Source organism: Sparus aurata, chromosome 24 (assembly GCF_900880675.1).
Source record: "Sparus aurata chromosome 24, fSpaAur1.1, whole genome shotgun sequence".
Taxonomy (NCBI): Eukaryota; Metazoa; Chordata; class Actinopteri; order Spariformes; family Sparidae; genus Sparus; species Sparus aurata.
The window spans coordinates 15,679,692-15,802,545 of record NC_044210.1 but is presented as its reverse complement, the minus strand read 5'-3'; the positions used below and the strand labels follow the sequence as shown (position 1 = coordinate 15,802,545).

The 122,854-nt window shown below is 44.2% G+C and overlaps 2 protein-coding genes across 5 annotated transcripts; both read right to left on the bottom strand.

Moving 5' to 3' along the window:
- Positions 1 to 49,735: 49,735 nt before the first annotated feature.
- On the bottom strand, positions 49,736 to 78,336 carry LOC115577091 (sodium/potassium-transporting ATPase subunit alpha-1). 3 transcript variants are annotated; one of them, XM_030409890.1, is made up of 23 exons: positions 78,094 to 78,335; positions 66,294 to 66,407; positions 65,637 to 65,696; positions 63,682 to 63,783; positions 63,445 to 63,546; positions 63,039 to 63,152; positions 62,510 to 62,644; positions 61,957 to 62,074; positions 61,594 to 61,862; positions 61,202 to 61,510; positions 59,480 to 59,614; positions 58,943 to 59,135; positions 58,674 to 58,849; positions 58,375 to 58,511; positions 58,057 to 58,207; positions 56,544 to 56,712; positions 56,300 to 56,454; positions 55,846 to 55,969; positions 54,955 to 55,100; positions 54,730 to 54,860; positions 54,455 to 54,556; positions 54,016 to 54,107; positions 53,414 to 53,818 (listed from the first exon to the last, which is right to left on the bottom strand). In XM_030409890.1, the coding sequence occupies exons 1-23, from the start codon at positions 78,103 to 78,105 to the stop codon at positions 53,790 to 53,792; spliced, it is 3,075 nt and encodes a 1,024-aa protein (XP_030265750.1). In that variant the 5' UTR covers positions 78,106 to 78,335; the 3' UTR covers positions 53,414 to 53,789. The 3 variants fall into 3 exon arrangements, with proteins under 3 accessions (XP_030265752.1, XP_030265750.1, XP_030265751.1); XM_030409891.1 differs by lacking the exon at positions 78,094 to 78,335 and adding an exon at positions 76,469 to 76,505; XM_030409892.1 differs by lacking the exons at positions 53,414 to 53,818; positions 54,016 to 54,107; positions 54,455 to 54,556 and adding an exon at positions 49,736 to 51,188 and having other exon boundaries at positions 54,840 to 54,860; positions 78,094 to 78,336.
- A 4,406-nt stretch (positions 78,337 to 82,742) lies between these two features.
- LOC115577090 (sodium/potassium-transporting ATPase subunit alpha-1) lies at positions 82,743 to 104,389 on the bottom strand. 2 transcript variants are annotated; one of them, XM_030409888.1, is made up of 23 exons: positions 104,369 to 104,389; positions 97,090 to 97,203; positions 93,866 to 93,925; positions 91,999 to 92,100; positions 91,784 to 91,885; positions 91,583 to 91,696; positions 91,228 to 91,362; positions 90,727 to 90,844; positions 90,362 to 90,630; positions 89,971 to 90,279; positions 89,219 to 89,353; positions 88,816 to 89,008; positions 88,543 to 88,718; positions 88,313 to 88,449; positions 87,720 to 87,870; positions 87,463 to 87,631; positions 87,220 to 87,374; positions 87,001 to 87,124; positions 86,767 to 86,912; positions 86,533 to 86,663; positions 86,342 to 86,443; positions 85,220 to 85,311; positions 82,743 to 82,943 (listed from the first exon to the last, which is right to left on the bottom strand). In XM_030409888.1, the coding sequence occupies exons 1-23, from the start codon at positions 104,372 to 104,374 to the stop codon at positions 82,915 to 82,917; spliced, it is 3,069 nt and encodes a 1,022-aa protein (XP_030265748.1). In that variant the 5' UTR covers positions 104,375 to 104,389; the 3' UTR covers positions 82,743 to 82,914. The 2 variants fall into 2 exon arrangements, with proteins under 2 accessions (XP_030265748.1, XP_030265749.1); XM_030409889.1 differs by lacking the exon at positions 104,369 to 104,389 and adding an exon at positions 97,617 to 97,774.
- Between the last annotated feature and the right edge of the window lie 18,465 nt (positions 104,390 to 122,854).

Genomic DNA, 122,854 nt, shown 5'->3' with positions numbered 1-122,854 from the left:
GCTCGTCCTCTCTCACCTCCCCCCCCTTCATCGCTCTCCTCCTTGTCGCTTCCTTCCTCGTAGGTATTATTTCTCGCCGTGCCCTCTGTACGCCAGCGCCAAACGCCAACTGGCATCACGCAGTGCCAACCGCCATCACCAGCGTGGGATAAAGTGCCAGCGCCTGATGAAGTGCCTGTCCTGTTTCTGCCCTCAGTCTCTCTCGAACATACGTAGAAAATATGTGACTTCTGACAGACGTAGTAGAATTTACCGACAGAACTCCAGTTAAGGCGACAGCACAGATAAAGTGTTTATAGGTCTGCAGTTTGTCTGTAAAGAAGTCGATTCAAAGTAAAACAAACCAATGAGGAAGTTAATCGCAACACAAAAGCATAAAAAATAAAACATTAAGTGTTCAGCCATGCTAACAGCTCTGAGAGGCTAAATGCTAAAAGCTAATCTAAGAGTTTGCCTTGTTCTCCATGATAGTTTAGCGTGTTAGCATGCTACCAACACCAAGTGCAGCAGTCGCCAGAATAAATGCTAGGTAAGAACATTTTTTGCACTTGGTTCTGGTCAGGAAAACATCAGGGTTTGGTTAGGGGAAAGCCCGACATCACATAAAAAATATTCAGTTTTGTCCGCTGCATCACATCACAAGAAATTGTCCAGAGCTCTCCTGACAAATATCCGGTGGTGTCACGCTTACAAATGTCGAAACGCAGACTCGAACTGTAACTCCACCTCCCGATGGGGAAAGTTGGGAACAATATTCAACGTGAACGTGAATAATGAAAAGTCAGGCGATCAGCAGACTCCAGTGGGTTTTATTTTCAGTGTTTCCCACACGTAGACTTTCCTCTTCCGTCTACTGACCGGCTTTTCTCCACATGTTGCCGTTATCGGATCTGTACGTCAGTCGATACCATGAGGTGAGAGAAAGAATACGATCTATTCAACAGATTTTGACAGCTGGTTTCATGATCTGTGACGATTGGGCGACTTTTAGAGTAATTAAAGTGAAACTCTCGCCAAAGTGCAACCAAGGCTTTTTTTGTGAATGTATATGAGTCAAACCTTCGTGTAAAAGCATAACTAAGACGAAAGAGGCACTTTTCAGATGTACTGTATGTACCGTAAACTCATTTTCAATGGGAGTGCTACGGGCACTTTTACGATAGCATCCAATCTAAATCTCTACACATGAACACGAGCATTGAGAACATTGTTTGTGTACACAGAGTTTACTAAAAAGAAGCTTTTTGAACAACTCACGTTAGCAGTAGCTTGTTCCGCTCGCCGCCGTCCTGCCAGTCGAGAAGTGTCGATCTCAGAATGTGACGTAACCTGGAGGACAGTTAAGGTGGAACGCTCCTAAAGCTTAGTTCATATAAATGCAGGATAATTTGTTGTTTTGTCATTAGCGAAAAACAATATTGACCTTGAAGTTGAAAAAGGAGCCTCATATAAGAAACAATACTAAAGTCAAAAGCTGAAAAAGTCACGTGAGATAACGCGTCGCGTTGTTCCCGGAAGACAGTAGTTCCACCTTAACTGTCCTCCAGGTTACGTCACATTCTGAGATCGACACTTCTCGGCTGGCAGGACGGCGGCGAGCGGAACAAGCTACTGCTAACATGAGTTGTTCAAAAACGTTCTTTTTAGTAAACTGTGTACATAAACAATGTTCTCAATGCTCGTGTTCATGTGTAGAGACCCTGGTGATACTACGAGCAAAGTTTCATGTTGTGTCGAGACTTCTTACTGTTTTAAAAATAGAGATTTTGATGCTATCGCTAATTTGCCTGAAGCACTCCCATTGAAAATGAATTTGACCTGAAAACGAAACTGTGGTAAATCTTAAAAGTGCCTCTTTCGTCATAATTATGCTTTTACACGAAGGTTTGACTCATACACATTCACAAAAAAAGCCTTGGTTGCATTTTGGTAAGAGTTTCACTTTAATTACTATAAAAGTCGCCCAATCGTCACAAATCATGAAACCAGCTGTCAAAATCTGTCGAATAGATCGTATTCTTTCTCTCATCTCATGGTGGCAACTGACATACAGATCCGATAACGGCAACATGTGGAGAAAAGCCGGTCAGTACACGGAAGAGGAAAGTCTACGTGTGGGAAACACTGAAAATAAAACCCACTGGAGTCTGCTGATCGCCTGAGTTTTCATTATTCACGTTCACGTTGAATATTGTTACCTAACTTTCCCCATCGGGAGGTGGAGTTACAGTTCGAGTCTGCGTTTCAACATTTGCAAGCGCGACACCACCAGATATTTGTCAGGAAAGCGCCGGACAATTTCTTGTGATGATTGCGCTGTGTTGTGTCGAGACTTTAGTGTTTTAAAAACAGCGATTATGATGCTAGCGTAAAAAAAGCCTTGGTTGCATTTTGGTGAGAGTTTCACTTTAAGGGAGCGTAAGATTAGTATTAGAAACCCTCAGTGGTCAGTCTTTTTGAAGAAAAGCATAAATCAGCATTCTGCACATCATCTTTCTTCTAGTTTAAGTCGTTTCTACTCTGTGTTTTTGTCAGTCGGCGCTCCAGATTAATGAAAGCGTCGCGGATTTCAGCTTCAAGAACGACAAAAAGAACACAGACGGAGGGAGATGACGGGTGTCCTGTGCATCGGTTTACACTGCCAGAGCTTTTCATTAGAGCAGGAGGTGGGGTCACTGTTTGCTCTATATGATCACACACACACACACACACACACACACACTCTCACACACACCCACACACACACACACACACACACACCGTCTGCCCGTGAAAGCACATCTGAGCAGCGCAACAATAAAACAGCTGTGTTTGTGTTGGCCTGCTGATTGTTTCATTCTCAATCAGCCCGTCATTTCGCACAAACACACTCACACACACACTTACTGTCCGCAGAGATGGCATGACAGGGATGCATCTTGGGTAATGGCTGCTATTATAATGGAGTAGGGAGAGAGTTTATTATGGCGGAAAATGTCTCCTCGACATAACTCTAATAGCTGTAACTGTCTTCTCGGCGCTTACTGCTGCCAGAGAGGACTCACTTTACAATATCTGCTGCCATATTTTTGGAGAATAATCAGAAATTCTGCCCAAATTCTCTCAAGTAATTGCAGCGGCTATGTTTTCAGGATATAATTCAGTGTTTAGCTCATTGGTTCACGTCTCAACTCTGGCACGAAAGCGGGAAATTAAGTATTAAGTTGTGTTTTGCTGCGTTCGAAGACTTTTTTTTTCCAGTGAAGGACAACGCAATTTCACAGTCGGGGACTGCAAGGAATCAAGTAAGAAAACCGTCTCCATCCACATTGATATCCTGTTAAGTACCGACAAAAGAGGAGAAGTTTAGAATTCACTCTCAAGCAAATAGACAATCGCAAAACTTCCCAGAAATCTGACAGACATTCAGGAAATCATGGTCGAAAACACAGATGCTTACGGCCGTGTGTTCCTGGTACATCTAATGTTTAGGATGAGGTTGTATATCAAGTTATATTTGGATAAATTCAATTTAAAGGCAGGAGTTTCTGTCCTGACCAAAGAAAACAATGATCAGTAGGTATGAAAGCGCCGATAGAAGTGTGAAGTATTCCGGCGTCGTGTTTTCACGGTAAGAAAAATGATTCACTTGCAGAAACTGTGGAAATTTCTCAGTTGAATGTTTGCTGGTTGTTTGGAACGTGAAAACTGATCAACAACCGCTTTGTTAGACTCGTTTTTATAGAAGAAGGTTTGCTGGCCTTTGGGCTCGACCTCTTTTCAGTGTTCATTTCAAGTAAAAGGTACAAATGTAAAGCTGCAATTAAAGTTAAAGTTGCGTTTAAAGCACTGCAACAAGGAAACAAAGCTTCTGTTAGAGCAACTAGTTGATCGATCGATACAAATTAATCAGCTACTATTTCGATTTGGTCACTTTTTAAAACCAAATATTCTCTATTCCAGCATCTTAAAAGTGAGGATTTATTGCTTTATTTGTCTTTAATGAGAGTAAATTAGACACTTTGGGTTTTGGACTGGAGTTTGAATGAAAACAAACATTTTGACGCAGTTTTTTAACAATTTTCTGACATTTTAAGGCCCCAAATATTGGTTGATTATTGAGGGAACATCGGCCACTTTAAACTATAATTGAACTGTCCAGTGAACTCTGAGAATGAAACCATGAGGATGGAGAGCAACATGTCCGCTCGAGGACTTCAGCCGTGTCGTCTTTTGCATCTTTTTAACTTTAAACATTGTTGTCGGTGAAGATAAAGATGCTGCGGAGTGAATTCCTTTGTCTGCTGCACACAGACAGAATTCATTAGCTCAGTCAGCGCTGTGTGATAAATCACTTTCATTCATATTTCAAGCTGCTTCAGAAGAAACCTCAGAGCGCCGTCTGACCTCGGACTGACCCCAGAGCTAAATCCAGCCCCGATTACGACCCGTTTGAACGCGTCGACTTTAAGACATCACTCAAATAAACGGCTGATTGAATCGGACCATCGCTGGCTGCAACGATCACTGTTCACTTGTCGAACAGACTTTAATCAGCCAGCGCTGCAGGTTTATTTGCATCAGTTCTTTAAGATGGCACCCAGGTGAACGAGGATAATTGTTGTTCGGAGCAGCTGCCCCGACAGCGTTTTTAACTTCCTCCTCCCAGCATGCTCTGAATCCCTTTCCCCTCCTCCGTCAGGGTCTCGCTCCTTTTTTCTATCTCTTTATCGATCCTGCACCTTTCCCCTCAGTCGCCACCTTCATTTCTTAGAAAAAAGGGCCCATCACTTTGTCACTTTACCCTGATTTAACAATCCTGAAAGATTCCTTCCACCTCTTTTCTCCCCTCCCCTCCTAACTGGTATCCATTTCCTCCTCCCTCGTTCCTCCCCTCCATCCCTCCTTCCATCAGCGGTCTGTTCGCTAATCAAACACCATCTGTCCTTCCATCCCCAACCTGTCAGGAACAGCTGCCAGCCGCTCTCTTAACAACACTTTTAACAACCCTGCCGCATCTTCCACGGCCCGCCGCCACCACTGCCACCGCCACCGCCAGGCGGACGCCGCTCGACGAGGGCCGCCGTGAAAACAAAAAAACCACAGACGATCATGTGCGATCAGCGGCGTTCGGGAGCATCCGTGTGCAGCCGATCAGAGCGTGTTAGGCAAGGGGAAAAGTGAAGGAGGAGAGATTGCGGAAAACTTCTACTGGCCTCTCGTTGAACCTAAGGAAGCACCGCTAGGAACCACGGGCGAAGTAAATAAAATCATCCAAGAGAAAGAGTAATAACGAGCGAGCGGAAGGTATAAACGGAGAGATAAAACAAAGGAGGAATGGCGCTCGGTAAACGAGTGGAAGTCTAAATAGTAATCAAGGGAAGAATCAGCCGCCTGCTCAAAAAGGGGTTTAGAGCTAATGGTGGGAAGTAAAAGCTCCCAACACACACACACACACACACACACACAAATACACAGAGACAAATACAATTTTACACACAAGTGCCGCGCAATCACCGCTCGCGCACACACGCAAAAAAGAAGATTACAATCATCTTAAAACTCGCTCGCACATAATAGTTTTCTCACACATTTAATACAATCATCCCTCACCGACACGCATCACAAATATAATCACTTGCCATCCCACACGCACAGACACACACACACACACACACACACAGGCTCGCTCGTTGCGCAAAACTGCACTGCTGTTGTCGCGAACATGCCAAGACATTTTCAAGTGTTATATCCTGAGGAACTTCCCCAACCAATCATCGGCACATAGGCCAGATGTTCACTGGTGCTTCAATGCAATGTTCTCCTGGCACACACACACACACACTCACACACACACTGAGCGTAACACTGGCTGGCATCTTTGTCTCCGTCTCCCTTTACGCATACAAGCATTTGATATGAGACCGAAACGCCAAGACTGCACTTTTTCATGGCACAATGGAGGGGGGGAGGGGAATAAAGGAGGGAGCCGGAGTGAGACGAGACAATAAAACGACGTGGATTAAAAAAAGAAGGTGATGGAGTTTTCTCAACATCACGCGGGGCTGTAAACGCAGCAGCAGCAGCAGCGGCGCATTGAGGTGCTTCAGGTAAGTGATAACACCTCATCAAAAAACACCTACAGGGACGGGTTCATGTACTTACATGAAGCCGGATGTTTGTTTATGCCGGCACAGAAGAAGTGAGTGGAAGATTGTTGGATAACGTTTGAATTAAGACCTTTACGAGTCCTTATAGATACGTATTAGCGGTTACAGTGCTAGTAGCGGCCTATAGTCACGACTCTGTTAGTTCTTTCTGTTGAAAACACTTTATAAAGAGTATATTTGCTGATGATTCGTGTATTAGTAGGGGTGTAAAGATTCACCGACACGAATCGCTAACCGTTTTAAACGTTTAAGATGCAACTACATGCTGTATCGATTTAAATTTAGCATTAACCGGTCGATGGCTCGATTCTAAAGTTACGTATCGGTTGACGGAAGCTTTGCTGCTGATTCTGCACAGCGTCTCTCAACTCTCGTAAAAAGGTTAAAGGTCAACGTGAGATTCTTGTGAGAGTAGCGTTGGTGTATCTGAGGGAAAAACCACAACAACAACAACAACAACATGTCCGACAACTCCGACACTGTTTACAATCCGCCAGCTAATCTGAAATCTAAAGTTTGGAAGAGATTTTATTAGAAGGAGGAACATTTGTATGTAAGGTCTTTAGAAAAGCTTTAAAGTGCAGCAGTAGCATGACAAATCTGAAAACTCACCTGGTGAGACGGCACGGAGAAAACTACGCGGGCGACGAGGAGTCTGTGGATGCTAACGTTGGCTAACGTTACAGCTAGCACAAGCAAGAACACGCAAGACAACGACCTGGATATTAAAGACTTCTTCCAGCCACAACTCGGCATCTGTAGCCCGTTTTATTGTGAAGGACTGACGACTTTACAGTGTGGTTGAGAGTGATGGCTTTGGAGACATGGTAAGTTAAACAATGACATTTTTATAGAGTTGCTTATTTTAGTTTATAATGGAAAATGAATGTCTACATTAAACAAATGTGAAGAACTGTATCAGATGGCATTTATCGTATCGTATCGAATCCTTCCGTATTTAAATGTATCGTCCCTGAATTGTATCGTAGCTCATGTATCGAGATGCGCATCGAATATAATAATAATATAATATAATATCTATGTGTTGGCTTCTTCCCCCAAATCTGAATTGTAGTTTGTGCCGTATTCGACTGTACCTCAGTGGTGGCTCGGTGGTGGCGTCATTCACAAGAGGATGCGCTGCGTGTGTTTATGTAAATATCAATATTGTTCATTACATTAGAAAAAAAGCATTATGTGTTATTAAAATAATAGTTGTTGGTAGTATTCACACATAACTTCCCTCAGGTAAACACTAATAATGACATAATAAAGCCACAAAATAGCTTCATAAAGGCTTAAAAATGACATTACAGGTGAATTAATTAAACTCAATTCATGTGTGTGTAATGCTAATAGAAGCAATTTAAGGTTTATGTAGCACAGAAGAAAGATTATCCAGAGAAGAAACTCGGCTGATTTGATTTTATGAAAAACAGTCGCAGCCAGAAGAGGATTTCAGTCGCTCGCTTCCTCTGTGTGTTTAAAGAATGACAGAAATTAATTGATTGAAAATGATGTTTCGAGGACACCCGGCACCTTTTTTGTTGCAGTCGATGCTTTTTCAATTAATGCTACCTGATAAGCTTCTGCTCAGCGGGTGTGGGGAGTCATTAAAACAATGTCATATTGTCGAAACACCAAAGCAGACGAATAAATGACTCGCCGGTTAAAGATTTTTTTATTTTAGCAGGACGCCACTACAAAGATGCAATCAAAAGGCACTTATGTAGATTATTTGACGTTGTAAAAGTTTTACAGCTCGTGCGTCCATCAAAGCTTTTAAACTTTTATTCATCAAATCGTTTTTTGTTTTTTTCTTGTGTGGTTTTGTTCGTGTTATCAGACGTCCTGACGGGCGGCGACTGGACGCCCTGCGATGGTTAAAACTCAACCAGCGGCGAGAGGAGACGTCTGGGGAGGGAATCAATACAGGCTCACACAGGGCAGATACGGGGGGCTCACACACACACACTCACACACAAACACACACACACACACACTTGGCATTTGCTCGGACACACATGCAGCGAGCGAGCGTGTCAGCCACGTGTCTCGTGTCCAATAAGGGCATTAGGTCCGTCAATAAGAGCCTTTCAAGAATACCAGGGGTTCTGTCAACTGACACACACGAGGACAGATAATACACCCTCATTTGTGCACACACACACACACACACACACACACACACACACACGAGGGCTTACTCTCACTTTGTCCTTTAAGCAGACAGAAAAGGAGTGACGCCCGGGGCCGTTCCATTTTAATCCACCTCTCCTGACATCGCTCGACTCGCCACGTTTTCATGTTTCCTCCTCTCCTCGCGTCTCATCTTTCACACCTTGCCGTCCTTTATGTACGTCGCCGCCGCCGCCGCCGGTCGTGAAATCTAAGTAAGAACCACAGATATTCTCTTTATTGTGCGTTTTGTCCAACGGTAATGAGTCAGATTCCAGCGATACGCTTTGATGGTGGGTCGATTTAATATGCATTTGTTGCACTCGGAGACAAAAAGAGGGATTTTTTTTGGTTGAATATCTGAAACACTCTGTGGTTTTGCAATAGCTCAACTACAAAAAACCACAATTGATCATACAAAATTAAGTTTGCACAAGTCAGAGCAAACTTATCCGGTGCTTTTGAACGAGAGGCGGTTTCATTATGAGCTGATCCGCTCCAAAAGAACAGCAAGAATCTGGCCTCGGATAAGAAAAAAAAAAACGATGATGACTGAATATCCAGCGAACTGAAGTGTCCTTGAGCAAGCAAACAAATCCTGTTCAGGGCTGCTGAGTTATTCTCTTCAGGGACAAAGAGGTTAATCTGATGGAGGATATAACAATACGACAATGGGAAACAAATCCAATCAAAGGCGAGGCATTGTTGGGAAAAGGCCACCAATTTATTACAAATATTTCAAAAAAAGGATCTTCACATTTTGGAGCGATATAGATGTTTGTAAGACGATACTGATGATCGATATTGACCTGCTTCCTGTGGCCGACACCGACACCTTCACCTTGATATCAGCTGACCTGGTGTTGTTTTTCCTGCACGCCCTCGAGACAGCCAATCACAAGAGCTATACGATCTCGGCACAGCAAGGAATAGGAACGACTGAAAAGCTGACTAAATTTACCACTCTTCTGCAGCAGCTTCCTGTTGACGGGAAGTCCCGACGAGTCGATTACCGAGTGCAGTAGAGTTCCGCGGCTCATGGATGAAAATGTATGATTATGACTCCATGGAAAAGCAATCAAAGTTCATATGTGTCTTACCTGCCAGTTTATAACAGTTATTATCGAGAGCGGACAGGGAAAAGAACGGAATTGAGCAGTTTCTAACCGCACTCGGTAATCGTCGCGTCGGGACTCACCGACCCGGAAGCTGATGGAGGAGAGTTGAAGTCTGTTTTTAGCTTCCCAATAGAAATCCAGCTAAGCTAGCGGAGGTTAGATGCCCCGGACTATGTGCTGAGACTCTATTTGTACTGTTGCTGAAGTTTGGTGCTGTTCTGAGCATTATTTGTGGCTTTTTGGTGGCGGTTTATATTTGGATCCATTTACTGCAGTGTATTGTTGTCGTGCGGTCGTTTCTGAGGTTGATAAAACTCCGTAAATTAGCGGTCTGCTACCTTGATCTCTGAGAGGGAGTCTAACACAGTTTCACGGTGTGTTAGACCATGGATTAAACTTACACCGGAATATCGATTTAAACATGATTATTTTGCACAGCAAATTCTCCAGCGTTGACTTGACTGAATGTGATCATCAGAACATTTGTGCTGTCACTGGCATCAAACCCTTCAGCTCGTGTCGTCGGTTCAGGAGTCGACTCTCCTCTACTTGCGAGTGAAGGCGACCTTCAGCACAAAGCAAATCTTCAGGCTTGTTTTGGATAAAATATGTACGCGACGCGCAGAGCAGCTGCACACGTGTAAACGCTCAGAGTCTCTTGAGCTTAGCGTCTGCGTTGTCCTTTTGTCGAGGCCCCACGGAGGGCCAAGGAATTTCATTTATCAAGAAATGGATAGGGCTCCTCGACGAGCCCTCTTCAGAAACACACACACACGCTATAAATAACCAGACGACACACTGGGCACGGGCGGAGAGGAACCGCTTACGACCGGGTGGAAGTAAGTAGTGAAGCATCCTCAACACGTATGAGATATTATTAGGATGCATTGATTGAGGAAAAGCCGAGAGGAGACGAGACGGCGAGGACGGCACGCGTCGTCAAATGTTGTAAGAAAGAGGATCTTTGACGCTCTTTTACTGATACTGATTACTAATGACTTATTTCCTTCCTTCCTTCCTTCCTGTTTCCTACAGAAAGAGTACTTAAAGGACAGAAATCTGAAGTTACATAACAAACAAACATGTCCACGACGGTGAAGCACATCTAAAATGATAAATCGTAAGTAAATCACACAGGTTAACATCAAATACGCTCATGTATCGCTGGCGTCTAGAAGGAGAAGAAAGAGAGGAATGTGGTATATTTACGACTCTGATAGGTTTGAGACACGAGGGTGAGGAAGGACGGAGGGACAAGAGGTCTTGAGGTCTGTTCCTCGTCTTTCTTGACATCCGTCCTCCTTAAAAAAGGTCAGAGGTCAGCGGGTCTGAGTGCGTCTGTGCGCTCCGACGCAGCCGCAAAGAGCCTTTCAATTAAACTATCTTAATGTTTACGAAAGAAGAATTCAGTCCCTTCACGGAGAACACGGAGGGTGAAAGTAGTGAAGAGATGATGAACGATAACCGGCATGAAAGAGAAGCGGCAGGGGGGAAGAATCTCAGGCGTCCAGCGCACAAACACACTACAAATAAAGCTGCGGCGGCTGCTTTGAACACGCGGCGGTCAAAGGTTCAGCGGCGGGTCAGCTGGTGGACCGGGCCGAACACACACACACACACACACACAGAAACACAAAGACACTTGTGGACAGCTGTCAGTTGGCGGCTAAGCAGGTCCGAGGTGAAACAATGGAGGGCTGAAGGAGAAACGCCGGAGAGTTTTATTGGGGTTAAAACAAGGTTAAGCTCTGCGATCGGCATGTGCCGCGGTAAATCAGCTCGAGACACGCCAAGAATCTTATGTGTGTTTATAACACGCAAACATCCTCCAGCACCAATTCTTTTTACAGTTACTGCGAACATTATGAGGCACCGAGGAATTCCCCTCCTCCTACTCGTCCTCCTCGTCTCTGTGAACGCTGAAGGCTTCGACGGAGAAGGCAGTGATGTCAGCAGTGAGGCGAGCTGACGAGTACTGCAGCATGTAATCGCTGCAGTACTCATTGGTAAGTGGTAAGTTTAAGTGGTAAATTTAAGTGGTAAGTGGTAAGTTTACAAGGAGAGAAACTTGAAAAGTCTGAGATCATTAAGTCCCAAATTAATGAGACCAAAGCTCAGATATTCTCTCAGATCAAAGTGGAAAATATACAAGAAAATACCCATAAATTTAAAGATAAAAAAGTTGAAAAGTCAATTAATTATACAGTCAGAAATTTAGAATTATTAGATATTTTAGTCAAGTGTTTGAGAAACAAACTCAGATGTTCTCCGCAATTAAAGTTGTACATTTATGAGAGAAAAACTTGTGTTTTTGCTCAGATTAAGGTGGTAAATATGCACAAATCTACGAGAAAACACTTGCAAATGTTTTGACTTTATAACCAGAGAATAAAGAAAGTCTCTGAGATTATGGTTTAAAATTAACAAGAAAAGACGTGAATATTCTCTCAGATTATGGTGGTAAATGTTTGAGAAAGAGAATATTTGGGTTGTTTCCTTGTAAATGTGTCATTTTAATCTGGGAAAATCTACATAAATGAAAACCGAGCTACATTTATCTATCAGTATCTGCTGATTTTGATCAATTGAGCCTTCAGGTGTATCGTTAACTGAAAACATGAACAAAAGACAAAAGAAAAAGCCTTTTACTGGATTAAATCAAGTTTCAAAACCCACGTTTGAGAATAAAAACCAGCTGTAATTAGTTTTCAGGTACAGAAATCAGTTTTAAAGAAGTGATAATATCCAGAAAATATTTTAAAAAACATAAAAATCCAGCAGGTTTGACATGAAATGTGACAAAACAAATAGCTAAAAAAGAAGGATGCGCACACACACACACACACACAGTAATCAATTAGACATTGTTTATCCATAACAATGCGCTCCAGGGTTTTTCTATTCAAAGCCTCTTACAGCGCCTGTTGCTCTGTATAATACAGCAGCAGTGTCACCATGTGATGCTCTCTTACTGCCCCCTGCCTTCTCCTGCAGTCCAGATGAGATTGAGAGAGCAGCGTCGGATAAAAAAAAAAGACAGAAACTAAGCCTCCGAATGAGGATAACAGAGGAGAACATATGATGATAATGAAATGTTTTTAGAATATTAGGAAGATTATGTTTCTGCAGATTACTTCAGCAGACGAGTGATATTAAATGTCGGGTTCAAAAGTCCAAATCCAAAAAGTCTCGGAATAGAAGAGAAATTGGAATAATGTGCAGCAACAAACTGGTTATTAGACGCAAATCTGTTTCCATAATTTAAATATTTGGATTCAGCGTAAAGGAATACACCGCTGAACTCTCTGCAGTCGTTTCATTAAAGCAACATCATGTAGAAACTGACAACGGAACAATATTATGTGTTGAAACTTGTAACTTCAAGTAAACACTGTTTTTTTACACATAACGTGCATCAATATTCGTCCGATTTGAACTCTGTATGCGTGCGATGGGAACGACTCTGATTATCTCACTTCACAATGAAACTAACTTTAAAAGTATCCTGATCTCATGATGATGCCAACTGGAAAATGAAACTATTACCAGCTGAGAGCAAAACATCCTTTTACACCATAAATGAAGTAAAGTCTCCATCTCTCAAGGTAAGTTTCAGTGGGCACGGATCACAAAAGAGATTTTAGTTCAGGGGTAAAAACAAAGAAAACAGCCTCAGTGAATAAATCGTGACTCCCATTCTCATGTTTTCTGTATTGTCACTCTTTCAGTTACATCAGTAGTTTCATGCACTCGGCTAAAGATTAGCGCCTCTCAGCTCTATCATTGGAATAGAGCAATCAATAAATTATTTTCTGTCCTGTCAATCTGCTGGAGGGTGAAAAAAAAAGAAAAAAGTTTTGCCAGGATGTTCCTTCTCTTTTTGTGAAACCACGTGAGAAAAAAAGTAACTTTTTGCTTGAATGTTCTTCCACATGTACGAAAAAAAAAAAAAAAAAAATTGGCACAAGAAAAAAAAAAAAAGCCAGGCGGAAAAAAAAAAACTGCAGAGGCTTTCCCACATACCACAACAAAATGACTGACGGCTTCAAGTCCAATTACCAACCTTGTCGAGTTCAAGTCATCAACTTATCTACTAGCCTACTAGCCAAAAGAGAGAGAATTTCCTTATTATTATAGCCGATTCTGAAGTACCACTTAATCAACGCGTCTATAGAGGCAGCCATCGACTACAATACTTTGATATTTTCTAAATTAATTTATTTTTATGCCTTACTTTTTTTTGTTTTTTTGCTGGCTTTTTATTTTTTTTTTCTTGTGCCTGACTTCTTTTTTTTTTTTATTTGCCTGCTCTTTTTCCCTTGTGCAGGTTTTTTTTTTTTTTTTTTTTTTTTTTGCTGGCTTTTTTTTTTTTTCTTGTGCCCGATTTTTTATTTTTTTATTTTTTTTGCCCGCTGTTTTTAACTTGTGCAGGATTTTTTATTTTTATTTTTATTTTTTATTTTTTTTGGCTTGCTTTTTTTGGGGGGCTGGCCCTAATGCTCCTTCGTACACGTGAGAGGAAATGAGTCAGAAAAAAAGTTTCTAGGGTGGAAAAAACCTTATTTTTTCTCCGATATGAAACTAAACAAATTCTACTGAAAGAAATGTTTTGACTCTGTTTTCACTTTTTGTCTAAACACGTTTACACAGACGGAAAAGAAAGAACAAAGTCAAAAAACAGAGGAGAGAAAATAACTTTGTGGGACTTTGAAAAGTCTTTCTCGCCCTCTTTTCTAGATACTCAGTGAACTGGACCGAAGAAAACAAGCAATGATCCCTCAAAACTAGAACAGAACCGACAGAAGATTGAACACGCAACCGTTTGTCGTCACGCAGATCATCTATTAGAAAGCTTCTCTGCTCCTCAGACGCTTGAAGGAGGAGAGCGATAACACAAACTGACAAACAAAGATGGCTGCCCGGTGCTTTCCAGATGAGAGCCCTAAATTGAGTGGATGCAGGTCCCGGTTAAGCCCGGCTGCGTTGTTACCAGGGGGGGGAGGTTTCAAGGGGCCGATGTTCAGTGATTGAATGCCGTAACCTGGACCGTCACCCCCCCCCCCCCCCCCAAAACCCCTCCTGTCATTATAACACAGTTTCTCCTTGAGAACTAAATCTACTTACGATTGTTTTTATATTTCTTTTTCATATCTTCCTTATCATTTTCTTTAATTCAAAGCGACAATCTGGACGTCGTAATCCATCACGGATTTATCATTTCCCCATACGGTCCGCCGCCCCCCCCCCCTCGGCCAAATAATCGTAATGATTTAAGACTCGGGACCCGACTCGAGGGGGATAGAGGAGAAGGAGGGATGAAAAAAGAAAAAGGAGGGGGGGGGGAGAGAGCAGCGACAAACCAGAGAGAGATGAAGAGAGAGGAGAGGAGAGGGGGAGGGAGGGAGGGGAGGGTTCAAAGAAGTCTCTTATTAATCAAGACGAGGAATAAAACGAGGTTGTAATATTCACAAATGGTGCCCAAGCTGTGTGCCCACCCACCCCTCCACCCCTCCATCCATCCCTCCATCCCTCCCCCCTCCCTCCCCTCCACGCTGCCTTGATAGTATTAGAAAAATGAAAACGAAATCTTTAGATTAGAAAGATTGGAAAAATTGAATTACAGCGGTCGCGCGGGGGCCGAGTGGATGAGCGAGAGCCAAATCTTCATCTCGGACGGAGCGCGAGGGGAGGGCGGGTGAAAATGATGAAAAATGAAATAGGGTGTATGTGGAGGGGGAGGGAGGGAGGGAGGGAGGGGAGATAAGAAGTCGGGGTCGTCACCTGGTTGGTTTCGGGCCGCTTTTCTTTCAATCCTAAATCCAACAATCAGTTTAAGCTTTTCGACCAGACTGTAACGACGGACGTTCAGCATTCCTCAAAGTCTCGCTGACACACTGAAACACTTCAGCTGCAGCTACAAACACAAATAAAAGTCCTCGTTTGTGTTTTATTGTGTAGTTCTGGGGAGGGAACATGGTGCAGGATTGTAGGAGGGTGATAAGTAAAGTCTTAGTCCACCTCCTCCGTTTAAAGACGGTCGTTCCAGTTTGACAAAGATGGATTCCTTCACTCGTCTTTCAAACCGTCTGTCTTCCACTGAGGTCAACAACGTAAACATCTTGACCAGAGAAGACAGACGGCTCCTCCTGTTCGTCAGACCTGAAGACGTCTTCAAGAACCTGAAACAAGTCCAGTTGATCTGGTACAGAACCTAGAACTGCACAGAGCGGTGAAACAACATCAGACCTGTTTGGATGTTTCACGCTCTTTATCGGTCGGCTTGATTTGGACGGTTGTGTATAAAATGATGGTAAAGAAGAGAACGATATACTTTAACTGTCTCCAATCAAATCACTGAACTCTCAAAGGGGAATTTCATGAAAACATTTGATATTTTTAAAGTAAAAAGACGTCTATTCAAAGTGATTTGTCTTATAAACTACATTTAAATTCAATAACACAGATAAGAAGGACCTGATCTGCTCGTCCTGACCTCACATGGCCCGCTGCTGCAGATCTGCTCCTGTTTTAGAGCAGCAGCGCCCTCTAGAGGTGTAAACAGGGTATCAACTACAACTACAGCAAATAAATGGGGAATTATGAGGAAAAACAACATTTTTTTCTGGATTATTATCTATTTCATGACACAATCTTAATGTTTGTGCTATTTTGAAGCCATTGCTGACAACGACAGATGAATCATTTTCAATTTATCACTCACTTTGTATTAAATGTTGAAGGAAATCCAATTTAATTCAGGATTAACAGTATAAATACCTCTATTTGGGACATATTGCACACGTTTATTTGGACGGTCACCCTGAAGAGAAACACTTCTGTTTGTTATTTGATTAAAATGCGCCTCAAGGTGACGTCTGCTTCATGTTCTGTTGCTCGTCCTTCATCTCTGATGAGCTCTTCTCAATGAATAATTATATATATATATATTTTTTAAAGAAACTTACACTGTGTTTTTGGAGGGAAACCTTTTGTGTGGCTGTTTTATTTGCAGAGCCAACAGACAGAAGAGTAGAAAATTATGTCAGACAAGCGTTTCGTTTCTATAAAAAGGTAATTTTGGGGTGTTTTATGAGTATAATTAAAAGGTAAATGTTCAATTTTCTCCTTTCAATATGAATATCAATGTGAAGTGTAAACCTTTATTTCTATCATGTTGAGTCAGTGTTACTAAATTAATAAGTTGGTCTGATTAAAATGTAATTTATGCATAAAACTTCATGTGTTTATTCAATCACACATCAAGTTAAGAGGGACTTCCACATAAACATGTTTTTCAAGAGTTCACATTTACTTAACATGGCAGAAGAGTGTTCATATTCCCTGTAAGTGAACTCATACTTATATAAATAAAGCTCATAAAGGCCAATAAAGCTTATTCTGATTCTGACGCGACCTAACGAGCAAACAAAAGAAACTCTGTCAACATATTTTTAAAGATATTTCACATATTTCTCTAAAAAAAACACCTGAGAAACAATCTAAAGTTGAGGTTCCACACAGTTATGACATTTTCCCTAAATGCTGCCTCCCTGATTGTAAAGTACGTTATATAAGTGAAGTTTTCTTCCACTGCATTGCACATTAAATGGAATCAAGCAGCTATAAACTATATGTAGAACTGTAATTTCTGATAAAGATCTAAGTTAAGACCTTGTTGATCCCTCACCAGGGAAATTAAAGACAAGATACAAACAGATGTTTCACTGTATGTTCTATAATCAGAAGAGGATTCACACGACCACTTCTAAAGGTTCGAATCACTGTTTTTAATCTCAACTTTGTGGCCATGTTGCCCCAGAATGATTTTATTTCATCTTGCAGTTCCTGTGAATCTCCACCAGGTGTCCTCACAGACTAACTGACAGGAACAGCTCTCTGCATTACTTTGATTTCTCATTGCATGACTTGATTCCTGCGTTACCTTTAGACGTAATTACCCCTCAGGTCCGCGGAGAATACAAACAAACTGGTAATCTGCGAGCTGAGCGCGATCACTTCATCAGATTAACCGTTACTGTTCTTTATCACCACACTACTTGCAGGGAGAGGATTAACTCTCTGAGCCACCAGGGGCCCTCAGTGACCCGCGGTGATCCGTCCCTCTCTCCGGAGCTGCCAGCCAACAGCTCAGTCCTGCTCGCCACAATCAGCTGTGAGCTGGATGCAAAAAAAAAGCTATTCCTGTATTTTGTCACGCAATCCCAGCAGCCGTGTTCGGCTTCGGCTGCTCGAAAGGCCGCGCGGTTACCAGGAGGCAGCGTCTGCTTAAAGCCGCCGAGCTGAGGCCGATTAATGCTTTTTGACTCCGGAGGATTGAGCGACAGTGGAAACGAGAGAAATAATAACGCATCAGAGCGTTCAATTAAGCGTGACAGCTCAAAACGTCTGGTTCCATCCATCTCCGCCGCTCCTTTCATTAATCTCCTTCATTCATTCTTTCATTCATTCATACAAAAGAACACACGAAATGTTCCCAGTCTTTGAGAATAAAAAAGACAAAGTAGTTCAACATTAAAGCCGAGAGCACCGGGGTTGTGTGACAGATTGGAAAAGGCTCAATCCGAGCTCAAAAAGACAGATTGGCAGACGACTGGCGTGTAGCTCAACTGGTCCGAATAATGTTGTCAACATCACCAGCGTGAGTGGTTTCAGTCCCATCGGAGCCGGCGACACCGAGAGCCGCACGCAGGGATTCTGCTGTGAGAGAGCTTATGTAATCGAGTGTACGAGGCCTCCAGAGGCCACACGAGAACCCCCGGGGCGATTCGGTTTGAGATGGAGGAGGACGAGAGGAGGGAGGTTAACCACCGGCAGCGTTAAAGCTTCTCCGTGTCGTGTTTTTGAAGCAGAAACATCCCAGACACTGTCGCTCCGACGAGATTTCCTGCTGCTGTTCCCCCTGATTTATCACAGTTTGCTTTATGATGAGTGTTTATGAGATTCTTCCCCCTGCAGGGCGTGGAAATGTAAACCCGGATTAATGGGGTCATTAGAAATGTACCATTTTTTATCCCGCAAGATGAATTACGCTTTGATATTTCCTTCCCCTCCCTGCATGTGTGTACGGGAGACTGAACGAGAGGGAGGAAAATAGATTTGTACAAGAAAAAATCAAAAAATCAAAAGAGAAGGAGCCAAGATCCTCTAAATGGTTGGTGGTTGCCAGATGCCTGGAAGAAAAAGAAGCATCACCTGTGTTCGGACCACGATGCAAAGATGGCGAGGACAACACCTGGCCCCAATTTTGCACAAATATCTAAATAACGACGAAAGTTAACAGACAACTTTCCTACATTCCCCCTCTTCTTGCATGTCTCCTGGATTAGGGAGTGTTACTGTTGACGCTGTTGTCGCAAAGACGGCGTTAGCATCATGGCTACCGCTAATGTCCTCGCTAACGTCCAAAGCAAAACAACAACCGTAAGAATCCCACATCCGCATAATGAAATGACAGAGTAATACAACCGGTTGTAACAATAAGAAGGCAGGTATTGTTTCTTACAGTTGTTCCGAAGTTACCTGAGGATAACAACCAGGGAAAACAATGGCAAATCTAGATTTTGAGGGACGCCGATTAGCCTTGTGAAAGCACGGCTTACAGAGAATCAACCTATATGCAGATGATGTCATTTTTTTGCATCGGTATTCACTTCAGAATCATCAAAGTAAATCAAACATGTTGGCTATTGGAAGTTTAAATGATGAAGTGCTTCTTGTGCCTCCAAAAACCCCCACAGAAACGTTTAACGTCCACAGAAAATGAAGTAAGCTAGGCTAACGTTAGCTTCATTGTTGCGCTAACATTTGAAGATAACGACATTAATTAGTCTTGTAGCTGGTAATCTGTTGGAATTACTCATTAACCAGGTACTTTATACTTCACGCAGGTTTCTGAAACGCCTGTGTTGGCATACAGAGTCACACATTTCAGAAGCTGGATGCTCCGTATCATTGTTATATTTCCTCGACAAATGCAGATGAATAATTAATGAAACTACTTAAATAGTTAAAGATGTTCTGTCAGCCAAGGAGTCAATTAAAGAGAATGATGTTTGCAGCTCTAGTTTGGAGTATTTCTCTGTTTTGACCTCAATAAAAACTCCATATTCTGATGTATTAACGCTCTACATTCTGCTGCTGAAATCATCAATTTTGCATGTTTATGAAACCGAGCCAGCTTTGTTCTCGTTTATTGTCCCGTCTCTGTTTCTTGGCTTTACTCAAGTTGCTTCCAGCACGACCCAAATCCATCCACAGATATCATTCAAGTGTTTTTATAATCTATAGTGATTTGATAACTGGTAGGTGAGATGCAGTGAGTGAGTGCACGGAGGATGATGAATGCTGAGTGTCTGTACGCGAGCACGCCGGCGCCGAAATGGACGGATCGTAAATCCAGTCGTCTGCAGGGACGAGTTCACATGCTGTTAACACTCATTTACAGAGTCGCAGTCGACTGCTGGGCTGAGAGCCTGCTGACAGTCCACAGTCGAGCGGGAATTAGTGTCGGGACGTTTAGTGGTCGAATCAATTAGTGAGGAGACGGATAATAAGTCATTGATCAAGGAGGGATGAAAAAATATATGTATAAATTCCTTTTCTCGGATAGAACTGCAACAAACAATTCATTTTCAGAAGTTAAACCACTTATACTCAATAATAGTTTGAGTATTTGTTAATATGAGAAGAGTGTATGTCAATCTATTGACAAATTGAGCAAAACTGGAATAAAAAACAAAGAAAATTGTTGGCAAAACTGTGTTATATCCTTTTAATTCTGCACGGACAGAGAGTAGCAATGAATAGCATGAAGTGTTTTCCTCTGAAGGGGAGATGAGCCCTCATATGTGCAACCGAGCTGTTTGTTTGCGGTCGCACGAGGGAATAATGTTGGAAAACAAGCAGTACAAACTTAAATAACACCAGCTTAGTTTACTTTATGTGATGAAAAGGATATTAAACAACCAGAAAAATGTCTCGGAAAATGCACCCCTTTCTTTTGAGGGGAATGGTGTAAGAACAAAACACATCTGTCATCAAATAATCGCTCGAAATCAAACATATTAGAATCTAGACTGGCACTCTGTAGAGCGCACACCTCCACAAAGGCCCAATGGTCCCCTTTAATTCAATAGAGGCTTATCCACAATCAAATAGAACATATTTAAATCCACTGGATGTAGATTTATTTGCATCTGCATCCGGTTCTACTCACTCATAGATATCAGCTAACTTAAAGCCTGATCTCTCAATGTTAAAGGGACCCTTCACTTTTTCTGGATCTGCATAAAAAGTCAATGGGGTCCATTGTGGGCTGAGACTTATCCTCCATCCAAGTTTAATCAAAATCCATGCAGTACTTTTTGAGTAATCCTGGTCACAAACCAACAAACCAAGAAATAGACACGGTGAAAACACAACCTGCAACTAATTGGCTACAGATCATAACTGGGACGACTTTGATGGCTTTAAGTCCAACTTTCGCTTCAGTTAAGAGTACATGTAAGAACTCAACCAAGGAAAGAGAGATTAGTGTGTTAAAACAAGCCACCAATCAAAACACAGAGATGGTTTGAACGCCGCAAAACGTCTAAAAATCAAACCGGCTGTATTCCAGGTTCATGCCGGCCTGCGCTGCTCCTTTAAAAGAAAAAAGGTCTTTTAAAAACAAAAGGTCTTTTCTCCCATTGGCACTGCTGAGCACACACACACACACACACACACACACACTTTATATTTCCCTCACGTTTCCCTCGTAAGTGGTCAGTTTTAGAGAGAGAGTGTGAGAAAGAGGGCGAGCGAGCGAGAGAGAGAGAGAGAGAGAGAGAGAGAGAGAGAGAGTGTGTTGGGGGGCGTCCGACCGACTGTGGTCAGCGGGAGATTGCATAACGCGATTAGACTGCAGGAATCTGAGAAACAAGTCCTATTGTTCGCGTCCATGTGAGGGAGAGAGAGAGACTGTTGTTCGAGACCATGTGACACGAGGTCAGAGGTCAAACACACATGAATGACAGCGTGGACTGAGCAGGCGTCGTAGTCCCGAAGATCAGCTCACCGCACCGTCTTTCTGGACTTGTTTCAGACGTAAAACGAGAGCCGAGCCATCGCTAGTTCCCTCACGAGGTGAGGTGTAATGGTTTCTTCTTAAGACTCAGGTGTGAGTGTGCAGCCCCGGGCTGAGAGCAGCAGGATCAGACCTCCGCTGTCTATTAATAATTAAACTTTAATGGTCAATCGAGCCCGAGAGGCTGAGAGCCGTGCAGGATACACCAGGGTCTTTACTCCGAACCTGCAGGAAGAGCGAGATGAAAGACGAACATGAACCAGAACTAAAACCAAAAAGCTTTTCCTTCGCATCCAGTTCAGAGGAGCTTACTTTAAAAACACTCGAGCTTCTGTGAGGGTTTTTGTCTAAAGGGTAAAGTGGCCACCAACAACTGATTAGCAACAGTTTATCTCCACTGATAAGCCGCGCAAATGTGAGAGATCTCGTCCAGGAATGATCGGAACAAGTCGATCTGAAGCCAGAAGTCCAAAATCTAAACATTGAGGGAAGCTACGCGACGTACGACCAACGATCCGTCACTCTCTTTCCTTTCATTCACACGAAGAACAAAGATTTAATTAAGAGTGTAAAAGGCACCAGGAACATGCAGCGTCTTGGGAACTCATTGATTCAAACCATTAAAACCATTTCTCTAAAGAACCACAATCCTTCTCGCTGGTTATATAACATCCAGACACGAAGCGGAGCAAAGAAAAACATGACTATGTTCTTTTGCTCTGTAGTGTTGCAACGTCTGTTTAGTTTCAATCCAAGTAACTCCGGTTTTGTCTCGTGGAACTTAATGTTGGTGGAGAGTCGCAGCAGTTTCCTCGACGCTGGCTGCTCTGTGTTTTCACTGCAGCTATAAAGCCAGACGAGGCGAGGCAGCGCCTCTAATTTATGATTTCATCAATCTGCTCTGACAAAAAACAGCCTGAAAGACGGAGACATCCCTCGCAGCGCAGCGGCGTTATCTCTGTAAATATCTCTGCTTTCACTCAGGATTACAAATCACTGAGAAAATGCTGCGAAGAGGAAGAGAAGAGGGAACGATACAGGCGGCCATGTTTCCTCTGCAGTGGCTCTTTACAGACGGTTCCCTGAATAAATGAAAGTGAAACATGAGCCAGTTGTGTGCATCATCAACATCTTTACAATGCATGTCACGTCTTAACGCCTCATAAAACGGCTGCCAAAGGAGGTTCAAGTCTGTTTCAACATTTGTAAGGGTGACACCGTTGGATGTATTCATAAGGAGAGCTGGGAAGCAAGGGTCTGTTTCATTAAGGAGACGTTGGCTCGGGACATTTTCCAGCCGTGTTTGTTTGCGTCTATAATCAAATTTCTTTCACGGGAAGTTTGTGGTGACCAAAAAGAGTCAAGCCCTGATGTTTCCCTGACCAGAACCAAGTGGGTTTTGTGCCTAAACATAACCTAAATGTGCAGCTTCAACTCATCTCATTTACTCCGGTGTTTTGGTTGCCTGTGTCTGGACGTTCTCAAGTTGTGTTTGTGGCAACAAGACCAGTTGAGCAACAACATGATCTTCTCTGTAACCAAGTTGGTTTTGGTGCTTGAACCCAACCAGACTGCAGTGAAATGATGAAAAACGGATCCACGGTTTGCAGAAACGTACATTGCCGACATTTGTTCTGATTTGGTTGGAAGATAGAAGACAGAAGTTGTGGCGAGCCCCCAGTACGCTGCACAAAAACAAAACATTAAATCGTCCTCTCTGGATCGACTACTTACTAAAAAGCGAGTCCCTCCAACTTTTAACGGCAGCCTGTAATGTTTTTCACTTCGGGCGAGGAAACGTTTAGTGAGAGTGAGTGTTGGTGTCTTTTCTTCTAATGGCCGGCTGTCTGCCTCCATTTACAGCAGGACATTAGCCATCAGGAAATGGATTACATTTGGACGGAGAACTACGCCGATCAGACAGCGCTGCTGGGCCGGGCTCACTCACACACACAAACACACACACACACACACACACACACTGCAGCAACAGATTAATCGGCAGTCTGGGAGTTTTCCTGCTGATGATGGACTTTTCTTCTTTTTCTAATCAAGCGCTCCTCTCTTTTGTCGCTCTGTCACTCCTCCTCCTCCTCCTCCTCCTCCCTCTGCTGTCAGTGATAGTCTGACCTAAGACACACACACACACACACACACACACAGTACTGTACACACCAGAGCTGATGCTGCTCTTAATAATTACCGCGGTGACGATGTGATTAATCAACCACCTGCTGAGCTGAATCTGTCAGATCTTAATGCAGCTCGTTATCAGTCCAGTTACCAGATGACCGGTTGAACAGTCGCCTCTCTCATTAAGTACTCGCTCCTGCTGTGAGGCGAAGGTCTGCTCGCTGCATCGCCTTAAAGGTACAGTTCACCCCAAACCACAGCGTCATCTTTCTACCAAAAGCAAATTCTTTGATTTCGTCTCTTCATCATCTCCTCCTTTTCCTTCTTCTCCTTCTCCTCTTCATCATTTCCTCTTCTTCTCCGTCATTTCCTCTTCTCCTTCTCTTCTTCTTCTCCTTATTCATTTCGTCATTTCCTCTTCTTCTTCTCCTCATTCTCCTTCTTCTTCATTTCCTAATTTCCTCCTCTTCTTTTCCTTCTCTTTGTCATTTCCTCTTCTTCTCTTCTTCCTTCTCTCATTTCCTCTTCTTGTTTTCCTTCTGTCATTTCCTCTTCTTCTCTTCCTTCTGTCATTTCCTCTTCTTTTTTTCCTTCTCTTTTTCATTTCCTTTTCTTCTTCTCTTCCTTCTTTGTCATTGCGTCTTCTTCTTCCTTTCCTTTTCTTTGTCATTTCCTCTTCTTCTCTTCCTTCTCTGTGTCATTTCCTCTTCTTCTCTTCCTTCTTTGTCATTTCCTCTTCTTCTTCCTTTCCTTCTCTTTGTCATTTCATCTTCTTCTTCTCTTCCTTCTTTGTCATTGCGTCTTCTTCTTCCTTTCCTTTTCTTTGTCATTTCCTCTTCTTCTCTTCCTTCTCTGTGTCATTTCCTCTTCTTCTTCTTCACTTCCTTCTCTTTGTCATTTCCTCTTCCTCTTCTTCATTTTGTCACTACCTCTTCCTCTTCATTTTGTCATTTCCTCTTCCTTATTTTGTAATTTTCTCTTCATCGCCATTTCATAATTTCTTCTCCTTCATTTCGTCTTTTTCCTCCAGTTCTTCTACCATGCGTAACGCTGCCAACACCGCCATCTTCTGACGAGACGATGCTTTGCATAGCTTAACTTATTCGCTCTGAAAGCGCCAAATTTTTTTTTTTTGGTTTTGTGACATTTCAAAAGTTTGCTCCAAACTTGAAAGACATGATAATTAGATGTGAATGAAATCAAGTCAGCACTTGATATTTTTGATTATTGATTGATGACACATCTCCAATTATGATGACTGCGCTCAAAACTGGTGGAACCGGCGGCCGTATTGCGAGATGGTATCCTCGACAGACAGTTAGCTATTTTGGTGGTAAAGGGAAACAGTTTGTTTAATCTACAGGCAGCACAACAATCTAAGGAAGAAGACATCATAGTAATCATATTGGAAGTGATGGGACACAGATTTGGAGAATTGTCCTTCTGGCTCACCATTACTAAATAAACAGACTTGTGATTAGATCTCGGTACGCCGCCTGTTGCTGAGAGCATCCCTCGTTTAAATCTCCATAAAAACTTGGATCCTCGCCTCGCAGCGACTGCACCGCACTGCTCCCCAGTCTCCCTCTGCATCTGTACACTTCACGGGAAATTGCCTCCACTGCAGACAAGACACACCCAAAAACACATAATACCCTGCAGCAAGGAGGAGGAGAGAGTGGGGCAGGGTCTGCATGACAGCGAGGGGATAGATATAAGTCTGCATTCGAGCAAATGAAGGACTGATGGCGACTTGATGAAAATACAGACGGTTGTAAAAACAAAAATGATGAGCTGCTGCGGTCGTCCTCTGCTCCCGAACTGTTGCTGCAGAGCTCGTCTGTCTGAACCTGTCCGAGCTTTTGTTTGCCGCGCTGCAACAGTAAAAAGGGCTTCGATGTAAAGAGAGACCATCAATCCGTCGGTCCAAACTGCTGAATGCTGCCATTTAGCCGCTCGGCCCCGTGCCTTAATGGATGCTGTAGTTTTATTGCCTCTCTTGTGATTCATCGCTGTAGTCCTTCTGTGCTTTGTGCCACATTGCTTGCTCAGCTCCTCTTGAAGAACTCAGCGGAAAGTAAGTGAAAAGGTTTTATGTCTATTCCGGCACCGAGTTGGTTGGTGAGTCGGGTACTTTCGCAGTGCGCTTCCTCAATAAAAAGAGTGATGATGGTGAAATGCCTACAGCTGGTACAGTGGTTGTGTTCATCTATAGAGACCACAACTTAAATGTTCCATGGTAGCCGATCCATTGCTCAACTTCGGTTTCAACACTGATAATGAGATCCTCATGCTAATTAAGCTTTTGTATTTAATATTATAGGTTAAAAAAACAGCACTAAACCTTCATAACGTGCTGAATTGGAGTCTTAGTGTTGAATGGGCCACAACACAAAGACAAACAGCATAAAACATTTAGCAAACTATATATTACATCCAATACAAGAGGGAACAGCACACGTTTACAAATCGCCACCAAACAAATCCACCAGTTGTCACATCGTCTTTCTTCTAATACATTTGTGAGTTAAACGAATAGATGAATAAATATTCCACTCGAGAAAGAAGGGCTCAAACTCTGCCTATATGATATGGACAAAAAAAGGAAAGAATAACATAGAAAAAATGTAAGAAAAAGAGTAGAATCCAAATGTAACAGGACAAATAACATAAGAAAACAGGAATCGCAGCCATCTGGACCCCATTTTGCAGTCTGACCTCTTTGGAGAGTGTCAAAAGAATATAAACGTTGAGATAGATACATGGAGGAAACTCCCTGAACACCCCATGAACCGATCCAAAGTCCACGTCAGCCCAGAAGAATATATCGCACAAAAACAAGTCCAAAATGAACTCAGCATAACTGTATATCAGTAACCTGTGGCTCCAACATACTTTCCTCCTCTCAAAGTTGACATTTTGACTCGTTAAGCACCGTTGCAACATTCAAGAGGCTCTCCAGTGATTCAATAACGCACCTCTGTTGAGCTGAAGGACTAACAAGAGACGGTTTGAAAGCTCGACATCGGTCGAGTCGCAGTTTACATTCACACCTCGACAGACTCGACAATATATGCAGTGAAGATTTTGAATGGAGGCTGCTAATAAAAGTAGATTATGGCAAGAAAAATGTGTTTCTAGAGGACATTATGAAGACACGCTGGAGTTGAGCTGCTTTTTAGACGTCTGTATCACAATCAGCACATGAATTATTGAATTATTGTGAATAAAAAGTGTGTTTTGTGAGGTTACGGTGACCTTCAACCACCAACGTCATGTGTGTTATGTTGTGTTTTCTGAGACATTACCTTCATTAGAATGGGTTCAAAAACAGATCTATAACTTCATATCCCTGATTTCTGTGAAACTGGATCATATTCTAACGTCCCCCCGGCTGCTGTGCCTGAACCCAAGGTGCTTTATGGAGTCTCCGGTTGAACAGATGGCTTTGCTTGTCGTAAAAGTAACCGCTAATAGCAGCTAATTGTGCCAGGCTTCAAGGAAACATGGCCACAGTGGTGTGCACAAGGGGGGGGCAGGGGGTTGCCCCCCCTCGTGGCCCAATTGTTGAAAAACATGCGTTAAAGTGCCCTCTTGGTTGGCAAAACACACTAAACTGCCACCATGGCTGGTTAAAACATGATAAACTGCCCTCTTGAGTGCCAAAACACGTGCTAAAGTGCCCTCCTGGGAGCTAAAATGTGCGCTAAAGTGCCCTCTTGGTTGGCAAAACACACCAAATTTCCCTCTTGGCTGGTTAAAACATGATAATCTGCCCTCTTGGGTGGCAAAAACGTGTGCTAAAGTGCCCTCTTGGGAGCCCAAACGTGCGCTAAAATGCCCTTCTTTTCGCCCCTGCCCTTCAAAAAATCTGTGCACGCCACTGCATGGCCGCTAACCCAGACACAACCGGGAATCCAATACTGAGGTGTTTCACAGAGTTTAGCTGCTAGCTATCCTGTTAGCCACTTTTCAGGATATACAGGCTTTAACCTAGGTGTGCCAATAAGAGATGACGTTGCCGTGACCAATAGAAGCGCCCAGGATCTATATACAAGTCCAATCTTTTGCTACTAGGAGATCATTGTAGCAGAGTAAAGGTGTGGTGTCTGTGTTTGCATCTGGGTTGACCGGATAACGACGTAGGCAGAACACACTGCAATCAGAATGCTGCACCACGTCTGCAGGCGGCCTCTTCCTGCCATCTAAAGCAAGCCATGCATAAATCTACACATGAGCAGCTCCGCCCACCCAATCAGTGCGCCGAGATCCAATCAGAATGCATGCAAAATTGACTTAATGAGAAAGCTTATTAATAGCAGCGTACGCGCCAAAGCCCGTGATCGGATGTCACAAGCTTGTGCACAATCCCAAGAGTGTGTGTGTGTGTGTGTGTGATCAATAAGCAGAGCTCCGGCTGCAGGTAATTAAAGTGATTTATCTGTCAGAGGATCGATCAACTGCATATTGATCAGCTCTATAAAATGCCCCCATGGATAATCGTGCGCACACACACACACACACACACACATTCGGATCTCAGCTGTTGTGTTTGCATCCGAGCAGGAAACTACGCAGCCATGTATGCATGTGTGTTGTGTTGTGTTGTGTTATGTGTCTCAGCTGCATCCTTCACTTTCCATTAGATTTTTCATGCATCTATAATTCAGCCCACATGCATCCAGATACCTCCTCGGCTGGGGGAGGGAAAGCACTCTGTCCACCGATCACTCAATTCTACTAGGACTACGGACCGATGTGGGAGCACATACAACATTTACAAAAAGCCAAGAGAGAGCATGAGAGAGAGAGGAGGTATGCTACAACAAAAAATTCATTTTTCATACCGCCACATTCGATGGAGGCACTGTCAGCGCCGCCAGAGGACTCAGTAACACCTCGCCTCCAGCTAGTTTTTGCTGTCAATAAATCACCAACACATTCAGGATGTCGTCAGCTCTCGCGGACTGACAGAAATCTGACGGGGAAACAGTTCAGAAACAGAACGGCGGGAGCAGGTGTGGAGATGAAGTCAAGAAGTTTCACTTTCTGAAGTTAATATTGATCGCACAGTGTAATGGCTGCAGAGGAATTACACCATCCACAACATAGATTGGTTACCTAAAAGTCCCGCTTTCACTATGCTACTCGCTCTGCAATCAGGCTGGACTTTCACCACCAAAAATGAAGATTGCATCAAAGAAAGCACAATTAAAACGGGAGAATGGAATTGTTTCCCCTGGTCACTATCCTCAGATAACAGTGGAACAACTCTGCTGATGGAGTGAGCGACAAAGGTGAAGAGGTTGCCGAGCTGCTAGCGGTAGCCATGTTGCTAAGGCCGTGAAGAGAAATGCATGAAGGGAATGAAAGTTAAAAGGCTGTTTTTTTCTGAATTAAATTCCCTTACAGCTCTCAGAAAGTGTTCATCTATGATCACGTCTGCAAAATGTCTTTTAGTTGTGATGCTTTTCAACTTTAAGAAGCTGCATCAGAGGCTGAACAATCAGCAAATCCCTCAACTCTTTAGAAGGACGACAACTAAAAATTACTGGTTTACAAAATGAAGTATCAGTGCCGGATAAGTGCATAAAAGAGGATTTATTAAGTGATCAAACTTAATAATACTGCATGGGCGTTGGGTGTTTTAATGGCAATTCATCGTTCAAAAACAGAAGAGGAAGAAGCAGAAAATAAGAGTTGAATGTCTTCCATTTCTGTGTCTCTCTGCAGGCTTTCCATTTTCAGGAAGTTGATACTAAATCAAGACATGCTGGGAGGGAACAAAATGGATTCACACGACTGGATGGTTGAATTCACATCTCGGGCTTGAGAGAAAAAGAGGAGGATGAAAAGGGAACGAGTGTGTGTTGCCTAAGCGCCACACCACCAGGGAATTAATTAACGTAATCAGAAACTCTTTCATGCTCCTCCAAAAACCTGCGTGCGGCGTAAAGGTGTGTTTTTCTTTCTGCGGCGTCCTCCATGTATTGTTTGTTTGAAGCCGAGTGACACGCTGGGGCAGCCGTGATGCCGTATGATGGTAAAAATAAACAAGAGTGAAGCTGTAGTAGTGTTAAATATTAAAGGTAGCTATGAGACAAAGGGTGTGATTAAAATTGCATAATTATCTTTTTTGTGACTATCTGGTGTGATCTTTTAATTGAGAAAATCACTGGAGCTGTTGTTGTTGCCACCATTTCACTGTCAATTTGCCTTATTTCTACAAAAGTTTTATTATTTTCTCTTTTCTGGGGGGTTTAGTTTTTGATAGATCATTTCCTCTAAATTTGACGAACATGATTTTCATCGCACACAACAAGAAATTGCATTAAGAAAAAATACATTTAATAATTTATAATATAAATTTTTCATATTGGTGACTACTTAAAGGATTTCTTTTCTTTTTAGAGATAACCAGTGAATTATAAAACATAAGTTTATACAGCGAACACAGAGCAACATTAGCATTTGTCTTGTTTATGTCCACCTTTATGAATGTTGGTTTAGGCCGTTGGTTGATTGGTTGGTCTTTGGTTGGTTGGTTGTTTGGTTGGTTGGTATAGGCCTTTGGTTGGTTGGTTTAGGCCTTTGGTTGGTTGGTTGGTTGGTCTTTGGTTGTTTGGTTGGTTGGTTTAGGCCTTTGGTTGGTTGTTTGGTTGGTTGGTTTAGGCCTTTGGTTGGTTGGTTGGTTGGTTGGTTGGTTGGTTGGTTGGTTGGTTTAGACCTTTGTTTGGTTGGTTGGTTGGTTGGTTGGTTGGTTTAGGCCTTTGGTTGGTTAGATGGTTGGTTGGTTGGTTTAGGCCTTAGGTTGGTTGGTTGGTTGGTTGGTTGGTTTAGGCCTTTGTTTGGTTGGTTGGTTGGTTGGTTGGTTGGTTGGTTGGTTTAGGCCTTTGGTTGGTTGGATGGTTGGCGGGATTACACAAGAACCGCTGAAAAGACTTTCATGAAAGTTGGATGGAGGATGGGTCTTGGTGCAGATTAGACGGGATGGATTGTTAATTTCACAGGGAACGATGCACGGATCTTCCAAATCACAATTTGATGCCGACTTAAATCAAAATCAAGATCTAGGGGAGTTAAATATGTTTTATTTGATTTTGTGTACCATTAAACTACACACATTAGTCCGCACCTTCCATTCCTACATCCAACCTCCCATCAAATCTCACTGTCCACAACGAATCACTGTTTAGGCGCATGACAGAGCAGGAAAGGGATCCCATTAACAGCCATTAGAGCGAGCGCTAAAGAAGCTACGTGGCACTTAATGTTTTCTGCTTCCTCTTCCTGTTTTATACCCGGTGAGGTAATGACGGATTGGACCAGGAGCAACAGAGCCTCAACTGCAAAATGAGAAAAGAAGAGGATTTTAAATTTTTAAGCAGCTATTCTTTCTCAATTTCAGGGCAATCCATCCGCCGTTACATCACACATGGAGAGAAAAAAGCAGGCGAGGAAATCAGCCAAAGCATCTGACTCCAGTGCTTATCTTCCATTGATTTGTCTTCTTCTCCTCCCCCTCTTCCCCATCTCTACCCTAAAACCTCTCCATCTTCCTGTCCGCCTCCACCTCCCTCTCCCGTACGATTTCATTTCTTCCTCTCTCTCCTGCTACAGTCTCCTTCTCCCCTGGCGCACATTGCTTGTCTCTCGCTCTTGTTTTCACGCCTCACCACTTCCTCCTCCACCTCTATCTCCTCGCCTTAATCGCAGCATCGTCTCTCCATCTCCCAGTGGTCCGGTTTTCCATCGTGTCACTGACGGTCTTAATGGCGCTATCCCTCCTTCCATCCTCTCTGATCCCCCTCTTTCATCTCATCCCTCTCATTCACTCGATCTATCCGTCTCTCCATCGGTTGTTATTTATTATTCATGAATCTGGTTCAGAGGGGGGGGAAAAAGAATAAAGATGCATCTGCAGCTTCAAGAGGACTCCTTTGCCAGTGTGTGTGTGTGTGTGTGTGTGTGTTTGTCTGCAGTGGCGCAGAGAAGAAGCTCCAGACCTATTTTGCTGCTTGAATACAAAATTTAGCATGAATGTGATTTATGTACGAAACAGAGTTATTTGGGAACGTTTTGCGAAATATAATAGCGTGAAATACTCCAAAGAGTACGCTGAATGTTGTATTGAGGTATTGAAACACAACATGTTTGCCTTTTTTTATGTCTGGTTGTTTGGAGCGTCTGGGTCTCCGGAGAGTTTCAGGATGCCAAAATAAAATAAAACCATCCTAGAGACCGTGTTGTTCAGTTGGGATTTGCGGCAGTTAAATAAGTCTTTAAAAGAACAACGTTCACACAGAGATTACACAAAAAAAAACACTTTAATCTCATCATTAAAATATACTTTTAATTTGGGTTGTCTGTACTCGTGGGCGCACTGTGCAGGATCGGTCGGTTGTTGTTGGTGAACACACCATTAAAGGTGCGGTAAACAGGTCGTCGAGTCTAAATCCAAGGGCAATCGAATACAGACACGCTGGATTGGGGAATCACCAAATTGCCTTGTTTAATTTAAGTCAACAGAGAAGCAAACCAGTTGACCTTTACCCCCGGGAATATGATGGCCATGCATTTTACAGTTTCATGACACTCTCGCGTCAGTATTTGAGAAGTTCGGAAAGCTAAAGCCGACTGTACCAGAAAGTTACAAAGTTGATGTCATTAGTTAAGAAAGAACTAATTTAGCTTGAGTATTATGTACATTATATCAGTATTGGTATACATCGTAATTTGTCAGCTCATCATATTTTGGATAAAAAAATCATAATTTCAAGAGTCGCTATCGAATAAATGGTCTAAAATGGACAATCTTTCCCTCTGAACTGTAGTGGAGTCAAAGGAAAACGTAGCCGGTTCGTGTACTTGACTGAACACCAGTGACGATATCAGCGGCTCAAAAGGTGTTTGATCACTTGAGAGTTGTTTAACATTATTGACCTTCGCTATATGCCTATAAATAAGCATCACACTGCAGCCATGCTACATCCTGCTGAGCCTCGGGCTCTTCCTGTCCTCTGTAATACAAACTGACACCCGCCCACACACACACACACAAGTCCAACTACTTTAAATTCACTCACTCTTATTAATCAAACAACAAAACCGTTGGCCGATTTGATTTACCTGTTAAATCAATGTGATTGAGAACCACAACTGGGACCTTGTCAGACACACAAGACGTTTCTCTTTCTTTAGTTTTCACAGCATCAGCAACATCAATCAAAGCCTAATCCTAACCCCTTTTTGGGGGGTTTAACGTCTGAATACATTAATTAGGCTTATTAGATCTATTGGTGAGCTGTGCGTCTGTCAGCACGTCCATCCTTTTTTCCCTTAAAGTCCACGAGAGAAGCGCCGGCTTCAGCGTCCCTTTTAAGTATTCTGTCCACTCTCGAGACCGTTTGAAGCGGCTTCAAAAGATGCCTCGATCGTTAGGCGCTCGCTCCGCTCAAAGTGCCGCGTGAGCCCGAGCCTCAGCGGCTAAAACACGGTCGTCATTCCCAATCAGTGTCGGTGATGATATAAACAAACCTCTGAAGTGAGGGAGTATAATTGTCACTTCCACCCACATTTAGTCGAGCGAGCCAAATGTACAGTAATGTGGTTATGTAGCCAAGCAATGAATGAAGGTAAGTTCGATGCTTTGCACAAAAACTCACCACTGAATTGATAAAAATGGAAGATCACAGCAGGTAAAACTAAAAAAGATGCCAGACTGTGTCTGTTTGTTCCAATAACTGGGAGTTTCACTGTAATAATTCTACAAAGCAAACACAAACACAACAAACAACCAGGATGCCTTTGTGTATATTTCTATTTCCCACATGCGAGAGCTAATTCAGGCCTCTGGCAGCACAAGCACCTACATTTGTGAACCAAATCTTCTCCGTCCACTCGTCCATGTGATGTTTTTGTCTCCGGGCTGCTTACTTTGAGGTACTTTATGCAGAATCCTTTTTTGTGTGTCCGCTGTGCCCAATCCCAGCGCTCGCAAGTCCAATGCTAATGTTTTTATTCAAAACAGAAGGATAGGCTGCTTTGAGATGAAACTGAGCATCTTTAAACGCCCCCACTGAAGTCTGAAGGAGTCTGATCCACTACAAAACTTAACCAGTTGGTCCCTTAGGTTCTAGTGTCCAAATATCCAATGAGGTATGTGTCATTGGCTGTGCACGATATTGATGTTTGTACAAAACATGACATATCAGTTCATGTTACATGTATATTAGCTGACGTTCACATCAGAAGGTGGGGGGGTGGCGCTGGAGCGACAGGCAGCGAGGCCGTCGAACGGGCGACTGAAGTTTTAAACTGTGTTTCAGCTTCGTTCAATCAGAAACTGCTCGATATTTTTAATGAGGGACCACAGCGGTAAAACATTTGTAAGCACAACACCGCCAGGTAGTTTGAAGGAGAATTTGGGACAGTTTCTAGCTGTGTCGGATACAACTGAAACTGGAAATCCGAACATTTCCAATCGAGACAAAGCAGGTGTTTTTGAGGAGACCCCAGCTCATGTCTATCTGGGATGTTCCCAGCTAAGTTTGTGGTGACCAATAAAGGTATTTTAAGTCAAAGCATGATGTCTTTCTTACCCTAACCAAGCGGTTTTGTAGCCTAAACCTAACCGGAGTATAGGCACAGTGTTGTGATAAGAGATAACTGAACCCAAACAAAGGTAAAGTTGCAACCTAAAGAAATGTGCAACTTTGACTTCTCTGTTGTTTTGCAGAAATCTATTAAGCAATCATTAATTCTGGTAATTTGGGTCGGAATTTGGAATTCATGTATGGCCCACTGTGATTCCTTTTGTATAACTGGCCATCGTTATATCCATTCTGAATAGTTTTTAGAGTTTGCTTTCCCAGGATGGACTCCCCCGGTCTCCTGATCCTAAGCTTCATGGTTCTGAACCTGGCCTCAGTTCTCAGGTAGGAACTGATAGCTGTTGGCTGCCAACTTTGCCTTCTGCTCATGTGATAACTCCAATGAAAGAAAACAGATGGCAGCACTGGGGAACCTGGGAAGACCTGGCCATGTTGGATAGCACGCTTAGGAATATGTGGGAAATACTGTTGTTATATTTGTGTTTTCTCTGGATCCCAGGCACTGTGAAGGAGTCAAACGTTGGGAGTGTTCCGGATGACTTTGCCACCTGGTACCGTAGGCGGGAAATAACCGTTTACCATTTAGTCCATGTGTTTTTGTTGTTGGAGCCTGTCTTTGTTGATTTCAGCCACCATTGTTGAAAAATTGCAGCCACAAACCAGTTTGTAGAAAGATGGCTGTAAAGGTCAACTGTGTGAGCAGCTCACAACAACCCATATTTACAAGTCTGAGAAACTATGATACACAAGTTGTAGAGTCGACTTCATGTGGCACAGAAACATGGTGGACAAAGCAAACACTGGGTTGATGGTAAAAAGAACGACTTCCCAACAACTTTGTCAAACCTTCGTGGATCTTTGGTGTGGTGGCGATGCAGACTAAGTTCCTGGGAGGAAAAGTTCCAGGTCTTCGGGTGGAAGCGCAGGTAATTTGTGGTTTGCTAGAGCTCAAAACATTTCTGGTTTTCCGCTGGAGATATAAAAAAAGAAACACTATTTCCCACACATTCCTGAGGGAAGCAGAGCTGCAAGTTCATTTCTGCAGGCGTCGGAGCGACTGTAATCAAGAGTCACTGTGGATTAATTAATTCACCAAACTCTGATCCTCACACCTGAAAATAAAACTACACGATTCGCCGTCTTCACACCGTGGTAACAAGCGAGTGTATGTATGACTGATCATTTTCTCGACAGGCTGCTTCTTCAGATGGTGGCATGACTCTCGGGTTGGCGGGAGGCACTTGACTTGCTGTGGCACCGACTGTGGTGAGATTATTTGAGGGTATGTTTCAGGAGGGCTGGGGGGGGTTAGAGGAAGACAGCGTGAGATCAGGGTGGTGGTGTGTTGTGACATAATGTTATGAGGCAGGGCTGTGTCTGCTGGGACTCTCATGATGCCTGGTAAACACTCCGCTAACGGCTAGGTGAGGCGGCGGCTATAAATAGCTCCTGCTGTACCCACCACACCCACCCGCCACGCCGCACACACAAACACGCTCATGAATAAATGCATGTGGCGGCACACACAGGTAGACGCACACTCCGGTTTTCCCTCCCTTCCCCCCCTCTGGATGTCCCTCCATTGTGCCTTGGCAGCCCTGCTCCGTCTCCTACTTATCATATGCTCTGTAACAGATGGTGGATATGATAATTACCAAACAGGCTAAACAGTAAGCAAATGAAAAGATCCTCAGTGAGCCCCTCGCTCTCTATCTCACATGTACGCTTCTGCCACCTCTGACAGCCTGACAACTCCTTCCAGGAGATAAGACGAGATCTCAGACGTGATAAATGCCTTATTTTTGGAGGAAGTGTTGAGGTAACAGAGACATGCACGTGAGCTTATCCTTCAATAAGATAACATTTATAAGATATATTCTTTTCCTGATGAAAGAGCAGCAGCGACTCCCAAACCCAGGATAACACATCTTCACCTGCCGCGTTTCACTTCCTCCTCTCCTCCCCCATCTTGTTGCAATACTGCAATGAATGACCTATTTATGTCACGCTTTGTCAATATTATACATTACCAAAAATATCCACGTGCAGCTCCAGTTTTTTGGCATCATCATCACAAACTTGTGTAATTCAGACTAACACTGAGATATCTGCCAAGGAACGAGAGTCTTTGACACCAGATTTTGTTTATGTTTTCCAATTTAAAGAAAATGTCTTGAAAATAAAACCACACCATTTCTCTCTTGGAAATTGGGAAAATAAATCCTGAATTTAATGGGGTCTGTTCTGGACCGAGGCCACGGAAGTCTGTTCAGCCATTTTTGTGTTTGAAAACCCCTGTTTCACGCAACTTAAACACAATTAGATTTTCTTTTTTTTCAAGTCAATTAAAAGTGTGCATCTCAATCATCTAAAAACTCACCTTTGATGATCTAATTTATCTGTAAAGTTGTGTTTAGCGGTCTCTGCCTGAAAGTTATCGTGAATAAACATTTTGATTGGTTTTATAATCTTCCTTTTTCTTCATAGCTTGGAAAAACATTCCTCTTACTTCACAGCTGCTTCGAGAGACATTTCTCACACATCTCATAAAGCCGAGTTACTGGTGACTCCACGCTCTCCACAGACCTGGTACATACTGAAGTTACTAATAATGCATGGGTAGCCATGCCTTAAGGGAAATATCTCCACATGCAGATCATATAATCCAGTTGGGGTGGCTGACTCTGCTTGTTAATTTAACATATGAATACTGTAAAACCCATGTTTATTTAAACAGGCAGGGTAAAGTGCTGACAGAGTAAATGACTTTCATTAAAACTGGGTACTAGATGAGAGTTTTAGTACCAATCCTGCATAAAAAAAAAATATATCTTCAGGGGATTATTTGCTGGAACCATTAGTGTGGAGTAGAGAGGCTGCAGCAGCCCCGTCCGAGCTGATGGAGCACAGACCTGTCGGAGCTGACGGAGCACAGACCCGTCTGACGCTCTGTATCATCATTGCCACATAAATAATGGCTCCTGTTCGCCTGGAGGTGTGAATCTGCCCCCAGACACATTATTCACACCTGCCTCCGTCCTTCCCCCCCAACATCTTCCTCTCCTCCTCCTCCTGCGCCGCTGCTTTCTCCCTTCTTAATTTTCTCTCCTGAACTCGATGACAATTAACGAGGCAATATTTCATAATTAAGTCGAGGAATAAAGCCTCGTCTCTTCTGCTCTCTGGTTTTTAATGAAGCTCTCATGGAGTGAAACACACTGTCTGGAAAGAAAGATGGCTTTCCTAATTGCTTCTATGTGGACATATTTGAAGTGACACCGCTGGTTTTGGTTGGGTAGACTTGTCTCTACTACTTTCTCGCACTGGAGCTTCATATCAGGAGTGCAGCGAAGGTAATTTTCATATCTGTATGCCCCTTAGGTGAGGCTTTACCTATCTTTTTTTACCTTCTTTCTCTCTCTAGGAGACCTTTGCTCCATGCTTCCTTTTCTCATTCTTCTCCAATTCGTCTTCTCTCCATCTCGTGCTCCTATTTCCTCAGGCTGTACAGCTGTATTTCATAATTACAGCAAGAATAAATCCTCCTTTTTTGTGTCGATCATGTTTCCCATCTCCCATAAACACACATCGTTCTCAAGAGGAAACTCACTGACTAGGGTAGATAAAACATCTATGGTGGCCTTCCAGTGGGGAAAACATGATGGTTGCCCTTCCAGCTGAGGAAACGTGATTGAGTGCCCTCTAGGGTACCCTTCCAGTGGAGAAAACATTATGGGTGCCTTTCTTGCTGAGGACACGTTATAACCTACCCTCTAGAGTTCCCTTCCATTGGAGAAAACATGATAAAGTGGCCCCTAGCGTGCCCTTCCACTGGCAAAAACATGATAAAGTGCCCTCTAGAGTTCCCTTCCAGTGGACAAGACATGATGGCTGCCCTTCCAGTGGAGAAAACATGATAAAGTGGCCCCTAGAGGTTCCTTCCATTGGAGAAAACATGATAAAGTACACTCTAGAGTTCCCTTCCAGTGGAAAAAACATGATGGGTGCCCTTCCACTGGAGAAAATATGACGAGGTGCAATTACATTGTAGAAAACAGGATGGGTGCCATTACAGCAGCGAAAATGTGATGGTGGCCTTCTAGTGGAGAAAACATTATGGGTGCTAAAGTGGCCCCTAGCGTGCCCTTCCACTGGCACAAATGTGATAACGTGCCCTCTAGAGTTCCCTTCCATTGGAGAAAACATGATAAAGTGCCCTCTAGAGTACATGTACATGTACAGAACATGACGAAGTGCAATTCCATTGTGGAAAACGTGATGGGTGCCATTACAGCGGCAAAAATGTGATGATTCCCCTCCAGCTGAGAAAACATGGGAGTTCCTTCTAGAGAGCTCTTCGCCTTCACTATAAATGTATTACATCATCCTGAACATACAGCTGGTGCGCCTTCTTTTCCCGCCCCTGCCCCTTAAAGCTCTTGAGTCCACCCCCGCTCAGTGTGTAGGTGTGTGTGGTCCCGCGGGTGCTTATTTCGCCAGAGGCTGCCTTGCCTATAAATCCATCGCTGTGATTCTTTCTACATACTTTCATACACACACATCCATCTAAATGTGTACACATGCACATATTTGATGCCCACACCGCAGCACCTGATAAATGGCTGCATGTGAGCTGTTCTGATGGAGAGGAAGCGGGCCAGCCGAGCATGCAACCACACAAACAAGAAAATATCTATTACTGCTGTTTATGCGTGTGCTTAAGTGCAAATCACATAGAAGAACTATTTACACCCACACAAGGGGAGTGAAAAATCAATTAACTTTACAAAAATCACTTTGCTGACTGCGGTGAAGCACAAAAGGCACCATCATTAGCTTTAACTTTGATTTATATTGTGTTCCTGATGTGAAAATTTGAATGATTAATGGGGCTGTGAGAGCTTCAGCAAGTTTTTCTAAATGGTGACATTGAGGGAACTACAGACACATGATTAATTTAAGGGTTGTAAAAGAGATGAAAGGGTTTTGGGAGCTGCAATTTTAATTTATAGTTGAAATAATTAACCATAAAAAACATTAGCAGATCAACAGATAAAACTAGAAAACATTTGCATTTCCTATGAAAATTTCCCCATAAGAATTAATGGGACATTTTTTTATTACATAGGAAAACACTTCCCATACTCCTGCAAGTTTTTTTAAAAAAACTGTGATGTTTATGGACAAAATATGTATACAGTGAGTATCAGGACACATTGCTGAACTCTGTGATGGGTTTTTCATTTATGTAACGTGAAAAATGAGGGCGCTAGAGCGAGAGACAAAATTGGTACCACCTGCTCAAAGTATGAGGGAGGAGAAGAAGTTGAAAGACGACGGGTGGTTTTGAAGAGGATCTGAAGATTTTCCTATTCACTCCCATTGTAAACTTTAATTTGAAAAAGCTAAATATTTGAAAAAGCTGAAGAGTCAGAAACATTTTGATAGCTGAAGGGTTTCTCTAGCTGAATGTATGTGGAAGTAGTAGCAGAACAAATTTTGAGAAATACCACATAAGAATGAATGGGCAAAATTTTGGACTTACATGGGTATTTTTCAAAATTTATTGACAGTAGAAACATTTTTTTCACCAACATTCTGAGTACCAAGCAATCTATCGCGACAACAGCCAGCAGATTTATCAATGACAAAATTAATCTTCAATTGCAGCCGTATTTTGGACTGTTGGCTTGACAGGTTAGGCTTCTCAAAGACTTGACAATAACCTGACTCACTGAGAGAAACAACTGGCCGATAAAACAACAAGTTCTATTTACAGTAACAATTACAGTACCAAGCCCCAGTATTAGGACAAAGGTCTTTCGCTGGTTGTTCAGTTGCTTTGAATCCAAAATTGAGGATTTAATAGAGATTAAGATGAAATTAATTTCATGGAATAGAGGCTTGTTGGTTTTAATTTCAAATTCTAACAAAATTATGTCAGAGAAGTTATCATTTTTAGAATAAAACATATCTATCAGTGACATTTGATGACTATATTGTCAACATATGTTTGATGAATATGTCCAAAACCTATTTCTTGCCAAAAATTGTATGCAAATGTGTGTGCTGTGTAAAATATTCAAGCTTTTCTTGAAGCATGATTGGAAACATTTGTGTTTTTCTGCAGCACAGAGGAAAAAAGGGGCCAATCAAAAAATAGGTCAGGACTTTGACTTCCTATAACATCATGTGGACTTTGATGGTGCTGTGAGGGGAAGGAAGGTTGGTGTAAGGTTAGACTGTAGCTTCTGTCCTCTCCATCATCCTCTCAGTGAATTTATGTGTCCTGTTACTTGTGATCTCTGATCTGTTATCTGCTCCGGCCCTCGGGCTTGATATCAAGAAATGACGGTCAAATCTGATTTCATCTGGGCTCACCCCAGCTCAAATGGCCATTAAATCTCATTTTCTCATCCCCAGTGGACTCTAACCGAGTTTGGCGGCCTACTACCAGGAACGAGAAGGGTTTTCCAAAACTTTAACCCTTGAGGCCAGGAGCACAAACAGAAAACAGAGTGAGAGGGGCCTAAATATCCGCATGGTTGGTAACCTTATAGCAGTGTCATTATACTAAAACTGTTGTCCAAACTGCTACGTGAAAAACCTGAAAGATTGAAAGATTGGAAAATCAACCACCTTTTCCAATTTTTTAGTCATCTTTTCCTCCCTGTCTTTAAGAAATGTCTCAAAAGATTAAACAATATCAGTGTTTAAAACAAAAACGTTGACGTATTAAGACATTAAAATCATGCTCGTGTAAAATTGGAAGACCTCTGATGGTGACATGTCGTCAGTTACTGGCACAGTGGATCTTTCCCCCCTCGGCCATATTTAGAAACATCCTGTAAACCTTATTTCACCCACGCTTGTTGATGATAACTGGGTTTGTTCTTTCCAGGGAACACTTGAAGAGTTCTTGTAAAGACACAACAATGTTGTACAATCACTGTTCAACATGTAGACCTTGTGATAAGGTTTTCTTTCATGATCTTATTCATTTTGTGCAGGACTTGGTTGGTAATCTGCACCCAAATCTTCCTTACTAGCTGTGAGGTTGTTTCACTTGAGGACTGTGGTTTGGAGGGTAAAAGTCCCCCATCACCACAATATAAAGAGTCCCACCAAGTTGAACATTTCCCCAGAATTGACAGGATAAACACTGAAGAAATACTAAGATGGAAGTAAGCGGTTGATTTAACAGGGCCATCTTTGTCCACTGAGCAGAAAAGTTAGTTTCCTGCTTTGACGTGCAGCCACAGTGGGCTGTTGTTGTTGTTGGGGCCACTCAGCATAGTAATTACTGAGGGGAACCCCAAAGTACAAAGACCAGGACGGAGAATGGGAGAGAGAGTGAAGCCAGGAACACAACGTTGTTTCCTGTGGTTGTTGAACTCAGTCCCCTTCATAGAAATACACTGCTTAGAAGAGATTCCTCCTATTGATATGTCCATAAAACTGTTGGCTTGGCTGAATTTTAAATAACTTGTATCAAAGATAGAAAAGCTAACTATTAGCAGAATCTCACACTAACTTTTTACAAACAAACCAGGAGCATTAGTCGTACAGACTGACAGGTAACTCATGATTGGACACTGATTGGAGTGTTGGCGACAGTCATCGTGCATCATCAGGACCAACATAGGGAAATACAATTTCACTGCTACTTTGTTACAGTCCTTTTTTTAAATTCAGTTGATTTCCTGTTTTATGTTGAAAGTCAGGTTTCTTTCTCTCCACTTCCTGTCTTTGTCTGTTTTTCTGTGTACACCTACAGGAGTTTCCGCCCAGTTTAATCTGGGACCTCAACTGGTACCTTTTTTTCCAGCCCAGATTATAATGCGAAGGGTTTACAAGTCTTAAACATTCTGAGCATGAGTTTCTCGATGTATACTTCAAAGTCATGTGTTAATATTTGTGAGAGGTGAGCTCAAAAACAGCCAATTATCCGTCAAGTCCTACAGTTCAAGAATAAAGGTCAAAATAGCAGTTACATAGTACTTCTACATGATTACTCTGGATTTTTTTGTATTTTTTCTTTGGAAATCATGGTCAAATTATATATACACATTGATATTTGCTTTAAATAACGTGATATATCTACATTTAAAGATAACTGGGACATGTTATAACAGAACCCGTACAGCCTCTGTGTATTTCTTTGAGGTCTATTTCTATGTTCTCTCTGCTCGTCTTCTCCTGGCTTTGTGTCCAGTCCAATAATGACTACATTGTTTTGGTGCCACCAGCAACACTGGTGGCTAAACGCTGAGCTACCACACACACACACACACACACACAGACACACACACACACACACAAGGTTGTAGCCATGAGCTTGTGACTTTGTGTGAGTCATTGTGTTGTTGGTGTGTACAGCAGTATTCAAAACAGAGGACACATAGCGAGGTAGTTTACTCCGGCATGTCTGCTGATGTATTACTGTTGTCTGTCTGTGACTAGTCGAACAGATTTGTGTGAGTGTGTGTATGTGTGTGTGTGTGTGTATGTGTGAGAAAGAGAGAGTGAAGTAGAGAGCAAGTTGGCCGAGGCGGTGGAAAATGTGCGAGCCAGAGACGATGACGTTGGCAGAGTGGTGAAGAACAAACTACTTCCTGCAAATCTATTCAACGCTTTGACTAAACACTCTGTCCAACAGACCCTCTAGACCTCCCTCCCTCTCTCTCCCTCTCTCCCCCTCTCTCTCCCTCTCTCTCCGTCTCTCTTCTCATTGGCTGCAGCTGAGATTTTCTGTTTTCAACTCGTTCTGCCTCCTCTGGCAGTCTACGGTGCAACTAATTAGAAGAACCAAGACTTCAGTTTCTGCATTTTAATGTTCAAATCTCATTTGCTTCTCTTGAGTAAACCTTCCTCTTTAGCTGTCTGACTTCAAAGTTTTATGTCAGTTATTAAAGTATAGAAACTTACTTCATAATATGTTTTGTGTGCATGTTTCAAAGTGCTAACCATGTGCAATTATCTTTCATGGTCATATATGTACATATGAAAGGTGTATATTTGCTTGGATGGGTTGGAGGGATTGCTGGATGATTGAATGGTGGTTTGGTTTCATGATTGGTTGGTTGGAGGGTTCATTGGATGATTGGTTGGTTGGTTTGGTTGGTTAGGTTGGATGATTGTTGGTTGGTTTGGTTGGTTGGGTTGGATGATTGGTTGGTTGGTTTGGTTGGTTAGGTTGGATGATAGTTGGTTGGTTTGGTTGGTTGGGTTGGATGATTGGTTGGTTGGTTCGGTTGGTTAGGTTGGATGATTGGTTGGTTGGTTGGTTTGGATGATTGGTTGGTTGGTTTGGTTGGTTGGGTTGGATGATTGGTTGGTTGGTTGGTTGGTTGGTTGGTTGGGTTGGATGATTGGATGGTTGGTTTGGTTGGATGATTGGTTGGTTGGTTGGGTTGGATGGGTTGGTTTGGTTGGTTAGGTTGGATGATTGTTGTGTGCATGTTTCAAAGTGCTAACCATGTGCAATTATCTTTCATGGTCATATATGTACATATGAAAGGTGTATATTTGCTTGGATGGGTTGGAGGGATTGCTGGATGATTGAATGGTGGTTTGGTTTCATGATTGGTTGGTTGGAGGGTTCATTGGATGATTGGTTGGTTGGTTTGGTTGGTTAGGTTGGATGATTGTTGGTTGGTTTGGTTGGTTGGGTTGGATGATTGGTTGGTTGGTTTGGTTGGTTAGGTTGGATGATAGTTGGTTGGTTTGGTTGGTTGGGTTGGATGATTGGTTGGTTGGTTCGGTTGGTTAGGTTGGATGATTGGTTGGTTGGTTGGTTTGGATGATTGGTTGGTTGGTTTGGTTGGTTGGGTTGGATGATTGGTTGGTTGGTTGGTTGGTTGGTTGGTTGGTTGGGTTGGATGATTGGATGGTTGGTTTGGTTGGATGATTGGTTGGTTGGGTGGGTTGGATGGGTTGGTTTGGTTGGTTAGGTTGGATGATTGTTGTGTGCATGTTTCAAAGTGCTAACCATGTGCAATTATCTTTCATGGTCATATATGTACATATGAAAGGTGTATATTTGCTTGGATGGGTTGGAGGGATTGCTGGATGATTGAATGGTGGTTTGGTTTCATGATTGGTTGGTTGGAGGGTTCATTGGATGATTGGTTGGTTGGTTTGGTTGGTTAGGTTGGATGATTGTTGGTTGGTTTGGTTGGTTGGGTTGGATGATTGGTTGGTTGGTTTGGTTGGTTAGGTTGGATGATAGTTGGTTGGTTTGGTTGGTTGGGTTGGATGATTGGTTGGTTGGTTCGGTTGGTTAGGTTGGATGATTGGTTGGTTGGTTGGTTTGGATGATTGGTTGGTTGGTTTGGTTGGTTGGGTTGGATGATTGGTTGGTTGGTTGGTTGGTTGGTTGGTTGGGTTGGATGATTGGATGGTTGGTTTGGTTGGATGATTGGTTGGTTGGTTGGGTTGGATGGGTTGGTTTGGTTGGTTAGGTTGGATGATTGTTGGTTGGTTTGGTTGGTTGGGTTGGATGTTTGGTTGGTTGGTTCGGTTGGTTAGGTTGGATGATTGGTTGGTTGGTTGGTTGGTTTGGATGATTGGTTGGTTGGTTTGGTTGGTTGGGTTGGATGATTGGTTGGTTGGTTGGTTGGTTGGTTGGGTTGGATGATTGGATGGTTGGTTTGGTTGGATGATTGGTTGGTTGGTTGGGTTGGATGGGTTGGTTTGGTTGGATTATTTGTTGGTTGGGCTGAACAGATTGTACAAATTAACTATTTATTTTTACCACTTGCCTCTAGTGTCTCTAAGGGTCAAAGACCATGAAGATGAACATTTTTATATCATTTTATTATTTTTAAATAACTCTTGACTTCATAAAGCAGTCATTAAGGTTTTGATATTTGATATCCGGAAAGAGATAAAAAAAATAAATAGACAAAGCCCTCCAGGATCTCAGCATGAGAGAAGATACTTTATGACAAAAATACAAACAGTATATTAGATTCAGCACTGGGTGGGTGAGCTGCAGTCTGTGGCTTACTTTCCCTCCGAGCTGTCAGCAGCAACAACAACAGTCATTATGCTCATGCTAAAAAAGGACCACGCAACATGCACGTTCATCATTTGTATGCTGCTATAGTCGCCGATCCCTCTCTAACCAGATGCCCCGCCCCCCCTGCTCAGGACCGGTTCTGTTGGGCCCTGCAGCAGCACCAACACAAGTACACACCCACCGGATACGCACACACAAACACACACATGCGCACACACACGCTGGGTCGGGTAATTAACAGTCTGTAGATCTAAGCTAGCTTTAATCTAATCAAACCGGCCCTCCTCAGCGTCCCCCGTGGGTTTCTGCACACAAACAAATGCACACTTTCCCTGTTTTATCTTTTATCTGCTCCACGCTCTCTTCCTCCCTCGCTCCATTCATCTCAATTAAAACACAGAGCTGCCATTTCTTCAATCATCACACCTGTCTTTCCGAACGATCTATTCTTAGGACTTCTATCAGATCATAGTTAAAAAGGTTTATGTTGTTGTGTGTTTGTAATCGGATTATGTTGTTGGGGTTGCTGCTGTGTCTGTCTGGAAGTTATTGTATTATTTTTGTTTTCGGTGCAGCTGAGATAAATAAAACAGTGGAAATTAAAGAAACAGCACCTTTAATTGTGCAGGTTTAGAGCTCCTGCTGTCTCAGACTTCATTCTGCTTTGTTTTCTTTTTAAATATCAGTTTCTCTGGCCACTGACACACTGATTATACCCTGTTGTCTGGTCAAAAATACATAGTTTTTCTGCTACTGGCACAACTGGAAAATGTCCAGATACCTAATCATAAAATAGCTGGTTTTGTTTCCACTTATGAATATGAAAACTGTCAGATTTGTTGCTTCCAACATCTGTAAAAAGTCCTGATGATTTGTTAAAATATCCAGTTTTGTTGCCACTAACATCTGGAAAATGTCCCGACATAAATTGAAAGTCAGCTCATATACATGTAATCTGAACGTGGCATGTTTTGTAGAAATGTCGATATGATACGTATGAAACATTTATATCATCCGTTGTTTGCAAAAACGTACAATGCCAATGTTTTCTTCTGACAGCTGGGCAGCTACAGCAGAAGCAGCAGCGGTGGAGTTTCAGCTGAATACTGAGAAGTTGGTAGGAAATTAAAACTGTGATGACATTAGCGGACACGCGGAGGCTCATCTTCATCTCCAGCCCGTCCAATCACATCGACGCCCTGCTTGAATTGAGTCTAAACTCACTGTTATTGCAGTCCTTTAGCCGACACTTTCATCATTAGAGGGGTTTCTGCAGTTCCTCTTGTTATCGTTTCCAGCGGTGACATGGATTATTCATCTGTGTGTGAGTCTGTGCACAGCGCTGAGAGTCGGCAGCTGCAGTCGCCTGAGAAGTAACTCCTGCCTGAGGGCCGCCTCTTACCGAGAGAGAGGGAGAGAGCTGCATGGATGTAGGGAGGAAAGAGGAAAACATTTCAGAGTCTCAGCTCGCCTTCGGGAGACCGAACCGAACAGCAACACAGAAACACATCCACTCCAAACAACACACACCATGTCATGCAAAGCCTAACGCGGGGGACAAGTGGCTTCTTCTTTGCTCTCGGACAAATTTTCCGGCTCATTGGCTCCTTTTAAACGAGGCGGGCAGCAGCCGCTACAAGAGTCAGCCTGTAGCTGGAACGACGATGAGACCTATAAAGTCATAAAAGTCTATTTACTGTCCGCCTCGTATCCATTCACGCTCCATATAACCTGGAGATTGTGTCCCTGAACACCTCAGGTTTACTTCACAGGAGCCATCCACACCTCAGACTCACTCAGAAGTCATTTAAGTCAGCTGTCAGTGACGGCTCGATGAATGAGACCAGAGAGCAGCGGTTATATGTCCGACTTGTAGAAACGTGTCTTTATAAGGAGAGGAGACAGTTTTATCTCAGTCAGGACCAGGAACAGATACCAGCAGCAGAGATGGCTGAACAGATAAACACAGACAGCGAACATCTCGCTCAGCCTCACACGGGCCTGTTGTCACTGTGAAGTCTCCAAACAGATGAGACAGAACGTGTTAATTAATGAGGTGCTGGTGCGCAGCGTGGTTTGTTATATTTGGACGGAGTCACGCGAGCTGTTTCCCACTGTTTGCAGTCTTGATGCTAAGCTAAAAGCTAACCGGCTGCAGACTGGAGCTTTATTTTCCTTTTTCTGCATTTGGATCATTTGAAAAGCATCAAACGGAGCTTTTCTTTACAGGAGGGAGTGTCACGTTGGTCCATACATCTAGTTTCCTGATTCATGTTCTTAACACTTTGAATTAATAACTATGCACTAATATGAATGAAATCTAGCACACTGTGAAGTTAACTGATTTGTACTAACAAACTGTATTATTATTATCATTGCACTGACGATCGATATCGTTTAAGAGTTGTACTTTATCCTGTTGATCAAATGAGATTGAAACAAGCATCAGCCCCATGTTATGAAGGGTTGATACATTGGAGAGAAAAGCCAGGATATGAGAGAGAACACAGCTCCATTCTGGGAAGAAGCCAAGGTCATAAGATAAGTTTTGTTTCAAACAGAACAACAAAGTGTTTTCCACAAGAAAAGGCCAAGGTCACATGAGATTGTCGGAAGATGAACATGCTACACTAATTTTTGCCTGCACGTACAGAATGTTCTTGATGTTCTTTAAATATAATAAGTAACAATTAAAAGCACGAGGCTCAGCCAAAGGTCAGGGATGCCGACAATAGATTGATGAGGAAGTTAGACAGTGGAGGGAGGCTCTTTTAAAAGGGCGCTGTCTCCAGGGATTGGACCGGACAGTGCAAAGAGGTTGGGACCAACCTAAATGCAGCAACAAGGGAGAGCCAAGTAAAATCACGGTCACTACCCACCTGTTTGAACCAATAATGTAATCCACACTGTTGTTGGAAAAACTATAAGATGTACTGTAAATGTGAAATTGTTCAATTTTCTTCTGGGCAACTGCCATGTCAAACAGAGAAGATCCTTGATCAAGCTTTGCTTAATTAATGAACGCCCCCATTTTAAGGTTCTTTTTCCAAAATGACATACCGAAATTAAAAGCATGACAGCTCCCACATAGTTTGAGACTCAGGGTACCATTGGAAAGGTAACACCCTCAAGTTTTTTTTTTCTAGAAGTGTAAGTGTGATTCTATGACATACTGACACAGAGTTACAGAGGTTGGAACACAGGTTTTGGTTTCCGTCCAAACACAAGGGTGTTCCTATGTTGGAACGGTGTTCCTTAAGGGGTTAATGATACTATTCTAAAATAAATGGTAAAAAGTAAGTCGTGGTGTGTCGTCTCTCTAGAACACGCCTGACAAAACGCAGACTTTCATGTTGTTACATACTTTGAATATCATTGTGTCAGGCCCTGGGAACTGAGTTTCAGCCAGGTGTTTTATGAGGGATTTTCTCTAACCGCTGATTTCCTTCCCTGGCGTTTAAAAGGAACTTTAAACCGAGAACAAAGCGCTGCACGAATCACAAAAAGGGGTCACCCTCCGATTCTATCAACACCATAGACAAACAAAGAAACACTGGACCAAAAATGAAGAGGTGAAGTGGGAGTCACTTTTCAGGGCCAAAAGAAAGAAAGCTCAAGAACTCAACCCAGATTTACACCCAGACAAGAAACGCAGAGAGCCAACTGAAGGTGTCGACTCCATGAAAACACACAACTGAGCAACAGCTGAGCGAGAACATCACAGGTGCACCCAGTCGCTTCAGATAACCTGTGACCTCGATCCTGAGAAATCTCTGTTCTTGTATGGACCTTGGGGAATCTCTGAGAGAAGCACAAACGTTCAGTTTAACGTCGTCTGTGTTGTGAAGGATGTGATGATGTTAACGCGGTTGGATGACACCAAACCTCAGAGCCCAGCCGGCCTCCTCATACGATTAGGTTTATATCATTACTGGAGATATTACAGACAGGAAGGGCGGGCCGGCAACAGGAAACAAGCCCGACCCGCGGTCCAGACTGCTCGTACGACACGGTGTGACACGGCACGGGTGATTTCATTAAGAGGCCAGACGGGAGGGCAATAAATGACAATACAGATCCAGATGTCTGGCGATCACCAAACTCATGAATATCCACAGATGCATCGGCAGCTGGTGCCTGAGTGCTGAGTCAGAAACACAACCTGCCGAGGGTTTAAAAACTGGATTTTAATATTTAATTCTCCTAAAGTCCTAAAGTTTTCCCTGCATGTGTAGAAGAAGCCAAATGACTTCCGTGAAAATACTAAACTACCAGCCCAACACGAAGCTGTGTGGATATAAACCTGGTTTTATAACATTAGATATGATCATTTATGACAGTTACTTTGGAAGCTGTGGTAGAGATTCATCATTTATGCAAAAAACTGAGCTCAAGTCTCAGATGCTTTGGTTTGTAATACACACGAAGCGTTTTTATTACGACAGCACTTATTTAATCTTGAATCGCGACAATGGTGATGAAGATGAAGTCATTAAGCTACAAACTTGGTCCGAGGTCAGCGTGAAGCTCAGCGTGTTGGTTTCCACCATCTCGGTATCTAATTGGAAAAATGGGCAAAGAGTTTAACTTACAACTGTAAGCTTTACTAGTATTCATACTGGTGAGTTATGTATAGTAGTCAGGGGAGCGTACCTATGTTCCCCGGGTCTTATGTTCCCCTAACCCTTCCGATCCGACCCTAACCCTCACATACAAAGCGGGGAACACAGGACCCGGGGAACATAGGGTTGATCCCGTAGTGGTGATTGTTGGGAATTATCTATAAAGGGTTTTTAAGTCCCAACTTTCGTCACAAGACTAACCTTGGTTTTTTTTTATGAAGGGATATCCCAATGGGGGAACCGGAGCACCCGGAGTAAACCCAACCTCTAACATCCGGCCTGATTCTGATTCTGATTCACTCATATTTCCACTCGGTGAAGCTGCAATTGTGTGAAGATGGCTCAACTGTCTGCACGAGATCGATGTTGTCGCATAAGTGCAGCAGTTTAATGGTCTAAAAATTTAAGCTTCCGTGGCCAACAGGTGTTAGAGGTGCTGTGTTTGGGCTGTGGGGCAGTCCTGGTTGGATCCTCTGCCGCTGAGGTGGTTCTGGAAATGTTTGTAAGGTGGAAGGGTTTAACAGGGACCTCGGCGGCTTTCATCTGCTGCCGGCAAGCACGTTGTTCAGCCACCATGCTCATGTTGAATTTCATGTTCTCCATGTTTGTTTCCCGTTTCTTCCGAGCCTTCAGTTTTTCCTGTTCCCGGAATAATTCAGCGGCTTCGATGTCGGCCTTGAGTATGGCGGCTTTGCCCTGACGCTCTGCCCTTTCCTTCAGCTCTTTCTCCCGCATCTCATTGGTCGGATCCTCTGCCGCCAAGCTGGATTTGGAAATGCCTGTCAGGTTGGAGGGTTTAAATGAGATCTCACCAACTTTCATCTGCTGCCGGCGAGCTCGTTGTTCAGCCACCATGTTCATGTTGAATTCCATGTGCTCCATGTTGTTTTCTCTTCTCCTCCGAGCCTTTAGGTTTTCCTCTTCCCGGAATAATTCAGCGGCTTGGAAGTCAGCCCTGAGGATGGCGGCTTTGCCCTGACGCTCTGCCCTTTCCTTCAGCTCCTTCTCCCGCATCTCATTGATCGGATCCTTTTCCGCTAAGCTGGTTCTGGAAAAGTTTAGGATGTTGGAGGGTTTAATGTGGACCTCGCAGGCTTTCCTCTGCCGAAGGTGAGCACGTTCTTCATCCAATATTCTCGCGTTTGCTATCATCAGCTTGGCACTTTCGTCTTTTATCTTCTGATCGTTCAGAATTCTCCCGTCCCAGAATGATTTGTCAGCGTCGAAGTCGGCCTTGAGTATGGCCGCGTTGCCCTGACGCTCTGCCCTTTCCTTCAGCTCTTTCTCCCGCGTCACGTCGGTCGGATTCTCTGCCGCTACGCTGGTGTTGAAAATGTTTCGGAAGTTAAAGGGCTTCACCGTTGTCATCCGCCGATGGTGAGCACGCTGTTGGGCTGCCATGCTCAAATTCGTAGTTTTCAGGAGTTCGATTGTCTTTCTCTCTTCCTCTGCCAAGAATAATTTCTGAACTTCCATTTCGGCCTTGCGTAAATCCACTTTGCTCTCCGTCGTCAGTCTGGGCCTCGCAGGTGGCGGGGGGTCCTGCGGTGGACTTCCCATCTCTCCGTCGGTCTGAGGGCTTCTTGTCTCTTGGCACTCTGTGTTCATGGTTAAACCTGTAGTCCCTTTCTGTATCCTGAGGGTCGTAGTTGTAGTGGTGAACTGCTCAACTAAAGAACGTAACGTAACATGCAGAGCCACAACCACCTGTAGGAAAACATGAAAGCAACCTCGGTGACATCACATTCCGTTTGCACTGATCTTTGCCTTTGATGGGTTCTTTTTTGTCTTGGATTTTTTGCTTTGATGTGACATCACATTCCACCATAAACATTCCACCGCCAACATTCTACCATCAACATTCTACCATCAACATTCTATCATCAACATTCTACCATTAACATTCTACCATCAACATTCCACCATCAACATTCTACCATCAACATTCTACCATCAACATTCCACCATCAACATTCTACCATCAACATTCCACCATCAACATTCTATCATCAACATTCGACCATCAACATTCTACCATCAACATTGTTAAGTGTTTTAAAAATAGCGATTTTGATGCTATTGCTAATTTACCCGTAGCACTCCCATTGAAAATGAGTTTGCCCGAAAATGAAACTACGGTAAATCTTAAAAGTGCCTCTTTCGTCGTAATAGAGCTCAACAGTGACCGCCCACTTTTTTAACGGCTCCGGTTCCGGAAGTGAATTTGCCATTCATTTACTCCGTTGATGTTTCATAAAATCCTTATATAAAGAGTTTTAGGCCTGGAACCAAGCCAATCAGCTAGAAGATGAATCATGACCATAAAATACTTAATTCGGCGCAAACAAAATGTTGGAAAACGGAGAAAAAGCAAACGTATAAGACTGTGTACATAATTATCTTAAGAGTAAAGGAACTACTCATCCCATAAACCATTGCGAATGTAACAGTGACGTCTCTGATTGGTGGAGCTCGCTGTTACCATGTAAATGTTTACCGAACCCGCAAATTTCATGTTCGGCTGAACCCTTAATAAACTCTTCTCCTCATCACTAAATGAACGCAGCAGGTCAGAAAGTGAAATCATGGTCGCTCTGTGGTAAAATATCGTAGAGTTCAGTGTTAGCGGTAACTAGCTAACATGAAATTTGCGGGTTTGGTAAACATTTCCATGGTAACAGCAAGCTCCACCAATCAGAGACGTCGCTGTTACACTATAGGATTGTGGGTAGTGTAGTACTTCTCCATGACATTGCGAATAAAACATGTTTTTCTCAAAACAAGATTGATATCATACGAACTTGTGACTTCTACAGGATCATATATCATCGTTTGACAATCTGATAACTTGTGGTAAGTCTACTTTGGATGGTTACGACATTATGGCCAATAATCAAAATCTATATGCAGAATATGAATGGCATTTTCACTTCCGGAACCTCACTGTTGAGCTCTATTATGCTTTTACATGAAGGCTCGACTCATTCATTCACATTCACAAATAAAGCCTAGGTTGCTTTTTGGCGAGAGTTTCACTTTAATGAAAGTTATGTTACCAATCCCAATAGGAAACTGATCTGTTTTTATACTAGTATGCAACCTGACATGTTAAATTTATGATTACAAAAGCATTTTTTTTCAAAAAGGAAATTTTTTTTGCAAAAGGAGTGAGATTGAAGGTGCACTGTTTACAATGGCAGGGCAATGTTGTTTACCATAAAAGCATCCAAATAAAAGAAATACCTTTAATCATTTCTTTGTCATTTGTAGTTTGAGTTTGAGAATCAAACAAAGTTTTTTTCCGACCAATCTATCCGACCGTGTGAATCGTTTCTTAATAATACTGACATGAAACCGCAAAAAGAAAATCTAAAATAATCCAAATGAACTGAGACGAAGTGTTTGGCTCCTTATTGCTACTCATATATTAGGCAAAACAACACACACACACACACACACACACACACACACAATAAATAAGCACAGGAAACATTTGTGGGACCTGACTCGAGCGCATTTTTATTTAACGTTTATAACTGTTAAAAACATGTATAAAATTGGTCCTGTTTCAGAAACAAGGCACGCATAGTCATGTCAATGTTCAGTGTTCATGTCATTATTAGCATTATCATTTATCATCAACATCATCATCATCGGCATCATCATCATCATCATCGGCATGTTCCATCATTATTTGTCTAATAGTAGTATCAAGCATTCCCTAATATAAAAACACGTTCCAATTTTTTTTTTTTTTTCTTTTCACAGAGGTTAAAATTTTTATTCCGAGCAGCAAGACAATATTCATGCAAAGACTGGAGTGGAGGAGAAGATGCGAGCTGACTGGACTGACAGGCTGATGGGTCTTTTAATAGTAGGTCTCCCGTTCCACCCAACCTGGACGCACAGGGGGAGAAAACAAACAAACACACACCAGATTTAGTGGCAATTTCTTCGGTCAGACTGAATAAAACTGGAGGAAAATAGGGGGGAAAAAGACCAAAGTGCAGAGCGTAATAAAATGATCCATGGAGAGGAAAAACAAGAGAGAAAGGGAAGAGAGAAGATAATAAAAACATGGACTCTGGACTCACCTCCTGGGCTGCGTCTGAGGATCAGCTTACGGATTTCATCATAGATAAAGATGAGCAGGGAGTAGGGGAAGGCGCAGAACCACCAGTTGGGCCTGGAAAACACAAACACACAAGAAAAAAAAAAAAGGAGGGATGAGAAAGGGATCCAGTGCCCCGGGCGTGGAGTCGGCATGACCCACGACAAATGTACGACGTGCAACACCAAAACTCTCTCAGATTATCTTAAATAATGAGAATCGTTGTCGTACTTCAGTCATTCTTTTCAGATACTTTTGAGTTTCCCATTATTTACTGAGATGCTGAGTCATTTTGAGAAAGTTTCGCTTTATTTCAAGATGCCAGCAACTTTCCTATGATGACTTTTTCCCCCCTTCGCACTGGCGGACACATGCTTCCATTACACGTGGCTTACTGGTGCGTTCACGGGCTTTTTACTCACTTGAGAGGGTACATTCTGAGGGCGACGTCCATGCCTGGGCAGTAAGAGAGGAAGGCAGCCAGGGCGGTCTCCTCAAACAGTCCAAAGATCAGGATCTTGTTCCTGAAACACACAGAGGAAAACATTTAGACTTTGAGATAACGAAACCACAGACCCAAAAAAACTACTGAGAACGACTGAAAATAGCCGGGAACTGAAATAGGAGGCGTGAGATAAAAGATGGCCGCTGTAAAACACCCGCGACTGGGAGAGGACAGACGTGTTTCTGCACTCACTTCATTCCCTGTTGGAAGACAGAGTTCCTCCTGGTCTTACAGATGATCAGATCGGCCCACTGCACGATGACGATGCTGACGAAGAAGGCCGTGTGGCAGGTGAACTCCACGATCTTCCTCTGCTCGTAAGTCTGACGGGGAACACAAAACAGAAACAGTTCACACCAGGCGGCGACGGCCAGACTGTCACCTTCACATGCGGTCTGTCCGATAGATGTTACTGACCCACTGCTGTCCGTAGCTGTCCTCCAGATCATTGATGTATTTATTATCCCAGTTCACTCTGATGCCCAGCAGGGTGGAGGGCAGGAAGCCATTTTCAGCCAGGATCACAAAGTAGGTGAAGAAACCTGCCAGCGCCTGGATCATACCTGCCGGGGAGGAGAGGTGTGATCAGATGAACAGAGACATCAACCTGACGTCGTATAATCTTTTAAATCGCCAATTAAAATGAGTTCGTCCTCAGAGCGGTTTCAAAAAGAATGAAGAAACGCAGTTCATTTAGGAAACAAACTGGGCTCGTGGTCCACCGGGGGGACAGAACTCATGAGGAAGTGATGGACTGAGTGGATAAAAAATGATCTGTCAGTCTTTCAGGGAGTCTTGAGGACTAAACAACGCGTCATCTGATGAAAAACCGAGTGAATAAACACACGAGATGAAGTCGATTTCTGAGGAATCAAACGCTTATTCAGAACAGCAGTGGTTTTTCTTCTTCTTTCTACTTCTAGCACATAACTCACTGAGATAAATGAACCATGAAGATACAATCTGATTATTTTAAATGTCTGGGAGGATCCGTTTGCTTGTGCTCTTGCTCTTATAATTAAGTAGTAACCAGGAAGTTCACGGGGGTCGAGCCTATTCTTGGCTTCATTACCAAAGACGGAAAATATCAAAAGCCGGAGGGACATCTCTATCGTCATTCGAACACACACTCCAGCTCTCTATCAGTACCGGCCTATTTCTGGCGCATGCCGCTCTTCTGGTTATCTCGGACCACCCAGATACTGAGCTGCCTTTCCAGAAAAAAAAGATCCAACCAAGGAGCCACGAGGAGCGAACTCCCGTCTCTGGTTTGATTTTGAAGTGTGCACATTTGGCTCTTGTGTTTACCGATCTGTCCGTAGGCTATGCTGATGAGCCGCTCGTTCACCAGTTTGTCTGTTTTGGGGTTTCTGGGCTGTCTCTTCATGATGTCGCTCTCGGCTGCTTCGTAAGCCAGGGAGATGGCGGGAACCTGGGAGACGAGACACAGGGTCAATCCATCAGCAAGCTGACACATCAACGTGAGCAAAATATACATTTTTATGTGTTAGCGAGGTTTCCGTCGACATGCTAAGCTTTTTTGTTTGGAAAAAGTACCAGAATAAAGGCGGATATCTGCTCTGAAGCGTATTATCTGATTATATAAACTGAATTTATACTTTTTCTGGTATGTTTTTAAACCTCGGCGTTGTCAGAAGGACAGGAATAATACAAGTCTTCATTTTGAATGTCGCTAACTAGCAACACATTGTAAAAATGAAGCGTTTTAGCAGTGCAAAAGCAGCAGTTCGTCCATCTTTACCATGTCAGTTCCCAGGTCGATACAGAGGATGGTGACGGTTCCCAGCGGCAGAGGGATGTTGGCGATGATGAAGAGGAGGAAGGGGGTGATCTCGGGGATGTTGCTGGTCAGAGTGTAGGCGATGGACTTCTTCAAGTTGTCAAAGATCAGACGGCCTGATGAGGACAAGACAAAAGCACATAAAGTCATCGTTTGAATCATTTGAAGACTTCAGCTCAATAGCTTGTAAAGTACAATGTGTTACCTTCTTCCACTCCTGTAACGATGGAGGCGAAGTTGTCGTCCAGCAGGATCATGTCGGCGGCCTGCTTGGAGACGTCAGACCCGGCGATACCCATGGCAACACCGATGTCGGCCTTCTTCAGGGCAGGAGAGTCGTTCACACCGTCACCTGTCACGGCCACGATGGCTCCCTGAAGACAGAGACGTGATGAGGCCGATATTAATGTTTGTGTGCGGAAATTATGCTTTTTAATTTATTTTAGATTAGCGGAGCAAAGAATGTGACACGTCCTCTCAGCAGAAGTCGAACTGATTTGCGTCTGTATTAAAAAATAAAACGTCCGACTGAGCCAACAGGTGTCAGATCCTTTTCAGAGAGAAGTCTCAAATCTTGCTGCTGAGCGACGTTTTCCATTTTCCATTTTCTAAAGTTACACCGCGTCACACGGAATAATTTCCTGCTTCCTTTTCTTTTCAAACGGTTTCTGCTTTATTTGACAGGGCAGACAGAATGTGATGAAAGTGAATAAGAGCCGGACGTCAAACAGAGCTCGCACTCTGGGCGAAAAAGTGAATTTTGGATGTGCAGATAAAAAAGCCTGCAGGCTTTCCCTGACAGAGAGGGAAGTTATTGTTTTAATGAAAGTGATAAGAATTATTAGTTTTCCAGCTCACGTTAATATCTGGACCATCTCACCAAGAGCATTTATTAACATTTATTAATATGATGAAGTAAGTTTAAATATATCTGAATGTATTTAAATAGAAGAACCAGAATTCATTCAACCTGATGCAGCACATTTAACCTACATCATTTATAAGATGAAATGTCAACAACAAATCAGAGTTAATCTCCCTCCAGGAAGCATTGTGTCGCTTATTTCTGCAACTTAGACGACCAAAGTGAATCCAATTAAAGGTGTATTTCAGCTATTTTTGTGGAAACATATGTAGACGGGGGCACTGTGTTGTTTTGGAGAAGAAATTCAAACTCCAGAATTTTGTTATTTACAATATTGGGGAGCTAATAATACAAATTGTTTGCAAGGTGGGCAGGAGTTTGTTTACTTAGTTTGTTGAAGCGCCTCCTCCCCAAAAACTACACACTGCTCCTTTAATATAAGAGGGCCCAGAGATTGAACTGGCGCTGTATCAGAAGAGTATAATGTTGTTTACGTGGCGCTCGATCCGGCAGTAATCAACAACAACATGTATATAAATAAACAAATCCACAGTGCAGCCGAGTTTACGCAGAGTTTCGCGCTGCCTGCTGATGCACTTTGTGAATATTCATGTGTGCGGTCGAGGTCACAGCTTGACAGATGCTCTGCCTGATTATTCTGCCAACTTAGTCATCAGGCCAAAGCAATGATCATAAATAAGCATTAGGGGATATGGATATCAAATATTCACACATGGATTTACATAATAAGGCGCCCGGCACATGCTGCATGCGCCAAACTGTAAAATATACAGCAAACAAACGCTGCAGAGGAAGATAGAGAGAAGGTATTCTCCCTGTGTTTTGTTTCTACCTGTCTCTGGCAGCCCTCCACAATAATCAGTTTCTGCTGCGGCGAGGTTCTGGCGAAAACAATCTCAGTGTGGTACTTCAGGATGTCGTCGAGCTGCTCGGCGCTCAGGTCTTTCAGGTCTCCGCCGTGGACGACGCAGGCCTTGGCATCTCTGAGAGGGAAGACAGACGTCGTCGTAAAATTACACAAATAATTAGATGTGGTTGAAGAATATAAAGCCTTGGGTTAGAAAACATTCAGTACGTCTGACACGACACATCAGAGCAAAACCGGGCCCAGAACGCAACCCTGGGGTACTCCACTTCGTGACAAACTCACCTTGGGTTGACTTCGTTGATTGGGATGTTCAGACGTGCAGCGATGTCCTCGACGGTCTCGTTGCCTTCGGAGATGATGCCCACACCCTTCGCGATGGCCTTAGCTGTGATTGGATGATCACCTGTTACCATGATAACCTAGAAGAAGGGACGTTTGAGCCCATTAGTTGAAGGGGAACACTTTCTCTTCCACTTAAACAACCATTAAAAGAAGATGTATTATTCATTAGGCCACTTGGACTGCATACATGTTATTCATATTTAAACATCATTCCAGGTGAGTAGCTTTATGTCCTTTACCTTGATTCCAGCGCTCCTGCATTTGCCGACAGCGTCGGGCACGGCAGCACGAGGAGGGTCGATCATGGACATGAGGCCAATGAAGCACAGGTTCTCAGTGGGGAAGTTCACCTCCTCAGTGTCGAAAGCAAAGCCTTCTGGGAACTGGTCATCGGGCAGGTCGAAATGGCAGAAACCTGGATTGGACACAAGACGATGAAGCAGTTTAGGATGAGAAAAACATCCAGCCGAATGAGGAGCTTTTCTGAGAGGCCATTTAAAATCCTTACCCAGCACTCTCTCTCCCAGACCTCCCAGTTCCAGGTAGGCGTTCTGGAAGGCGTCTTTCATCTCGTCGTCCAGAGGCTGCTCTTTGCCCTGGATCATGATGGAGGAGCAGCGGTCCAGAATCCTCTCCGGGGCTCCCTTCATCACCAGCAGGTGCTTGGAAGCATCCTCGCTGCTATTTTTGTGAATGGAAAGCTAAAGAAAAAGATAAAAAACAGGTCAGCTCACAGATTCATGTTTCAATGTGCATTATAATGGATAAAAGAGGGCAGATGAACGAATGACCACAACTCAAGGACGCTGTAAATTCCATGTTTATGATTCAGCAGACCTTTAAGCTTTTTACAAAACCCTTATTAGGGAATAAAGAAGCAGATTGTGTCAGGAGTCCATTTTTAGCCAATTAGCAAGAATTCGTAATGTTCGTAAAAGGTCACACAAAGATTTATTAAGAGAGTTTCTTCCAAGAACATTTTTATATCATGGATTTACCATCAACAGCTGGTCTGTGTGTCCCAGTAAAGCTGCTCTTTGCATACCTGGTACTTGTTAGTAGAGTTGAACGGGATCTCAGATATTTTGGGGGTCTTCTCTCTCATTTCCTGGACCGATCCGCAGCACAGCTCGATACACTTCAGCAGGGCCGACTCGGAGGCGTCACCCGCCACATCTCTCTGGAGGGGGGAGGAAGATGGAGACGGGAGGGGATGAATCATACAAGTCAGCTGAGTAAACGTGAAGATACAAACTCTTTGTTTGTTTCTCTGTTTGAGGAGCCTACTATGAACTACGGAAGCCCATGAGGAGCAACGGCGGCACAGACAGATTAGATTGTTTTGGTCTGCTTGTGTTTTTTCTTTTTCTTTTATGGATTTTTTAAATTCCATGTTGTTTATATTTTTGTCTTTAATATGCTAAAAAATAAAAAAACATATATACATAGACGCGCCATTGAGCCAGATCCTGACACATAAATCTGACAGGTTTGCTGAAAATATCGCTCTTCATATGTATTCTGATCGACTCCTCACATTAGACATGTTTCTGTATCCACCTACAACTCAAACAAAAAGCAGCAGGCAGAGATCCGTTTGGGAGCTCGGCCATGAAAGGAAAAAAATGCTAATTTTCTATATTTTTACATCATAATTACTGGCCTTGATAAACACCATCCCCGTGTTTACCCTCCTCTCACTCTTGTAACAGTGACTGAGGAAGAAATAATGAGCAGTGAGAGAGAGAATGGCTGGTAATTAGAGCCGTGATGCCAGCCAGACATTTACAGGTGATTAACGCGCACAGATGCACGAGCACACACTCACACGTCAACAGGTTATTAACACAGGGTGGAAACCAGAGACCGGGCTCTAAGGAAACTCTGGGGGAGCCAAGAGACACTCATACAACTCTGTGTGTTGGTGTGTTTTTCGGGGGATTGTGGTTAGGAATAATGAAGTGGTTACAGCATGTGTGTGTCTACACTCCAGGGAGGGTGATATAAGCTGGAAAACAAGCCTGTTGGCCTGAGTGGCAAACAGCCATCGAGTCTTTAATGCCTGATATCAAGATCCAAAATCAATCTGTGGCTTCAGTTGAAGGAAGAAGCCCTTTGAATCCTATTGGACACCAAAGAGACGCTCCGACACGAGCCACAACCCCGGCAAATTCATTCGTTTCGCTATCAGAATTTGAGGCATATTCAGGTTAGCTGGGTGCTCAACCAGCAGTTATCCAGTGGGCTTCATTAATTGTTCCAATCATGGCTTCAGTCAGCAGCGCAACACGGCAGCATCTCCGAGCAATGCCCGGCCATTTGGAAACAGATTCTAACAAACACTCATCGTTCACGAAGCTCACTTGAACAGGTGTTGGCATTACTGAAAATGAAACGAAGCCAACGCTGGTTCTGGTTTAATGTAATTTTTTTTTTTTGACTGCTTGGAAAAGAACATGATCAAACTGGAAAATGAGTCAGCAGTAACAGGACTTCTAAACCCTGCCCACATAATGAGCACACAAACTAAAAGGCCTGGAACAGCAGAAAAGACTCTCTTGTTGTTGAACAAAGGATGAAAGACAACGCAGACTTCTGGTTTTAGTTCTAAGAGCTAATTATTTCCCTAATAACATTCATTCATGTGAAAACCTCTGTTCAGAGGGGTTGCTGTCTCAGAGAAGTCTTAATACTGGGTATTATTTATTCAAGTAAACAGAGGATGAGAAACACAACTGCAGGAGAAGAGAAGCTAACAGAAACCCACCTTCAGGATGGGGAGGCCGCTCTGCTCGGCCAGGAAGACGGCGCGGTTGCAGAGTCCGGCGACTCTCGCCAGGGCAGCCCAGGTGGCCGAGGTCTTGTCGAAGGAGGTCCCGCTCTGGTTCTCAGTGGTGTCGGCCTCGTGGATCTGGTTGTCGAACCACATGTGGGCCACGGTCATCCTGTTCTGGGTCAGGGTGCCGGTCTTGTCGGAGCAGATGGTGGAGGTGGAGCCCAGCGTCTCCACAGCTTCAAGGTTCTTCACCAGGCAGTTCTTCTTGGCCATACGCTTAGCAGTCAGCGTCAGACACACCTAGAGACGGGATCGCTTGGGTCAGTTAGTTGTCTTTGGGACTATAATTGGATCTTTAATAGACAAGAAGCAGCAGGACTCACAGTGACAGTAGCCAGGAGACCTTCTGGCACGTTGGCGACAATGATACCAATGAGGAAGATGACGGCCTCCAGCCAGGAGTATCCAAGGATGAGGGAGAGGATGAAGAAGGAAACGCCAAGGAAGACGGCCACACCGGTGATGATGTGGATGAAATGCTCGATCTCAATGGAGATGGGGGTGCGTCCAACTTCAAGTCCGGAGGCCAGCGTGGCGATGCGACCCATCACGGTACGATCTCCGGTGCTGATCACAACACCACGGGCAGTTCCTGTAGCAAGGATGATTAGATTATTCTCTCAGAAACAGAAAACAGACGCTCTAGCACCGTCTGTGAACGGCTCTGATGCCTCCCGTCTTCATACCTTCAACACAGTTGGTGGAGAAGAAAGCAATGTTCCTGGTCTCCAGTGGGTTCTCATTGGAGAAGTCCGGAGTACGAGTCTGGGGCTCGGATTCGCCGGTCAGAGAGGAGTTGTCCACCTGAGAAATGAAACGTACAACTGTGATTGACGGAAAGAAATAAACGGCAAAATCCACCTCAGCTGCCAGGAAGACAAGCAAACCTTCTCCTCTAATGTTAACAAACTCTGTTCTGTGTAGTTACTCAGGGGGCGGATGGCAGATTTGGGTCACATGGCACTCTGGATCATTATGGCGCAACAGCTAAATGATGCAGAGGCAGGTGACGAGATACAACAATGAACGATGCAGAGGTTGACGGAAAGGCACGGGGCATAATTAGGTGTTGAGTTGAGTTTAGATAGAACAGATAGAAATGTTTGCGCAGCAGTAGGCCGAAATTTAAAAAGTCAAGACACCGTCCTTTAATGTTTTAATGGAGAAATGGTTTTCAGGTTATGTTCCTTTAGTGTGAGCCCTCGATGGAAGAAAACAACTTGTATCAAGGGCACCCACCTTGCAGCCGTGGGCGGAGATGATTCTCAGATCAGCGGGGATCCTGTCGCCACCTTTAACCTCCACCAGATCTCCGACCACCACCTCTTCGGCGTTGATGCTCTTCTTCTCGCCATCACGGAGGACCAGGGCTTGCTACAAGACGAGACACGACACAGATAGAAGAGAAAGTGAGACTGATGGCTTTCTTTTCTCTCTGTTTAAGCTGCGTCTACTTTCACATCCTGCATAGAGCTCTTTCTTCATGATAATGAAAGCTATTCTTAACCTCCAGATTATTCAGCAGGGCTAATACGATTCAGATGTCGAGAGGACTGTGTTGTTTTTGTACTACAAAGTGAGTTAGACCTTGAATTAACATACTACAATTAAGAGTTGACATGAGGTTTTGTCAAAGAAGTGGTTTCAGTTTCTTGCAACACAGTGTTAGCTCATGTTTTTCAGCAATTTCCTGTGATCTCAGTAAAAAAAAAGGGGATGTGGATCAAATGTCAAGGCAGGTACGTGAATAGAAGCTACTGAGGGGTACCTGTGGGACCAGGTTCTTGAAGGAGTCCATGATCTTGGAGCTCTTGGCCTCTTGATAGTAGGAGAAGCAACCAGTGATGATGACGACAGCAGAAAGCACGACACCAAGGTACAACTGTAAGAAAAATACATTGTTTAGCTTCCAGAAGGAGAGGAGAGTTCTGTAAAGTTACTCCTTTATTAACCCTACATATTTAAACATTGATTCAATATAATCTCAATTTCAGCACCAACAAACTTGACAAACAAAATGCACCATAAAGAGTTAAATATCTAATTTCTTCTTGCTTTCCCTTCTTAAGAACATCGACATTCTATGAGTTCCTTGGATAGTCTGCCACCACATAATGAACCCACATGCCGTCACATCAAGACATCACGTGGATATTCTGAGGACCTTTTCTTACATTATCATTCGCGGGCTCATCCTCCATTGCAGCCTGGATACCATAGGCCAGGAAACAGAGGATGGCGCCAGTCCACAGAAGCATGGAGAAACCGCCAAACATCTGAAAGAAAACAGCAGCGAGATTAGAGTCAACACCTTCTTGATTTGCAAAAAAAAACTGTAAAAGCGTCGATATCAACGACTGTACGAGCCGCCGAGACAAAAGCTGTGCAGATTACAGTGATGCTGGTGTTACCTGTTTGCAGAATTTGACCCACTCTGGGGTGGTGGGAGGAGGAGTGAGGGCGTTGGGACCATCACGGGCCAGATTCTCAGCAGCCTTCGCACTAGTCAAACCCTGACACGAGGAGGAAATTACACATTCAGTTGCGACTGGCGATAAAACATCAGATTCTCGGCCAGATGTGTCAACAGACTGATAGTTGACATGTTGGACCAGATAAACAACCGTGTCTCATTATAAATACAGCAGAATTGGAAGCGCAGCCTCATTGTTTTTCGAGCCAAACACACAACCACACAAACTCACTGACACATATTTAAGTCCAGTGGGGCGACTGTGGGTGCTACTTGTTGCCTAGCAACGCAGCATCAACAGAAAAACAGGGCCATTTCCTTCATCAGCAGGTAGGAGGAAGAAAAACACAGGGAAGAGGAAGGAGAAGAGAAAGGAGACGAGTGAAGGTAAAGGAGGGCGGCTAACGAGGGAGAAGATGAAGCAAATAGGATCATATGAAATCAGGGCACAGGGGCTTCTGCAGCTGATAAATTATTCACAACTGCTGCAAACGCACGCATGCAAGCAGTGCATGGAGACCCCAGTTTAAAGGCGCTGATTAACGATTCTCCTTGATCTCTCCTGCATGACCAGGAGCACATTCGCATGAGGAGAGAGGGATAGACGGAGTGTGACAACCTTACGTCTGTGCCACCAAGGCTCAGTTCAATATTTACAGATATGGATTTATTTGCTTTCATGCTGAGATTTAGATGAATCCGTACAGTAAATGTGAAATTAAAGCTAGCAGCCAGTTAGCATAGCTTAGCATTAAGACTGATTATAAAGGAATCAGCTAGCCTCGTTCTGTTTAAAAGTAATTATATCTGCCTACGAGCTCGGCTAAAGCTCAACAATATAAGTTAAATCTTAAAGGCGCAACATGCAAGAATTGACCACAAACCGCTGCTAACTGTAGCTGCGGCTGGCTAGTTAGCTCAGTTAGCCGTGCAGCTAGCAGAGAGAATTGGGATTATTTGTGTTTAACACAACTACCACTGGAACTTTAGACCAGGGCGGGTCAGGGCTAGTTGGTTAGCATGCTAACTTTGCAGCGCCGTAAATAATGTGAGAACTGTTCACATATTCTGTTGAGAATTTAATTTACTTTCTGATTGTTTTCAACTGAAATTATTACATACTTTACATTGCACATTTTATTGTGCATTTGAAGTGTAAAAAGCAATAATCAGGGGAAAAAAAGGCTGGTGCAGGGCTAGCTGCAATCTCACTGCATCCACATTTTACACTACGCTAAGTTATCTGACTGCTGGTTGTGGCGCCATATTTAGTGGACAGATGACAGTTTCTCATCTCAAGATGTTTCCTGCTATACATTGGGTCCAAATAAAAACGTGCAAGTAAACAACTCCAAGATGTGAACGCTGTGTGTGTTTTTGCATTATTTATGTCGAGTGTCGAGCACAGTGACACATTTGACGCTAATTATTTATTGGGAAGGAAAAATCTGAATTCGAAAAAAAGCATTTCCCTTGAAGCTAGGAGAGACCTCAAGCAATTAATAAATACTGAGATCAGATCTCCCTTTGGCGGCAAACCTCCCCTTCCTCTTTCTCGATCCACGATCTTCGTCTAATAAACTCTTTGAGCTGAGCCTCTTCCTTTATCACGTGAGAGAAGATGTCTTTAAACAAAGTCCTCTGTTTAATTCATCTTGGCCTCATTTATCATTCAGCGACTGACACACTGGAGAGAAAAATGGTTGTTAATGGCCGCCAGTCTTGTTCCTGATATCTGATCTACATGATAAATGTAGAACTGCTCCTTTCAAAAGTACATTACCGTGACAGAGTTCGAAGACGTGAACTCTGGCTGTCAGTGCGACTTTTAAAGCTGCAGATGAGACACATTTCAAACGCAACACATTTCAAAAACAGCGTCATCTCACTCACGTTGTTGAGGTCCGTTCCATATTTGCGATTGAGCTCGTCAAGCGTCAGCTTGTGATCATCCTGCGAAGAGAAAACAAGGTGGCATCACTTCAGTGTTTATGTCTGTGTGTGGATATACTGTATATATTCATGTGTGTGTGTTCAATGTGCCAAATAAAAATCCAGTGACATTTACAGCGCATTGTGTGCCGACCTTTCCTTTCACAATGACTACCTCTCACAAGGTGGAGCAATGACTACAAAATCGAGGAAAGAGTGAAAGGACAAGAAGAAAGAGAATGAGGAGGAGAAGGAAAAGAAAGATTAAAGGGAAAGGGAAAGTAGCAGGAAGAGCAGAAGGAAGATGGAGGGGAGGATGGACGAAAGGGAGGAAGAGTGTGAGTTGAAAAAATAAAAGAAAGCACGAAAAGGCAGATAAAAGATAAACTGTATCTTCTTTAAGCTTCTTGAAATGTTATCAATTTAGCATTTTCTTTTACTTCTTGAATGTGATTTTACGCAAGAGAAAAGGTCGCAGAAACAGGCAGAAGTAATAAAGCCAACACAATAGAGTGGATGAGATAGTTACACATGAAGCAGGAGACAATCAGAGGAAAAAAGGTCCTGAGGGCAGCGAGCAGAGTGGAAAAAACAAAAGTGAAGCTGAGACACACTCACCATGTCCACTTCCTTCTTCAGCTCGTCCATATCCTTCTCTTTCTTCTTCCCCTTCGCCTTCTTCTTGCCGCCCTGCTCCGAGGTCGCAGCCAGCTCATACTGCTCACGTCCTTCCTGGAAACGCAACGGAAAGAGGGGGAAAAAATGAGAAACCAAGACAGCAACTCTAAAAAAACAGATCATCTCCAAACTTACCATCGTTACGATGCTGATTTATAGATGTAGAAAGGCAACTGGGACCCTTAACCCAAGTCGGAAAAGTGACTTCTAAAGTCTGGACTTTGCTGTTCCTTTGGTTGCCATTAAACTTGTGTGTTTAAAAAAGGTATTTCAGGGACAGTTCATCTTAAACTTTTGAAAACAAAACTTTCATTCTCTGTGTCGCCTCATCGTAACGTGCATGATGGCCGTTTGAGAAAAGATTGGGGGAAACAAAAGGAGACCATGCATACGTAACATGCCAAGAACTGCCGCTGAGGTGTGTCTGAAGCAACGCGAGCATATCTGATGACACAAAATGCCAGAAGACATTTTGTCATACTGCATCTTTTCACGGGCTCCATGTAGGTCAACGCACTCAGAAACCAGATATGAGGAAAACGAGTAAACACAGCCTAAAAAACTGAGGAGAACTGTGGCCTACATCGGGGAGAGAAACTGCCAAAAAAGACACGAAGAGTCCAAGAAAGAAAGAAAGAAAGAGTCGCCTCTTTACTTGTCACAAATAGTTTGGTTGTGAGATGAAGAGCTCCGTTGGACGAGCAGACGAGTGATACAAGTGTTGGCTTTGTGGGCACCGGTGCCATCTGTTACCGCAGAACGAGCCCCGAGGGGACCTACTTTCTCTGGATATGCAAACTTTTAAAAGGCTTTCTATAGTGAGAGAAGCTTCTCCTCAACTATACTCCATGTGCTGTAGTCCAACTCCACCACCTGTCAATACGACGGACACTCTGCTTTACTATCAGCTGACTTTGAGTAGGGCTACACGATGAAACAAATACTCACCATGATCACAGTTTTGGATTCCCACAGTTAAATGAACATGATTGATTGTGAGATGGATATTTAAAATGCATCATTCGCCGTTTGAAAACTGAAATCATCACTAACCGCCAAACAGCAGGGGGCGCTCAAGACGCCAAAAGTCAAAATTCTCTGATTCCAGCTTCTTAAATGTGAATGTTGTCTGGTTTGTTTACTCCTTTAACTGAGTATCGTTGGGTTGAGTGAGTCATCTTGGGTTCTGGGAAACACTGATGAACATCTTTCACCATGTTCTGACATTTCAAGGACCAAATTACTAATCGATTATTAAAAATCATCACCAGTTGCAGGCGTACCAAGAAAATCCAGTTGTTGTGAGTTGTAAGTGAGTGGTGATCCACATTAATCCGTGTCAAAGTTAAACATCAAAATTATTTATTAGACATTTAAACCAACAGCAGGTTTTTACTGATGGGCAGAATATTTTGCAACACAGGCTGCAACTACTGATTATTCCCACTGTCTAGATGAATCGATTGGCTGTTTAAAGCTAAAGATGACGTCCTCAAATGTCTTGTGTTTCGTCCACAACCTCAAGATATTCAGTCGTCTTCTTCACATTTAAGAAGCTGGAACCAGAGAATTTTTACTGTCTTTCCTGAAGAAAATTATTAAAAAACACATCTGAGAATCTATATACCCACGTAAATACAACAACTCAAGCTCAAGACCGACACTTTGGCTGTGTGCATCAACAAAGACACCAAAGGGCGGAGTGAGTGTCGTGTGGTTTTCGGTCAGTTGGAAGATAAGCGCCTTTTTTTTTGTTGCATGGTGAGACCGATAAGGCGGCGAGGATGAAAAAAAACAAACAAAATTCACTCATCTAAACACCCACATTTCGCAATAATTGGCGTCACTGTGTGAGCGAGACAAAATACACAGAGCTTTACTCATTCACCAACAGCTTTCCTACGCATGAACTCGCCAATTATGCACCTCAGCCAAACCCCTAGATTGGGAAAAACAAACCACACTGGAGTCGTTTGCTGTGTAATCACACATCGGGACATTTTGTTGTTTAAACTCTGACTGTGACACAAATTCTCTCGCTGTAGGCAGCAAAGATTAATTAAAAAGAGAGTTTCTCGAGTTTAGACCCGAGTCTCGCAGATACAACCACACGTCACTTGACATCCCGTATCGCATCATCAGCTGCGGCACTTGAGCGCAGAGTGACGGTCCGCCTCTCGTCCGTCTCCTCCGCAGACACCCCCGTCGTTATCAGCGACCACTGCTGAGCAACAAAGGCCCGAGAGGAGATTGTGTCCGCGAGCCGGAGGGTGGTGAGACGGCGTGACAAAGAGAAGGTGAGATAGGGAAGAAAGAAAGACAGCCAGAGACACGGACAGACATTGGGGGTGAATAGAAGTGAAATTAAGCCCCCCAAAAAATATAAAATCTCTTACCTGAAACATAATTCCACGCAGAGTCAATCTGCTGTGAACACTCCCCACCCTAACTGGTGTCTTGGTGCAGATATAATCAGGTGAGTTGACACCAGAGCCCGTGGGAGCCGGGGTTTATTGACACCACACCCGGGATTAATTATTCCACGATATCCAGATGGCGAGCGCAGCAACGCCTGATACGAATTTAACAAAGATGTGGACATCCTGTCAGCAGTCTGTCCACAGCCGACCACAACTGTACAGTAAAAAAAAATGACTTTTAATCTGAAGATACAAACAAACCACTGATTTAAAGCTGCACCTGCGAACTGGGACTTAATGTGTGTGTGCTTCCCTCGCAGAGGTAGAGAAAGTTAAGCCTCTGTGTGTGTTTCAGGAAGGTAACTGGAGATCGCAACACTAGAAGCCAACATCGATTAGCGGTTAAGGCCTATCTATAATTCAGCCCAGTACACGGCTCAGAGGTGTTAGCATGTGACTGCTAATGAGCCATTTGCCTGCATGCAACGCCACAGTCAGCCAGCCATTTTGGAAACTCCTCAGAAGGCCGCATATTGGGTCACAAAATGACCCGGCGTGACCAAATATGGACATCCTGCACACAGTCCCAGACAGTCATGGAAATATGCTAACTAATATTGTTTTTCTACTGCTTTCGCCTTTTCAAGTTTCCCAGGGAGTCACCAGAGCAGAGTGTGTGATCTCAGCACATGTTGTTATTATTGCTGGAACCCCCTGGCCGGCCAAGCTGGGAAAACACTGAGTCTGGTTCTGGATTGCAGCGGCCAGATCGCCGCCTCTGGACCCCCCGGGGGCCCCCGGGGGCCATCTGGCTTCAGGCAAATAACTCACAAACAGTGGTTCAGAGCCTGAAGATGGAATGTAGAGCTGTTTTTAACAGACATGACAACTTGGATACAGTTATTAAAAAACTGAACGGGTCCAGTCAGTTCAATCATTCATTCATACCTCTGCCAAAGCCCGATCCACATCAGACTGTACCCCCTTGTAGATACCAGACACCTAAAAAACACCTCATTTTGTTGATTTTTTTCTAATGTTGAGAAAGTGAGAATGAAGCTCCTGGATCTGTCCCTTTATCCAGATCCACACCAAACATTACTGGGGTCTATTCTGGGTGGAGAGTCATAATGCATCCAAGTTTCATGGAAATTCGTTCAGTAGTTGTGGTGAAATCCTGCCGACAAACTAACTGACCAACCAACCAACACAGGCAGACAAAACAACCTTCTCTGTGGAGGTAATATGATCATTTGAAACCATTTTACACGACTACATACCTCTCTGAAATAACCATAATCACCCACAAGTGTGTTCCAACAGGCCGAAAAGTGTATTCAAGTACTGGCTCCTTGTTTACCTGAAGGGTTTACACAGAGAGCAGTAAGCCTGTACATGTGCAACATCCAAACACCTGATATTTCAACTGCACCGCCGCAACTCAATCAGAAACAGAACAAACGCCAAGATATAACTGTTACATCACTTCAGGGCACGTCGTCTCTGATAACAGACTCAAACGTTTCAACTGAAAGCGGGCACTTCCTGTTCTAGAAGCTGCTCCCGTAGAAGACCGGCGCTTGTTTACGTCTTGACGAGCAGCAGTGGAGCCAGAGCTCCTGCAGTCGTCCCCCCGTGTCTGCTCCGGACATTTCCTTTAAAAGACAGAACAAACGGAACAGTTTTCTTGCTCTGTTCAGCCAATCACAGCGCTGGCTCTGGCTTCCCTCAAGCGGCAGTGAAATCTTAGTTTTATCTCGTCTGAAATATAAACACAAACAGGGCGAACACGCTTTTTTTTCACCCTGATAAGCTGGTTAAAAACGCCTCCAGCCAACATGTGGCATTTGCAAAATCGGACTTTACCGGAAGACAAACCAAGCTGCTTTTTGAAACCGTCTGAACTTCTTCTGTCTCGACTCTTCATTCTGTTCTCTCACTTTCATTGAACTTTGCTGCGGTTCTGAGTTTGGTGGCTGCACAGAGTCATTTCGCGCCCTAACTCGACACACTTGAGTATTCAGGGCCTCGAAGGGGAAGTCCCGTTCCATCACATGGTGTCACTGTTAACTAACCACGACAGGCTCACTTGAGAGCTGCACAGAGAGCTGTCGGGGGTTTAGTCAGCTTACTCGTGTTACTCACAGTGTACAGAGATGAGTTCACCTGATGGGAAACCACTTAGTGAGACGTTTGAAAACCACAGAGGTGATGGTGTGCGTTTAACATGCACTGATCCTCAAGTCTGTCCTTCTTCTGGCCACGGTGGAACACGGATCGGATCAGGGGTCGACTACAGACGTCAACCTCGTCGTGTATTTGTATATTTACTCACCAGCACCTCCATTATTTTTGACTGTTTGGGGCCAATACACGTTCAAAAAGTTAGCTTAAGGGACGTTAGCACTTCTAAACTCTTGGCTAAAGCCTTGGTTACCAATACTAGTAAGGAGGAAACCATTTTGTTCATCTTGGACTTGATTTTCAAACATTACCACAAAGTTTAAATCCCAACTACTATCACTAATCCTTATATGAGAATCCACAGTGAGGTGTTTCATACAGATAAGATGCTATTTAACATTTTTCCCTGGAAGATTCTGCAGTGTCACCTCTACTTTTTTTTATACACAGCACCATTTCTCAGATAGAAGACCATGTTCTCCAACAAGAAAAGGAAACCCGAGCACTTTGACCACAACGAGATCAAAATGCACATCACCAACCTCGGAAGCAGCCGAGCAGGAGGAGTGCGTATCGATGGGAAAAACTAAATAATCAAAGCGCAAGGAGGAACAAAGAGAAGGAAGGTGAGAGGAGGGCAAGGGGAAGATCCTATGGTGCGCAGAGATGACAGAAAGAAGAGGATAGAGGAGGAAGAGTGGAGGCTTTGATGAAAAACAAACAACATGGTAAACCGGTGTGGGATCTGTCTCACCACACAGTAGCCTACTGGACCCAGAACAATGAGTCCTTTGTGCAACTTCCATAAAATCTGCATCAAAAACACAAACAAAGGGCTCAGAACTCTTTTCATGTGACTGTTATAAGACCACGGCCGTGTGGGCTACTTCATCTGGCACCGAGGCCGAGCCACAGTCATTGTCCTCGCAGCTTTTTGTCGGGAATTTCAAATTGGACGACAACCAAGGAACGAAACTTTGTAAATTTGGCTCAGTGATGGATGTTTTTAATCGTCCTACGTCGTCATGGAAGCGTGGACTAAATCTGATCACAGTCTTAGTGCAGATTACAGACAGTGACGTCAAGTTTTTAATGTTGCTTTTGTTAGAGAGTAAGGACAAACTGATCCGGATTCAGCTGATGAGGATGCAAACTGAAGTCATACGTGCTCAAGAAACTGAATGAAATCTTACTGAACTTGAGGCCTGGGCAATAAAATAATACTGCAGTATATCAGGCTGTATCACATTATATGATACGGTCTAGTTCAGGTTGAGAAAAGAACACTTAAGCCATATAACGGCATCCAAAATCCAAAATCATATCGATGTCAAATTAGGAAAACGGTAAGATAAAGGAAGGTTTCTGACCCAAGACAAATTGGTTCAGGATCTGAGAAGTTGTTTCCCGACTGGTATCAGGTTATTCTTGAGCTGTGAGTGTGAACTGAGCAGGGGGATTTCATATTCTACAGGTTGCTGTGCGTCCCTGGTGGCTGCGTTTAGTCAAGATTACAAGAATCTTGGCCGCGGCCGGCTGAAGAACGAGAGCTGATTTGGTTGGAAAACGGGCCACGGAAGCCTTCAGAGACAGATCAAATAGCTGAATGAAATGAACCTTCTCCGCCATAGCAATAAAAAAAAGCCAAAGAAAACAAGAACTCCGGAGGCCTCTCTCCCCGCTTTACCAGCTCTTATTCTCTCGCCTGAGAGAACAACGTCCCCGAAGGCTCAAACCGACATCACAAGAGAGCGCTCGGTCAAGCGGCCGCATATTTTAAAGCACACACTCTTTTAGTTTTTTTTTTTTACAGGCAGACTTGAATTCCTCTGGACGGTCCACGCTCTTTTGCCAGATACACAAGCTGCTCATTCAACTGTGCAACACACACACACACACACACACACACACACACACACACAGTCCTGGGACTTTGCCCCGTTGCCACCGGCGACTATTGCCACACCTCTCTGGATATGTGAATGGACCGAGTCAAGTGTGGAAGCCCCTCCCCCGTCCTCTCTCGTCCTCCCTCCCCCTTTCCCCCTCTCCCCCTGCCTCCTCCTTTTATTCCTTCATTTCCTCCGACTACCTCATTCTCCGTTCAAACAGTGAAAAGAAAGTGTGTTAATTTACACGGCGGGCAGCGTTTAACACTCTCGCCACGTCCTGCGCAACTTTCAGCTTTTCTCCGGGCAGAACAAAAGTGAATGAATGAATGAATGAATCGATGTCTTTGGTTGTTGGAAACTTTCTGCCAGGGTGACGCACGGCTCCACTGAAATATTCAAAACGCCTCCATCCTTAGAAAGTCTTGAGTCTTTTATCTTCACTGTCACTGCTGTGGTGGGAAGTTTCATTTGTTCTCAGTGTAAATCATGTGAATGTGGTACAGTGATCCAGTCAAAACAGCGATAAACGACCTCTCTAATCAGCCCGAAACATTCAGAAATGTAAAATAATCTCTGCTAACACGAAATGGGAAAGTAGCATTAATAAAAGTTGATAAGAACGCTCCATATCGGTACTGTACGGTACTTTCTTGGTACCAAGTGTTTAAAATCATACAATAGAATCAAAAGTAACAGCCAAGCTATAAAATAAGAACAGATGGAGATGAATTCATCGACTTTTATTTTTTGTGGCCAAGACTTTCTGTGTGGCTGTTACTTCTTCTTTTTGCTGTGGTCTCTCGAGAGGTATCGAGTCATTCTTTACACTTGATTTGGAAATTCTGGTATCCTCACAACCTCACTGTGATCCGTTTCCCAGATTTTGTATTTGTAAGCCGTGTTGTTCTTCCCTTTCATGCACTACGAGTTCACCAGGTCCACTGGAAAAGTCCTTCAGCCTCCGTATTTCTTGGCTTTTCTTGCCGATTCTCTGCAAAACAACGCTTACTCCTGGAAAAAATAAGGTGTGAGCAAAGATCTTAAGTCATTCTATGAGAAAAGGTCTTTTTTTTCCACAGGCCAATATTTCATTTTGTACTCCTTAAGATAAATCGCTCTCTGCGTGGGAAGAAAACAAGATGGTTCAGAGCTGAAAGGCGATCTAGAAGCTGCTTCTGGACGAGAATGAATGAACCAGTTAATCAATGCCTCCTGGCCACACCTCCGTGACATTAACCGGCCGAGACACCAGAGCTACAGGTTGCATCATTTCCTCAAGAGTGAGAAAAAGCTGAATGTGTTGCACATATTTATCTCAGATATTTAGGACTTCCTGTGTTTTCCTTTTGTCATGATCACATGAGCAAATTTGCCCGGTGATGTCTCTTTTTTTTTCCTGCGGCATATTTTCTCATGTGGGAGACGAGTGGACAGAGGCGGAGGGAGCAGTGCGCTCTGGAAGTTTGTTATTTTTTAATGTTCGACTTTTGCTGAGCAACAGGCCTCGCGCTGAAAGTCCAAAAAAGAGCTGCCACAGAAAACAAATCGCACGGCTCACGCTGCTTAGCCAAACAGAGGCGAGGACGGAGGGAGAGGGGAAACGGCAGAAAGATGGATGAAACAAGGTACAAAGAAGAAGGCAAGGGGTGAAAAAAGGAGGGAGTGAGAGATGGAGTGAGGGTCGAAAAAGAGAGAGAGAGAGAGAGAGAGAGAGAGAGAGAGAGAGAGAGAGAGAGAGAGAGAGAGAGAACGAGAGAGTACTCTGTGTTCTGTCACAGACAAGAGGTGGCGTGTGACAAAAGCCCCGGTTAATACGCAATGACTGGCGAGCGGAAAGAATGTTAAATCCTCGGAGGGAGCGAGGGAAAGCCAGAGGGGACGGAGAGAGAGAAGGAAAACAGGTACAAGCGGGGAGAACAAGGGGGAAACGGACTGTAAGGAATGGATGTGAAGGTGGGGTCGGGGTGCCCCTTCGGCCCAGATTAAGAGTGACCCGAGGGCTGACGTCCCGGGTCAGCTCACACTGGGAACAGCTCCCTGCTCCGAGGGCTGGTTTATGGTCGAGCGTTGCCATCGGTGGCCGCTCCAAACAAACCCACAGATCCCATTTACAAGCCTTTCCACCAACATGGAACTGGTTCTGGTCTGGTTCCTGCACCTATTTTTGAACCTACCAACACTAGTAGTCCCATCTGGATTTGTAACGAACATCAGATCGCTGACTGTAAGTCCTGATAGCTGCCATTTACAAGTAAAGAGTTTTACAACAGCAGCTTGAGTTAATCCTGGTTTGTGCGGAGTTCAACAAAACAATGCCGCCCTTTGGAGATACAACAAACGTTTGGTGGCTAAAAAAATCAATAAAGGATCTCTGAAAAGTCTCTTGGATCTGATTATGTTACCAGGAAAAGAGTCTGGAAGAACAACTCCAGGCTAACGTCTCATCTTTGACCTGTTGTTGCTTTTCTTTTCAACTTTCTTGGAACACGCAAAAGTAGATCGGATGGAGAGAAAGTCTTGAAGTGCAGTCGTTCAACACCCCCCATTCATGACATAACCCTTAAAAAATGTTGGAGCAGCAAACTGGTTTGTTAGGTAGCACCGAGGTTCCAAGAATCTTGAACTGAACCGGCTCCAGAACCAAACTTATCTGGTGGAAAAGGCTCCTGTGTGAAGATTTCCCTGCACATGCCTTTAAATCTCTCCACAGATGGATGTGACACGCTGTAAAGGAACTACACTCACACAATGTGCAAATGTGTAAACCTTTAATAAAAATAAAAAAGGCAAAATCCTGAGCTTATGACAGATTTTACCTTGAACTAAAGCCCGCCTGCTAATCTGCCTGATACAAATCTCAACATACCTTTCAAGCGTAACAGATCCACTACTCTCATTTCTAACACCTTCAAACGCAGCCGGAGGGACTGAACTTTCTCACGCTTGTGTTCTTTAATTACGTCATATTTATTTTGCCTTGTTTTATTCTCTTGGGGGTGAAACTGACACCTGAACATTGATTGTAACGCTGAGACAGGCTTCACGGTTACACCGTCAACTTTATAATAATTCAGGCAGGGGGGGATAAAAGGTATTTTATGAAATATTTAGTCAGATTCCCCCTCGTCCGTCTCCTGTGGGTTCGACAGCTGTCTCCTAATTCCTGCTCTGCGTCGCTGCCCGGTTTGCCAGTCAGCGCAGAGACACTGCGGTAAGAAGGCATGAAGCCGCATCTCATGCTACTTATACATCTCACACGAGGAATTATCCACTTAAATATGACAAATTAAAGCTGAAGTTTCAGCAGAGTGGATCTTCTCCCCCCACCCTCCTCTCCATCACGTCTGGGAGACAAGTTTCTCCACAGTGGCAATGCGGCAACTGGTGCCTCCTGGCCTCCCCCCCCCCCAGTTAAACATCACCTCCCCCCTCTGAAGCCATCGATCCCTCCTCTCAGCTCCCTCTCTCCTCTCTCTTTCTGTTTATTGCACTGTGCTGCCGATGTGATGAGAAATAACCGAAGAGCAAAAGGGTAATCTCATGTTATAAATGAGGCGGGGAGGAGCGTGGCCGAAACACGAAGGAGGGGAAGCTGGAAAGAAAAACAATCGTCTCATACCTGAGCTCCCTCTCTCTATTACAACAAAACAACTTCTCCTCCTCCCTCCTCGCACCAGGGAGGCTCTGTAGTGGCGATTATCTCGTCCAAGTCTGGCTGTTTGTCTATGCCAGGAGAGGAGAGGAGAGGAGAGGAGAGGAGGAGAGGAGGAGAGGTAATAGGGGAGTTGAGGGAGGTTGGATGGGGGCAGGGCATGGCTTTCATCACATATCGGGAGGAGAGAGAAAAAAAAAAGAAGAAGAAGAAGCCGAGGAGCTGAGAAGAGAAGAGAAGAGGGCGAGCAAAGATTTTCAGAATCGTAAATGAGCTGCGAGGAGAAAAAAAAAATAAAGAGGAAGGAAGCGAGACTGAATGAGCCATTCTGCTTCACATCTCCCGCCAGATCTCTCCATCTTTCTCTCCCTCCATCCAACTCTCCATCCCTCGCAGGCTGAATAGATAATGAGTGTTTCTGTTGCGCAGCATGGCAGGGTGTGGCGGCGGGGTTCGATCTCGACCCAAACAATTCAAGTTTGCGGGCGGATGACATTCTTCTTTAAAAAAAAAAAAAAAAGGATGCTTCTTGTCAAAAAACTCAAACAAAAAGGGCATGTTAATGAGAGGAAAGATCACAAAAAAACACCCGGAAAGATGCTTCATCATCAACTTTCACGCCGCTTTTGAATGCAAGATGGTGCAAATGTCAGATGTTGGTGTGGTTATCTAAAAAAAATGTGCAAAAAAAACACCCTCCTTTCTTTGAATTTGCAAGAAAAGCAGACGCACTTTCAGCTCATCTCCCTAAAAAACAAAAAAAGGTGCGTAGCTCTGACTTCAGATAAGTTTAATATAAGCGGTCATGGAGCTGTGAAATCTCCCAGAAGAAGAAGCAGAAGAAGAAGAAGCAGAAGAAGAAGAAGAAGAAGCAGAAGAAGAAGACGAAGAAGAAGAAGAAGAAGACGTGGGTTGGACTAGAAAACATATCCCTCCCACTGCCAAGCCATTATACCCAGAAAACACAGCTGCTCTCACACCAAAAAATGCACCAAAACAGCAAAACAAAACCCTGAGAGCATCAAGTGATGGAGAAACGACTCCATTTATGTCTCCATGTCATGAAATTCACACGTTTCAGGCGCATTCTTGGCACTTAAATGGGACTAAAATAGCCCTCCAGACCGTGAAATCAGCCGCAGGCAGCCATTCAACAGTTCTAACGGTTTTTTTCTTATTTCCACAGCTGCATCGTCGCGAGCTCGCTAGCTTAAGCCTTTAGCTTGTTAGGAAAAAAAAAAAAACTTTGACAGCCGAGGTTGTTTGAGAAACATCCCGTTATGTAACCGGACAGCGAGCCGTTTGAAGGCGACAGAAAGCATCTCTGCGAGCGTGAAGACGTGGAAACTTTCTCGAGTTGTTCACGACTAAAACGAGCGAGTTTGGTTCTAAAACACGGAAGTTGTTAAAGTAGTTCTGAACGGGAGGCTCATATCTGGACACATGTGATGCCTCCGGAGCCCGTGACAACATCAACATCGATTAAAGTCAACCACTTGTTTGAATGGCGAAGTTTTTTTCTTTTTAAAAATCCCACTTTTCTTTTATCTTTAAAACACGCGTCACATAAATGAGACAAAATGTATACTCACTCCTCTTCCCATGGCTGCGAAGACTTTCTTCCCAGTTCAAGTAAAAATTGAGAAAACACAAAAATCCACCTTAAAAATTATGTACAGTAAAAAAAAAAATATATTAAAAGAGTTAAAACTCCTGGATGTGCCCGTGGTTTTTTTAATTTTTTTTTAGTTTTTTATTTTATTTTCTTTCTCCAGCACGTGTCACTCCTCCAGGACACACATCCGAGCTCGCGAGCCGCCGCGGCAGACCCTCCAATACTTATAGACGGCGTTCCTTCCATTGTGACGTCGACGCCTTTTGCCATGGTAACCCCACGGATGGAGGCGGGGCGTCCTCCATTATTGGGCGTTTTTTTCTTTCTTTTTCTCACACACACACACACACACATGCACACACACACATCATTCACCATAGATGGACAATTAAACACATTGATGAGTCAAATTATGAGTAACTATTATAATATTACAGGATGACATCATCATATTATATTAAAAATCATTGAAAAATAAACAAAGAGGACTAAAGGAGCAGTTTAAGAGATATTACACATGTTTTTTTTTCACATAATACACACAACATCACACACAAAACATCTGAAATTGCTAAAATTCACCAAAAACCATCTGATTGACATTTTATATCTTGAAATATAAAATTAATGATTTGGTGACAATTCTTAATACAGTGGTTTAAGTATTTGCCATGCTCGCTGCTAGCCATTCCCTGTCTTTGTGCTAGGCTAAGCTAACCGGTCACTCACTGTTTTCCTGTATATTACCAAACAAAGCACGAGGGTGGTATCAATCCTCTCACCTGACTCAACAACTAAGCAAACACGCTAATCCCCCCCCCCAAAAAAAGTATTTCCATTTGCAGGCTTTGTGCTAAGCTAAGCTAAGCTAACTGACCTTGCTATTGACTCAAGTATGATGGATGCATCAGTCTCCTCACCTAGCTCAACAAGTTAGCCTGATTTCTAGTCTTTGTGCTAAACTAAGCTAAGCTAAAATAATCTGAAAATGTCAAAGTGGTGTCAATCTCCTTATCTATCTATTCGCATGACAGCAAATTAGCTAGTTTAACCTGAAAAAAAGTATCCCTGTTTCTAGTTTATGCGCTAAGCTAAGCTAAGCTAACATACCGACCACTATTGTCCTATATTTACCAGACAAAACGTTAAGTGGTAACAACTTCTCACCTAACTCTCAACAAGAAAGAATCCCTGTTTGTAGGCTTTGTGCTAAGCTAAGCTAAGCTAACCTGTTGCTGCTTACTTTAATTTTGCAGACAAAATATAAAACTGGTATTAATGGCCTCACCTGTCTCTCACCAAGAAAGCAAATAAACTAACCTCCGCCCCCCAAAAAAAATAACTTCCAAACTTCAGCAGCACTGCACTCCAGTGAAAAGTCAACCACCCCCACATACACCTCTGATTCATCTCCACCTCACCCTGCTCAGCAGCTGGGTCTGCAGACACCTCCTTCCCCCTGCTGCTTTGACAAGGTTGTTGCGTGCAGATAGCGGGCAGCCAACTTCTGAACCCTCTGCTTCTAAATCCAGACTCATCTGTGCAAACACCATCAGTGTTTCTGTAGATACGCAGCAGCAGCAGCATTAACATGTCAACGATGAGCTCGAAACCATCGTTACACTAAAGCACATCATCTTTTTTGTCGTTTTATGACACGCAAAATGTTAAAAGTGCCGCTTGAGATTCCACTTCATGTGTCGGCCCACTTCAGCTCCGGGGCCCCCTGAAAGTATTCCCCCTCTCCCCCTGCATGCAGAGCCCCCTTTCATTGTTTCCTCCAACATATTTCTCTGTCTTCGCTGTCACTGGGCTGCAAATAGTCCCAGTCTGAGTCACTGCTCCCGTGCACAGAGGGCCCCATTGATTATCACCCTGCAGCCACGCTACCAACTTTCAGCGGCACTGTACCCCAACAGCAGCACCATTATGGCCGTTTGCATGTGTTCCAGGAGCTCCTAAACCCTTTATCCCACAGCACAAATGAGAGATTTAGTCTTTCATCCCTGGATCTAAGCCTGAAACCAGAAACATTCAGCCACTTGTTCTGTGTATGGACGCAAGAGGAGTTGCAGCCCTAAACTGCACCGTGAGAGCTTCCAGCAGAGCTTCATATTTTATGTATTACGATGGCAAACCAATAAGAAAACCTAGCTGCCAGCGTCTGTAGCATTAAAAGTTACTATCTACCCTCATGTTGATGTAAAGTCGGGTCAGCTTTGTAGTCCTGGAGCGTCACGGCAGGACAGTGTTGCATCATTCTCTGCAACAACTACAAAACTTAGAAAAACACATAAAATGGCTCCATACGGCTCGTTATTTACACCTTGGTGGGTCAAGCTTGTGCACCCACTTCACACGGGGTGCGCGCTAACACTTTTAGCTTAGCAGCTTTGGCGAAAAAAAGGATGTTAATAACATATAAAAACAACAACAACATCTCCATCCGTGCCTCCGTGAGCCAAATTGATTTATAAAGATGTTATTTACACCTTCTTCACTTGGACGCTAAGCTAAAAGCGTTAGCGTGGCAGCCAAGAGAACCCAAATTGATTTTTTTTTTCCCCCGTTTGGTGACCTGTTCCTTTCACCAGCTATCAGCAGGCAGTAATAGATTACATTTGCCAACAACCTCTTCAACCATGCAGTAAACCCTGCGGCGGATCAGGATGAGCCGGCCATCAGAGCGCTATCATATCCTGATAGGGCGGCCGCGCCACTCGCCGTCTACCTGCCTGTTTATTGTAATAGACCTTATCAGTCGGCCCAGAGAGCACTCTGTATTACTGACAAGATAAACCTGAGATAGATCAGACGACGGCGGTGGGAAGATTTCACTGCGAGGCTTCACAAACACACACACACACACACACACACACTTGACATCCCTTCTTCCGTCTCTTTCCTTAAATACGATGCACAGAACACACAACACCCCGAGTAAACAAACCAAACAAACAACAAGTGGACCCCATTCACAGATGGACACACAGCAGCAAGCCCCGGCAACGTGGGGGGAGGGAGTGTGTGTGTGTGTTCCTGTGTGTGTGTGTGTGTGTGTGTGTGTGCATGCTCATATGCGCGCACATGTAGGTGCACAACATGTGTGGAGTCTACATGTTTTGTTTTGGCGAGCGCGTTCACGTGACACGCGTGTGCGATGCATGTTTTGCTCGTGTGTCGCCGGTGACTCTCTATAAATAGCCTGGATTTTATTTAGATGTTGAAGAGAGAGAGAGAGGGAGAGAGAGAGAGAGAGAGAAGAGAGAGAGAGGGCTCTCAGACGAGTTGCCATAGCAACAGGCACGTTCAGGGGGCCCTGCTTGTGAACGAAAAAAAAAAAGGATGGAGGCATGATAGTGTTGGTGTCTGTCTGCTGCCTCCCTTCTCTCTCTTTCTCTCTCCTCCGTCGCTCGATTCATCTCGGCTGAATCGCTTCATCGGCGTGACAATTCATCAGAAAATGTATTAACGAAGCAGCAATGAACACACACACACTCACACACACTCGAGAGAGAGTTGATGCTTTCAACGCACAATAAGATGATTAATTACACGTCTTGAAAGCGTTCGCCACGATATTTGTACTTCTTCCTTCCCCCCTTTTGTCGCCATCCATCAACCCCATTCCTTCACTTTCCTTCCTGTTTTCTCTACATCCCTCCATCCTTTGTCCTCTGCTGTAAAACAAACCACCCGAGAAGTCGGAGGGCATCTAACTTAACCCATTTCACGAATGACAATCCATCTGTTTTTTTGCCGACATCCTGCCTGCAAGTGCTTCCCGAGTGTGTGTGAAGCAGCGCATCTATGACCAGGCTGGTGTGATGGTACTGTGTACACACACACACACACACACACACACACACACACACACACACGTAAGAGGGGTTGGGGGAGACGGGGGCGTTCATAATGAACGGGGTAAACACAAAGTAGATAGCGCTAGAGTGGCCCTCAGTTAATTTTCACTGAGGGCCTCTTTGCATTAGCAGGTCAACTGAGCAGTCCATTGCAAACACAGCGGCAGACTGGCTCTTGAGATAATGGACACACACACACACACACACACACAGGAACACACACACACACACACAGCTCTGACATGGTTCAGGTACGAATATTTACAAAACATTCAAAAGGTGATGTGAAATTTTCAAGTAATTGTGAAGAAATGGCAGTTTTGACGTTGTGATGTCGATGCTAGCAAAGCAAAGTTCCCTGCTAGCAGTGTAAACAAGCAAAACGTTCCCGGTGCTCTGAGCTCCCATAGCTGGATGAATGGCTAACTGAGCTAACTAGCTAATGGCTGTTACAGTTAGCAGCAATTAGCGGCTGGCCAGGTGATATGCTGCCCCTTGTTTGAATCCGAAACGTCCCCAATTGTTACATGTTGGACCTTTAATCACCATAACTATAGACCTCCTCTGAACTCTTCTTATCAGAGCCCAGAACTCAAGTTTAGGAACCACTGACGTGAATAATCCCACTGCACGGGTCACCGGACCTGACTCACTGCTACAGACCTACTGAACCCTGAAACAACATCCTGCATCAAATCCCCTGAAAAGCCGGCTTCTGTATGTTAGAGCAAAAAAGTGAAAGAACTTCCAAGCAGCCTCAGCGTATAATGGTACGGACATGTTTTTATTGTGAATGACATTTACATCAAGATTCTTAATTTATCCATGCTTTTTGTGTTTCTTGGGGTCTGACTAACATGTCAGACAAATATGTAACATGGCAGTAAATAACGACGAAACACTGACTTCGCCCTCCGTGACTGTGGCGTGTGGACTCAGTAGTATGTTTCCTGCTCCACCCAACCTAGAAAAACCAAAGGAGACACAATTAGGGAAATGGTTACTGGCATGATCCGCATCATATTTGGGGTCGAAGTTCTCCCTCTTCCAACAAATGAAACTTTTACACTCTGCTGAGGGATGAAATCATCCCTCATGATGGCTGACGCTGATTCGAATAAATAAGACGTCTGTAAATTTAAAACCGCCATGACTTTCTCGACGCCATTAGGAGACGTGTCCTCTGTGGAGGAACTGGGCAACTTATGATTATTTTCATAGTTGATTTATCTGTTGACCATTTTCTCTAATAATTGATTAGTTAGAAAATGTTGAATAATGTCATCAGTGTTTCCCAAAAGTCCAGGATGACGTTCCCACATGTCTTGTTTCGCCCACAAGCCGACGATAATCAATCTACTGACATGTTACGACTCTCTGATTATTCAATTATCAAAATAGTTGATTAATTTAAAGCAACACAATGTAACTTTTTGGAAAAAGACAGTTGATTGTCCATCAAAATCCATCCATCATCCATAGAAATAACTATCTATCTATCTATCTATCTATCTATCTATCTATCCATCCATCCATCCATACATCCATCCATCTATCCATCCATCCATCAAACTATCTACCCATCCATCCAACCATCCATCTATCAATCCATACATCCATCTATCCATCAGTCCATACATCCATACATCCATCCATCTATCAATCCATCCACCAAACAGTGTATCCACTCATTCATCCATCCATCCATCCATCCAACCATCCATCCATCAATCCATACATCCATCCATCATCTTTCAACCATCCATCAAACCATCTTTCCATCTATCAATCCATACATCCATCTATCCATCAATCCATACATCCATCCATCAGTCCATCCATCTACCCATCCATCAATCCATACATCCATCCATCCATCCGATCTGGGAATAAGACTCACTGACCAATCAACTATCTTTCTCCAACAGTTATAGTGTTGCCAACTAATCCATTAATTGATCCACCATTGCAGCGACGGGCCATTCACCTGACAGAGAAGCTGACTCTGACCTGAGCCTGCAGCTCCAAGAACACAACAAACTGTGGTTTGGGTCGAATTAGTAGATGTACTAGAAGTCGGTGTGACTCTGTGGTTTGGAGGCTGGAATTATGTGGGTAAGCATCTTTCTCCAGGCCCCGCTGAGCCCGGAGCTACATCTTATTTTTAGTCCTGTAACACTGCGAATACTTTTGTTTCACAGAAGACTACAAACCACTGAGCTGGAAACATGTTTCTTTTTTGCTTTTGAGTGAAACTGTGAAAATAAATTCAGCCCGGGGGTTAAAAATAATCTCAAGGACAGTTCGCTTTGGGCAAAACATCTAGTTTGACTAACTTTATTCATACGAATCACAGAAAATATAAACGCGTCTTTAGTCACTAGTTGTTTGAAGCTGTGTCACTTTAACTTGTCGTTTCTGTGTGATCGCGGCACATTATTCACCATGAATGGGCAATGGGATGTTCACTGATCTGTGCTGTGGGGCTCAGATGTAGCAGACCAACACACACAGACACAGCTGCACCCGAGCAAGCCCCGCATACAGGTTGCGCTCAGCTCCGTGGGTGGAACGAGGCACTAACAAAGGCAGGGTTGGGGGTTCAAATCCCACCGGGCCGTTCCATCTGCCACAGCTCACTGGTCTGTGTGGAGACGCGGGGACGACACACGGAAATAGACACAGGGGTGCCGCTCACAGCTTGTAGTACAGCATTCAGTAACACACCTGTGCTTTTTTGCTTTTGTCATGCTCTACATCACGAGTGACGCTTTATCAGATTTCCATGTCAGGAGAGGAGGAGGAGAGGTCCTCACCTATGACGTAACTATCGTAGTGTATTGCTAAAGAGCAGAACCACAAAGCCGGTCACGTTTTCAATCCCGTTTGTTAGTTAAAAGGACAACTTTTTTAAAAATATGTAAAATTTGAATGGAGTTTGGTGGAAACTTAGGCCAACTTTATTTTAGTCAATTTCACATAATACACTTATATTCTTATGAGCACTGAACTAAAAGTCCCGTTGTCACGGCAACAGTGATTGTCAGCCATCGCTTAATGCGTTTTTAAGCTAACAAAATGGGTTCTTGAATGGTTCATTAGGACTGATTAATGATTTTCACACAGAATTCTGAGTGAACAGCGATGAAATCTGATTGGACAGAACTTTTTTTTTTTACCCTTCTACATTCTCCTCAAAATAGAGAAAACAGAGGCAAGGAATGTCGTAAAAGATCTTACCGCCTGGGTTGCGTCTGAGGATATATCTTCTGGCTTCATCGTACAGGAAGATGAGGAGGGAGTAGGGGAAGGCACAGAACCACCAACAGGGCCTGAAGGACGCAGACAGACATGTTGAGATACTGAGTCACGGCTGTGATGTGACAAATGAGACAGAAGCACTCTGCAAGATGTTGAAGAATTAGTACGCAACGCCAGTGAAGACAGATTTATTGTGCTATGGTTGGTTGAAGGTTCTTTAAGAGTGCATGAAAAGCTTTGAGAGCCGATTAAGAGGCAGACGGCTATGAAAGTGTTGATGCTTATTCATTCCTTGAACTCGCGGGCTGCTTGTGAGTGCTCCCTGTCGACTTGAGCTCAGGTTTAAGGATAATAAACAGGACGGCAAACTATCGGTTACAACCTAATTACACGAGAACAAACACAAGACGCCCAGACAGAGACGAGGAGACGGCACGGTTAGTCAGAGAGAAAAGGTGAGTGGGTGAGGAAGAGGAGGAGAGGCGACAGAAGCACTGGGAACAGACGAGAAGGTGGCGAGGAAGAAAACAGGAAGCGGGAATCGCGGAGAGCCGCAAAACAATAACGAGGAGGACGAGAGAAGTTGAAGCTAATGAGCTTTAACGTGCCCTCGCTGCTTTCTATTTCCCCCTGTTGGGTGAAGAATCTCATTATTATAGCGGCTCTTCTGCTTTATTCTGCCTCTGAAGTGGAAATCAGCAGCGACACTCGATAATATCCACCTTTTTTAATGAGATAATAAAGCCGAACAGCGGCGCCGACTCGAGCTGCGTCATCAAAGCAATGTCAAAGCAGCGGCTGCACTGACTGACAAGACGCGCGTTTAACAGCGGATGTCGGTAAATTAACAGAAAATAGGATTTCGCGGATTAAGACTTTAATGGGGATGCACTTAATGAATATTGTGCTCATGACAAAACAGAGTATTTACATGGAAAATGAGCTCGTTCCACACGCATAATGAATATCCCGGGAAGCGTATCGGTTCATCAAAGAGAAGAGAAGATAGCAGATGATGTTTTGCGAGTTGCTGAGAGGATAATAAGTGTGTGTGAGAGTGTGAGAGTGTGTGTGTGTGTGTGTGTGTGTGTGTGGACTCACTTGAGAGGATACATTCTGAGGGCAACGTCCATGCCCGGGCAATATGACAGGAAGGCAGCCAGAGCTGTCTCCTCAAACAGACCGAAGATGAGGATACGGTTCCTGTGAAGGCAACGAGTCACCACAGTTAGAACTGAACTCTGTTAGTTTATGAGAGCGACGTCTTTATCAGTCTCTTTATATGCACGTACTTCATTCCCTGCTGCAGGATGGAGTTCCTCCTGGTCTTGCAGATGATCAGATCGGCCCACTGGACGATCACGATGCTGGCGAAGAAGGACGTGTGGCAGGTGAACTCTACGATCTTTCTGCTGTCGTATGTCTGGTGGACGGAACGTTTGACAAAAAAGAAGATGAGCGCACTTTTCTCCAAGACAAACACACGGAAAGCTCGGATCATCATAAACATCTCGACTTTTACTGACCCACTGCTGTCCGTAGCTGTCTTCCAGGTCATTTACATATTTGTCGTCCCACAGCACTCTGATCCCCAGCAGGTCCGCGGGGAGGAAGCCATTTTCAGCCAGGATCACAAAGTAGGTAAAGAAGCCAGCTGTGGCCTGCATCATACCTGACGGAGAAGAAGAGCAGTGGTACGTTGGACGGGGACTACATAACCAGCAGACATTTCTGTCAGGAGCATAGTGCGATGTACTTACCGATCTGTCCGTAGGCTATACTAATAAGCCTTTCATTGACCAGTTTGTCTGTTTTTGGGTTTCTGGGCTGTCTCTTCATGATGTCGCTCTCAGCTGCTTCGTAAGCCAGGGAGATGGCGGGAACCTGGACGACAACAAGCATGTAAAAATGCCAATTAAGTAAGTTGTACACCTATCAAAACATTCTGTATCTTTTTTAATCTCTTCTTAAGAGCTCACCATGTCAGTTCCCAGGTCGATACAGAGGATGGTGACGGTTCCCAGGGGCAGAGGGATGTTGGCGATGATGAAGAGGAGGAAGGGTGAGATCTCAGGGATGTTGCTGGTCAGAGTGTAGGCGATGGACTTCTTCAAGTTGTCAAAGATCAGACGGCCTGACAAACAAATAGTAGAATTTTAGATTATGAAGAAACTCGAGCGGGCGTGATGATGTTTTTTTTTCCACATTTCTGCAGGTCTTACCTTCTTCCACTCCTGTAACGATGGAGGCGAAGTTGTCGTCCAGCAGGATCATGTCGGCGGCCTGCTTGGAGACGTCGGACCCGGCGATACCCATGGCAACACCGATGTCGGCCTTCTTCAGGGCAGGAGAGTCGTTCACACCGTCACCTGTCACGGCCACGATGGCTCCCTGAAGACAGAGAGAGAAAAGAAGTGTCACAAAATCTACAAGAAACTCTGAAATCTTTCTAATCCTTATTTGTGTCTTTGACGCTGACCTGTCTCTGGCAACCTTCCACAATGATGAGTTTCTGCTGAGGGGAAGTTCTGGCGAACACGATCTCAGTGTGATGTTGCAGAATATCGTCAAGATGCTCCGGGGTCATGTCTTTCAGCTCGCCACCGTGGACAACGCAGGCCTTGGCATCCCTGGGGAGGAAATCACAGCAGTGTGAGGACAAACTCAGGAAAAAACTGGAGGATACTGGGTTTGATACAGGAAGAAAATCATGGGGAAGAACTGGGAAAACAGGAAACTCCCTCAGAAAACAGAGAGCATCTTTGACTACCCTGAAAGTAAAATGATGGCGATCTGCATTTTCCTAAAACATGTTCCAATTTTGAACTTTTTATCAGTCACACTATGCAAGACTGCCGCCGACGCCAGACTAAAGCTGCCGATGAAGCCACCAGCTCAGAGACTCATAGATTTATTCGTCTGCAGTGAATTAATGGTGAAAGGCTTTTTGGCCGAGGAGACTGCAGGACCTCGTTAGCCAAAGCTGATTTAATTGTGCTCTATTAGTCCAAGTATAAGGAAGAACTGTCGCAGGAGGAAGACTTCCTGATGTTGTATTCTTGACGTACTGACCTGGGGTTGACCTCTGAGAGGGGAACATTCAAGCGGGCTGCAATGTCTTCAACGGTCTCGTTGCCTTCGGAGATGATACCCACCCCCTTAGCGATGGCCTTGGCAGTGATGGGATGATCACCAGTGACCATGATAACCTAACGGAGAAGAAGTTAAGACACAGAACACGGTTGTTAAACTAATGTTGAAATTATGGACTTTTATGTTTGGAAAAGACTCCAGATACGTACCTTGATTCCGGCGCTCCTGCATTTGCCGACAGCGTCGGGCACGGCAGCACGAGGAGGGTCGATCATGGACATGAGGCCGACGAAGCACAGGTTCTCAGTGGGGAAGTTCACCTCCTCAGTGTCGAAAGCAAAGCCTTCTGGGAACTGGTCATCGGGCAGGTGGAAATGGCAGAAACCTGTGTAAGACAAGAAGAAAAAATGCTTGACATCTTTTTCTCCCCATAACAAATCAAAGACTAAAGGATGCAGCTACAGAGTGGAGCTATATCGTACCCAGCACTCTCTCTCCAAGTCCACCCAGCTCCACGTAGGCGTTCTGGAAAGCGTCTTTCATCTCGTCGTCCAGAGGCTGCTCTTTGCCCTGGATCACGATGGTGGAGCAGCGGTCCAGAATCCTCTCCGGGGCTCCCTTCATCACCAGCAGGTGCTTGGTCTCTCCGGGAGTTGTGTTCTTGTGGATGGAGAGCTGTGGGACAAAGAGGAGGGTTGGATTTTAAATACTTGTTTTGTTGCACCCAGTAATGATGCCAAAAATAAAAGTTTTACCTAAAACAATACTCAAAAATGAAGTAAGACAACCACCAGGGGGCGCAAATTACCCTCAGATACCACTGAAAAGCACTGTCTAAGGGTTAGGGTTAGGATTAGGGTCTCGGACGCTATGTGGACTCTTTACCTGGTATTTGTTGGTGGAGTTGAAGGGGATCTCAGAAATCTTGGGGTATTTGTCTCTCATGCCGCCGACGGATCCGCAGCACAGCTCGATACACTTCAGCAGGGCAGCTTCTGAGGCGTCACCGGCTACATCTCTCTGTGGATATCAGCAAACCCCGAAGAAGTTAAATCAGTGGGATTGAGGCAAATTTACAGTCACATACAGTTCACATACTTTGATCGACCACCAGTAACTTCAACACAATGATGGAAAGAAAAGAGGTATTTGGACTAAAGCAACACAACAAAAAGCCTGTCCTACATTCTCCTGCTCCCACTGTGAACTTTGAGAGGGAAACAAACTCATTAAGAAGTAAATCAATGGCTTTGTCTAGACACCTCTCGCCATAACCGCTACTACATATTTCTAAGGTAGCCTCTAATTATGTTGAGTGCTTTTTTATAAAGATTTGTTGTGCAGTTTGGCCGAAGCTGCATTTGGTCTTTGGATCCAAAACTGTTCTTGCCAAGCAATAATGCCAAGTCACCTCCCACGCTGCGTCTCGGGATTCGTCTCAGAAAAAATGTTTCAAGGAAGAAAATATTCCATGAAGCAATCGGGAAGAGAATTCTGCTCGGTGCTTATTTACAACCACGACTAAGAGATGGTGTTATTGATATCTTCTTCCGCTGGTGAATAATTCAGATTCTTTTGTGGGGGTCAGAATGGGTTAACCAGAGCACAACATTTTGTGTAGACTATGAGCTTTTCACCTTCAGGATGGGGACGTTGTTCTGCTCAGCCAGGAAGACGGCGCGGTTGCAGAGTCCGGCGATTCTCGCCAGGGCGGACCAGGAGGCCGAGGTCTTGTCGAAGGAGGTCCCGCTCTGGTTCTCAGTGGTGTCGGCCTCGTGGATCTGGTTGTCGAACCACATGTGGGCCACGGTCATCCTGTTCTGGGTCAGGGTGCCGGTCTTGTCAGAGCAGATGGTGGAGGTGGAGCCCAGCGTCTCCACAGCTTCCAAGTTCTTCACCAGGCAGTTCTTCTTGGCCATACGCTTAGCAGTCAGCGTCAGACACACCTAGAGACGGGATCGCTTGCTCAGTTAGTTGTCTTTGGGATTATAATTGGATCTTTAATAGACAAGAAACAGCAGGACTCACAGTGACAGTAGCCAGGAGACCTTCTGGCACGTTGGCGACAATGATACCAATGAGGAAGATGACGGCCTCCAGCCAGCCATACCCGAGGATGAGGGAGAGGATGAAGAAGGAAACGCCCAGGAAGACGGCCACGCCGGTGATGATGTGGATGAAATGCTCGATCTCCTTGGCGATGGGTGTTTTGCCACCATCCAGACTGGAAGCAAGGGTGGCGATACGACCCATGACAGTGTGATCTCCAGTGTTGATGACGACTCCTCTGGCGGTACCTGGAAGGACCAAGAGTCTCCGTTTAATTTCCTTCTGACTTGGACTTAACTTGACACTATGATTTCTGTCTTGTCTGCCACCTAATGGGTCTTTACCTTCAACACAGTTGGTAGAGAAGAAAACAATGTTCCTGGTTTCCAGAGGGTTGTCGTTGGAGAAGTCAGGAGTACGAGTCTGGGGCTCGGATTCACCGGTCAGAGAGGAGTTGTCCACCTGAAGGAGGGGAAATAAAGCCAGAATGAAATACCAAAAATGCACCAAAAGGAACTGAATTCGACAAACAAAACCTTCCAAGATAATAACAAAATGAATTAATATGCCATCAATTAGAGCTGTTATTAAAACCATGTCGTGGGATCAACTTTCCGCCTATTGGTTGCTACTTCTGAATAACATTTAAACTCAGGAACAAACGTTTGAACTGAGATGATGTAATTTTGTAAAACTTGCAAAACTTTTGTCAGAAAATGATTCAGAGGAAGCACACTGATATGTAACAAACCACGCCTGTCAACACGCTGTACTTCCCATCAGATGTTAAGCAACTCTGACCACAACAATTTATTTTGTCCCGTCTGACGAATGTTCATACGGACCTTGCAGCCGTGAGCAGAGATGATTCTCAGATCGGCGGGGATCCTGTCTCCGCCCTTCACCTCCACCAGATCTCCGACCACCACCTCTTCAGCGTTGATGCTCTTCTTCTCGCCGTCACGGAGGACCAGGGCTTGCTGTGAAAAAAAAACAAAAACGAGATGCACATTTTTAGGGGGGATTTCTGAAGAGGTGACACATCACACTTCACGAGTTCTGCGTTTATTCCCAGGAGCAAGTCACGAGTTGATGAATGGAAATCTATCAACAGTGTGGTAACGCCGATGGCGCAACACTGCTTCTTGGCATTGTGCAACATGTTCTATTGTTAGTGTACAAAAGCCAGAAATAACTCACCTGTGGGACCAGGTTCTTGAAGGAATCCATGATCTTGGAGCTCTTGGCCTCTTGGTAGTAGGAGAAGCAACCGGTGATGATGACGACAGCGGAAAGCACGACACCAAGGTACAACTACGGGAAGTGAGAGGCAACGTTAGTCTGTTCATCTCCGGTGGTTTTAATTCTGTAACTATCTTTCACCAGCGAAGACCTCCTTACGTTGTCATTGGCGGGTTCGTCTTCTGAGGCAGCCTGGATACCGTAAGCGAGGAAGCAGAGGATGGCACCGATCCACAGCAGCATGGAGAAACCACCAAACAGCTAGACAACAAGAGAGAGCAACGTTCTAGTTTCAAGGGAACACAAATCACATTTGCATACAATTTGAATGAATGCAAAACAGTTCTTTGTTTTGTATGATGTTTTTTTTTTACCTGTCTACAGAACTTGACCCATTCGGGCGTCGTAGGAGGAGGCGTTAGGGCGTTCGGGCCGTCTCGGGCAAGGATCTCTTTTGCTCTGGAGTTGGAAAGACCCTAAAAAAAGATACAAACAATGCGTGTTAACGAAAATACTGCACAGAAAAAAGAGATTGTTAAACTGAGGAAACTCATTATAGTCAAACATGCGAGTCCACCTCACTCTTTGTCCTCGTTTACCAGAAGGAAGCACTTTGAAGGACGAGCCAGGACCCCGCGTTTCCTGCTGAGCGGTTTTATTTTGTATACAGGTAACACTGCTATTACCTCAGCAACTGGTGGATTAACGTTTAGCAGAAGCATAAACAAAAGAAGCCACATCCGCAGGAGGAAAGATCTCAAGTCATCTTACAATTACTGCTTCCTGTTTTCACAATCACGTTTGGGTAGACTTTTCGGCGTGAGGTTAATCAGTGTTGAGTGATAACAGGAGACAGGACAATCTGGTCGCTTGTGTCTCGATTATCAACGAACAACGTGTGCAACTACAAGGTCGTGGTCACATTTTGTTATAGTTTAGATAAATGCAGAAGCCTTAAGAGTAAAGTGTGAATGAAGGTCTCTTTAGAACGGGAACGAGGAGTGAAAACCGGCATTTAATTTCTTGTTGGAAGGCTCAATATGAGCGGTGTTCCTGCGTGAATGACGCCTTTGTTTTGGGGCAAACTCAGACGGATCAGATGTCAGCGGGTAATCAGCATCAGTCAAGCATTCGGCCTGTGTAGGGTTGTATCGGGTTGTGTAATGGGACTCTGGGTGTGCGTGTCCTCAGCTGGATGAAGACCATGGCCGAAACATGAACAGTGCATTCTGTGTAGCAGCTGTGGCTCCAACTTTATCTGTACAATGTGACATTTGTTCACACTTTAAAGGGTCATGTGACGCAAATCACAACATTTTCTCTCCTAACTCTGAAGCAGCATTCAGCCATGTAGAGAGTTTTTTGCTTTAATTGACGGTTGTTTTTAGATACATGATGATAATCTGCAGATTTATCTGTGAACATTTAGTAACACTGGATTATTGATAGCAGTTGTTCCCAACCTGGGCCTTGGGATGCCCCCAATTGATCATAAATCAAATATTAGGGTTCAAAACTTTAAGTTAAAGGTTTATTTCTTGACGCTTTTCTCTATTTTCTTTCAATCTTACCTTTTCAAGACACTTTACATATCTTAAAGTAAGCACTGCTTTGTTTTAAGAGAGGCTACACGCCAAAAAGATGTTGCTTTCTCTTTATTTCAGCGCTTTGAGCTTCATATAGCCTGGACACAGAAATTTAGGAAAGAAAAAGATTTTCTGGCGTCTTTGTATTTAAGTGTAATGTTCCTCCCATGCAGTAGGGGGTGTATAGTAACAGCACAGGCTGGTCAGAGGATTATTAAGTTAATGCAAACAGAAGCCTTTTTTAACTTAAACTGTTGAGTCCAAGTCCTGCACGTTAGCCGCTAATGGTTGCTAATTGTGCTTAATTGTTCAGACGTGTGCTGGGATCAGATTGTAGACTGTATTTTGTTGTTTTTATTTAAACTTTTTGTGGAAGAAATTAGACTTGAGTTATTGAACTGACCCCTTTAAGAGTCTGTTTCTACTTCGCACCACTCTAAGTTGCCTAAATGGTGGATAACCACATGAGAAAACAGCTACAGGTCGGTCTCTGAGTAACAGTGTGTGCTTTAGACCTCAAGTCTGCTCTGTGAGATCTTCCCTGGCCTCTGGGCTTATCTGCCTCTGTGAAGTTGTCGGCACAACAACTCCAGCGAGTAACTGTCACTCTGATAGCATCTCACACTCAAACAGCAAGCAAATGATGCGTGCTCACCCTGCTGAGGTCGGTTCCATACTTTCGGTGAAGTTCATCCAGGGTTAGCTTGTGATCATCCTGTGGAGAGAGAGAGAGAAAGGATTGTGAGACTTTGTGTAAAACAAATCAAAAATCCCCGTCCTTCTAAACCCGCTGATATTATCTCCTTTGAGGATTAAAAAACTGTCCCGTCATGTCCTCCAGAGGTAAAAGAAGAGCAGGCAAACTCAGCCGTCTGACGAGGATTACGGATGCACGCCGGGCCATACAGTGTGATTTTAAGATTAGTCCAAAGGCAGACATTCGAGTAACACCAGAGTCTGCTGATGATCGAGCACTCGCAGCCAAACACGAGGGCTAAGCCGCCGTGAGCTCACTCGTGTAAGGACTCATCCAAACAGTCAGTTTGCTGCGAGCAAACAGTCCATCCAGCCAAACAGACACCCGACTGACACACTGGTGTTTGCACCCAGCGGTGTTTGCACCCAAGAATGGAGCCCAGTCTTTCAGACTCACAACATTTTGGTGAATTTGATCAGACAAAATCGTGTTTTCCGGTCAGTTTCGATCAAAGATTATAAGGTTTTATCCACTTTATTTTGAAATGAAAGATCCAAAGTGGATCTTCAAATGAGCAACCAGAAGAACTGGCACATTCATACACCCACACTGTGTGTTTTTTAAATATCGCCTCCAGCGAGTGAATGAACAGAGGCTCTTCCAATGTAATTTGGATGATCTGCAGTAATATCTCGACTCCCACCGTTCGGTCTTTTCATACTGCGGAACAACAAACTATTGTAGTCTTTGTGCAGCACGCGAGAGGGTGAAGCACCCCGAGTAAAGACGCCCACTCTGGTTTCCGTGGCGGCTAAACTGACCACACATATGTGACAAATTCTTGTGTTGTGTTCGAAACCGTTCCGAATTTTCCATTTTGCTGCGGCGCTAATATGTTTTCCCCTCGGTGATTACTTCACAGCTCGTCACGCCCTCATCACTGGCGGTTGTGTGCAATCAGACATTTACATAACAGTGATTTGACCGTCCGAAGCTGTTTATGGGTGACGGCGGTCCCTCCGCATTCACGGCGCTGGACCAAAATGGGTGTAATTGCACTCTTCTGCCCGGCCTGCCATCGTTCTGCATCATAACAAGCAGGCAGAGCGCTCCGTGCCAAATGTGCCATGGATAACGTTTCATCACATGCTTCAAAAGACTGCTGCCTTTTTTCTTTTTTGCGCTGTTAGTCAGCAGATCTTTTGAAGGCTGAGGAGAGGCTTTCTTCACTCGTAAACACACATGTGTGGACTCGTTTGAGAAAATCAACCGGAGCGTGAGTCTATATTTAGCACTTTTCTGTTGGACTTTGTCACATTCGATCAGAATCGCCGCCTGCGTTCGGTTGCCATGGGACTGGTTCCATTGTCTTCGGCTGGACTTTGGCGCCTCGGTTAATGCGGCGATATGATGGCGCAAGTATGATGGTGCAATAATCATTAACATGTGGGCTCCATGGAGACACACCTACACACCCACTACTGTTCTACTACTGTCCAATGTGCTGTTGTTCTTTAACTAGAGTTCAACCAGACGAAGCATTTCAATTATTGGTTTAAGTTGCTGCTTTTCTTTGCTACTTGTGATTGCGAGTGAAGAAGTCTTTGGGTTATAGTTGGACGGTTTCTTTGACATTCCATCGATAGACTGAACAATAAATCGATTAATCAGTGACAGCAAATCTCTGTTCCAATGTTTGTGCTGCAAATGAACGCCTTCCCGAGGAGTTGATGCACTTTAAGCAGCTGGAAGACACATCAAAGACGGCGCCCCGCTTTTAATTGCGGTAAATGATTACGCTAAACCGGGGGAGGTTATGGCCCGACTGGTGATACGGCATTGAGATGTCCTTCAGCGGCGGCAGGACTTCGAGATCTAGTTAAGACGTCGAGAGGACAACGATCATTAATATGTCACCTGGATGGGGATTTTATTACCTAATAACCTGCCGGCCTCGGTGACCTGCTGGCTGACATTGTGAGGAGAAGGACGAAGGGAAAAGCAGCAAATGAAGACTTAATTATAAGCTGCGACATTCAGATTGTTTTGTAGTTACAGTTTTGAGAAGTTACTTTGCTGAACCTGTTGATTGACGGCATCGATCCACAGGTGGACGCAACGACCTTGTGAAAGTCAAAGGTCGTGAAATTACAGGAAAGTCGCGTTATTCTGATTTTGATCTACTCTTCAGCGGGAACTCTTTAACCTTCCTTCGTGCTTTAAGACGACCTTCTGACCTTGTGAAGGACACAAAAGCTACCTCGTCTCTCGGCAAACCACTTTAACGACGGCTCACGGACGGTCGGAACACGTTTGGGAAACTCGTGAAACTGCTAAATACCACCGTTTAGATTTCAACAAACACTCTGAAAACACTCTGTGAGCCTGTTTTTTTCTTCATCTGCTTGGGATGAACTCGGTGCACGAGCGTCTCGCTGACCTTGGGAAATGACCTCAGCCGGCCACAGATCGAGAAAAACGCTGACACCAGTGGAAATCGGGGCGACTGCTCCGCACAGGAAATGTCAAACCCACCTAAACCCCACAGTGCATGCAAAACCTTACACACTGCACAATTCTACGAGTCGCAGCAGAAGTGGTGAAAGTTCTCAAGATTGTGGCTGCAGATTAAAAAAACAAAGCTTCCTCTCTGCTGATCTGATGGTTTGCAGGATAATATATGTTTACCGGCTGCGCGACGAGGACGAGCTGACAAACAATGATGACAACAGAGCCGAACCGATTCCAGATAAGCACGACTTAGAAGTTAATTAGGGATGTGAACTCCTTAATAACATGTGACAGAGCATGCAGCGGTGTAAGCAGCAATCTTTTTTTGCGAAACGCGGGGCAGACGGCTGCATCTCATGTGACTCGCCCGCCGAGGTCAAAGCGGCGGTTTGTCTCGGACCGCGACCGTGTCATCGCCTCGACCAATGGAGGCGACTTACAGTGTTAACAAGGCCTGAATAGGACTGTCATTAAGTATGAGGCAAACACTGTGTTCAACAAAGCTCAAGGAGGTCGTTCTGCTTCGCCCCTCCAAGAGTTGATTAAGTTCAAAACACAGTGAGATGAGATTTACAGGAGTCACTTTGGAGAGTGTTCTCCTCCTGAAGCTGCGCCTAATCAAGCGCTTTAAGATAATTACAGAGTGGCTCGGCTTTTGTTTGTGTACTCACCAGGTCGACTTCTTTCTTCAGCTCATCCATGTCCTTCTCCCCCTTCTTGCCCTTCTTCTTCTTCTTCTCCTTGCCATCGGAGGTGGCCGCCAGCTTGTACTCCTCTTTCCCTCGCTGCATTGGGGGAAATTAGACAAAATCAGACCGAGCACGAGCGGGGAGATTGCCCCGACGTTTCCTCTTTTGTTGCACAAGCAGGAGGGGAAAGCAGTGTCAACTTTGCTGTTCAAACATGCTGTAAAACTTGCGTTAATCATTGTCAGGACGGTGCCGTGGATTACTCTCATAAAATAAGATTTGAAAGCGATGACGAGATCTTGAAAAACTCAAGAAGAAACCAAAAGAAACGACTGTGAGGAAGATCTTTAAAAAAAAACTACGTCTGTCAAAGTTAACCCAAACAACCTGTGACTGAAACTTGACTGAGCTCAAAAACTGCAGAAACATAACCGGCCTAATCTCGACCCTGAATCTGAAAGACTCTTAGAGAAGCAGGCCAAAACATGTGACAAAGTCTCAATACTTACTCCTAGCCCCATGGTTGCACTGCGAGTCTGAGAACAGTCAATCCAATTGTCTTTTTAAATTGCTGCTTTCCTACTCCGCCTCTCTCTCTCTCTCTCACACACACTTTCTCTCTCTCTCTCTCTCTCTCTCAGCCCGGCCGTGTCCTGTGTCTTTCACACTCTCCAGAGCAGAGAAGATAGGTCGCCTGGCATTAGCATACCTTTATACCCACCTGCCCCCCTGAGAGGAGGGGCTTGGGGGGGGGAGGAGGAGGACGGTTGAGAGAGAGAGAGAGAGGAGGGGGTGAAACTGGACAGGTGAGTAGTAGCGGCACTCTGGGGAGGAGACTGGGGTTACTGGAGGGTGGAGTTGTGGGAGGAGGGGGAGGGGTAGGTCTTGCTCAACTTCCCTGTTTTGTTCTCACCGCTTCCCGTCTTTCACTCCTTACTCATTTACTCCTTTCCTCTCTCCTTTTCCTCTCAGCTTCACTTCGACCTCTACCCGCCACAGGTAGGTGGTTCCAACAACCCGGACGCCCTTCAAAAACCCCAAACCTCCCTCCCCTCCCTCCCCCCCAGCCGAGTGAATCCCCATGTGTCCGTCTGCGTGTGTTTAGTTTACAGTACAAACAAGTGATGAACCTCCAAAAAGATAGTGGAATAGTGAATGAGAGACGTGGAGATAAAGGCAGGGGTGGAAAGGTGAAAGTCCAGTTCTGCCGGTGACTGATTGCTCAGAGCCCGAACGAGGCGTTTGAATAACAAAGAGGTGAGAAGCTGATGAGAGCAGACTGACTCTTTTTTTTTTTCCCGGGAGGACTCGAGAGGTTGAGACCAAACTGCTGCTCGTGGGAGAGATAACAAGTGGAATGCAAAAAGAAAAAAAGAAAAAGGAGGGGATCTCCTTTAGCTTTCCCTCTCTGTCTGAGGTCAACGTGCCCTGAAACACACCAGCAACAAAAAAAAGAGACAACACCTTGAAATCGATTCACAACTGGAATGTCTTTCACAACACTGACCCTTCTCTGCATACCAGAGAATATATGAAGCCGGTGCACTTAAAGCATGTTAATGACAAGTTAACAGATTAGTTAACATCATTTAAACTGCAGAAAAGCACAATTTCAAGTGTATTCAGCGTGTTTTTTTGTGTTAAACCAGAACAAATTCAAGCGTAGTTTTACTTCTTGTCGTATTGTTGAATTACTGCCACTATTCTGAAGTACACTTGCACTGAAGTATTCTATTGTTTCGCAACTACGCATTGTGTTTAGCATAGCTTCACAGTGCTGCAACACTGAGCGAGCAGGAAAGAAAATGTCCTTGGCCGACTGCCCGCTGCTCCCATACGGCGGCGAAACGGATTAATATACGTTAATCGTCCTGGGAAAAAACCCAATTGAGGCCCGATTTGTGGGTTCTCTGAGCACTTCAGGTGAGGATTTAGGCGCTAACTCGCAACACCAGGACGCGAATACTTATTCAACAGGTTCTGCTGACATATTAACAGGAACACAATAAGAAGTTTGTGAGCTCCACCTAAGAGTGTGTGTGTGTGTGTGTGTGTGTGTGCCATAAACAGGGCTTGAAATGAATGATTGAGCCACCTCCAGCGTGTCCTTGAACAGTGACAAGTGATCCCTCCGTCGCGGCGGTGACGAGCCGAATGCCACAAATTGTGACAGGAGCTTTTCCGAGCCGCGGTGTCGTCACGGAGCCATGGCGGCCACCTGTGCAGCGCCGAAGGACACGCGTGACCCTGAAGTCTCCACGCTGCCATAAAGTGCTCTTCCTGTTCATTGTGACTCGCAGGGGGGGGGGGAGGGACCGTCCTTGCTGGCTGTTGGATGTGTTTGTAGTAAACTTCCAACTGTTTATAGTCGCCGGGCTATGCAGGGAGGAGGGGGACGGGCGGCACAGAAAGAGAAAGCCGCGGGTGGAGGGGGGGTCGTAAAATAGGAATTGTGAGAGACTAAAGAGGTAAAAGATAGATTAGGGATAGTTCTTGTTGTTGTGCGGTGAATGCAGCTCATGTTGTTGCTGCTTTCAGTGTCACAGAGGCCCACAGAACCGGCCGTGGCAGTGTATTGAATTTAATTTGTCCTCGCTCTATTCAGGAGGATGAAACAGATCCAGGAAGAAGAGGACGGTAATGTAAGAGATGGAGAGAAACCCTTACGGGGACAGCTCCAATCCAAAATTAAATTTTGAAAAAAAAAAACCAATTTTTCCTGTATTATCCACTCGGATAATGGCCGCAGCTCGCCACAACACAATGGAACCCGGGTGGAAATTGGCTTTGTGGGCGCGCTTGCTCGTAATGATCCCGCCGCAACCCATTGGGATGCAAACTAACTAACAACACGTGCTTCACGGCACATCACGTCGGAGGCTGTCGATGTGTGTGTGTGTGTGTGTGCGCATACCTCCCGGTACCTGCGTCTTTAGCCTCACAATGCCACGCGGGCCACGCCCTCCACTCACACACATTCACACACCGCGAGAAATTTCAGTTTACGCTTTCACACGCGGGATTTTGGAGCTGAAGCACGTTTGAGTCTTTGGGAAATGGGCCTCCCACGCTGCAGTGATGTCACTCCAGCATCACCGAAACCCAAAGAGAAAAGAAACAGCAAAACCATGATTGAGACTAAGTGGCTCCCTCTGAGTTTTTATGCTGCTGATGGGGGTTTTTAACGGCGTAATTAACACAGTATAGGGCTCTTGTTTAACCTCAAACAATGTCTGCTATACATAAACAGCGCGGGGGCTGGAGACGTAGAACGTGGCCTTTGAATGCCACTAGTAGTGAGCAGAAGGGGAATACTAATATTATCAGGGTAAACGTATACAAAGCTTGTGAATAAATCCTCCAGAAACCTCAGAGGCAGATATCTCAAAACCTCAGAGGATAAGAACCAAACTGTATCAACAGTTAAATACATCTAGTGGTAAGACAGATGATATAAAGACATTTTTTTATGGGTTTGTACATTAAAAAGTCATTTAAAATGTCCTTAAAGTGAATATAAAGATATATTGGACATGTTTCACTCTGCTGAACGTTGACCTTGTCTTCACCTTTGTACCAAGCGTGACGTAGACGAATTTTAAAATGCAACCTTTGCTTTTTTTTTTTATAGCTGTTACTATTTGATAGACGTCCAGCGCTGAAGCACTGAGAGGAGGAAGAAGAGGGTCAATCAGACGGTTAAACGGTGATTCCAACACCGCTGACTGAGACACTGACAAGCTGCCTGAAGTTTATTTGGCGAGGATGAAATAAAAATGTGTTTACTACGCCTGGTTGCAGTGTCAGCACAGTGCCGCCCAATTACCTTAATACAGATTTTTATTCACTGGACAAACAAAATCATTGGGAAAATGTCTTTGTAGAGCCAAGGCCTCAAATTAAAGCCAATTATTTACTTTTAAACCAAACATATTATCATAAAAGTTCCTTAAAACAGATGACTGGACTATGGCCTTGAAATAACTTTTATATTTCTCCATTTGCACCATTAAAGGTCCAATTTTTCATGATGGTTCATTATTGAATCCCCGTTGGTCAAATCCTGCCGAGTTGGGAATGAAACTCAATAATCAGCTACCTTAAAAATTGGACCTTTAAAACACCATATTGCATTAAAGATAGTTCTACTCCTCATCCGCCATGTTGACCTCCAATTAGTTGGTTATATTCTGTAATGTTGACGGCTGAGAAACACTTGGGATAACTCAACAAAATAAGACAACAAAGGTCTGAACGTACGGAATGTTATAAACTTAATGCTGAATAGTTTACGTCCAGTGGCGTTGGACATTTAGGTTGTCAAGCTGCCACTTCATCTCCGGCGGGGGAAGTGAAAACTTCAGATCATGTGGGGAGAAAAATTTGCCGCGTTCAGTCATTCCTCCTCCTCCAAAAGAGGCCCGAACAGACAAAGATCTATTGTCTTCTCCGGCAGCCATCGCAAGAAACACAACGACCAAACCTGTGACTTGTTCTGTTTTACTGTCACATAAACTACACAGAAACATACGAAGCATGTAGCGTGATGGGAAACGCAGCGAGGAAGTGAATATAACCACAATCATAAGTCGAATTCCAGCCCACCACGTTATGAGAACGGCATGTTTCTCAGCCCACTGGGAGTCGAGCTTTCCCACAGTGCACTGCTGCACTTACTGTATCTAAAGCGCTCCAATTAAAACCATCAAAATACCCTTTTTTATGCATTACGTCGCCCGTTTTCGATGATATTCTGACTTGTGAACTTCGGCACGAGTCTTTTTTACTCGAGTAAGTGTGTCAGACTAAACAGAATGGAGCTGACTTTACCCAGCACCAAGACTGTGCTGGAGAAACTCCCTGCTAATGCTTCTGCTGTCCCAATTTTTTAAAAAGCATTGGCTGGTGACACCTACAATTCCCATCAGAGCGTCTCTCTGACGCACACTGGTTGTTGTTACTGCCAGGCACAAGCTTTAATGCTGGCAGCGGCCGACACCATCACCAGCGCTTACTCAGTAGGTCCGTCTTTGTAGTGAGGAACACCAACAAACCAGTAATAGTTCTGTTGGTTTAGGAGCCACTGAACTGATATAAACGTGAAATCTCATGAGCGTCGTGGTCGCTGACTCGGCCAAAAAAGATCTTTGTAAATTCACCCAAATAGGGAGTCGGGGACTTCACGCACCTGCTCGAAATTCCCAACCAGGGTGTTTGTGTCAGGCCAGATTCTCAGAGAGGGAAAAGCTCTGTTGACTCTTTACTCAAGTTTCACATTTACGGACAATTTAGGGTTGTTTTCAGAGAGAGGGACTGCGTTGGAAACAGATGGCTTTCACCAGAACAGTGTAGATGTAAGAGCTTTGTGCTCTGTAGCCTCTACAGAGGAAAAGAATCCCAGATGGGAGAGAAAACGACAACATGAGGAGCAGACGTGAGACTCCACCAGCCCCGGCCTTCTCACTCAGCTGCTACTGGAGATATCTGGGATAGAGGAACTGAACGCTCCTTTCACGCACAGCTCAGTTTGAGTTACACTGCGCCAAAAAATCAAAACCACCAGGAGTCGAACAGGAAGCGGCTCGGCCTCGTGGTGTCATCAGGGCCAATTTTAGCAGCCGTTGCCGATGACACGCAACGGCAGGAATTAGTAAAGCCCGGTGACACGGATGCCTTAAGCCCACTGGATGAACAAATGTCAACAAAAGGCAGGACAGAAATACTCGTGACCAAAGGAAAACCGACTCTCCACGACTGGTTTAGGAGAACGGACGGAGCCAGTGAGACGCTGAAAATGATCTTATAATGAAGTTTTATCTCAAGCAGTGGAGGTAGAGTGTGGAAAGTGTATCAAGATCATGATTTTGGTCGTGAAATCAGTCATTAAATGCTAAAAGACGATTCGAATAGTTCAACAAATTGAGAAAGAAAGAGGGAATGACATCGACAAAGGTCGCTTATCAGAACAACAACAACAAATTTGGGGAAGTCACCGATATATTCTGACACACGAAAACTGAAAAGACAATGAACATTAATTCCACAATGGGACTGAAACTTCAGTGGCCTTGGTGGTGGCCAAAAGTGAAGCTGACACTGAGGAGGAACATTTCAGTATTTGGTACTCCACAAAGAAAAAAACACTCACAAAACAAGACGAGACAATAAATAGCGTTTGAATGGATGGATCATCAATACGTACTAATTAAAGCACAACCGGGTCGGACTGATGGCGGGAGAGAGACACAAAAGAAAGAGCGCCGCTATTTATAGAGCCAAACGTTTGCCAGGAACCCCGTTTCTTCCAGGCCGAATCACCGACGTCATTTCACTGCGATCAAAACGAGGTTAAGACAACAAACATTACGGCATCTCCGTCGCGAAGGAGACGGTCGGCGGTTTGGCTTTGCTGCCAGATCGCATTCCTAAAACATCAGAGCAAATTGGATTTGAGGTTCTCGTCAGCATCAACCCGTGCGATGATGACGGGGGATTGAGTAATCTGGGAGGAGATCTATGCATCGCTCGTTCAGACCACACGCTGCAGAACCCGGCACATCCCCTTAATCTGGCCGAGGATTACAGCTGCAATTAGAGGAATGAGGAAGAGAGATGAAGGCGGGAAGAGCCGGAGAGATGTATTCTTCTGATTCTGATCGTTGCTTTCCTCAGTATTCTAATTAAACGAGACGTCGACAAGCAAATTTGCACTTTCCAAAATGTATCTACAGCTCAAAATATTAGCTTCCTTCAGGATAAATAACCTGCACCTGTTCTTCTAAAGTGCAGCAGGCCGCAAAGCTTCACCAGGTTTAATTTCTCACGTTCTTATCTTCACATTCAATCTCATCCTGTCGTGGCAACACCCAGTAATAACGCCGAAATATGTGTTTCCTCGCCAAGAGGCAGAAACGAGACACCAGAGCAGAAATAATCCTGATTTTACATCATGCCATGTTTCCAAAAGTATACTAATAGAGTTTTATATCGTAGATTCTACGTCCACCGCATGCAAAAACTAGTGAAATGAGTGGATAAAGAAAGGAACGAGTGGCTGTGGGCGCTGCCAGCGCTGATCCAAAGCCCTGGCAACGGCAACAAAGAGCCACTGTCTCTGCTCGCTCTGTCTGTCACACTCATGCATGCATACTGTACTGTGTAGCCACCGAGCGAGGACGCAGGAAAGTGAATGTTCCTGCCAAACACTAAGTGTGTCAGATTCTCCCATGATGTTTAATTACATCTGACTGCAGAGTCTCACCTGCATTCTCGTTCGAACGCTGGCCGTCACGCTGAGAGGAGGATTTGGAAGGTATTTACATGTCGACATGAAGGAAAGGAAAGGACATTCAATCTCTTCAGTCTAGATTTGAATACAGCAACTGTCGGACGGGTCCACATGATTTACGGCACGGTCTTCCAATCAAACGCTCCGATCTGCTTCGGCTTGAGGGGGGACGCGGTAAATATCACCTGCTAGCATCAGCTTGTTAGCATCCGTTCTACAAGGACGATGTTACCGAGGTTACTTTTGTACACTTTACTTCAGTCTTTCTGTCAAAGTCAACACCGACTGAAAGATGTTTGAACGTTGCTTGGATGGTGACGGACGCAAAACTACTTACACACCGACGCCGAGAACTTCCGACGTGCATCTGTCGACGCGGGTGTCGCGTTTCCATCCTGACTGATTAACTTGTAGTTCGCTTTGAAACTTAAACTACAAAAAAAATCCTTAAAAAATCAAAATCAAGCCGAAAACTCTGTCGGTATAAACACAAAGACGGTTAAAATGAGGAACTGGGGTCAAAAGATCAACAGAGAGCGGCGCGAGTGGACGTGTGATGTGTTGAAACGCCCGTCAAACACCGCAGATTGTCGAGGGGTCATGAACTCAAAGTCTCCAGATAAGGACGAGGGCGTTGCTTAATTGTCTGCGGTTTGGAAATCCCTCTCCTGCCGCAGGACGCTGCACAGCTCCGTCTCTCAGCTGGCTGTCTCCTCAAAGAAGCGAGCTACTTTATACAGCAGGCTGTCATTATGACGAGCCATAATTGTAAACACGCTGCTACTTACTCATTTCGGTCGCACCTATGAAAACAGAATGACGCGTAATTGTTACGTTCAGACCGAGGATGATGTTTATACAAGCTGTGTTACGAGGTTTCGCCTGAAGCTGAAAAATGATCCCATCCCGAGTTTTAACACCGAGTAAATCGCACTTAATGACCAAAACAAAACCTGAAGTCGACGTGACAGAACTTGCATGTTTCAAAATAAAGTGTGGAGGTCCCATGTTGTGGCGAGCGGATGAAGAACGTGTGAAAATCTGACGTACAAGCGCGTCTCGAAACACAACGTAACTCACGAGCGACTCATTTTGTGGCTGTCAGGTCAATCAGAGCGACGCTGGTGTGTGTACAGAGCGAGGCCTTCAGAATAAAAGCCCCACCAGTGACAGGACCTGGGCTTACTTAGAGGGTCAAAGGTCAGCGAGTCATTGGTAACTTATCAGAGAAGAAGAAGACAATCAGTGGCTCGCGGGAGGTCGGATAGATGATGTATGAAGGGATAGAAACATTTGTTAAGTTTTGTTTCAGTTTCCATCTAAAACATATTGTTTTATTTCTCCTTAAAGGTGCAATATGTGAGAAATACTCCCAACAAATAGAGTCACCGCTAATACATCCATGACTGTAGGTACTGTTAGCGCGGTTAGCTTGTTAGCGGTGCACAGGAACGTTGAACTGCTCTGAGAAAAGACGTATTCAGGCCCAGGGCTAGCTGTTAGCATGCTAACTTTAGATGTCAAAACCTTTATTTCTTCACATTCTGTTGATAATTCAAGATGTATTTTGGCTAAAATTCTCTCATTTCGCTCTTTAAATCAGCGTATCCACACTGTATCCTCTACATCTTGCTCGCTGCAGCTCTTCATGTTCACATTCAGTGAAATATTCAACCTCTAATGTGACTTCCTGTTTTCTTTACGGCTGCAGGGTGACATCTTTAAACGTCTTCTGGCTCATTCCGTGTCCAGTTTCCACCAAGTTATCTTATGCAGCGTGAACAGAAAGTGAAAGAAAGGGGGGTCAGACGGTCAAGTGTTCCCTCACTACTACAGCAGCTCTCACATCGTTTCATTCATCTCCAGCTCTGGGGGAGAAAGAGAGAAACGAGTCAGACGAGGGAAAAGAACAAGTTGGAGGAGGAGGAGGAGCCGGAGAGACAGAGGAGGAGACGAGGGCGAGGAGGAGTCTCCTCACATGACGGCAGCGGCATGTCTGCTCGTCCTTGGAAAGGACGCCGGCATCTCACAACAAATGATTTCTTTGTCTTTCTATCCGTCTGCATCGGCCCCTCTCTCTCTCTCTCTCTCTCTCTCTCTCCCTCGGTCTCTCCTTCAGACGTCCTTATCTCCCCCGGCCCTTTTTCTCTTTTTGCTGCCTCCTTCGTCTTCTCCGTCTTTTAACTCGGGCGAACTTTGTCTGCCGTTGAAAAGTTTCCACTCCTCTCTCACACACACACACACACACACACACACACACACACACACACACACACACACACACACTCATGAACAACCTCTTCATACTTTACAGTTTTTCCGCTTTTCTCTTTTTTTTTTTCTCTGCCGCTGGTATTACTCAATAGGAGTTCATTCACACACACACACACACACAGCTGAACCTCAGCGCACATTCCCTCTTCAACTTCATTATCATAATCATGCTGTCACACACACACACACACACACACACACACACACACAGACACACACATTGACACAGAATTCCTTTGCTGACTCCTCCCCCTCTGTGAAGACTTTCCCCTGGGGCCCTCACAACCTTCCCTCATGGAAAACTACCAGTGCACGCACACACACACACACACACACACACACGCACACACACACAAGATGTGTGTGTGTGTGTGTGTGTGTGTGTGTGTGTGTGTGTGTGTTCAGCAAAAAGAGAGAGAGATGTCATGAAACCCAGAGAGAGAGGGTCTTTCTTTATGTTAAATAACATGATGGAAACTAATCGATCGGTTCTAAAACTCACACACACACACACACACACACACCTGTTACTCACACACACACACACACACACACACACACGTGACACACTGGTATTTACATTCCTAACAGCCCTGACAGGATCCCTGACGGCTGAATACGGGGAAAGACCCTCTTTCTCCACATGCGTCCACGCTGCTGCACATGGAGAGAGCGAGAGGAGCCGATCCCATCCAAAGCAACACCACCTCCCACTGGACTGATCCTCCACTGACCCGGCTCAGGCCCGCAGGTGCTTCACTGGGTCAATTACCCACTCTGTAATCTATACGGTTGTAATGACCGTAATAAACTGCGGTTCAGGTCTGAAATGCTGCCAGATTATGAAGGTGGTGTTGGTTGTCTTTGGTTCAACAATCCGACTTTTGAGATTTGGGATCCTGAACTACTTCCTGGTTTCCTGATGAGACGTCTCTTATGTTGAGCTGCTGATTAGTCAGTCAGTCAATCAGTCAATCAAAAGAAAATTAGTTGTGAACTATTAGGACAATTAATCTTTAATCAGTTAGTTCCAGCTTCGCAAATGTAAAGATTTGCTGCTTTTCTCTGACATTAATGACGCCAAATTAAGACTCTTTGTCGCAGTTACTTCCTGTTTTATTTTGTAGTTCTCTCCTCATGTGTCTTATTTCACTTTCCTTTTCTCATTTCTGTGGTTCAGGTGAGACTTCAAGCTGCAACAGGTGGTTCTGGAGAAAGACAGAGTCATTCCCAGGTCGTCAAACATCAACGCTTTTGTTTGCAACAAATCTTTTACTGAAAAGTTTTGTCTCATTGTTATGATTCGTTGCAATACTGCTCTAAAAGGACACTTCAGTCTGTCAGAAATATGCAGAATTATCACTCAAAGAAGGCCAAAAGTCGAGCTTTAGCGTGTTACAACAGGATTAACCCCAAAGCATCTGGCGTGCAGTGTGAAAAACTATTTTCATATTAAGCTCAGCTCACATCCTGTCAGTCAAATCAGGCTGAATAACAGCAGCAGGAGCCGAGCAGAGACGAGCGGCTCGGAGTCCGAGCTGAGAGCAGAGAGGCATTTAAAGGTGTGTTCACAATAAAAACGGTGTTTCGGCACAAACAGCGAGCGCCTCTCGTATGCGGGCGCGCAGGTATTTCCACATTGTAGCGACAAACTACACATTATCACTGAACTGTACAACTGGACCCGAGCCAGAAAACATCACGTGAGACAAGAAAAAAGAGCGTTTGTGAGTAAAGAAGCGTTATTTTCACACATTTTGACCCCATTTTTATAGCAACTAAAGCATCCGATCGTGGAGTTAATACGTGTTAATGTTAGCTGACATTCTTTCACAGGGTCAACAGGGTATAAACGGACACGCCGCTCATTAATCTTCAGACATTAGAGCTTAATTTCTGCAGCCGTGGCGGATCGTCCTCGGCTCTGTTGTTTCATCCAGATGTGCACACATGTGCGGCTCTGAGCTCCACAACACGAGGATTACTCACATCGTCCCACGACTCACAATCAAACGATGCAACACGGTGTGCGGCGAGCAGGTAACACATGGCAGCATGAACACACACGACGCAGGAATATACTGACATTAGTTTTCACGTACAGGCGATGATTACATGTTACAAGCTACAGGATGAACTCTTAATGGGAGCTGTCACATCTGGTGTACCGAGCGTCTATTCCGGGAGAAGCGTCTGTGTTCGACGAGCTGGGAATTCACACAAAAGTGCAAATCGTTAAAGTAACTTTGAAGCTTCCAAGACGTGGCGTCGCTCGACATCGTGTCTCACGTTGGAGGTTAAATATCTCGGTTGAGGCTGTGGGTTTACGGTTTAAAGGTTTCTATCCTCAAATCCTCTAAAAAACAATAAACTTCCCGGTCCTGAAACACACGATTCTGACAGTTTGTCTCTAGCAGCACAGACGGAGCATCAGCAAAGAAAAACCAGCGGCTCCAACGACCCGCCGCAGTACAGTGGAGAGGTTTTTGACGTTTGGTGTTGCGCGGTTTTAAAAAATTGACGGCAGAGGAAACCTGCCGGAACATGGTGGATACTCTACTCTGCTCACATCACATTCTCCCCCGACCTTCGGCCTTCAGCTGTGTGTCAAAATAAAAGTAGATCTGAAGTTTTTCTTGTTCTCTTACAGTAAAAAATCAAAGCTGTGGAACGGCCAGAACGACCTCGCTGTGATTCCAGCAGGTCTGACCACAATTATCTCCGGGTCGGTCCGTCCCCGGAGACGCAGAACACTTTCTACTCTCTCTCACGTAGTGAAAAGGCAACACAGGGGACACAGAGTTCCTGCAGTGTGTTTTGTTTTAAATCAAAACGTCTTCAAATGTCAAACCCTCCCCTGCTTTTACCTACTTTTTTTGCGCTTCTCCTGTCAGGCGTACAGCGAGAACAGCGGCAGATTCACTGCACCGCCCAAAAGTCTCGGTAACGTTTGACACAATGGGTCCGTGACAGCTAGAGAACATAAAGTCTGTGAGTTGGCTAGAAGCGCAGACTGTGGTTGAGTTTTTAATGTTTCCAGCTGAATCTGGTAACTTGATTGTGCACTGATGTGTTCAAAGACAGAGACTACAGCTGCAGGATGTATTCTTTAATTGCTGCCCTTTTTTAACACCGACATCACTTATTATTCTCTACTTCATTCAGGTTTCTGTTGAGGTTTGGTTAGGTTAAGGCGACAAAAACATTTGGTGAGGCACTTTTACAATTTGCATTGTTATAGTCAGGCATTCAGGATGAAGACTGATTAACGTGGATCAGGTAACATCGACGTTTGTCGCGGCGCCGGACTGTAAACGTTCCCCGAATCAGACAAAGAGCAGGATAGAGATGTTAGCCTAAACTCTTATAGCATACAGGACTCGCAACCGAGAATAACAACCTAGCAGTGTTGTCGCCAAGAGCACCTCAACCAAGACCAGTCCACGTCTGTTAAAAAAAAATGCTTAAATTCGTGTTTTCCTGTGGTGTTAAATGCAAAGACAGGCTGAAGACGACGGGGCAGAATCATGAAGCTGGTGTGGCTCCTCTCCCTGATAGCTGGTGCACGAAGGAGGAGAGGATTTGTGCTGAAGGGGCCCTCAGGGGCTGATCTTAACAAGGAAACAGCAGATGGATTCCTCGAACACACACACACACACACACACACACACACACACACACACACACGGTCAGAGAAATGGAAATGGATTTGCACTGGGAGCCTCTGGGGGCCAATATGACGCTGGTTGCAGAGTCAAATATTTCCAGATCCCCTCTGAGCTTCTGCTGCGGTAGAAACTTGAATTCAGATTGAGACTCTGCTGGATCATCTCAGCGGCTGCACACACACACACACACACACACACACACACACACACACTGGAAACAACACGAGCGCGGATTTGAATCCGGACTAGAACCCACACATAGAGAGAGCATGGATTTCTCTGTGGAGCCCCGAGGGAGCGATCTCAGCCTCTTTATGGTTCTGGAGCCAGAGAGACGGATTTACAGCGGCGGGGAGCGGATGATGGACGACGGACGCACACACGGTCAGCAGAACTGGACGACCGCTCAGACAAAAACAGCCTCGCATGAAGTCCGTGTGTGTGTGTGTGAAGTCCGTGTTTCTGCACACACACTTCTGCACAATTCGTCGTCGGCGATACCGTCACACGCTCCCAAAACAGACACACTGTAGTGCTGCAGAGGGTCAGATAGATGCACACACACAAAAAACTGAAAAACAGACGCACCGCTCGCCATCTTAACCCCATTACTTAGTTGCCATGACGACAACTCACACCCCGACAGCCACTCCGGCAGCAGGGCTACACACACTGTGACTGCAGACCGTGTAATAATTTATTGGACGGAGTCACGGTGAAGTCGCCCCACGAGCTCGCGCGCTTTTGAAGCCTCCAGTTTGGCGTTACGGCCGTCGACATCTTGATTTTTTTTTGGAGCGCAGAAGTGACGAGACGGGCGGCGCCGGGGGAAGACGTGCTGATCGGATCCGACTGAGAACCCGAGGACGCGCTGGTGGCGATTCTCGATCGTGAAATGAACATCATGATGACTCGAGACCACAAACTCAGCAGGAAACTGTTATCTGAGGCGAGTCAGGGTCATTTTCTCATAAGTTTACATACAATCAGACTTTTTTTTCCTGCAACCAGTCAAAGTCGCCCCCTGCAGGCGATTTGAGGGACTGCACCGCTTTCAGTTCTCACACCTTTAGGCTCCATCTGCTGTTTATAACTGACACCTACGCATGAACTCTACACGATCCAGCGTGTATACGGCGTTTAATCCCGTGAAGAAGACCGCGAGGCGAGTCACAGTCATCCCTGTGTGTGTATGTGTGTGTGTGTGTGTGTGTGTGTGTGTGTGCAGGATTAGGCCGATACATATGATGGTGAGATTAGTGAAGCTGAGCAACGAAAGACGGAGCATCTGTCGTCACGCTCTGTGTGACTTTCTGTTCTTCTCTAGCTGCATTTTTACGTCAATTTTTGGAAAAAGTCATTCAAGGATTTACGGGACGCTTTTAACATCCTGGATCTTTTGGACGCGGACCCTCGAGGGGAGCGAACCCGCCGAACAAACACAACATCGCAGTGTGTCACAGTGTCAGCGAAGTATGATAAACGACGTGACGTTATCTATTGATTTTCCCGCTCCCTGCTGCCTCTCTTTAGCTCTCCTCCCATCTGTTTGTCTGCCTGTCACTCTCACACACTCTTGTGAATGAAGCGCCGACACACACACTTAATCACACACACACACAGATATGTGCGCACACACATAACAGCGGCGCAGCGTGTCATATGGTGTGGGCAGCTGACATTTCACTGCAAGCAATCTGCCAGTCAGAGTTGGACGCACTCACGCGAACACACTCTCACACAAGCGAATCTCGTCAGTGAATGAGGGATTTTTTTTTCTCTTCTTCTTCTTTCTCATCCAGTTTATTTGATCAAGTACACATGTGTGCGCTGAGTTTACATTACGTAACACTTTTTGTTTTGCCATTCAGGGATCCATGTGTGCGATGAATCACAGCAGTTTAATATAGCTCGCACGTGCGGCCCGTTACGTAACGATCTAATCATCGGGTAATTAATAGCTGCCGCTGCGTCCCGCGTGCACAGACTGCTTCATGAACCTGCCAGCCAAATAATAAAATAACAGCTCGTAATCGGGAGGAAGATGCTGCTGAAATATCACCTCACGACGGACACACAGCGGGTTTGATACATTTAGTTTTTATATTTTCATTTTACATCCATTTAGAATCAATATTTGATGTTTTGTCTGCTCACCATCAAGAAAAAAGTGATGCGATGAAGTTCAGACTAGATTTATTAATTAGAACACAATCATATGAGATAATGTGCAATAAAATGAAAATGGAATGAAATGTGTCGCATTATTTTTGAGGGAAAACGACAAAAACTCTCAGTAACTTCCGTACATTTACAACCCTGACTCCTACATTTACCAGAATGCATTTCAACATCTTTTTCACAAAAAGAATGACTCAACTCGCTGCGTTTACTTGTTGTTTTTATGTGTATCTGGGGAACGAGATGAGAAGCGGTGTTGAATAGTCAAAAAAAAAAGTATTTTCCCAAAACATTTTTCCTCGACCTCGATTAAAAACATCATGAAGTCGAGGAAAGATGTGAAGAATAAGAAATTATGGGAAAAGGAAAGTCTGACGAGGATGATCCAGTGAATCATACACAGAAAAATGGAATTCAACCGACCCCTTATTTAAAGGAACAGTGTGTAATATATCTATTTAGCGTATTTAGCGTATTTAGCGCCATCTAGCTGTGAGGTTCTACATTGCAACACTCCTTTGCTCACCCCTCCCGTTCTGAAGACGTTGGAGACGTTCTGGAAGCTACGGTGGCCCTGACGGACAAGAAACTCATTTTCAAAATATGGACTCTTTCCCAACAGCGTTGAGTATTTCTACTGATTCAAGTAATGAGGTAAAGATGTAGTTAGTTATTGTTATTGTTAGTGACGAGTGCTTTCGCTGAGCTCCCTCTCAGTTCCGCAGTCAAGCTAGCTCTGAGTGAAAATGCGTTTAGCCTTACTACGTAGTACCACGTAGTGCTTTGTGTCCCTCTCTGCAGTCCATAGTTTTTTTAAAACCGGAAAGACATGGCGGCCTCCATAGAGCTTGCCCGTGCTATGTATATTCAGATAGGTAATTCTTCTCTTAGGAGGATAAGTCAGATTGTTGGCAGAGGTAACTGTACACCAATGAGGACTTACTTATGAAGAAGACATTGATTTGAGTTAATAAATTACTTAAATCGTTACACACTGTCCCTTTAAGATAAATCCCAACATGCTGATGTTTAGCTGGTGTAATGTTTAAGCTACGGTGTTCATCATCTTAGATTAGCTTTTAGCTTGTAACACAGTTAGCATTTGCCTATTAGCACTAAATACAAAGTGAAGCTGAGGCTGACGGAAGTGATCGTGAAGGATTGGACAAACCTGAGAGCGACGAGGGTCAACAGTTGTTGAGATATTTCACTTAAAAACCACAAATTACTTCATGACAGCGCAGGAGAAAAAGCTAAGGGATCACCAAAGATATTAGGATTAAGTCTGCAAAGGGACATTTCATGGCATTTCATCCAATTTTTGTTGAGATATTTCAGTCAGGACCAGTGGCGTGCACAGACTTTTTGAAGGGCAGGGGCGAAAAGAAGGGCACTTTAGTGCACGTTTTGGCTTCCAAGAGGGCACTTTAGAGTGTGTTTTGGCTCCCAAGAGGGCACTTTAGAGTATGTTTTGGCTCCAAGAGGGCACTTTAGCACACGTTTTGGCTCCCAAGAGGGCAGTTTATCATGTTTTAACCAGCCAAGGGGGCAGTTTAGTGTGTTTTGCCAACCAAGAAGGCACTTTAGCACGCGTTTTTCAACAATTGGGCCACGAGGGGGGGCGACTGCCTACAACACGAGAGTTGGTTTAAAAACAGCGTGCACCGATAAAACAGTCGTCAAAGTGCCTTCAAGTCATGTTGGGAATATCAGGAGTACAATATGGATGTAATCTCATCCACTTTACCTTCATTGTTATTTAATCTACATGTGCTGGTGATGTGGGCTTAAAATATTTAAAGGAGCTTAGTGAGCGTTCAATCAGGAAGAGTAGTTCTCCTTCATTCGTTGGTTGCTCCCACGCAGCCACACCTCTCTGCTGCTGTCCATTCACAGCTTTAAATCAAAGAGGAAACAAATAACTGGGTCATTTAATCCCGTTAAATACAGTTAAGTCTACCTTAAGTCTCGTCCACGCTCGCCGTAACACCAGAGTAAATAAAAAGCACAAAGAAGTTCCCTGTAACCGCATTGCATTCTGGTCTTTTTTTTTACTTTTCAAAGAACATTAAAAAAAAAGTGTCTGTTTTTTGGCTGCAGCAGACATAAATCAACAACAACAACAACAACAACTGTAAGATGTGTTGCCAACATCTTTGTGATTTAGCGCCGCAGTGGGATTGTGTTCAAAAGGACAAGAAGTTCTCACACGCGTTGTTACGTAAGCGAAGCATAGCTACGGCGAGATTTACAGAACGTGCAGAATGAAAAAAGAAAATCATCCCAGTCGGGATGTTTTCTTCACAGTCTGAAAGAGAAGAAGCAGCCACGGCTGCGGGAGGAGATCATCGAGTCTTTAGCATCTCTGCCAGACTCCACTTGGAAAACGGCTAATTTAAGACGGCGTGTGTACGTTTGCACTTCTGCATGTGACAGGTGTAAAAGGTAACCATGGCAGTCAGACAGCAGGGAGATGTTTTTAGAAACAGACTAATGAGGGAAGATAACGGGGGAAAATTCTTTCCTTCCTCTCACACACACACACACTCACACACACACACACACACACACTCTGGAAAAACTGACATGGCAGATGATACGTTCTCTCCTTTTTGCTGAATGGTCGCTGACAGATTGCATCAGTAAAACACCTCCTCAGCGCGTCTCTGTATTTGTGTTTTTTCCCCTCGAGTGTCGCTGAGAGCATTAATAATGACAACGTGCCAGATACAGTGTGTGTGTGTGTGTGTGTGTGTGTGTGCAACACCGCCTAGAGGAAGCCAGAGTTTCACGCCATCATTATCGCTCCTCTTCCCGCATTGTTGAGCTGCAAGTTGTCGAGAAGTGGGTCAACGTCGTCTTTAATGAACCAGCGAGGAGAAGAACGGAGGAAAGAAGGTGAAAGTTTGGAATCAAAAGACTGGAGGAGAAATGTAACGAACATGAGAGAATATATATTATATTTAATCTATAAAACATCTGCTCTATCCACAAAACACACAACTAATGATCGTTAAAGGAGCGATCGGTAACATTTTGTGGCAATTTACTCGTATAAATCACTTTTTTTATTGGCCGTACGTGAGCGGATTGTGACGTGACGTGAAAATTAAACCATCTTCCCGACTGGTTCCTTATCTATTTCACAGTTACGGGTAAGAGTAGATTTTTATCTGATGACAGAAATTCAAGATCTGGACGACCACCAACAGATAATCAATTGTTCTGTGGCTCGAGGCCAAAACACTGATGAGAAAAAACAAAAAAATCTAGGAAACTGTAGCTATGATTTTGCTTTTTTGCTTTTATCTTCATGGATTTGATGGATGGTGTCTGTAGTTTAACGTCTCCTTTCTTCATTTTGCACAAAAAGTTTGTTTTTTTTGTACCAAATTTCATTGTGGATTATATTAATTTATTACATTTGACGGACGGACGAATACAGATAAACACAAGAATATGAGAACAAAGCAAAGAACCGCCATTATAACGTAGAATATATGTATATTATGTATATATATTTATATATATTCATGGAGTCACCACTTCACTTAAGAGTCTCCCTGTCAGCGGTGAATAATTCAGCAGTATTGATGTTAATAATTGTTCTTTGGTTTCTGTTTTGTGGCTGAGCAGCACTTTAGGTTGAGGGAACGGCGAGCGGTCGCTTCGTTTTCCTGACGTCGGGTTTTCTCGGCATTTCGAACGAAAAGTTGGAATCCTCTCTTTGAAAACTGTTCTGCTGCGCCAATTATAAAAACCTTTGTGAACCGCTGAGGTTTGTTCGCTCCGCCGCACGACAAAAACAACTGTCGACTCGAGTGAGAGAACAGACGGAAAACAAGAGAACAACATCCGTCGTTTTTATTTGCAGTTTCTCTTCGTCTGTGATCAGAAAGGAACGTGGACGAGGAGGGTTCATGTGGCGGGCACACACACACACACACACACACACACACACACACACACAAACACACTCACACACACACACACATACAAAATGGCTGCCATGGTAACAGCAGCTCTCGCATCCGGGATGTGTGCCTTAAATAACCCTTGCCTATATTTGCCCGTCTGACTGAGCGTCTGTGTGAGTTCTGATCCGAGCGTCTTCATCCAGCCGAGCGAGACGAGTTCCGTCTCTGCAGCGAGTGAAAACTTTCTCCCCCTCGTGGGAATCAAGAGATCGTCTGCACACAAAACGCATTAAAAATGTATGAAGAGACCTGACATGTTGCGTCTGTCCACCCTGAAGCTCCGAAACAACAACAGGATTTCTGCCAATCAGTCTGACATTTTGGCTCGAGCTGCTGTCTACTTTTATCGATTAGTATTTTATTATTATTACCATTTTGCACCTGCTGTTCTAGGAGCAGCTATTCTGCAAATGTATTCCACTTCGATTCGATTTCTCCTTCCCTTTCTTTGTCATTCTGACTCATGATGTCATCGAACAAGAGGGTCACCACTTCAACAAAAAGCCTGAAAAAATGACTGTATGAAACAATAAACTACATGTTGAAAGATATCAAACTGTAAAAGGTCAAACATTCTGTGTTTAACAGGCACGTTCGTCGAAAAAAAACCACACAATCGCAGCCGTCGTATTTTCCCTTTTCGCCTTTTCCATCAATTATTCTCTCTCACGCACTCGTTAATTAGGTAACCTGCCGCTAATTAGAGACTTCGGTTAATTAAGGCCAACTAACCGCATGGGCTTCACAATGAGCAGCTGTGTGAGTGTTTGTGAGCGCATGTTTGGCATGTGGTGGAGGGGGGTCGTCGCTGAACATGCGACCCACGGGCACTCCTGCAAACTGCTGATGAAACAGGAGTGGAAACAGGACTCGGGAAATACGAGTGTGAGCGAGTCGGAGGAGAAAGATCAGGTGGAGTGAAGGGTCGGCATGTGCAGCAGATGGGTGCCAGCGGCGACACGGTGACGTGACGGCATCCGCTGCTCTCCTCACATCTGCGCAATCGTATGTGATTTACATCCACATCTGCCGCCAAAGCCCCGGCGTGCATCACGTGACTCTGAGTTCAGAAGTCAATAAATCGCTCTCATCCCTGCTTCATCCAGCGCCAACACATCGCATTCACAGAAACGACATCTCAGAGGTTTGTTATGAATGTGAGCTGTAGTGCAACATGTGGATGGTGACATGAACAGCTTTAGGAGTTGGTTTTAAATACAAATTATTTAAAGGGATATTCCGGTGTAAATTTAATCCATGGTCTAAATCACAGTGAAACTGTGTTAGACTCCCTCTCGAGAGATCAAGTTAGCAGACCGCTAATTTACGGAGTTTTATCAACCTCAGAAACGACCGCACGACAACAATACACTGCAGTAAATGGATCCAAATATAAACCGCCACCAAAAAGCCACAAATAATGCTCAGAACAGCACCAAACTTCAGCAACAGTACAAATAGGGTCTCAGCACATAGTCCGGGGCATCTAACCTCCGCTAGCTTAGCTGGATTTCTACTGAAAAGCTGACTAAATTTACCACTCTTCTGCAGCAGCTTCCTGTTGACGGGAAGTCCCGACGAGTTGATTACCGAGTGCAGTAGAGTTCCGCGGCTCATGGATGAAAATGTGTGATTATGACTCCATGGAAAAGCAATCAAAGTTCATATGTGTCTTACCTGCCAGTTTATAACAGTTATTATCGAGAGCGGACAGGGAAAAGAACAGAATTGAGCATTTCTAACCGCACTCGGTAATCGTTGCGTCGGGACTTCCCCGACCCGGAAGCTGATGGAGGAGAGTTGAAATCTGTTTTTAGCTTCCCAATAGAAATCCAGCTAAGCTAGCGGAGGTAAGATGCCCCGGACTATGTGCTGAGACCCTATTTGTACTGTTGCTGAAGTTTGGTGCTGTTCTGAGCATTATTTGTGGCTTTTTGGTGGCGGTTTATATTTGGATCCATTTACTGCAGTGTATTGTTGTCGTGCGGTCGTTTCTGAGGTTGATAAATCTAGCGGTTAGCGGTCTGCTAACTTGATCTCTCGAGAGGGAGTCTAACACAGTTTCACGGTGTGTTAGACCATGGATTAAACTTACACCGGAATATCCCTTTAATCAAATTTAGATTAGTGGTGTCATCGACGCACTTACAAAGCTCAACAACGCTATCAAAGGTATGAATGCATCGACATAAGTGCAGTTTTAGTGTTTTTAAAGGGCGATAACGAGCCAAAAAACAGTCCAGACTGACAAGAAACTCAATATCCATGACTAGTAAAGAAGTCCAGTAATAAAGTTCTTCTCGTGTTCACATCTGGGAGGTCGTTCCTCCAAACAACATCAAGGTTTACCCCTCATTGTCCACATGAGCACACGACCAAAAACTCCATGAAGGCTTTTTGTTTGAGGCGCGAATGGTCAGAACCTTCCTCAAACCAGAACCACCTCGTTCCCACTCAAAGGACCTTTCTGTAACCACGGTTTCGTATCAGCATCTTTTGGAAAGGGTCTCTAGGCTAAGTTGTTCAAATCTGAACCACTATATCACCAGTTTATCTCACTTTGAGCTGTTTACTTTATTTACTGACGATCGCATGAAGCTTACATTCCTACGGAGCCTCGTTTATGAGTAACACGCCACAATGGGGTCAGTGAGTCAGCGCTGGTGTCGACTCACTGTTGGAGGTCTTTACATCACACCTTCACTCCCCGATAATTAGCTTGGGATGGCGCTAAATGTGGCAGACCTCCACGTAGGCACGCAAACAGGGTGAAAGCGGGTAAGGAGGAGAGGGTGTATGGGATGTTTGAGAAAGGCTTGTAGTCTCTCGCTCTCCAACACAGCTCAAGCTCAAGACTCAAGTGCTAAACGTAGAGGAGAGTCCAATATCTAGTTCGTTGCGCGCCAAATCCGTCCGAGCTCCAGTAACATCCCTACCAGATGTTTCAGAACCAGTCGAAGATGCCAGAGGTCGGGGAAAGGGGGTCTTTGCTTGCCAACCAGCCCCCAATGGTCGGCCAATATGTCAGACGCTCCATGTGGTTCTTTTAAACTGCGCCTGATCAAGATCCAAGAGGTGTTGCTAAACTAATATCTGACTGATCCACACGGTCGTCCATGGCGAGAAGAGATGAAACAGAACAGTGCTCCTCTGCCCTCTATCAGCTGTGTGTGATTCTCTCTTTTCTCATCACCCCTCCACGTTTTCATCCACATCTGCTCCCGATTGTGAAAAGTAATATTTGTCCAATGCAACATCTGACTCTCATTATTAAAACAAACACAATATGGAGCTGACTTAAAAGGCCAAATCCCCCGGATCAGAGTGCATCAGCTACGCTGCAGCAGAACACAAAATACTGGTCTTAGTTTACACACGATACAAACCGTCGGGAGGAAACGCTGGTGCGGCTCTGAGGTCTTACCCCCCGCCCTCCCCCGCTGGGAGCTCAGTCATCAAGAGCAACTTTTGATTAAAGGAAACCAGCAGAACAAATCTGCTTTCAAATTTCAAGTCCTCCTCCCGCTGCACGAGGGCGTAAATACAAACTTTAGAGATTGAAAACAAACGTAACCGTTCGCCCTTCGGGTTGCGGTGCACACGCACAGGGATGGAAAATGTTGAGTTTGAGAGTGGAATATGAGACGTGCTGGCTGTGAGGGAAGAGATTAGAGAGACTGAACTGTAACCTGAAGGTCGCATGTTTGGTCTCCGGGACAGTCGAGTCCCTTCCCAAAGCGTCCGAGGTCACAACTGACCCGACCGCTTTAAAAAGAAAGATTGTTTCCGAGGGCCAGAATGAATTTTGAGGCACAAACTTTAGATGGTATACGGACAATCTCTCGTCCCTCTACGTATAGATTTGGGGGTCTTTAACGTCCTCTTGCAGCAAAGATAATGCTTTTAATGTAACTAAACAATTTGAATGAACCGCTCACCAACAAGCTTTGGATACTAACATCTTAGAAAAATCCATTCATTGTTCTTTGCTCATTCCCAGAATGTCTTTACGTGAAGAAAAGTATCGAATGTCACCAGCTTTATATAATCCTACGCCTCAAATACGGAGAAGTAAACGCATTCAACCTTTATTTTACAGATCGACTAATTCAAAAAATTCAACGACTATACCCAGCGGACCCTTCTGCACAGATAGAAAGTCAGTTTTCCTCAAAAGGACCAAACAAGGAAACTAAACTTCCAATCATTCGCGTCACACGAAGCTGCTTTTAACCACCATAAAAGAGATTTCCGTACGTTATCTGAGCTAAAATCCAATAATCATAAACGTGTGCTTGAATACATGTTCTCCTCTCTCTCTCTCTCTCTCTCACACACATACGGGCAGATGTTGTTTGTATTTAAAAAAAGCCCTCCTCCCGTCTTTCCCAGAATCCCTTGTTGTTCCTCGCAGCACGCTCGCAGGTTTGCAGGGAGAAGAAGGAGGAGCGATCATGTCAGAGGTCAACCTGACAAAAAATGTTCGATCTTTTATCCTCTCCGCGGGCCTCCCTCCGTCGTCGAGCACCTCTCTGCCTCCCGTCCCTCCTCCCAGGATACGTTCGCCCTGCGTACGTGAGCTTCGACACTCTTCTTCTGGTCTCTGGGGTCTTAAACTTTTTCGCCCCGGGACCAAAACGCTTCGACAAGGTTTCCAATAAAGAAGCCAGACTTTTTCCCCGCTCGATGAGTTCTCAGTGACACGCAGCAGTTTAATGGCACAAAGTGAAATCTGCACACTTCTGTCTGATTTAATGCAGTTGAAGTTTTCAGTGCTGTAATGAGACGTCACTTTTTTGGAAAGGATGTCATCTGACGTCCCTAAATTCAAATTTAATAATGCTTCGGGTCACCAAAGTCCTTCAACCTCATCACTTGTGTTTTAGAGCATTTTTAAATTAAATTCTGTTCACGGCTTTTCCTGGAAAAGGAGACAAAGCAGTTCTATAACAATCTAAATCTGGATGTGGGCTTTTGTTTTGTCTTTGTTTTCAATTTGAGCACTTTCATAACTTACATTTGAGAAATGATGATTCACGGATCACTGACGTAAATTCTCCCGCCCTCCTCTTTTAGGGGGACAAAGGTCAGAGTTGTCTGCGTCAAAGATCAAACCTCCTCAATCTATTCTGTGGAGTGCTGACTTCTGTTGTCTCAGGTCCAATGATTCATCCTCTTACAATAAATCTCTGGCTCCATCTAATGGATGATTCTGTGCAAGACAGTCACACTGAGACACATTTATATCTGCATCGATGGGGCGGGTGAGCTGATTTCATTCAGGGTCGTGAAATCTATGCATGAAAGGTTTTTTTATTTAATATTCATCTCCAAATTATATTGTCAGAAATTGATTTTTTCTTTCCTCTACGGAAAAACAAATAGTACCTGTCACACTTATTAAAAAATTGATGAAAAACATATGTAGATATATTGATAGTGGGCTTCATCAGTCTATATTTGCGGTGAGTGATGATCATCATCATCATCATCATGAGATATCTGATCAAGGACGTTGGCTGACATGTGCCAGCCAAGTAAAACTCCCTGTAAATCAACTGAGCTGTGCATCTCGTTCCAATTAGGGATGTAAATGATTCATCATTCGCTGGTTAAGAATCAAACCAATTAAAAATGTACTAACTGACCATCAGAGTTAACTGTAGTTAATACCAGTTTCCAAGCCGAAATAAACAATTCCACTCCAGTGGCAGGTGAAGCGACGTGAGAATGTGAGTTTCCCAAAAACCTTGATACTGATCCAAGCTCGGCCTTGACCTGAGAGATCCAGCGGGCTGCGTGCTGACGCTAAACCGCTCTGAGACAGCCGGCTTAACACTCAGATGCTTTAAAAGCCACGTAAGGTGACGTTGCATCAGCTGCACATCGTCGGAAGAGGAACAATTACATTCAGATCCAGGGATGTTCTTTCTATTTCTTTAATTTTAGGTGCATATTTAATTCTAGATCTAGTCTCAGTTATGATTGTATAACGAGAAACTGCTCTACAGTCTGGTGGTACAGTGGGTCAGCTGAAGCAAACAGGGTTGATTGGCATCACGTTAAGACGCCTGCGGTTTCAATCCTCTTCAGCGTTTGATATTGAAACCCAATCTGAGGACAAAGCGCAGCACTGTGCTTTTGACTGCCGGTGGCGGTCATTGTACCAAACAGCTGCAGGGACGACTGCCTGGATGAGAATGTCAGAGGAACCAGCAGCCTTAAATGGAGCCACTTGTGTGGTGTGAGTCCTCCAAATGACTCTGTTGTTCGTTTGGCAAATTGTTTACTGACACATGCTTGTTGGTGGTGGTTATGTACTTCTTTTAACTTAATTTCTCCGAATTATATCCGTGTTT

Bases quoted from the DNA above. Each gene is read 5' to 3' on its own strand.
- LOC115577091 (XM_030409890.1), bottom strand. The intron at 59,136-59,479 runs GTATGCAAAGAG...CTTTTTCTTTAG, and splicing joins ACTCTACTAACAAGTACCAG to CTTTCCATTCACAAAAATAG. The intron at 58,850-58,942 runs GTAAGGATTTTA...TGTCCAATCCAG, and splicing joins TCTGGGAGAGAGAGTGCTGG to GTTTCTGCCATTTCGACCTG.
- LOC115577090 (XM_030409889.1), bottom strand. The intron at 87,871-88,312 runs GTCAGTACGTCA...TTTCCTCCCCAG, and splicing joins CTCTCAGAGGTCAACCCCAG to GGATGCCAAGGCCTGCGTTG. The intron at 87,125-87,219 runs GTGAGCTCTTAA...GTTGTCGTCCAG, and splicing joins TCGACCTGGGAACTGACATG to GTTCCCGCCATCTCCCTGGC.